Here is a 130,382-nt window from a genome sequence, read left to right as displayed (position 1 = left end):
TCAACACCACATAATTATAATTAATTATTCAAACTGAAACCTGTAATTCAAATTCTCATCATCAACCCAACCACAATGTGGGGGTAAATTAAAACAACAAAAAACTTTAATTTATTCTTTTCTCTTTTTTTTTATCATCTCGTTTTGTTTTATTTTCATAAAATATCTATCTTTTCTAATCATAATCTTTATCGTTTTATCCATGTCTTCTTATATCTTAATGGTGATGACAAACAAGAGCACAAGCACAAAGTTAGAGTTGAGAGCAGGAGGCGAAAGGTAATATCATCTTCTAAAAAGTATATTTTATAAAAATTAAGCCAAAAAAAAAAGTGAATATATAGATTTTTATAGGAATTTAGTTTATTGTTTTACTGAGTTATGCCTACACAACATCATTTCATAGACACCAAAGAAGAACGCCTTCTGAGTCATTGTCTCAGTTACAGTTGAGGAAGGGAAGAATGAGTACGAGAGGACTGACGCAGCTTATGCATGGCTCACTTCAACCACACATTAAATGAATTCGACAGCCTCTGAAACACCGGATGGATGCGGAGTCAATGCTGGCAGAGTGGGTTATGCAACAAAAGGATCGATAGAGCTCTGTTGTATACAGTGCAGACCTGCACTGCCATTAATATATGCTTCAATGCACCGATACAAAGCAATATGTAAGTCTGAAGAAGAGCGATTCAATGCACCGACGTCATTGCGTGCATTAATCACGGTCGACCTCATCTGCTGCGTGACGCCGCCTGCAATCTACCATTAGATTCGGCTGTCGGTGACCGAGGAGATACAGGTAGATGGAGGGGGGGTGGAATTGCGAGAAGAAAGCCGTTTGACGTGAAGCAACGTAACGTAACGTACGTGCATGGGGACGGGTGCTGATCCGACGGTCAGCATGTCTTTGATAGCGACGCCGGAGAGAACGGGAGATGGAGAGTAGCGAAGGGGGGACATGTTCCTACCGCTGCCGTGACTCCTCTTTCTTGTGGGGTCTGTGCTTGTGGTCAAACAGCAGCTAATGCTTCGAGCACTGTGATATCATGACATCGATTTAGTTGTTGGATTCAGATTCCTTAATAAGCATGAAATTTAAAGAATGATGATGATGTTAGAGCTTAATACGAGAATGAGTAGTTTACTAATAGTCCAAGTTCTTAGATTATTAGTGATCTAATTAGGATCTTGATCTTAGCATTAGAATAGATTATGCGTTTGAATCTTGTTTGCTTTGGTATAGTGCTTAATCCAACTTGCTTATTATATAATTGGATTATTATATACTTGGAGTATGCAAGACATTTGGTTATTTGGAACAGTAAGCATTTTATATTGTACAAAAGCGAAATGAAATTTTATTGAAAATTTTCCTAATTCTAGTGGAGATATGTGAGAATAAGATATAATTAATATACACTAAACATCTTAATCCTTTTGGGGTCTAATGATGTCTGATTATACTTGTTGAAGTTCTATCTCACAATTTTTGTATATGTGGATTTCCTAAAAGCTTAAGCTTGTAGATGATGATGATGATATAATATTCATCATTGACATAAAACACATTCATAATTTTTTTACTCCAAGAAAGTTTAGGGAGTCTGAAACTTGTGATCAAGCTCACATCATCTGTTTCATGCAGTGTGATTCATAGATGTTAATAATAACTCAATCAGAAACTGAGAACAATGACAGCAGCTGCAAATTCTCAGATAAAACTTAAAACCCTAGACTAGTCTGAGCCAATACAGATCGAATAGTAAGAGAAAGGCACGCATATGATTACCAGTCCATCAAACCATCAAAATGTTTGGAGGAGCAATTAATGAACCTTGTGAAGTTGATTGGCCCAGTTGACAATATATGCTCTCATCATCTCCTAATCAAAGTTTATGCCACTGCCAAAACTGTCATGTCTGCACTAAACCCACTGCAACTGGAGCTACAAACGTAGTGGCAAGAAGATACTAAGGACCAATAAATGAACCTTGTGAGGTGATTGCCTCGGTGACAAGATAAGCTCCCATCATCTCCTAATCAAAGTCCTTGCAGTGCCAAGACCGTCATTGTGGAAGTAGCACCGAAGTAGATTTCAAATGCATTAAGACTACATTCTTGCAGGTGTCAGTTTCCAATGCAATATTTACAAGAAGAAGAAGAAGAAGAAGAAGATGTCATTCAAGGGTTTGGTCAAACAGCCTCTCTTCCCAACTCCCCAAACACAGTATGTTACAGACACAGGAGCCTGCAGATCCAAAAGTGGTGGTCAGAAGGGTCAAGTCCAAAGGCCTCTCCTCTCTTGGCCAATACGTCAAACACATCAAGGACTCTAGAACCCAAGCGTGGGGCCATTGAAGGAACCACCCAGTGTTGGCTTGGAACGGAAGCCAGAAAGCACAGCAAAGAGGCGGTACTAGGACTCGGGCAGAGGGGATGGGGTTTCCTCCACAGTCCACAGTGAAGGCAAGCCATGCCTGTCATAAAGAAACCGAGCTTAAAGTTCCCTACCCACTCTGATCGCTTGAAAAAGACCTCACCTTTCCCTACTGCTAGTCTACTGCTGCTCTCTTATTCCTTCCTCCTCTCTCTCTCTCTCTCTCTCTCTCTCTTTCTCACTCACTGGTTGTTCTTCTATATAAGGAACCTGGTGTTGCCTTATGTTGTCTGGCTTAGACCGGGCTGGTGGAGGTATGTGCGATTAGCTAGCAGAAGGAAAAGAAAGGTTTCTCAGCAGCTAACCTTCAGTGCGATGGATTTGGTTGCAGGACATGATGAACAGGCCCCACATTCCAGCGTTTGGGAGCTGGGACTACTGTGATGACCTTCCCATCACGCAGTACTTCGAGTCGGCAATGCAGGCTGGTTTAGTTCGAGGCCGACCTTTCGGCGAGGATGCTGATTTCTTGAAGGTGACAGCGGACACAGTGAAACCCACTCACCACCACCACCACCACCACCACCACCACCAGAGAAAGGTTTTGAATCTGCTTCCTGGTACCCGAGTTCTCCATCTCTTTGCACTGATTCTGGCTCATCAGGTGAAAAAGCCTGGAGAGAGGCAGTACCAGCAGGGGCAGCAGAGAAAGCAAGGGAAGGCGAGCGATGTGACAGCACAGGCCACGCCCAGGAGGCCCAGAGCTGCCAAGGCGGTGGATGAGGACCTGTACAAGATCCCGCCCGAGCTCCTCTACCAGAAGCCCAAGAGGGTACTCTTCTCGCGCTTCAACTCTCATGCTGAGGGGTAGCAGTGACGCAGTAGAAGATTAATCTGAATGTTTTTGTGACATCCGAGTGCAGAAGAGGCTGCTGAAGGGCTTGTGGTCGGGCTGCCTGGGACTCCACTGCACTGCGTGAGGGGGGAAGAAGAAGAAGACGAAGAAGGTGGAGGAGCAACGAAGTGAGGTGTAGCGTTTGCGTCGTGCTTTGCCGTTGGTTTTTGGTACACTGTAGAAATCAGTGGAGGAGAAAGATAAATAGTTACAAGAGCGAATTACCTACTTTACTATATGAATACGGTGTTTGAGAATCGAATGGTTTCTTCTCATTAAGATCTGTTGAAGCCTGTGATGTGTTCTCGTTGCTTCTTTACTTGGATCATACAACCAACTGCTCAAAAATAGCCTCATCGGTGAAGTGTCGTCCGATGGCATCGAGCTCTCACGAGCATTGAGTGCGGCAAGCAACAAAAAAACACAAAAGGACGAGTAGGCTGTGGGAGTCACTTCGCAGTGTCTCCCAAAGGCTATGATGTGCCATGATATGATGAGTCCTTCCTTCCCTTTTACCCACCATCCTTTTCCTTCAAGTTACATGCTCTAAATTTCTGGGCCTATCCCTCTCCATCATTATAAATGATGAACCCAGGTTTCTATCAAGTAAATCAAAATATACAGTGTGATGGAGATCTCTCCACCTCAGCTACAAGAATCCAGTCACGTCAATGACCAAGCACCACCCTTCCTATTGGAATGCCACTGTGTTGTCCCATAACCTCTAAAGATGGTCTAAATTTTTTGAGGGATTTTTCTGGTAAGGAGTATTGATGGGGCAATGCTTGCCTTGGACAAAATGGATGCTTCTTTTTAAAGCTGGGACAAGGAATTAAAATTGTGTGTTCCAAGTATGTATACCTTGATCCAATACATATACCATTTTATTCTTATTATTTAATAATGTTAGACTAAATCTGAAACAGAAGAATTCCATTCAGAATCCCATCCGACCATAAATACCTAGTGGTGAAAGTAGTTGTCAGTGCTTTTGCCGTAGCATGGCTCAAGTTTTTCTCCATTTAGATGATGAGACCAATACCGAAATTTGAGATCTAACAATTTGGGATGTACAGCTTTAGCCACAGAGGATCAAATAGGCTGTTTCCACTAAAAGATCTGCACCAGAAAACACACAAACCACATTGAGAAGTAACCTGGTTGAAATGAAGACTGTTTATATATATATATTCTCTTCAGTTAGTATCATGTTTAAGTCCAATTAGAGAGTATGTTGTGAATCTGCTTCCCTCAGGATTCCACTATGTAAGATATCTACTGGTGCTCTCAAGAATCCGACAAGTGCTCATTACAAACAACTATAATTTTAACACCTTTGCTATCTATTTCAGTGTCGAGAAAATTTAAGAAAAAAAGTAGGTATTGGATTTGAAAAGGGAAAAAGAAAACTCAAAAGCTAGCTTTTTGCCTCATCCATTTTGTGGCTGACCACTTCTCTCCCCTCAGAACGGCGCATCCTCCATGAAGACTATTTGGATCTGTTTCCCCATCAAGCCCCTGAAAGGATGATAACCAGGATTTAAATAAGATTATGGTTTAGCTTGAAACAAAGCAGAAGGAGGTCACTTTTGACGAAAACTAAATTTCCTCAAGCACATTGATAGCATTGAAAAAAGGATGAGACTGCAGACCATGCTCCAGAAAAGAACTGCATCCCCTTTATTTGGTTTCACGCAAAGCCCCTTAACCACCTTTCCGCCACAACTGCACTCACCAGATCCAGCCTGAGTAAGAAAATAATAGAAAGATTAGCAGACTGAGGCATGAGAAAATTTAAACAAATAATAACTACAGACTTCCAAAATATAGATCTGAATGTATACAGTTCGTGACAATGATGCATGGATGAACACAAGATTTGATCGGAACATGTATCCAAATGTTGGAATTAGCAAGGAAGCAAGGAGTTATGAAGGACAAGACTAAGTTAGATCTTGTGAAATACTGGATTTCAATGTTTCTTCGTATTTTTCCTTCCTTTTTTTTTCTTTTGAGATAATATTGCTCTAAAAAACTGAAGTTGTCATCCCCTTCCACCTCTTCCATGTCTATTTGTGATTCTCAGTTCACTACTTGGCTTAAGCTACAATCAACAGAAAAACTTTACTTTGGCAATGACCAACTGGCCTTGTATGTTCAAGGAATTCCCCTCTCATATAAGCTTTCCTCGATTAAGAGTATGGCACTATTTAACAACGTCATTCTTGACGTATAACAGATAAAAACTTGACTTACGTAGCTATCACAAAGAATATAAGCAAACAACTTATTCTAATGCAAAGATTAATGATTCAAGAGAGATCTATATCAACTAGATACAGGTGACAATTGATTTCTTACATTATTTAGGTTTAAAAATTTAACATATACTATAACACCCCAGTTTAGCCCCACCTCTGAAGTGAGATAATACTTAAATTAACTTATAAGAGGTTGATGGGCATACTATTGTTGATCTTAATTTTGAGCTAGTGATTCATGCTCAATGAAGTTAACATGTCAATTATTCCATCAAGCCAAATCGTGACAATTGATATCAGAATTAACCTATTACTGGGACATGGAGAGAAGCAAGTGTAGGAAAGAATTACCCATAGATGGGGTTGGACGATGCATCATAGTGTGGAGTTATCACTGGGTTACGTCTCACATGCACCATGTGCATCATGCTAGGGTTTAATTATGAGCTATATTGGGTCTCGACAATGATGTCAAGCCGTTAAGTATGAGAGATTGTAACATCCCGATTTAGTCACATATCGGAAGTGACCAAAAGACTAAGATTAGGTATGATGGGTGTACTACTGCTAACTTGGACTTAAGCATTTTGAACCAGTGGTTCAAGCTCAACTAAGTTACTAAGCTAGTTAACTCATTAGCCGGAGTCGTAATTATTAGTATCAGAGTCGATCTAGTATTGACGCATGGTAAGAGGCACGTGTAGCAAAAGGCTACCTCACATGCTCCATGCTAGGATTTGATTCTGGGCTATGCTAAATGATATAGAGTCACTAGGCTATACCTCACATCCACCATGTTAGAGTCTGATTAGCCTTGACAAGGATGTCAAGCCCTTAAGTGGGAAGATTGTAACAACCCAACTACGTTCAACATCAAAAGTGAGGTGAGACTAGACTGACTTATAAGAGGTTGATGAGTGTACTATTGTTTGTTAACTAGGGTTCAACTATTTTAGGTTAGTGGTTCAGGACTAACAAGTTAATAGGATCTGTTATCCTATCATTTTGGATCATAATATTCATGTTCTTAATAATTTTTTTTAAATTATTTAAGGGTGACACGCCATTTGAAGGAACAAAAAGAATTTTTAAATTTCACCTTAATGGCATCATTTCACCTAATATTATAATCAACTTTAAGAAAGAAACTCAAAATCAAGAATTCACAAAATACACTAACCATTGGAAAGTATGTTTCACCTCCTTCAACATCATCACTTAAATACATGAGCATTGTTGCTACACGTTGGCCTCCACGCTTTAAGTTAAACTGCATTCAGCAATTGACGATGCTCCTGTGATGCTCCAACAAAGGATCAACATGTACGTAAAAAAGAAAGAAATCTTACAGTGTCAGAAAAGTAATCATGATGAGGTCTGTAAAGCTGACTTGTTTCATACCTATGAAAAACCAAAAATTTGCAATATCAGTAGGATGTTTAATACTTATATTTCTAGTCTTTGGGAAGAGTACTTTAAATTACTACCTAAGTACTTGAATGAGCTCTCCATTTTCTGCAGGAACTTGAGAGAATACAGCAATCCGCTTTTCAATGGCCTGTGTTGGTACGAAAAAGATAACACTTTAGAAGAATGGGTTTGTTGGGCTGTGGGTTGAATTCCTTGAACTGAAAGTGATAGGCAAGTGACCATCCAATGAGATTGTCAGGTTGTAGGTTGATTCAATTAAATACAACACACAACTGTCTAAACTTTTACATCTGACAAAAAATTGAACACAAGTGAAAGCATGAGAAACTATGCATCAAGTGGTTGACAGTATTTATAGTTTATACAGTCAAAGTTTGACATTAAACACACTTCTGCAAATCATCATCAAAGGTGTTTAGGAAATTCCAAGAACAACTCCTAGGTCCTTCTAACAAATCTCAGAACCAGAAAATGTTTCCGGAAACTGATAAGAAAGTCTATCTTCCAAAATTTGAGGAATTCATGGGTAGAAAATGTGAGGTTCTAATTTGATGTTGGTCTATGCAATCTATAGTTGACCATATCTCACATACGTCAGCAGTAACTTAAGGACTAAAAAGACAAGTTATCCCGAATCAAAACAAATTCTTGAAATTATAGTAGTATATGCCATTGTCTTTTTCTTACCTTTGCTAATTTTATTTTCGGTATGAACGAACTAATTCTTGAAGCTGAGAATGTCCACATGAAGATAAAAATGATAATGTCTTAGGCCTAGAAAACAAAATTTGCTAAAAAGCAATTTTGGGAAAACAGAGAGACTAGAGGTCAAGTGGCAGACTGAAGTGACCATTGCAATCAAATCACACAGCAGGCCGAGAATCATGATCATACAAAAAGTGGCTTTGTCAAAGCAGGTTATGGAGCCAAGTTAATGCCATGGCACTCTACAGGCATGGAATGGAGCAATATGTCAAATCGACATGTTTCCTATTCATCTTTGGCATAGCCGTGCAACTGGTGCATGACACATGCTGCCATGACATGGTACATGAGCTGCCACATGTGCTGATCAGTGCATGGAAATACCCCTTTTTAATGAAACAAATGAAACCTCACTAAATAGTCCATGATGATCAATTAGAAATGTTAATTGCATACAAAGAGTTGTAGGCTTTAACAAAGGAGACAATTATCTTAAAAACTGTTTCAAAAAGTAACATACAAATAAAATCAGAAACCAACCTCTATAATTGGATACTTCCTTTCTTCTGAACTTAGAAACATACCAGAACTGGTTCGAACATCACTTTTCATACCCTGGGGGAAATAAGAATAGATAGAAAGGTAAGTAACAACCTCAGAAAACAGATATATAGGAGAATATGCATAGTTTACAGGTTTTGGCTAACCCCGCAAGAAGCAAATATATCACCGGCTAATTTGTCAGAAAACTGTTCTATAAAATACTATTTACAAAATGTCATCTAGCGGTCCACTTCCAGGAAGTAATTGTCATTCTCAGAAATTTACTTTGTTGTCTTGAAGATAGTTTCCAGAAATACATCCAAATTGTATGTTCATTATTTGAAATTTGAAAATACTTCTGTTATAGTACATTTTTATCCAAGTCAGCAAGTTCAGTTCATTCTCGAACTGAAATGCTATGAGGTAGACAATAAATGTAAATTTTCAAAGACATATCAAACTTTTAATTTTATTTTGTCGATGTGGCTTATCTGCATAGAGAAACAAGAAGCAGATGAAAGAGATATATCTACAGTTTGTCACAAAAAAGTTTCAAGTCGTCAAAGTCATCTGCAGACGAAAAAAATCAGTTTCAGGTCATCACAAGTCCTTTGGAGATGAAAAAATTAATCTTGAAGCTAAGCTTGTTCAGGTAACCAAATATGATAATTTTCAAACATTTCTATATACAAGAAGACTAATGTAAAAATCTTATGGTAGCTTACTGTTGTCAAAGATGACAAATGTTTAAAGAAAACATTTTTATTGTGTCGGCTCAAAGGAATTAACGGATATATTTCATGCTCCTGGGGAATTGACATCAACAGACTAACAATTGACCCAAGTCAGAATAACTAGGACATAAACACAGAGGTCCGCACAAATATTTAATTTTAAGAAATAAATTTAAAATAAAAAAGCATTTCTTAGCATGCACGTCTTAGTCTTGTATAGCTCAATACCTCCAACCAACCTTTGACCAGAATATATTCTTGATAAAAAATCATACACAAAATTGTTTTCTTTTAACAGACCATATGTGACCAACATTCATCCAAGTCAATCCAACATGTCATGCCCATCATAATTCTTTAAGCAATGTATCTTAAAGTATTAATCAGTACCATGTATGAATACTAGCACACGAAACATTTTACTGTACTATTACTCAAGGACTATTGTACCACCCAAAACGGTATAGTAGGAGTGGTACGTACCAGTTCGGGCATTGGCCGATACATGGACCACCCCCGTTTCGAGTGGTCCATGTAAAATAATAAAAAAATCAGAAAAGTGGTAGGCCCCTATCCAACTCAGCATTAAAAAAGAAAAAACAAATTATGGCTCACGAATGTAAGCCCTCTTCTCGCATACGCTGCAGCTGCCGTTTCCACTTCGCCGCTACTTCCTAGGTACATTGTTGCTGCTTTTCTCTTCCTCTTCCTCTTCTTCCTTCTTCCTTCCTCCCATTCCTCTTCACCCTCTTTTTCTTCTTCATCGAAACACCAGTACACACCTCCTCACCCTCTTTTTCTTCCTCATCGAAACACCGGTACACACCGACATACCATGTGTTGATACAGGTATTGATTAGTACCCAAAATGGCGAACCTTGCTTTTACTAGAACAAGACAACATAAACTACAAAGAAATAGACCAACAGGCTTTGTATCATACTTAATAGGATATTATGAGATTGACAACTTGCCTTCCCTGTTTTGATATCTACAACTGTAGAACTCCGAAGGCGTGGTTTAGCAATTGCTCTAAGATAATCACATTCCTGGATCATTAATAACCACTTAATTTTTATAAAAAAAATTTCAAGGCAATTTGATAAACATAAACAGTCACTGGGCAACAGATAAAATAAATAAGAAAACAAGTCTTATATCATATACTAGGAACATAATTGAGTAAACCAACCACTAAGAGCCATGCATAAGAAGCTAACAGATAAAGACAAGATACCTAGCAAGATATAGGTAGCATATAATTTTTAAGCAAACTGCAAAGTATTGCAAAAAATGTGTAGTCTTAAAGAGCTGAAGATAATATGAGCAGAAATATTCGGCTCAGTAAAGAAGGACAAGAAGGGAACTATGACAATTGACAACTAGGGACCAGATTATCTAACATCTCAAGAATATAACACATAAGCAGAATTAGTGTTTTACTCTAGAAATAAGATACATCCCTAAGAAATTTTCAGTTGCGTGGAAAGCCAATGGAAAATGGTTTTCCGTTGGGGAACTACTTCATGATTGAAATTAGTAGAAAAACAACGAGAACCAGGAAAAAAGAATTCCATTTAGAAAAAACTACTAGGTCCTTTACCATATTTTTCCAGAGTGAAAAAATAAAGTTATCCGTCTCTTCATTCCTTCTAGTTCTCCAGGCTAAATTTCCTGTTACCAAAAAGAGTTGTTCAAAAATATCGAGCTTTTTGGACCTACACCCTGTGTTACAGAAAACCTTGTGCACTTGGTCACTTCTTTAAGCTTTTTTATTAATTTTTTAACATTCCAAGTTATCTTAAATCAATAGTAATATTTCAGTATTTCACAACAATGTTATACAGATTGAAGAATGACCAATGGTCTGGAAAGGTCCATTAAATAAACAGGAATTCTTTTTTCAAAAATTTCCTTAATATGAAGTTTGATACTGATTGTGCAGCACATGCAGATTTTGATGTTATTTAGAACAAGGGAGTCATACCTAGCTCTAGCATAAAACGATAGTGCTATCAAAGTTCTGAAAATTATGGAATACCACAGAGAAGTCTCCACTTTCAGGAGTCTACCTTGACTTGAGGTAGATCTGAATATTCTTAACACAAGAATCAACTGTTCTTAGCCAATTTCCCCATGTCTCCAAAATTTGCCATGAAAAGAAACTTCAGATGGTACAAAATACAAACGACTATTATCTCTTCTAACAAAAGAGAACTAAATATTAGAGTAAAAGAAAGGAAATATCTACATCCACCAATCTTCCGGAAATTTGATGGATGGCATTTACACACTATATTAAGCTCCATAGATGAAGCTGTTGCTAAGTCTTATAATGGCTTTTCAAAATACTAAAAGCCTCAAATATAGATTCACTGTCCTAAGCAGGTCCTTCTGACAAAGGAATTTAGACTATAATTTCTCTGGATATGACTGGTTATCCATGAACAGCCTACCAAACAATTCCCAGTAAATATAGTAGTTAAAAATTCCGTCATTTGAGTTGAGTTGCTAAAAAAAGTGGACTTATAATCCTTCAAGTAGAAAAATACCAAGACCTTGAATTTCTCTCTTTTTAAAGCATAATTTTGGTCATAAAACCAAGGTTTGTCATACCGTACCGTACCGTCGTTTCGACTCGGGCTCGGTACGGTACCGGTGTACTGGGCGGTACATCAAGGCATACCGAGCGGTACACCCTGGTGTACCGAATAATTTTATACTTTTTTCATACTGTAGCAGTATTACAGTATAGTACTGTAGTACTGTAGCGGTGTCGGGTGGTCCGCGTACCGGTAACCTATCGGACCGGTACGTACCGCCTGGTATGGGCGGTATGCTTCGGTATGGCAGACCTTGCATGAAACTACCATTCGATCTGCATGTTATAATGAAGCAATAATCTTCCTGTAAAAGGAAAATGAGAAACTAATAGAGCACATTTGACAACATAGGTTGAAATAATTCTCCCCAAAAATTTGATTGATAAAGTAATTCTATGATTTTAGTGCATTGAAAAGCATTTAAGGTATACCAGACTACTAAGTTACACAAAACATATAATTGCAATTTTCATCAAAATTATTAATATTATATTTGCAATTTCTTTTCTATAATAGATAAACATTGTAATTTCTACCTATACTTGTATCTCATTTTAGCATAGGCATGTGCCAAACTCAGGTATGTATCTCAATATAATCCCTTAACCAGTTACATGCAACATTGATTGTGGGTTAGCTGAAAAGAGTAGTCCCGTCAACAATCAACTGTTTAAAGGTAGTGTAAAGTTGCTTGTGAATCAGTGCTTTTGTTGCAAAAAAAATCCAGTTTTGCTCACATCTTGTCATCTTGGAAAATCTTGACTTAGGCCATAAGCTGTACCAAGAACTTAACAAACTGAGCATATAACCAACTTTCTCAATAAAAGAAAATTCGTTATTAATTAACTTGTCTCTTGAAAAGTTATGAATCACATAACCATGTATCAAATTATATTCTCAGAAATGTAAAAGAAGATAAATAATGAAGCCAACCGAAAATTTGGTTTGTTCTGATTAGTGGACAAAAAGAGAAGAAAATAAACTAAAATGAAATTGATGTAAAAAGATATAAGAAACTTAAATTTTCCTCTGCCGTAGTTTAACTAAGATAATTCAAAGATAGTTGCAGCAGATGTGATTGGCAGTCAGATTATCCTCATTGGCTTCCCTCCATAACTTCTGCTGTTGTTGCTAAATAACTCTATATCACCTCACACCCAGTTTTTCTTTTCACAAGGACTCAGTAGCTTCTTATGTTCTTATTAATATCAACTTAACAAAAAAATGATTAAATTCATAAACACCCCAGTCCCTTCTACCTGAAGTCTTTAGAATAATGCAATATCACCTAGTTTCCCATTTCTAATACGCAATGACAAAACAACTCCAGTACTAAAAGAACGTAAAAAAGTAATCAAAGAACAAAAACATTTGACAGAAAATAATATTACCTCCATGCTTAAGAAATTATGAAATAGAATTACTCGTGGTGACCAGCTGAGGATTTCAGGTTTTACCTAAACAAGTCAAAATGGAACATTAATTCAAAACAACCTGAAAGTTCAGAAGATGATATGGTGATTACATTGTGAAATTAAGATTTGACTGTGCCAGTAGAAACTTTTTTTTCTTAACAAGAACAAATTCATTTTGGTCACAAATCATTAACTAATGAGAACAAGCTAGATTCCATACCTCATAGTTAGCAAATATCATATATAAGATGCTGCTGCTTCTTAGTCTAATTAAGTAGGCATACATTGGGAATACAAATTCTAAGCAACTATCTATATTTAAGGCTCCTATTTGTATGTTTCACGACCGAATAGGCAAATAGATCTTATATATTAATTAATATTTCTTATCACCGAAGATGACACTTTGCCCGAGCAAAAGTGTTCTGTAGTTTGGTGAATTTTGTGCATATTATAATTAGTTCAAGTAGGGTACAAAAATGTCATATCATGTTAACAACCTGCACATGCTCTTTGAAAAGGTATGAATTTTACAATGATAAGATATATATGCACCTTAACATTTTCAAATTGCATGTGTTTTAATTTCTTATAAGAACATAGGCATGCTCTACCCATGTGAAAGCAATTAAAAAAGGGGGCAAACAAGAGGATATCTAACACCCAAATCGATCCTAAAAAAATCTGCATATGGTATTTAAGGGAAACAAGAACTACGCTCTACGAAATTTTCTTTTTTTTGTTTTTCCCATAACTGTGTTACAAGAGATTATATGAATAAACCAATTTATAAACAACAATTTATGCTGTTTTCCAGTTAAAAGCATCTAAAAGGCCACAAATAATATGATATCAACAAAAAAACCTTTAAATATCAAGAATACAATCAGTAAATAACAGCAACCAAATTATCACTATGAAAGCAAAGTTGGAACATACGAGTCCCAGGCGAAGGAGTGAAGCCTCCTTGTCATTTTCCCAATGAGAAGTACCTAGAATCAAAAGTTAATGCAAAAAATATATCTTAATGCATACCATTGAATGCTACAAACAAAAATAGCAAGGTCAAAATAATACTCCAAGAAAAAGAGTAGTTACAACTTACAACAAGTTTTACTATACAAATAACCATATGAAAATAGTGACTCCATACTGAGACACAGAATGCTATAACAATGAAAAAATGTTACACACTGATCTGCAAGAGTAAGCATCAACCATGATGATGGCGATTTTAAGAGTCAAAGCAGCTTTTAACTATGGTACTACTATTACATACGTTAAAAAAAAACCTATGGTATTACATGAAGTAACAGCATAGTGGTGGTACAACAATGGCAACAACAACAACAACAATGATGAAGGCAACAACAAAAGTAAAGGAGCCTCATGACAAATATCCAGAATCAGACCTCAAGAAAAATTTACTTTAGCCAAGCTTGCCATGTGGCCCTCTATTTTAAATTAGTCCATCACTTATCAGTGTAACAGTTAATCAGGTTGGAAATATGATACGAACTTATTAACTTTCTCTCATCTTACTCGCAAATGATGCAAGCTGTCTTAGATTACAATGAATAATCCCTTTCACCTTCAATTTTCTTATTGAAAAACTTATCAACCTTAATATCTGTACCTCAGCTGCACTATTTTTTTCAATATGTTGCATCCTAGAGGTAAAATCTTGCATGTTCAACATGTCCATCTTTGTGGTCTTATACAATTAGTAATAACATCTTATTCTTTTTCCTTGAGCAGGATCTCTTCCTTTTCTCCTTATTTTAAATAATTAAACATCCTTTCCTCCATCCACAAGGATTCACAACATAGAAATACAACACAAACAATGACCAGAAATAACTTTCCCGACCACTTCAAGTAAAAGAAAAATAAATGAATACTGGCTCAGGAAATCTTGTGCCACATTCCAGGACTCCGCCCGGTAGGCATTAAGTCATCGCCATACCTCATGGGCTATGATTTCAGAAGTAGGATTGAAGCCCAAGTCATGAGTCCATTCATCATGTGACCATAATGTGGAAGCACAAATAGTTATGCATGTGATACACCAGAAGCAGTGTGAGTGCATACAACAACAACCATAACAAAGCTGTAATGCCCCATGTAAACAGTGTTAAGTGCATAACCAATACAATTCTAAGACATACCAAGTGCAAAACCTAACAAATACTATCTACTGTAAGTAACATCATGTTGTCAGCTAGAATTCCAATTACTACAAGATATCATTGGTCGAACTTAAAGCATGCCCTAGTCAGGTCAACGGTTCACCACCCAAGCGGATGACTACAAGCCCATAGTACACAATTGTTGGTTTACACTTTACAATGCCTTCCAATATGATTCAATACAGGCAGTATTTAATGGTTTGACAACCTGCCAGTATGTGAACCAGGGTAAACGTCAGGTACATGGCCTGTACCACCACCTGGTATGCCCAAGATAGGGCCTAACAACTGGTATAGGGCCTATAGGCCCTGTACAAGGAAATTTCTTTTTTTTTTTATCAACCCTTTTTAAGATTTTTTTTCAAGACTTGATACTTACCACGTTCCATGCTTGATATGCCGGAGCATCTACTTGTTAGAGAAATAGTAATACATTTAGAATCAAGAGGAACTTTGACCATAACAACAACTTTAAACAACCATGAACTAAAGATGATTTGAGAAATTTAAATCACAACTCATTCTAATTGAAGTTATACCAGATGGCTCTTCTAATCGCCAAATAAATGCCAACTGAAACAAAGAACCTGCAAGCATCAACAACAAACAAATCATGCAGTAAGAAGTTGAAAGAAACTGTTACACAAACCAGCATTTGAGGAATAAGACCATCTCATAAGTTCATTCTAAGACATTCCACCACTATTAAGCAAGAAAAAGACATGTTTGGTCCTCAGAGATTCCAGTATAATTTATGTATGCTGCTAGAAAATGAATCTTAAATTTCACACAACAGATGCAAGAAATGATTTGTGGTTACTTCTGTAAAGAGAAAATCATAGGAACTAAATATCAAGTTGTGCAGGCTTGTACAACAACGTTGCATCAGAGGTATGCTTTGCTAGTGCTAGTAGATGACAATGCTTAACAAGCATATAGACCATTCTTTCGATGGCTATTTGGGATATAATGCATCCCATTAATGCCACATTGCTCCAAAGTGTGAGCTATTAGCAAATATAATTTTAAACAACTTGAAATACCTAAAGAAACAAAGATGTCAATATCTTGATCGGTGTCAATGTAGAATAAATGGGATGCTTTACTAGTGTTCAACCAAAAAAACAGTGATAACCTGAAATAATAATGCATACATAAGAACCTTTTTTTTTTAAGTAAACACTATAGAACATTGAGAACTAACATCTTAACATGTAAATGCTTTTTTCTACAGTTAAGACAACCTAGATGCTTGAGATGTATGCCAATATGCCTTTCATAGTTTTTCCAAAGACATTGCCTCAAAAAATAATCATGCAAAACGCTGTACCCCACACCCATACTTCTGCTTTAGAACTTCAATCTTCTAACCCAAGGAGATGAACTAAATGGCAGATATCAAATCCTATTAACTGGAAACATGGCCAAGGCTTTCCAATGTCCTCCAAGTAGTGGAACTATTACCCTACTCTTTTCTGCTATCTCCTGTCACGGTTTCACCTTTCTAGAAAACATGCCTCTCCTTGTTATACGGGTAGGATCAGACGCCCAAAGATAATATTTCAACCCATTGACTCAGGACAAAAGAGAGGGTATCCTCGGATAGTTCTCATGAAACTACAGTCTTCGCCAATTTGACAATCCAGCCAAAGTGTGAGAATCTCAACCTCATGGCTAATTTGACTGTCACTGAAAACCTCAAGTTGATGATATGATTATCAAGATTTAACAAATACATCTGACCAGATGCTTCCCGTTTCTATCTCCACTACTCATATGGCAGTAATAGGAGTTACCCTATCAGTCGTCGAGTTAAAAGATTTAGCAGCTTTCCATAACAAGATCCCTTGGTCATCATCAAGATACAGGACGTCGCCATCTGCGACACTAGTTGCACGGCTTTCCCACGAGTTTGGATTTCCCGCTCACATACGGGCGGTACAGCGTAAAGACCAATAACCAATGGTGTTTTGGCGCAACCTAATTATGGCGATGCCCTAATTTGCAGTCAAGAATATACCATCTCTCGTCTTCTGCATGTTCTCACTATAACACCCTAAAGTACATAGCGAAGCTCGCAAACTATTTCACTCGGATCGCGATCCGAAGAATCAACGCCAAAGAAACCAAGATATTCAACAAGATAGCATCAAATCGAGGGCAAAAACCTAAGGCCACCGAGGAAGGGGGAAATGACACGAACCTATGATCATCCCGATGGTGATGAAGGTGAGAAGCGCAAGGATGTACTTGGATTGAGCCATCATCCCACCCAACCACCGGGAGATCACCTCCAACTCCTCGCGATGTATCCTTCCCCGTTCAATTTCCCCTTCTTTCCCCGTTTATTGCGTTCTGGAAGCGAGACCGGAAGGAAGAACGGGGAACGCACTTGAAATGGGAATTGGGTATGGAGTGGTGGGAAGGTAACGCCGAGCGGGGCGGAAGCCCTTCCGACGGATCCTTCTGCTCGTTGCATTCGGATCCGATAAAAGAAGAATAGTCCATTAAGGCGGTCAATGCGCCCGAATCCGATGTTCTTGAAACCAATCCAAATATATCTTACATTAACGAATATAGTGGGACCCATTACCAATGCTGGTAATACATTGGGTACATCTTAAAATTTATAACAAATGCGCCGGATCCGATAGGAAAGCCACTCGAATCCGAAGATTCATTCAGGTAGACTTTTCGTACCCCATTTTAAATGTACCACTTTAACCCATCCGCATTGTTACGGAATAATATAGCGGGCCCCGAGACCGGTAGACTACTGGGTATAAATAAAACTAATAACATTGCGCCGGATCCGAAATGGTAGCAACCCGAGTCCGAAGATTCCATGGAGAGACTTCTCGCTCTCGATTGCTTGATACCAGTCATCTACCCGCATTGCTATTGGCCAAAAGGCCGGTAGAGTTTTGGGTATCGACGAAAATTTAAACGACACAAGGCTGATTCATATCTCGACTAACCTTAAACAGCAGTCTATTTGGTTAGCCACAATTGCTTGATTGTTTAACTTACTTAATGAAAGCCCAAATCGACATTAAGCTAATATGATAATTCCTATATAGTTTCTCAATCACAAAAAGTCATATATTGAATCACTAATTATTCCGTTTAGAAAGAGAAGAATCGGTGATATAGTTATTTATAATAATAATAATAATAGTTATAATATAAGAATCAATATTTTAATTGTAGTTCTAAATGGCCGATAAATAGGATCAATACTGATTGACGCCCATCATTTTTAATGACTTGACGTATATAATAATACAACGATGAATCAAAAGCTTTGTAGGAAAATATGGCCTTCACGATCACATTAATCTTCGTTTAGAAGAATCATGACATATATGTGTGTCATTATCAACGCGTTTTATGATGTCATGATTAGTTTAATTCATACGCATTATGGGTTTATTGGATCACTGATTCTTTGCGGAAATGAATTATGGTGTGATCAAAGGAGATGAATGATACCATATACTTGTCACAATTTAATATTGACAAGGGAATATATCCAACTGACTAGGAATGATTCTATATAGTCGGTTTTTTAGGTCAATCACGTACAACTTAATTATTTAGAATTATTAAACCATCATAAACTAAAATTTAAAAAAAAAATATTTTTTTTTAAAAAAATATTATTTCAGAAATAATATATAACCTCCCGATTAGTCTTACATCGGAAGTAGATAAGATTAAGATTAACTTATAAAGATGTGATGAGTATATTATATTAATTTCAACTTAAATATTTTGATCATTAATTTAGATCAAATAAAATGTTGTGAGTATTTATGTTGAAAGATTTGTTCTCGCAATATAATAAGTTTTAAGAACTAGACTATCATGGTTCAACTCGATAATATTGATCGATGACTAATTCTTACCCTAACAAGCATACATATTTAGATTATGGAAAGTAGTAAGATAAAATATCACATATTGCTCACATAATCAACTTTATTATTATTATTATTATAGTGCTAATCTAAGAGTATACAATTTGCATTTAACTTGCCCGATCAAATTCCTCTCTCTCTCTCACACACAAATGTCTTGAGGCTGCAGGCTGTCTCAACATTGTCTCTTTTGCCGGGCAAACCTCCACAACAGATCGGCACTTCACCACCTGAGACACAAATTAACATATGTAGTTACATACTCTTAATTACTATATAAAATACAATAATGGTTTTATATATAGTGCTAAGAAATAAAATATTATCAGATTGGCTTCACTTCGAAAATTTTCAGACAAAAGAGTAGAATTTTGAAGGTGAATACTAAGATCATTCCGACTCACGAAAATAACCTCTCTAATAATATAAATAATAATATATACTCCCATCTGGTGAAAGTCTATGAGATATTAATCATCCATTATTTCTTCAATGGTTTATGTGAAAATAAAGTAATATAACAAACGAATAACAAAGATGATTAGAGTCTTAAAATATAATATGTATAGGAGAGAATTATCTGAAACTAAAGAAACAACACACAACAAATCAATAGATGCATTGATGTGTCTATAATGTTGCTGATAACAGATGATGAACCTGCAACAAGTTGAAACGTACATTAACTTTGCTGGTAGAGACGAAGACAAAGGAGGGCATCTACTGAGAAGAAGAGAGGTAGAAGACGAATCAACAGTCTTTCTTTCTCCCCTCCTTTCCCTTTCTCCTTCTGTTTTGAGGTGGGACGGGAGCAGCTTCGTCACCTGAGATTTCGAACTCGGTACCAGCCCTTCTTGCAGGAGGAGCCGACCACCTCCATCCCTTTCTTGAGCAGGTCCTTGAGGTGCTTCTGCAGATCCGCCATTGATGGAGCAAGAAGGAGGCCACTGCACTGGGGGCTGAGAGGAGAGGGAGGGGAGGCGGACAACGGAGGAGCTGACGGGCGCCATTAAAGCGTCGGACTCCTCGGTGGTGCCGTTGTGGACGAGCGGCTCGTGTTGAGGGCGACGGATGGGGAAACTTCCCGCGTTCATTACGCATGCAGGCCACTCGCTCTCTGTTTCTTCATGCACCTTTTTTTTTTTCTTTTTCTTATTGTGAATATATTATATATATATACATACTCTGTCTATGTAAAATTAGTGAATTTATATTTAAATCCTCTAAGTTTGAGTTTAGCACATAATATATATTAGTTATGAAAGTGAACTATTATTTAAAATTTTAATTATTTTAATGATATTTAAAAAAAATCATGATATCGAAAATATTAAGACATTTTAAGTAATATTATATCGATAAGAAAATAATAACATGATCGACACTTCAACATTATGTGATTGACATTTTATTATTATGTGGTCGATACATCGACACCACATGATTGATACATTAGTGTCGAATTATCGATACCTTGTCATTGACATCTCAACATCACATGGTCGATGTTTTAAAGTCATATTGTTGACGTCTAAATGTTATGTGATCGACATCTTAATGTCATGTGATCAATCGATACCTCAAGGACGTTAGGAACCGCATCTTCTCGACATTAATGTAGATTTACAAGTGTAACAATCCAAAAGTAGCACTATAGAAGGCCTTCAAGTATATTCTCAAGAGGGTTCTCATCTCTCTGCTAAATTATACATTTTGTATTTGATACTTGATTGAATTTTTCAAACCTCTTACTAATTTAAGCATTGGAGGGGTCTTGTCGAGTATATCTCTAATATTTTTTATTATTATAGAATTTCTTATTGAACCAACTCATCTCCCGGTATCAAGTTTATGATAAACTTAAACTTAAACCAAGGTTGACTTTGATAATCAAATTATGTTATAATAAAATGACACTAGAAGGAGGGTTCAATAAAAGAATGTCACAAACTCCCTGAGCATAAGAGTTACTATTGGGGTTGATCAGCAACATCGAAGGTTGCAACAACTAAACCCTTAAAGAGATGGTTCCCCCAACGAGATGACTTTTAACACAAACATGGCTGAACATCTAAATAGACAGCTCCTAACACCAATACGATTGAACCTTCTTAAAAGGTATTTTACAATATCTAACATGGTAGAATCGTCCTTGAAGAGATGGTTCTCAACATTAACATAGTTGAGCCCTCAAAGAGGTGTTCCTCGACACCAGTATGGTTGAATCTTTCTAAGAAATGATTCTCCAAAGTTGTGACTTTTGATATAAATATTTAACTCTCGAACAGGTATTTCTTGACACTAATATGACTAAACCCTCAAAGAGGTTTTATACTTGAGACCAACATCGCTAAACCCCCAAAGCGGTGGTTCCCCCTATAGAGGTGGCTTCCGACACCAATATGGTCAAACGTCGAAAAATGTGATTCTTGATACTAACATGGTCAAACCCCATGAAGATATGACTCCCAACACAAATATGACTAAATCCTCAAAGATATGATTTATGATATCAACATGGTTGAAACCTTCAAAGAGGTGGTTCCCGATCAAACCCCTGAAAAAGTAGTTCCTAATACCAACATGAATGAACCTCCGAAGAGATGACTCTTGAAAATAATATAGTTGAACCAATTGAGGAGACAATTCCTAATACTAACGAGATTAAATTCAATCAAAAATCATCCCTTAATGATGCAGCCAACTTGATCCAAAAGTATCTCCTAATAGCGATGCAAACTAAATCAATCTAGAATCATCTCTCAACAAGGATACAACTAAATTGGCATAAAAAAAATCACCCCTATGATCAAATTGGCCTAAATCATTCATTCCAATAATAGTGTAGTTCAAAGTGCTTCTTACGATGATAGTGTGATCAAATTGGCCTAACACTCGTTTCGATGATAACGTGACCTAATCAACCCAAATTGCTCTCTTCAATGATAGCACCACTAAAATGGTTCAAAGTGCTCCCTTTGATGATAACTTGATCAAAATGACCTAAAGTACTCCCTTTGATAATAGTTTGGTTGAAACGCCCCGAGGTGCTCCCTTCGATAATAGTGCAATAATAGTGCAACTGAAAGGGTCCAAAGTGCTCTCATCAATGATAATGTAGTTGAAACAACTTGAAGTGCTTCCTTCAATGATAGCATGATCTTCATGGCCCCAAGCGCTCCCTTTGATAATGGCGAATCCGACACGGTCTAAAATACTCCATTCGATGATGATGCATCCAACATGGCCCAAAGCACTCTCTTCAATGATAGTGCAATTGGCACAACCTAAAGTACTCCCTTCGACGACAATTCGAAGTGCTCCATTTGACAATGACCCAAAGCACTCATTTCGATGATAACACATTTAAAATAACCCAAAGCACTTTCTTCAATGATGGCATGGTCAACATGATCCAAAGCACTCCTTTCGATGACAACACAATCAAAATGACCCAAAACACTATCTACGATGACAATGCAAAAGAAACAACCCAAAGCCCTAACTTCGATAATGGACCGGCAACTACATCGTTTACGTGGAAGTCAATAGTTTTATTTAGAATCGTATAGTGCCCCGACTCTACTACGCTCATCAACGCGTGATTTGTCTTAGCGTCGATGAGCATAGTGGAGTCGATACATAATGTGATTCTTAATAAAACTGTTGATTTCCACGTAAACGGAGTAATTGCCTATCCATTGTCGAAGCTAGGGCTTTGGGTTATCTTAGCATGACCTCCATGCCACATGACTGATATCTTAGCATCGAATTATCGTAACCTTAATACTACATAATTGACACCTGAGCATGTATAGTTAATAAATTGATGCCACATGATTGACGCCTCAGTGTAGCATGATAGACACCTACGCGTCTGATAAGTGATACCTTAGGACGTTGCTAATCTCATCACATATGCTACATGTCTTGTAGATTCAGCGAGTATAATTCGGCGTGAGCCTGAAGATGCACGTAACCATCCCTAACAACAACTAATGATCCAAAATATATATAGCGTGCTCTTAATGAGACTCTCCCAACTATTTATTAAAAATTAAAAAAGAGAAATAAGCACGATAATACGCATGCTGTAAAAAAGTGTTTCAGAAAAAAAAAGGAAATAAAACGAGGGATTATGCGAGCCGTGGAATTGGATGAAGAAAGGGGAGAACGGAGAGAGAGAGAGAGAATGGGATGGAATCTAGGGTTCTATCTTCCATCCTCAACCTCGAGATCTCCTAATCCTCCTCTTTCTTCTATCCATAACGCATCTACGTCTGCTTCTTCTTCTTCCTTCTTCGAATAGAAAAAGCTTTCATGGGAATCTAGATTCCTCTGCAGTGATCTTTCATCCAAGGTGTCCTTTGTTATCATCCCTGTCCAGTAGTTATCCTTCTTTATGTATACCGTTCATTCACACATCTGTTTCGTGATTGGTTGCTCTCCCCCTGTTTGCTGATCTTGATTCCTCCAAAAAGTGGAGCTTTTGTTCCAGGAATTCCACGGAATCTGTCCGTGCTGCAATAAGGAGCAAGAAAAGGAAGAAACTTAGAAGAGAAGAAGAGGGTTCCATCGATCGGATTAAAGGGCGTAAGAGAGAGAGAGAGAGAGAGAGAGAGGGGTGGGGTGGGTGGGGGAGCGTGTTTTGATTTGGGGTTTCGACGGATCCGCCAAGTTTAATCGTCTGGTTCAGCTGCCTGGCGGCTCTGGAGTGCATACTAGACGTGATCAGGGCCCTCCCAATGGGTTCCTGCCTGTCGCCGGAAGGACGGAACGGCGGCTCCAGCTCGTCGCCCCCCGCGTCGCCGGCGTCAGGGGCCAGGCGGCGCCGGAGAAGCCTGAGGAGGCAGATGAGTGGCTTGCCGGAGGAGCAGCTCCATCGGATCCCCGGGAGGATGTTCCTCAACGGCGCCAGCAGCGCCGCCTCGCTCTTCTCCCGGCAGGGCAAGAAAGGCATCAACCAGGATGCCATGATCGTTTGGGAGGTTCGTCAGATTCTTGGTGGTGGTGGTGTTTGGTGTAATGATTCCATGCTTAGATTCGACATTTGGGCTTTCATCATCTTGTTGGCTTCCTGTTCTTTTCCAGCTAATGGTTTGCTTGATGTTTGTGATACCAAGTAGACATTGATTTATGTGCCATGTTATGCCTTCTACTGGATCTAGTGGTAGTTCTTCTTGTCTGTGTTTACAGTCCAGTTGCATTGTAGAAATTAATCTCATGTTCCAGGAGCAGAAAATCCAGTGGCTTGTTTATTACCTACCTGTCTTTTTGCTCATTGATCTCATCATTCTTCATCTCCTGAATGTCGAATTCTCTAATTAGTAACAAAATTGGAATCATTTTACTCTTTTAAGTCTCAGGTTTTGATTCTTCCAGTTACCATGTGTCTTGAATTTTATGAAATTTCCTTTTTACTTTTGTTCTTGTTTCGGATCGATATCAATTCTGTATACAAAGTTTTGCTCTTCAAACTATATGCTTGTTGTATTATTTAGTAGGAAACCAATGACTTCCATTTATCAGCATAGAGATTCGAATTCAAGTGCTTCTGTTTGAAATTAATCATCATCTGAATCTGTGCATTATAGCTTATTGTTTTCTCTACTGGTACCAATTTTTGCCATACTTTATATTTAGCATATGATATGTCAATGGCATTTTTTCTTCCTGCTATTGGTTGTTTTAGAAGTTATTTCCGGTTTGAACACTGTCATTTTAATGATCATCTTATGTTATCTGGACAATTATGCAGAATTTTGGCTGTAGAAGTGACACTGTTTTTTGTGGAGTTTTTGATGGTCATGGTCCAAATGGCCACATGGTGGCGAAAAAAGTAAGAGATATCCTCCCACTAAAGCTGCGTGCCAGATGGGAAGTAAATATAGGAGATGATGAATGTAAAGAGAACAATCTCAGTAAAAGCATGGATTCAGAGGAAACATCATCTGTGTGTCTCAATGAAGAATTCAGAGCTTCCATTGGCTTCAAGGATTTGATCAAGCGTTCGGAAATCATAGCAACACTGAGAGACCCATTCCTGAAGGCTTTTAGAAAAGTGGATAAGGAACTGAGACTGCATCCAGATATCGATTGCTTCTATAGTGGGACAACAGCTGTTACTTTGGTTAAGCAGGTTGATTATGAGCCATTATTTTCCCATCTTGGTTTTTAATGAAATGACAAAATGTTCTGTTTAATTGGTTATTTAAAAAGATATACAATTATGTATTGCTAAGTCGGGTTTTATTCATCTTAGGGTCAAGATCTTGTCATTGGAAATGTTGGAGACTCAAGAGCAGTTTTGGGGACTAGAGATCAAAATAACACCTTGGTTGCGGTGCAGTTGACCGTGGACCTTAAACCAAATCTTCCCAGTATGATTTTCCTCCTTTGTCACTTAATACTTTTTGAGTATGTAAGTTCATATTTTACATATTCGCACCGACATGTTCTTGCAGGTATGTTTTGTATACTTCAAATCAAGGTTTGAAATTTCGTACCGTACCGGAGTTTCGACGATCTCTCGGTACGGTACGGAACGGTATACCGCTCGGTATACCGAGCGATATATGTATATATATATATATATATATTATATATTTTTTTTTATTGGCCGACGTCGCATCACCTCGGCGACGTCGCCTTTTCCTTCCCCACACGGGGCGACGTTGCCGAGGTGACGTTTATATATATATATATATATATATATATATAGCGACGTCGCCGAAAAAGGCGACGTCGTGTCGCCTCGGTGACATCGCCGAGGCGACGCGATGTCGCCTCGATTTTATTTAAATTATTAATATATATATTAATATATATATATATATATATATATATTATTATTATTATTCGTTCCGCCCGGTAACGGGCGGTCCGCGTACCGATATACCATCGGACCGGTATGTACCGCTTGTACCGGGCGGTACGGGCCGGTATGGCAATCCTTGCTTCAAATCATTTTTGCACAAATGTTATTGGATATGACTATTTTACCTTTTGGGTTGTTAAAATCCGCGAGAGATTTATCTCTATATACTTGTGATGGAGAATCTTCTGGTCATTTGAACTGGTTATTTCAACCATGGTAATGGTACTATAAATATCTTGTATGGTTAAATTGCTAACCTCCTTGGTACCATAAATGAAGGTAACTCAGTTGGCTCATATATGATTGATTTGCTAACTAGCGGTTTTTTTTAAGTGCTAAATTCTCGTTGATTTGAGAGACTTGGCAATTCTTTCAACATTGATTTAAGATATTTTGCTTGAGAGCAATGAGATACTAGATTGTTGTTCCTTTAATGTAGTTCTTTATAGTTATATCTGCAGCCACACAAATGGATCTGTTTCATAAGCCAACTGCTAAATATAATTGTAGAACAGATCTAGCCAATGGTCTTGCCATTTCGTTTTCTATTTAGATATTTTTCTCTCATGAAAGCAACTTGTAGGTGGGTAGGGATTCCCGAAATATTTTTATTACTACTTTGCTACTTGTCTAATTTGTTCGATTGTTTTTTTTACCATGAAAATTTCTTTTACAGGGGAAGCAGAAAGAATTAGACGTTGCAGGGGCCGTGTTTTTGCTCTTCGTGATGAACCAGAGGTGGCTCGGTTATGGCTGCCTAATGCTAACTCTCCGGGCTTGGCAATGGCACGAGCTTTTGGGGATTTTTGTTTGAAGGATTTTGGTTTGATTTCTGTGCCTGAGATTTCATACAGACGCATCACAGAGAAAGATGAGTTTATAGTCTTGGCCACCGATGGGGTGAGATGAATTATGATTTTCCATTAGTATTAGCCGACAAAATTCCCTGAACTTATTGTCAGATTTTTTTCTTTTCTTTGCAGTTTACGAAATAACATGACTAGAATTCTTATGAAGCATTATCCTTACATGTTTGGTTGACTCGTCAGGTTTGGGATGTATTATCCAACAAAGAGGTGGTAGACATTGTTGCTATGGCTTCCACGAGGTCCTCTGCAGCTCGTTATGTTGTTGAATCAGCAGGCCGAGCCTGGAGGCTTAGATATCCGACCTCGAGGGTTGATGACTGCGCTGTGGTCTGCCTATTCCTTAATATAGATTCATCTGACAGTGTCTCCACTGCCAAGGCTATCGTTGGTGGGTCACCAGATGGCATTGGGGTTCTCAGCGATGAGCAAGAACCTCCACAGCCTACGTATTAGATCCAATCGAAAGCAAAATCTGAGCTGGAACAGAGAATCGACAAGATGAGGGGCAAGGAAGCTCCAAGAACTGTCTAGATCCCAATCATATCGACAATTCATCAATGATGATGCCACCCAAACGTAAGGTGACAATTGCTGTGCTCTAGAGGGAGTTTCAAGTAAATATCCCATGATTGCCACCGAAATTTATCGCATGTCAGAATTAAGCATCCACCACCAAGATCTCTGCAGGCTAACTGAAATGTCTGCAGTTGGTGCTCCTATTCTTGTTGAGAAGAGTAGCCCGACTATATTTGAATGTGCAGGTGTTCTCTCTCTCTCTCTCTCTCTCTCTCTCTCTCTGAACTCTAAATATCAGTGTGTTGGATTGCATTTTTAGTACAATTCCAACCTTGTTATTGTGATCTGTTATAATCTTCATGCCCACTACTGTGTTGTCCTTCGAGGAACATATGCATGGGACTGTCGTTGATCTGTATTCAATCTTATTATGTCCAAGTATTATGTTTGTGTTGGTAATATATACTCCGATAGATTATGATGGATCATTCTGATAGGGAATTGCATTTTGTGAGGCCATTTGATTCAATACTCAGTCTACACTTCCTTTCCTACTCATATTGGATTGTCCAAACACCATTTTGTGAGGCCATTTGATTCAATACAGTCTGCACTAACTTTCCTACTCATATTGGATTGTCCAAACACATCGAGCTAACAAAAACGCTGTTCTTATGCGGTTGTTTGAGCCTGGTATTTAATTATTTTTCCTCCATTTCTTCCGACATTCCCATCAATTGTTATCAAGCTGAGCGGTTGTGGCGTGATAATTAACAACCATTTAATACCATATTCAAATTCGAATTTGAGGATTATAAGGCAGCTAAAGGATTCTTGTGGGGTGCGTAAATGTACGCAATGCCCGAGAATTCCATCAGATTTGAACCTCTCTGATCTGATGATTCATGGTGGAATATCTTTGCGATACTCGATCCACTTACCCATTCTATACTATAATATCGCAGACAAACATACACACACTTATCCAAATAGAATAACAATTCCTATAAAGTGGTATTCAAAATGCCAGGCTTAGATTTCTCTCGCTGTGAGAAATACAGCATGCATGTTCTAATCATCAGGCTTATCAATTTCATATCACAAGAAAGAATGTCATTCTTAGTTCGATGTGATAGATTGACTATAATATCCCAAACGTTTGATCATAATTTACTATTTACTGCCAAGCAAACAAGTTACACCTAATCAAGCAATATTGCCAACAAAAATTTTTGCAACTGAAAATTCAGCACATCGATTTTTGCTAAGAACCAAATGTAAATGACATCACTAGCATTCTAAATTCTAAGCGATTGTCCTGACTCGAGAAGTGTATGTAAGCGTTTTCTGATGTATCTAATAACACAAAAAAAATCATTATATGCCACTGAGCATCCAAACTAGAAACATGAAGCCGTAATCATATCCAGCAAATTACACAGACACTAGAAAACAAGAGAGAAAAAGATGAGATTCATCTACATAATCATACGGTATCTCACCTGATACCTATTTGCTACATGAATCATCTTATAATTACCTTGAAAAGCAACATCTGGAAATCTAAAGAACAATAAACAGGCACCAGAAAGGTAAGATGGAGAAAATATACTTTGTTGGGTATCCTTATGCCGTGGCCGAGGCCGAGGAGTCGGCACGGTTTGATCCAATTCTGAGTGCGCAGAGTCACCCACGTGGATGCTCGGGCAAAGGTGGGCGACGTCAGGTTCGATCCGGGCTTCGTCTCCAAAATTGATCTGATGTCTAGCAAGGAGTTGCTCTTCCTCCCTTGTCGGGCTGCCGCTCTTTCCTTGCCAAGTTCATGCACACAGGCCGAAGTCATGAGGGGGATTTCTCGACTCGACCCCTCTAAAGCCTAAGTCAGTGTTGAGTGGTGTTCGGGGGAGTTTGAGTGTTCAAAGTTCCACCCCTGATGCTGGTCAGGAGGTTGACTCTTATACTTGTGAACGAAGGTCGGTCGTACATGGTCTGTTAATAGCTGCCAACTCCTCGGGCGGCCAGCTCGTACCTTACATGCGGGCACCGACCGACCTGCATGGATCGACACCGCACGACACCGTTCCGAGCTTTCCAGAGCGGCTTTGTACATTACGACACTGTCTTGTACGGCCTCGGATAGCGCGAGAATAGGCGATCGTCCCATCCGAGTCCGAGGTGTCGCGTCGACATAGTGCCCCATATCAGCCTTGAGGCTCAGCGTTGGCACTGACGTGCCTGCTGACTGTTGCCGCAGGGGTGGTACCAGAATATACCCTATCATACTTCACCAAGTAACATACTTGACAAGCATACATATGATCAAGACCAGCAATTATTAATTCTATATTTAAGTTTTTGGTTTATAACAAAGGTCTAAGCATTGATGCCATGGTAATGTTGCTACTTGGAACTTAGACATTTGTGAACCATATTGTGCCATGTTTTGTTTATAACAGAGGTGACCAATGATTTCAGTCTAAAAACAGTAGGGTCAAGTGGAACTCCTTGAAAATTGCTAAAACTCGAAATTGCACAAACTCATGAAATGGCAGGCTTACAGTATAATGGTTCACTCCTGGCATTCCCTTACTTGCTTGGACGCTCGGCATAGCCGTGAGTAGCCTTAAAGAGTTGCTTTGCAATGCCACAAACCATCAAACTGGAAAAAAGAGGTCCTGAAAGTCTTTGTCAAACAAATTAAAGTCCTGCACGAATCAAATGCAAATGTCCAAAGAACAATGACAAACAAAAATATGTCCCCAGATGAACACAAAAGTTTCTTATTAAACTATCAACGCAAAATGACGATCATTTTATTGATCAAAGGATCTATGTTCCCCGCCCTATCAACCACATTAAGAAAACCTGTTTCACATTATTTTAGATCAGGAAAAGGAATTAAATAGTCATTATGGCAGGACTACACAAACAAGTCAAATATATAGACCTTGCTACAAAGACCATCTAAGATAGCTAACTAAGATCTTCTTAATAACAGTCAAAAGTAATGATCAAACGTCCAAAATATCATCAAAAATTTAAAAAAAAAGACACAGAATTCACAATATTTATTTTATCTTCCAAGTATGCCCAGATCCAAAGATAAAATTGCTCAAACACAACAAGAAAAAGGTGAATATATTACAATAGCAAGAAAACCCTTCCTGTAATCGAAGGTTCATGGTTGCCATCACCAACAAGCCAAGTTCTACAATATTTGCTTTGTCAAAGTTCCTCAAATACAATGGAATGTACAGATCAAACAGTAACTTTCAACATATTATATATAAAGAGGTATCCTTTGCTGATCCATGTTTTAACAGAATCCAATCGAGTAAAGCATAGCTAAAAATAAATGGTTAATGCAACTCACAGACCATAAAAATTAATGGATTGTGAGAAGCAAGCAGTCTTCTTCTAGTTATTAGAGTAAAACCAACATGACCATTCAGTCACAGATTAAGAGACATCAAGAGACGAGAACCACTAGGAAAAGAAAGGCAAGTTACATCATGACAGTCAAATAGAGATGCCCTTTAAACTGAATAACCTGCCGGATCGAACTCCCGTTGCTACTTCTTTGCGTTGCCTTTGTTTTTCGAGTCGGTAGTGACTCCTACTGCTGCTTGCGCAGCCTTCTTAGCTGCCTTCTCTTGGAGCGCTTTCGCATCCCTGCACAGCATCAACGTAACTCGAGATCAGTTCTTTTTGCCAATTAATTAACCCATCAGCCTACGTATTTAGGATCCGTTCGACCATCAGCTAATCAATCAGATCAAGGGAAGAGGGATACCTCTCGCGGCGCTGTTCAGGGGTTAGGCCGTCGTCTCGCTGCTTCACCTGAGACTTTCGAGCTTGAGCCCTCTGTCGATCGTCCTCCCTCTGGTTTCCCCGTGAATCGGAATTAAGAGAAACACATCATCAAACACAAATTTCGATCGAATTAACAACAAATAAAGAACTCAAAAACGAAAAATCGCGCTAAAATCGTCCAATTAAGATCAACAAGAGTGCAAAATCCCGAATTAAACGATCGATATGAAGAGAAAAAGAAGAAGAAATCTAAGAACTGAATTGAAATCTAATGATGTCGAATAAGGATATGAGTCATCTTCTTCCCTCTTGAAGAGAGAACAGCGGAGGAAGAATCACTACGCGGAAGAAAGAGAGAGAAGATTACATGACGAGAAAAGGAGGCGGAAAAGGGGGGCTGTCCAAAGGTTGGCGGGAGGAGTTTTTGTCGGTGATGGGGATCTCGAATCTTCCAATAAGAATAAAGAAAACGGAAAAGTGTAGAGATCCGACTGCAACAGAAATCCTTCTCGTACGCGTTTACCTTTACGAAGGTCTCCTTATAGAGTGGGGCCCAATGCTAATAGTGACCTTTTCCGCTCACGAGAAGAGGTAAGTTTCAGGGTAACAATCAGAAAACACGTGGCTCTCGAAGTTTCCAAAAAGAATAAGAGAAACTGGAAACAACAAACGGGTGCGCGTTCACGGGTCTCAACTTCTGAAAGTGGGTCCCACTGCTAATGGTGACTTCTACCATTCACAAGAGAGGTAAACTTGAAGGCGAGAACAAATAGTATAATTATCCGTCATCTACGTGACATACTTATTGTTCGTACCTTTTTTTTCATTGGGCCAGAGAAGGGTCCCAATGTTATTCTGCACTTTGACATAATCCGTGTGGGACCCTTTCTTTCCAAAGTCCTGATTGGCCAATCATGTGTATAAAAATTTCATTCATGTTTTTAATTATATATATAATTTTCCCCATAATTATTAATTTAAATTATGTATAAAATATTTTTACATGACACCTATCGATCATACAATAAATACATTAATTAATAGGATGTCTCATGTAAGCTGATAGTGTTCTATGGGCTTCTCATATTATTGGAGGAATATTGCACTGCCATCATAGGATGTGTGGAAACACCTACTATTTTGTTCTAGATTGAGGTATTTTGTTCTAGAGAACAAGGATGTCTCTGTACCAGCAAAATCCAAGGAGGAACACAAAAGCTGGCATTTCTTTTCTGAGTGGCCATTATTGAAGTCAAAGTGAAGAATTGTCATAGAACATTGTAGATGGATATCTTTATTGGCTTTGTCCCTGAAGATTTTAACTCATGTCTGTAAACAGATAAGACAATCTATATATTTCTTTCCATTATCGAAGTCGCTTCTTCTTCTATTCTTTGTTTGATCTGTAAGTAAATGGAACAAAAGGAAATCTTCTTTTCTGCTAATGTCGAAGTTCTATATTCTTTCACTTCATTGAGAACCAAGCAAAGCTCTTCCACCCTTAATTTACATTCTTTCATGTTTTTCTTTACTTCTCATGACTATTTTCTTCGACAGTCAGCTGACTGACCTTGAGGTTTGATTGATCAAAGTTCACATGCAAATTGCAAGCTAGAAGATAAGGCAAAGGTAAAAAGGAGTGGATGAGAGCTTTCCACCATGTAAAAAGCATAAACATACAGAGGTGTGGACTTCATTTTTGCTTCAATCAATGCTTGAGAAGCTTTCTAAATCAAAATCCAGACACACTTGGAACCCATGCGATAAGAAGCTACTGCTACAGCTTTCTCCCTCTCCCTCTCCTCACTCTGAGATGCTCCAATCTTGTCTTCTTCCAGGGATAATGATGCCTCTCAGTAGAAGCCTAAAGCTTTTCAGTATTTGCTGTGGCCTGCTGCACTGATTTCTTGGTCCATGTGCACCGGGCCTGCTCCTGTATGATCGTATATATAACTGAGAAAGAGGTAGAAGAAGGCCACCAACCATCCACGCAATTACTTTCAGCTTGTTTGTTTCTTGCCGTTGCCTCCCTGGCCTCACTTTGGCTGCTGCAGGCACTTAAGAGCTCGGAGAAGAACAGCATCGACATGGTGAAAGACATGCCGAACGATCCCACGCCCTCGACCCAGATCTCCTTGGACGTCATGCAGTTTGCCGAGCTCGGATCGAAGCTGGCGCTTAACCAGTTCGAAGTCTCTGCTCAGGACCAGAGTTGCTTCCTCAAGTTGCATGACGACGACTTGGTGATTTCTTCCACCGCCTCGCGTCCGTCGCTTCTTCCTCCTCCACTAGCTACGAGTAGGTTGGACGAGGTGCGACAGCTCCAGAACCGGCGGAAGAGGGCAAGAGCTTGGAAGACGAGCGAGGAGGTGGAGAGCCAAAGGATGGCGCACATCGCAGTGGAACGCAACAGGAGGAGGCAGATGAATGAGCATCTCCGGGTGCTGAGATCTCTCATGCCCGGATCTTATGTGAAAAGGGTATGATCACAAACATATTAAGATTCGAGATTGAGCTTAAGAATCTTGCAAGGATCCACAAGAACGAAGAGCCAGGATAAGTGTTCCTGTTCCCTTGATTCATGCAGGGAGACCAGGCGTCCATAGTGGGTGGAGCCATCGAGTTGGTGAGAGAGTTAGAGCAACTCCTACAACGCCTGGAGTCCCAAAAGAGACGAAGACTCTTCGGCGGTGGCAAAGCTCCAAAATCGGTGATGGATGGCCCGCCGCTGCCTCTCCAGCAGCGCCACCAGGTTAATCTTCTTGATCTCGACCACGGCAGCCGCCTCCGGGAGGAGATTGCGGAGAACAGGTCCTGCCTGGCCGACGTCGAGGTCAGGTTGCTGGGCTTCGACGCCATGATCAAGATCCTCTCTCGTCGGCGGCCGAGGCAGCTCATCAGGACCATCGCAGCCCTCGAGGACTTGCAGTTGGCGATCCTCCACACCAGCATCGCCACCATCGAGCCGACCGTTCTCTACTCCTTCAACGTCAAGGTAATCAAACAGCTCACTCTGCTCATCGATCTCACACTTCTTTCGCCTTGTTGCTACTGAGGCGCGACCCATCTCTACCTGACAGATTTCAAGCGAATCCCTATGCACTGCGGAAGACATTGCCAACTCCGTCCAACGGATCCTGTGCTTCATCGATGCAAACACATCATCACAAGCGTAAAATTAAACAGGGTGAAACCGTAGCATTTCCTGGTTTCTTCTTCTTCTTCTTCTTCTCTCTCTCTCTCTCTGTACGTATGTAGCCAATCTTATTGGCACTGCTCACTGTACCTGCTTACATTATGCAACTATGAAGCATGCATGTTGGGTGTGAATCGATCCTTATCCATCCAAGGGAGATAAAGACCACGCGTGGACTTTGGAGGTCAACCACGCGTGTACTTTAGCGAACGCTGCCACGGTTTGACTCGTCAGGGCCGGATAAGGTCAGAGCATGCTCAAAGACAAGCAAATTGCTGGCCGGGTTTCCCCATTGCACTGTCTTGCTTACTGCAGAAACCCTTCTCGGTCAGAGGAAACGTTGAAATGAGCTGTTACAACCGAATGTATTGCACATTTTTTAAAGCATAATATTGTTAGAATGTGTATATATAATATATATAATTGCACTTTTCTTAAAGCACAATATCGTGAGGCTGTAATTACCAATTTGCCATCGTTTGAGCCGGCCCGGCAATAGGAATTAGGCCCAAAGAAAGAACCCGAAGACCTCACTATAGTTAGTTGTTCACTGCCCATACGTAATTGCACTTCTCTTAAAGCACGATGTCGTGAGGCTATAATTACCAATTTGCCATACTGTGGGCCGGCCCAGCAATAGGAAGAAGGCCCAAAGAAAGAACCCGAAGACCTCACTGGAGTCGGTTGCTCAATGTTCACATGTCATTGCATTTTTTTTAAAGCACAATATCATGAGGCTCTAATTACCAATTTGCCATACTTTGAGCCGGCCCATCAAGAGGAAGATGGCCCAAATAAAGGACCGAGAACCTCGCTTTGGTCGGCTGCTTGTTATGGCGTGTCACCGCCAAAACCCCTTCCACTGCGCTTAAGAAGATAAACCATGATGTTGAGATCTGCCATCTTCTTCCTTCCATCTCCCTCCTCCTCCCCCTGCTTCCCTTCTCTCCCACCCAAGTCCCTCATCATCTCCCCTCGTGTCCGCCTCTCACTCCGCTCCTTCTGCCATCAACGGAGGTGGCAGGCCCGCAAGAAACCCCCCTTCTCCCTCTGCCGCAGCACCCAAACCGATGCCGCCTTTCCCTTCCCTTCTTTCCAGCATCGGCAGCCACCGGAAGCTGAGGACGATAAGTGGGACTCATCCAAGTACGAAGCCCTCCTCCGAGGCGGCGACCAGGTCACCTCTGTTCTCCAGGACATGGTCAATCTGGTACCTTTCTAGCTCAATGAATGGTTTTCCCGTTTGCTTGGTTCCGCGTGAGACTATGATCCGTGCTGGTGGCGGCGCAGCTGGCTGACATGGACATGGACGAGGCTTCGGAGAGGGTGGCGGTGGAGATCGCGGCCCAGGGTGTGATCGGTAAGAGGGTCGACGAGATGGAGTCCGGCTTCATGATGGCGATCGATTACATGATCCAGATGGCGGAGAAGGATAATGATGACCAGGTTCGCTTCTTTGCTGTGTTTCCGAAGAATCTTTTCTGCAATTCCATTTGCCCCTGGATTGTGATGCAAACCTAAATGTGACCGAATGTTATGTACTTCTCATGTCTGAGAAGTCTGTCCTATGGGAACTAATGTCCAACAGGAAAGATGTAAGCGAAAAATTACTTGGAATTTAAAATACATGGTCGATCTCGGAGAAGTTTATTGGTAGCTGAACACTCGTATTGAGACCATGTTTTTTCTGCCATCTCTGTAGAATGTATTGTGCCAATCAAGCATGCTTTTTTATTATGAAACATCTAGCTGCATCATGAGCTCCATATCTGCAGTAGTATCTTTCTTCACTGTTAGCAGGTATTTACTCAACCAGATTTCATTTTATCGGTCAAATGACACTATTTTGCGACTGCACTATTATGTCATCGAGATTGTTGTTGGAGTTTCTTTTTATTTTTTTGGGCGCTTTCTCAAGATATTTTCCTTTGTTCATAAGACACAGTGCTTGTTGCAATATTAGCCATCTGTTTCATTATTTCCACCAATATATTAAACACTTGTTGTGCAGAATTAACTTGTTGTTATTGTATCCAGCGCAAGTCACTCTTAGAGGTGGTAAAGCAAACAGTGTTGGACCATCTAGCCAAGAAGTGTCCGCCACATGTGAGGCTCATTCTTTTCTATGCTGAAATTTGATGTTATTTCTGTACCATTAACTGGGGTTTTGTCGTAGGTGCAAGTGATTGGCCTTCTTTGCCGAACTCCAGATAAAGAGAGCAGGCATGAATTGCTACGACGGGTTGCTGCAGGTGGAGGTGTATTTAAAAGTGAGAAGGGCCTTAAAGTTCATCTCCCAGGGGCAAATCTTAATGATATTGCTAACCAGGCTGATGATCTACTAGAGGTATGAATGACACATTCTGGCTTCTCTTGGCTCTAGCATATGCCGTACCTTGTCACTGTTCTATTATTTTATTTACTTAACCTTGGACCACAATGCCTGCCAGCTTCTACCAGGTTACATTTGATTCTGTATTACTGCATCGGTACAAACCATCATCACCTTGCTTATATGTGAAAATGGAAGATAACTATGTGGAAGTAATTCTACTGATCACCACATTCTCTAATTTGTTTTGAGCATTTGGACGTTGATCAAATGCTTTGTACTCAAGGATTTAGCCAATACATGACAACACACATGTTTCTATGGAAATCACAGTATTGCTAAGGTGTTCATTACAAGCCCTTTGGTAGTGAAGATGCTTTATATGTCACTTTGTCTGCATCGTTGTTTCACTATCTCCTGGACAACATATTAATGGTGACTGAAATGTTGATAACTAATTTGCATATATTTGCTCATTAAATACTTCAGATACTTTAAACCTAAGCTTTCTATGATTATATATATTATTTGTATATGTTGAAACATTCACATAGAATCAAGTCTTATCCCTTGATTGCCTTAGTTTTTTGTTTGACAGCCTCTTGTGAAATTCTAGTCCTTCTTTGCTGTATGTTGGGTATGTTTCGAGTTTGGGTGCATATAAAGTTATGAATTGTTTGCATCTTATACTTTTTTTTTTGTGCTATACTGTATCTTGTACAACCTAATTTTTAGTAATAATTTGTCATGAGCAAGGAACTTTCCCGAGTTCTTATTGCCTGTATTACTTTGTAGACAATGGAATCCAGACCTAGTATTCCTGATCGGAAGTTGCTTGTGAGGCTTGTTTTAATTAGAGAAGAAGCTCGCAATATGATGGGTGGTGGGTTATTGGATGAAAGAAATGATCGTGGTCTGAATACTCTACCCGAAGCAGAGGTCTCTTTCTCTATTTTTTTTCCTATTGAGCAATAGATTGTTCTTTTCACATGTGGAACCTTTTTTTTTTCTGTTCATTTGCTAGAATAAATATCTGAATCCTCACTTAGTCAAACTTGCATGTTTGGTCTTTAATCAAGGTTGTACCTCAGCCCTCAAGTACTTGCAAAAAGTGTACACCTCGACTGATTCATCCACTTGCATATGGCTTTATTACATTCTTCTTGAATAAGACAGTATGAAGTCTTGATTGCACCCTTTTTCTTTTGTCTATGTGGCAAAGATAATTTAAGATGCTTCTTGATAGATAGCATAACAAAGATTATAAATATTCCTTATTTGGCTTCTTGCAGTGAAATTGTAGCTTGATGATGTGTTCCATATAGGATCTTATAATATTTGTATAGAATTTTGTCTATTGGTATTGCATTCTTCCTTTTATTGGCCAATCTTTTCTATTGATCTTTCCTATCTATTCTCATTTCTACAACAATTTTCTTCAGTTGGATCTTCTTTTCTCTTGAATTATTTTCTTTGAAATCTTTGCAACTTGTGTTGCACAACACCACTTAATGGAAATGCAGGTGAACTTCTTGAGCAAGCTGGTTTCCTTGAGACCAGGAAGCACTGTCCAGAAAATGATAAGTGATGTGATGCATGGGAAAAATGAAGGTGCAGACAATGTAGATAGTGGGGATGAAGATCCCAACAGCGAACAGAATATTCTTGGTGGTTTTGCAGGAAGGGTTCGTTCTACTGCCTTAATTTTGTCTAGTAAAATTGTTGCAGAAAACAATACAAACTTATCCTTCCTTTTAAGTACATTTATGTTTTTCAGGGAAGTGTCACAGGTCGCAGGCCACGCCCTGTTCGCCCTGGCATGTTTCTTGAAACCGTTTCTAAGGTACCACTACATCACTGTACCATGTTCTTATTGAAATTTATGTTCATGGCCATGTTTGATTATCTGAGAGCAAATTTCCATGGCAACATGATATTCAGATGGTAACAACTTTACAATCATAATCCCAACTTGTTATGCTGCCAATCTGTTTTTGGTTTGTTAGGTCCTGGGTGGAATCTATTCAGGGAACGTATCTGGAATTACAGCTCAACATTTAGAATGGGTAACTGTTTAATCCACTTACGATCATTACAAAAGGTATGTTCTTGGGACATCGTAACTTGCATCTAAATTTTTGTTCCCTGCCTTAGGTTCACCAGAAGACTCTTCAAATTTTGCAAGAAATGGCATTCTAGTTTGCTGTGTCAGTTGAGGCCAAAGAAAAATGAAAGCAGCTACAAATATCCAATTGATCAGCAACTCAAAACGACATCAATATATATATAAAACCATGTGTAAATCAGGTTCAGCATGTTGCTTATCTTCAAATGATTCATCCGATTGTTGTCTCCAGTCTAGTAAATGTAAGAACTGATTCAGTCGGGGACTGTAGTAGACCAGCCATCTTGTGAGATTTTAGAAGAGAATCCTTGAAGCAACACTCGAATGTTTCTGAGGGGCTCTATTGATTAAGAATACTTCATGGTAACCAAGGATCTGGTTATCATCTTCAAGCGTCTCCTCAACATTCAACCAGTATCAGTCCGCATCTCCCAGGAGAGGAAGAAACAGAACAGAGGTCAACCGGCTTGGTGGCATCCAAATGAGTTTTTCTTGGAAAGATGTGTATATTGGCAGATATGCCAGGAGTTAAATTTAGTGTGATAGACATGTAGCAGTAGTGCACACTAATGTAGCTGTGATTTCATGTGATTTGTGGTATTCGACATAAATTGTGGTATTTGACAAATGAGTCCAACTATTGGTGCACACACAACCAGATTTGGTTTCCTACAAAGCCATGATTCATGCGCAGTGCAAATGTTATGTCCATAACAAACGCAAGTGTTTGATATGTCTTTACTCCCATGCTGTGAAAAATATGAAGTGCTAATTGTGTTTAAGTCCTTTTTGTTGTTATATTGGTGTCTAGCTTTTTCATGATAATTGTTCTTAAAACAATAAACAATCAAGAGAAAAAGGATGAGTGTTTTTTATTAATTATTATTGGAATATTACGAAATAAGAAGAAAAAAAAAACTATCACACCCTGGCACTGGTAAAAAAAATAAAATTATAATGCTAAAAAGTTATTGTTCTTTCATACGATAATTAATAATGTTAGGTCTTCCTAAAGTCAACATTGCGTTGACTTCCCCCGCACACACACACTCTTACATATGACCATCCCAACAAGTAAATCTACGACAAATCTACTTACCAAATCTATCTGGATCAAACGTCATCATATCTACTGCCGAGTCACACCACCTGAATCGACTCCCACCTGCAAAAGAATAGACAGCCAGCTCGAACGCACATATTTACACCACCAACTGCGAACGAGAGAGAGGACGCGACCACCACCACCACCTCTTAAATAGTCCGACGCGCGCACTCTCTCTCCGTCATCAGACACAGATGCAGAAGGAAGAATATACATAGAAGTGAAGATTCCAGAGATTGAGAGAGAGAGAGAGAGAGGATGGAGGATGCGGAGCAGTACCTGTTCAAGATCGTGATCATTGGCGACTCGGCGGTGGGGAAGTCCAATTTGCTGTCGCGCTACGCCCGCAACGAGTTCAATCTCCACTCCAAGGCCACCATCGGGGTGGAGTTCCAGACGCAGAGCATGGAGATCGACGGCAAGGAGGTGAAGTCCCAGATCTGGGACACCGCCGGCCAGGAGCGCTTCCGCGCCGTCACCTCCGCCTACTACCGCGGCGCCGTCGGCGCCCTCGTCGTCTACGACATCTCCCGCCGCACTACCTTCGACAGCGTCCCCCGCTGGCTTCAGGAGCTCAACAGTACGTAGACGCTCACAAAGATCCCACCTTTGCTCCCTCTTCTCGATCTCGACCTACTTCAGTCCCTGACCTCAATCTGCTCCTACTGTTCTCTTATCTTCACCAACGATTGGATCTTTTCCTGTGGTAGATCTGACATCTTGCTATTGATCTATTATCTCCACCTTCTTCTAACATATATGCTGGTTTTGGGTAATTCCTGTTCTTGTTGTTCTTTGTATGAAAATGAAATCACAAGATCTGATGTTTAGGGGTGCCTTATGAAATCATCTTGAATTATTACTCAGGTGGAATTAGAAATATGTGAAGCTCCATGTCATGGTTGATCTTGATAGCAATATGTTATGTTCAGCAGCTTCAACGGAGAGAAAGTTGGATTGGTATTAGCCTCCGGATTTCTGAACTCTTCCATAGAATCAATGTTGCTTCAATTGGGTTATACATAAAATGGCTAGTCTGAATAGTTCATTAATTATTTCTTTAATTTCCATAAATCTTCAATTTCTACCTAAAAAATATACTATTTACAGACAGCTTTTGTTAAGAACATCACAGACATATACAAAGATTTCCCATCGTTAATGGATTATCTAGAGAACAACTGAAGCCAAGGAGTCTAAATGTTTCGAACAAAATTGAAAGGTGAGATTTCAGCCTAAACGCAATCATGTTCAAAGCTTCTGATATATTTATAAGCAAAGAGACGATTTTAAGATATCTAAGTCTATTTGGTATTGTGAAATCCCTCTTTTTTATTTATTGTTTTTTAGATGAAATTTACACTTAAATTCACAGGTATTTTATGGCTTTCTATCTCTATTTTAAGCACACAGTTACATTCAGAACTATTCTACTACTACGCACTCGAGTGCTTTGATGTGTTGCCACTGTACCTCAAAGATAAGAAGTACATTGCAGATTGTTGAAGTCAGCTTTTTTCTTAATTAGTCCAAACCAGAAGTTATAATCTAGACGAGAAAGGCAAAGTGTAGAAGTGGTCTCTTTTGCTATCGGCCTTGAAGGTTGTTACTCAGGCTGCGACATGAGCAGTAGCTGAAACTATAATGGAAGTCACAGGGGTTTAGTTGAAATTTGAATGTGCAACAATCCATTAAAAACAGAGATTAAGGCGTCATACATATCCAATTGTTGAACTTTTTGTTTCTTTTCCTGTTTAGTTTGACATGTTCGGCTTGTCATCAGCTGATTCTTGTGCATCAGATGTAGTTTATAGTTTATACTTTCGAGTTTTGGCTGACTTGGTGTCGAGCTGAATGTTCTTTTGCATCTCATTTGTGATTGAAATCATAATGCAGCACATTCTGACACCGCGGTTGCGAAGATGCTGGTCGGCAACAAATGCGATCTGGAGGACATCAGAGACATATCCATCGACGAAGGAAAAAGCCTTGCGGAAGCCGAAGGGCTCTTTTTCATCGAGACCTCAGCTCTGGATTGTACAAATGTGAAGAAGGCATTTGAGATTGTCATCAGGGAGATATACAACAACATCAGCAGGAAGGTTTTGAACTCTGATTCCTACAAAGCGGAATTGTCTCGAGACAGGGTGAGCATTACCAGCAACGGGAATGATGAGGCAAAACAAGCTTCCAGCAAACTCTCCTGCTGTTGAAACTGTTGTTGTGGATCCAAAATTATAGCCATCGAACGATTTCGAGCCATGAGGATGGATTTTGTTTGTCATGTGTTTGAGATTTCTTCAAGGTTTTTAACGAGTCATCCGTAGAGCCAAAATTTAGATAACTATTGGTCAAGGATGTACATTTTTATGATTTGTTCTTTATGATTTACTACTATGAAATCATCTTCTTTTGTAATGGAGTGCTGTAAAATTCCGGTACTCAAACAATAACTTTCATATTTTAGTAAGTTTAGTGTGTTATTCTGCCTTGGAACCCTCGATGAATGTTAAACCGTCGTCACAGTATTTTCCAGAGCCTTTTTTATTTTTTCTTTACCAAGTTCACATAAACAGATTTCATATAGTGAAAATGTTATAAATTTCAGATAGTGAAGAATTTATAAAATTATTTTAATCACAACAGATTTCATATGATAAAGAATTTATTATTCTGATCACCAACAAAGGAACAACAATAGGTTAGTCTCTCACATCACCTCCACTGATTAGGCATAGCTAGGAAGGATTTCCTTTTACCAATATGTGCAAACCTAATTATGACTGAGGAGCTTATGGAGATAATGATGCTAATAGACATAATTAGCATGCAATTAATCAAATGGTCACAACTGATACTAAAAGCAGCCTAAGTGAGGAAGACAGGTTTTGATCCCTTTGTTGGCCTGACAAAATCTTTACCAACCAAACAAGCAAACAACTCCAAGGAAAAAACCACACATCACAAATGAACATTATCCTTTCATTTAATAACCATCGAACAACAAAATATCGCTAGCTGATCACATGAAGTAATTTTTTCCATGCATAAATCATCAAAATACCTTCTATATACAGATTATTTGATGTGTATGAATTCTATTTTTAACTAGGTATACTAGTCTATTAATTATGTATAATATTACAATTTATATATAAACTCCATGGAAACTAGCTGTGATTAAGAGTTAGTAAACAGGATTACTCCATTGATGAATGGCAATTATGCCACTACTTAAACCAGATTAAAAGATGCATATTTTCCACATAAGGAAGAAAGTTGATTGGCTCTGTGAACACCAAAACAAGATTTCCACATGTTACAAAACCATTTACAGGTTGAAAGAAACCAAAACAAGAACACAGTCTATGTATCATTATGTTGTTCTTTGGTCATGCTCCGGGTGCGCACTCTCCTTCCTTCGGGGATCATAACCTTCCCTCTCTTGCGTGGCTTCTGCACAGGCTTTTTACATGTCACTCGAACATCATCGTTGTCGTCCAAAGGTGTCTCATCAACAGTGATGATGGTAGCTTCAAGAGAAGGCTGATTCACTTGGCAGCTGCCGTCACAACTTTCTACCTCCGTGATGTGGATTACACTGCTTTTATTATCCTGTCTTACAGCATTGGAAGTTGTTTCCCCGCAATCTTCACCATCTTCCCCTGCTTCATTGGTGTCAAGTTCACGGCCACCATCTTCCCTATCCGCTGCTCCAGTAGCACTGAGCACCTGACAATCTGTAGCCTCAACCTCATTGGCATTTGTGTTAATCTCCCTACCATCCACAATCTGGCAATCTGCCTTGCTGGCACAAATTTTCTGAGAACCTTCACAAACCCTGTGCTCTGCTTTAGTTGTATCAGCTTCTTGGGAATCTTCAACAGCATCCAACTTTTCTCCATCTTCAGTGTCTTGACATATTGCACCACCCATTACTCCCATGGCTGGACTACAGTGAGCAGAAAGCAGCTCTACGTGCTGATCTCGCTCAGTGTTATCTTCAGGATGCCCTGATGTTGAAGGGCACCCAATGCTGCATGTGCTAGGGTCGATTTTCTCGGAATGGTCATTTAAAATTTCATATATCAGCTTCCGGATGACAGAACGCTTTAAAGAAGCCTCGACAGGAGGAAACCATTTAGCGCCGAGCTGTAAACATTTCACAAAGCACAAAGTAAGCTGGTCAGACATTCTATTTCAATAAATCTTGCACAACTAGCAGAAATCCAATGCCACCTCGCACTTCGGATGAAAAAGAGAATTTCAATCAGGCAGGATTATGGCATCAGGATAATAATTTAGGGAACCATGTACAACAAGAATGGAACCTACCATTCTTTTACCACAATAGAGGCACAAAAGCAAAGAAATATCAGAACTTGTTCAGTACAATGAACGCAGAAATCAAGAAACAATGGTTAAAAACTGTAAAAAGCAAAAATTCTAAGCAATCTGCTGCCATGCCTTCCAAGCAAAAGTTCTGGCATAGCCAAGGGTGCTTGCCTCCAAGGCTCATGTGGGCTACTGCAGTGTGTCGGAAGGACCTTGGTTGCCTGGACAGAACACCTTAGCAAGACGGGATCTGGATCACACGTGAACCAATTAAATGCATTTCTCAAATGTGTTTCCACGTAAAAGGCCTAGTTGGGTGAGAATTGCAAACCCCACAACTGACAATATTATCTATGAAGTCATTTATTGTCGGTCTTGTCTGTAGAACATTTAAAATATTGCTTTCCAAACAAGGAAAATGCAACATATTATGCTTTCTCAAAAAATGAGGCATGGTCCAATCAAACCATCCAACATAAATGTAACACCAAGGCCCAAGCTTCGACTTGAACCATGTTAAGAATCCGATAACACTTCAACAATCCTGAAATTTATCCACATTATATTCAATATACTGATTTATAAAGAAGCAGCCATATGATTAGGATTCTATTGGTCCCAGGTTGAGGCTTCAATGGTATAGCAGCAAATGACAAAATAAGGCTAAAGAACAATTATTTCTCAGATTGGAATTTGCAAGGATTGTCTTGGTCCCAGTTGAGGTTATAGGGGATAGGATGAACAACAAATTAAAAAAAAAGAAGGTTGTGGAACAATGGTCTCTCAGGCTGAAACTTGGGAGAAAGAAAGGGGAGAAGTTGAGGTTGGAATACCAGTCAATTAAGCACTAAAACTTATGGGATGGTTTTACTTGAATAATATTACAGAAGTGCATCTTACAAGTGAAAAAAAAATGTAGAAACTTAGAAAAATATTAAAAAGTTGACACAAGTAAACAGATATCTATAAACTTAACTTGTAATATTAAAACCATATTTAGAAAAGCTCAAAGCATAAAGTGTTTAGAGGAAGAACAAAAAGAGGAACTCACAAAGCTGGAGAACCTGGTGATCTTGAACGGGTCAAAATTAACAGGAACCTCTTTGAGAAACAACTCAACATAGTGAAGTAAGAAAAGGCCACAGTCAAATGAATTCTCCTGTTGTGGCGGCTACAAGCAAAAACAATATTAAAAGTGAATCATTGATCATATTGGGAAAAATTTGTAAACTAGTAAGTATAATTATCTAAGTCAAAAACTACAATTCAATGCTATTATATAGAATAAGAATGAAAGTAAGAAAGTTAAGTCAGCAAAATCAGGTTCACAATTGGCAAACAAAAGGATTTTATTGAATCATGCAAGAACTACTAATGAGATTTTCACTAGCATCAGAAAGAGAGAAACTCCAAGATCAAGAAGATCCATTTAAGTCAAATGTAATGTATTCATATATGTAGTTGTATTATCATTAAATTTATTAATGTTACATATTTATACAATATTGCATATAATATTTATTTAATGGTTGAAAACAATCAGGCATACTATTTATATTATGGTCACACATACATGGATATTACACTTGTATATGTTGTTATTTAATTATTAAAAGAAGTGAAAGATCTATAAAAGTGGAACTGAGAACTATTATGCCTCCAGATGCTTTATGGCTTAAATTCATACAGTAGTACAAGAGCCAGTAGTCATCTTCGATATAATAAACCATGTTAAGGGTAATATGAACATCAAAAGGAGAAAGATTCTTGGAGAGGAGTAATGACCATGGTATGCAATTTCGAATAGTACCGCCCGTACCGGGTGGTACGTACCGGTCCGACAGCATACCGGTACACGGTCCGCCCGCTACCGGATGGAACGTGCTACAGTGCTATACCATATCACTGCTACAGTGCTACAGTAAGAGGAAGAACTATTTAAAACCACTCGGTACGCCTTGGTGTACCGAGCGGTACACGGTACCATACCGTACCGAGCCAACCTCGAAACACCGGTACGGTACGGTATTGCATACCTTGGTAATGACATCAAAAAAAGCACAGATATACAGAGAAAGTTTTAGGCAAAACAGAAAGAATATTGAACCAAATAGGCCAATCAATAATTCCAATAAATGCATTATTCCCAAGGACATTCATAAAGTTCGAGTTACGAGACTATACCTTATTAATTATGAAGTTGAATTACAAAATTCAAGTTGTTTAGCTGCCATTTTCCTTGTTAAAAATGTGGAGCTAGAGGAAGAGCTAACCTCAGGAGAGACAAATCTTAATTTTAAAAATTTCCAAGAATCATCTTCAGTTGTTTCTGGATTCCTTTCCTTCCATTCCTCCCATATGTAACTGTCATTCTCAAAAAATTTTAAAATAAGTCATAAAGAAATGATACAAATCTAAATAACCAATAAGTGCAACTAGTATATAGAACATCAATTAAACATGTATTCATAAAAACCCAAAAAATAAAAAGAATCTAACAACTTTACAAACAAGAAATGTTGTGTAGAATTATGAAATGAAACAACAGTACAAGCAAGTGCATACACAAAAATTCTTGTATATGACTAAAAGAATATACTTTAGAGATTCTTATTACACATGAAAGACAAAATACATAGGAGAAAATCTCAATACAAAATAATTTTTTATGAATCAAATAATTAATTACAACGTTACAAGGACTACTTGAATTGGTGAGGAATGATGCCAAATATCAAGATTTGCTTTCCAGGGCATGTACACATGCTACAAGCTGGTAGACACAGGCCATGTGCATATCATCATACGAATACCAGGTCACGTGCTCATGCCCATGCTTGCAAATAGTATGTGTATAACATCGTCTTTCCCAGTTATTTCCAAAGATCAATCCTACAAGAGCTAACAAGTCTTTTCCAGCTTCATGAAGTTTGACATTTCATAATCTGAGATTCTTGCTTTGCTGACCGTTGATCGTCTCAATTTCCACCTTCTACTAAAAATATATATTCTGACATCTACCTACCACATACTGTGTACCACATACATTTTTATGTTACGGAAAACAATTTCAGAGACTACAGGACAAAACTATGTTGAGCTTTATGTACATATGAATACCTTTGGATAATGTTCTTGAGACCATTGTGACAGCCCTTGATAGAATCCATATGTAATATACAAGGCACTTTATCTGATTCAATTTCATTATCTACAGTAACAATATAAAGCATGAGTACAGTTGCATAACTCGGGATTAGAGTATGGGGCTTCAATCATAAATTCTTGCCTTCCAAATTAGCCACTTCTCCAGGATGACAAATAACAAGCAAACTCCAGTGCAGACTGTCATTCAAGTAACACTTATATTAACATGTCAACGCAAAACTTTTTATGATCACAACTTGCAAAGATTTCTTACCTGAAGTTTACTGGTATGAATATATACTCCTTGTCAAATATATTTACTTTTTGAGTCCACCTACGAACACGCAGGAAAGCTTCCCTGCCTTCCGAGACACCACCGTGGTCCTTGCCTACTAGCTTACGGTAGAAAAAGCTGTTGAAGAAGTGAAATCTATGCTTCTGATCAGGTTGAATCTTGTTCTCCAAGTATCTGAAATGCAAAAGATGCCAATTGATAAAGTTCCACAAAGTCGGTACGAGGACAATGAATGTATATACCTTGAAAAGATATATGCTGACCTAAAGATAATTCACAAAAAAAACTAAATATTGATTTGAAAGATTCACTCTTTTCCTCCCAACATAATAGAGAATTAGAGATCCTACAGACAATATAATAGAATGACGAGTAATGCATATGAAAGAACTAGGCCATATTGTACCATCCCGATTAGTTCCACATTGGAAATGGCTTAAGATTAAGATTGACTTATAGGGGTTAGATGGATGTATTACTATTAACTTCAACTTAAGCAGTTTGATTAGTAATTTGGACTCAACGAAGTTAACAGACCAATTATCCCATTATGCCGAGTCATGATAATTAGTATCAGAGCTAACCTAATATTGGGACATTGTGAGAGACTCGAGTAAGAAAGGACTACCCGTGGACGAGAGCCGAGACCAGAGCATGAAGACACCATTAGATTATACCTCACATGCACCATACTATGGCTTGATTCTATGCTAATATTAGACCTTGATGAGGACATCAAACTCTTAAGTGAGTGAAATTGTAACAGCCTAATTAGTCCCATATTGGAAGTAGACTAAGAATAAGATTAACTAATAAGGGTTTGATGAGTTATCATGGACTTAGCTGGAATTGCTTAAGTCATGAGATATCATTGTGGTAATGCCACGGACTTAATTAGAATTGTCTAAGTCGTGAAGTACTCTTGCGCCAAAGTCACAGACTTAACTGAAATTGCTTAAGTCATGAGGCGCTCTTGCGTTATCCGTCCACAAAAACTTAGCCTAGTTACAACCTTACTTAGGTCCCGTAAGACTTGTAAAAGAGCAAATTGATTGGTTCGAAAGCAAGCGGCGGACAAGTCCCGACGTCTCACGAAGATGGCAGCTTTACAAGCAAGAACACACAAAACCAAGGCAAAACACGCTACCAAGCATATGTAAAAGCACACAAAAGTGACGAATGGTTTGTTCATGAAGATGTTGCAGGTGCATAACGACTGTTCGTGACATTCTCCCCCACTTAAACTATCGACGCTTGCTAGTAGGCTTTGATGTTTGCTTCTTCATGTCGTAAGGCATCTTCAGGCTCTCAACTAGCTTCTTTTTGGCGAAGCTTTCGCCACTTCACCAAGTACTCATGTTGCTATACTCTGTTGGGTAGTTTTGTTTTGTGATCTGCTAAAATGGTTTTAACTCGCTTCTCGTAGGAGGCTCTAGTAGGAGTTGGAACACTTCGGGAAGCATCCTGCGGGTCTGAGTGGTAGGCTTTCAAGTTGCTTACATGGAAGATATTATAAATTTTGAGCCACGCTGGCAACTGCAATTTGTAGGAGATTATCTATGCTGCTGATAATTGGAAAAGGTCCTTCGTACTTGTGCACCAATCTCTTGTGCACTTTATGCCTAAAGAACTGGAGTGATACTTGTTAGAGCTTCATCAACACCAAGTCGCCAACTTTAAACTCCCACGATCACCTTCCCAAGTCTGCTCATTTCATCTCTTTGGTTGCCTTCCCCAAGTAAGCCTGTGCAATATCGGCATTTCAATGTCATTCCTTTGCAAAGTGATATGCTAACAGACAATTCCCGATATAACAGATCGCTAAGTGTGAGGAGTCGACGATTGTTGTCCCGTAATGATCTTAAACGGGCTCTTGTTGGACGCAGAGTTTCACTGTAAGTTGTAGGAAAATTAAGCTATGTCCAACAGCTTCACCCAATCTCGTTGGTTGACACTCACGTAGTGCCGAAGATATTGCTCAATGAGCGAATTTATTCTTTCAGTTTGGCCATCCGTCTAGGGGTGGCGGCTTGTGGAGAAGCATAACTTAGACCCCAGCGATTTGAATAGCTTGGTCCAGAATCGTCCCAAGAATTGTGCGTCCCAATCACTGATGATATTGTGCGGGCCTCCCCAATACTTCACCACATTCTTCATCATCAACTTGGCTACCTCCTTTGCTGAGTAGCATAGGGGTGTAGTAATGAATGTTGCATACTTTGAAAACCGATCGACCACTATAAGTATCGATTCGTGCCCTCCTACTACCAGTAAGCTTAATATGATGTTGTTAAGGAGTTGAGTGCTTGCTTCTGTGGACACTCCCTCACCATATGCAGTCCTCCGCACAAGAAGCATCGGCCATATTTTGGGGCCTTGCCTTTTGAGCTTGGCCCTTTGTGGGAACTCCTTTTCTTTTGCTCGCTTTCAAACTTCTTCCCTCGAGAATATTTGGGTGGGAGATTTCCCGAAGATTGTTTCTTCTTCCTCAAGTCCTCCGAGGAAACAAAGTCGGTGAGCCTTTCCACGACTGCAATTGCCCCGATCGCATTGGTGGCATTCCTTTGATACAATTCCTATTGTGCCCACGACTTCAAGCCATCGAAGAAACTGAACAGCTTATCCTTCTTGGACATGTCGCGTATGTTCAACATCAGTGCAGCAAATTGATTTATGTAGTCCTGAATGAAAGTTCTTTGGTGGAGTTGTCTCAGCTTCTTTCTTGCGACGAATTCCGTGTTCTCGGGTAGAAACTGAGTTCTTAACTCTCGCTTCAAGTCCTCCCACGTGTCCACTCGGCACCGACCTTGTTGGATCTCTTCCCAACGTGTTTGCCACCAAAGTTTTGTATCCCCATTCAGATATATAGTTACTATCGAAACTTTGATTTCTTCAAAATCGAGCCTTGTAGCTCGGAAGTACTGTTCCATGTCAAACAGGAAATTCTTGAGCTCCTTCGCATCTCTAGCACTCCTGTAGCAATGTGACTCCAGTGCCCTCAAGTTCTGTGATGGAGTAACGCGGGTGTTGCTCCCTCCCACTTTAAGAGCCCTTGTGAGGAATGTAAACCTGGATGTAAGTACCGCCATGACTTCGTGTGGATGTTGCACGGAGTTTTTGGTGTCTTCCGTCAATCGATTGACTAGGGACTTAACATTGTGAATCTGAGATTCAGCTTCTTCTTACGAGTTTTCTACCCCAAGAAGCTTTCATTGGCCTTGGCAGAGTTCTTCTAAACTCGCTTCAAGAACGTCAAGGTGGGTTTTCGCAGCCATAAGCCTCTCCTTATGGCTTCTTTTCCTGGTTGCCGCTCCAAATTGTGCCTCCTCTGCTCGCGGAGAATAACCAACTTCTCGCTTATCTTGTTCGATATCACGCTTCTCTTGAGCGGTTCCAACAATTTGAGAGCGAGTTTGCACTTGCAACCCACCTATAGCTATTTGGGGCAATGGTCCAGCTTGCCCCATCTTGCTCGATTCGCTACAATGCTTCGTCATAGCGAGATTGCAAGACTTCCTCGTTATTTGCTCGAATTGCTTGCCCATGATAATACCATAATGTCACGGACTTAGCTGGAATTGCCTAAGTCGTAAGGCACCCTTGCGGTAATGTCATGGACTTAACTGGAATTACCTAAGTCGTGAAGCACCCTTGCACCAAAGTAACGGACTTAGCTAGAATTGCATGTATATATATATATATATATATATATATGTATTTATTTATATTTATATATAAATATTTTAGAAAAAGGCGACGTTCGGCGACGTCGCCTTTTAAATAAATAAATAAATAATACATATATATATATATATAATCTTTTATATATATTAATTTATATATATATATATAAACGAGGTGACGTCGCCGAAGCGACGTCGCCCCGCCTGGGAGGAGAGAGGCGACGTCGCCGAGTTATATATATATATATATATATATATATATATATATATATATATATATATATATATATATACCGAGCGGTATACCGCTCGATATACCGTTTCATACCGTACCGAGCAAACGTCAAAAAGCCGGTACGGTACGGTATTGCGAACCTTGTGTACAAGTATACAAAAACGATAAACAATTCGTTGACGAAGATACTGCAGGTGCACAATGACTGTTCGTGATAGTGTACTTTTGTTAACTTTAACTTAAGCATTTTAATTAATAGTTTAGGCTCAACGAAGTTGATATACCAATTATCCCGTCAAACCAAATCATGACAATATATGACTTTAAGCAACGATAAGCAACAACTAAGAATATATGTAAAATTTTATATAATTATCATTTAAAATATAAATATGTCTTGTCCAAATCAAAACTTTGATCGGTTGACAAAAACACAATCCTCTTTACACCAAAACTATCATGTGATGCTTGAGAAATCTCAGTGAAGGCTCAAGGTTAAAGGTTCATGAGTAAATTTGGATCATAATATTAAAACTAACACACAACCAAACTACATAATCAGCATGTGTAATTTGCATTTTTTTGTATGAAGAACCATATTTCATCCATGAATTTATAACTGCCAACAATTTTTATATGCCCACATGTAAGGTTCGCTGTTGACTTCTATAGCTGCTACATGTAACTCAAAACAACTTTACTATCCCAATAGAAACAGGCAATTTACTTATCTTAAAGCAAGACAAAAATGATTTACAAGTGAAGTACATTCATCACATTAACACATTTTAACTAATGGTGGCAAGAAGATAACAAATTGCAGCTAGGTAAATTTTCTTGACATTAGTCGGTAGTTTTGTTTTGTGGGATTCATTTTACATAGTTCACATGATCGATACAGGTCTCAGGATCAGCAGGGAATGATACAACTAACATAGTGAACAGTCATAAAAAAATAACTCATTTTTTTATAATTATATAAAACATAAAAATAACAAAATTAATAGGAATATTATACAACAGAATTCTACGGGAAAATGACTTTCCCAAAAAATTCTTTGATCTTCATATTTCATAAAGTATCTCATTTTTTTCAACTATATGAAATCAAAACATAAAAGATAGAATGTTAAAAAAAATAAAAATCAAGAATAATAAATCAAAAATATTTATTATGTACTTACTAAAAATGAGTATAGATGATATCATAAAATGATATTAATGTAACAAATGGCTTATATATATATATATATACATATATATATATATATATGTGTGTGTGTGTGTGTGTGTGTGTGTGTGTGTGTGTGTGTGTGTGTGTGTGTATATATGTATGTATATGTATATATATGTATGTATGTATATATATATATATATATATGTATATATATATATATATATATGTATATATATATATATATATATATATGTCATACAGAAAAGTGCAAATTTACAGCAGCTTCCAAGATTTAATAATGGAGTCATTACAGCCTGATGCTTCTTTAATTATCAAAATAAAAGGTTAGATAATGCATTAGTCATATTTCATAAATTTCATAATCTCAATTCTTTATCATGGCAAATCCATATACTTCAAAGGTTGGTGCTTCTCTTTGACCTCGCCCTTCCTCTTCTGATATTTTTCTCTCTATTTTACCAACAGTGGAAGATGAATAAGATAGTTGCATCTAATAGTAAACAAAATGGTAGGAACATCTTCTATTGAGCATCTACATCAACCAATGAGCACCAAACAAAGGCACTTGTCTGTGCAGCAGTGAGATGCTTATCTATATATAGTATTGCGAATGAATCTGTTCTTAAATCTGCAATTTGATGCACCAGAGTAATCCATTTGAATTTGATTGATCAAACCGCAACAAGTTATCTGTGAAGGACAGATATAACCCTCACAGTTGCAAGTTATATGCCAATAAAGAACATTCCTTGGTTATCACAAAGCTAATAAAGTAGAAATAAGGTTCTGTGCAGAAAGAGCAAAATGATGTACCAAATGAATAACCAAAAGTATTCAGTTGACCTTACTTGATATAAAAGTCGATAATTGTATCATTGATAAATGTTTCAGGTTGTAAGAATTCAATATCTCTTTTACTTATGGAAACAGCATCAGGATCTCCCTTAGGGTAGATAACATCTTCCAAGGATCCTGCAATTCTGAAGCAAAAGTTGAGAGGACAATCAGAGGTCTCGGAAAAAAAGAAATAAATCTGCAGTACAAAAATATAACAAATGAGATTGAGTCTTCTCCAGTTCACAAAATATTATGTAAATGTATTATGCAATTTGCTAAAGTCACTTTCCTGTTCTCCACTTTTGTGTACAACAAGGTTAAAAATACATCATGAGCATGTAGGTTGCAAGATTTCCAGGTTTAACTTTGAGTTCTATTTGTGACAAGATAACAAATATCACCCAGATCAAATAAGACAAAAAGACCAATATAGAAAATACTCACATTGCGAAGAAGTCCCTTGATGCATTAGAATCCATCAAGTCATTTTTGCACACCATATCACTAAAATAAAGAAAAATTGTTAACAACAAAACCACGAAGGAGTTTACTAAGGTGATAACATGAGTTTCCAGGCATTGGTATATTATTTAGCTCACAAAGTAGCTGGATAAAAGGGCTATCAGTGTTACTTCCTGCCCAATATCTTTTTAACATACATCAATCCAAAGAAGTATAAAAATTAAAAATTATTTTAAAACAAAATTTTCAAATGTTTTTCTTAAAAACAGACAGCAGTCTCAAAAAGTAACAAACAAGCTCTAATAGCTTGCACTAAAAGCCATGAAATGCTAGGAGTCCCCATAATGCTACCTAGTTGTAGCTGTAAAGGAAGGTCATCTCCACACAGGAATCAAGTTTAATACTATTAGAGAGCTGTTCTGAAATACAAAAACAAAACATATATAAAGTGAAAATCCATCAAAGGATGGACTCACAGGTCCACCACTGGTATATCATAGTCATCACAAGTCCTATATGGTGGTAAGGTCAGACACTTGGTAGTGCACTCCCCCATCAATGTACGGGATGGAATCTATATTCTCCTAATAGTGGATGGAAAAACTAATACCACTCCTAACTTACAGTGGATAGAGTGACACCCCTCACCTGCGAAAGTGCAAAAGTGGGGGCATATTCCTCTTAATAGCAAATGGGACAACCATCCAGCTGTCAATGATCCATTAATCACATGAGAGAATCACTCTACTAGCATGGGTTTGGTCTACCTACTCTTGGCAAGGGAAAAATTTTCATATATTATTTCATATACCATACCATTCATTTTAGTCATGTAAGTTATAAAAACTTGCAATTTATTAATTTCAGAACAAATGCATCACATAAATCCTTTAAATTCATTAAATCCAGTATCATAAGGTGTCAAGTCCACTATGGGCCTAAGTTGGCCTGAATCTATATAGTTGACTTGAACCAATCGGATTTTTAGTTAGAACCCATCTGAACTAACTTCAAATCGGTTTAAAATCAGCCTAGAACCACCCTAAACCATCTAATTGGACCTCAATTGATCCAACTAGGCTAAACCAGCTTGAACTAGTTAGAACCAGTCTAGAATCACCCTGGACCGGTCCAAACTAGAGGGCTGCAAGCTCAGGCAGCAAGGGACCACAAGCTAGGTTGCAAGGGGCCGCAAGTACTGGGCCACGAGGCTATGGGCCGGGACACAAGGGTGCAACGAGTCAGGTTGCAAGAGCTAAGCCGTGCTAGGCCGTAGGTGCTTGACCATGTTGGACCGTGTCACTCTGAATCACAAGCACTAGTTCACGTTGGGCTTGGCCGCTGGCCATGCCATGGGCTTTGGCCCACACCATGTCGCACCTTGGTCGACTGACTGGATGGCGACACTGGGTCCAACCCAACTGACCAATTTGGTCTGACTTGGGTCAAGCCTGATCAGATCAGACTTGAATCGCTTAATTCAATTTCATTCTTTTTTTAACAAGAATTTAAACTAGATAACTTCAAAAAAAAAATTGAAGGCATACATCACAAACAAAGAATATAGAGTCTAAATATATAAAATCATGTTAACAATAATTAATGACAAAATAGAAATCCTAAACCTACAATATCATAAATCTAAATTTAATGCATGAATATCATGAAATCAATTTAGAAAATCAAGTGAGAACAACATAGATCAAGTACTAAAAATTATACATGAATAACAAAATTTCTAACGCTAGGAATCACATATTGACAGCGTAGTTTTAATTCTATAAATCATGAACAAACAAAACTATAAATAAACATTTCAAAAATAACAAATAATTAACAAGGGAGAGCCAAAGAACCTATATTTCTCCGAGATGAAATCCTACTCCCCCTCGATCTGTCTCTCACAAGCTCTCTCGAGCCACCATAAATGAACAAGGAAGGGGTCCATCCGTCAATAAATAGGAAAGGAGGGATGATTCTCCCTAAGGAGAAGAATAATTTGATTTTTTGGGATTAAATAATAAATTTATTTGATTAAAGTAATAGATTTCAGTTGCTAATTAATTTTCCTCATTACCTTGCGTTTGTAAGGAAATAAATTAACCAATTAAGGCAAAATACTAATTATAGAATATTTTAAATTTTACAAAAAAGGAATAAAAAAAACCGATGTTTACATTCTTCCCCTTGAGGAAATTTGGTTCCAAGTTTGATTTACCTTAAGGAAATAGATGTATGAAACGCTCTTTGACATCTCCTTCATTTTCTCAAGTGGCTTCTTGGTCTAAATACATAAAATCATGTTACCAATAACTAAAATTTTAATGATATATTTATTTAAGCACAAAATAGAAATTATAAACCTACAATATCATAAATATGAATTTTAGGCATGAATATCATAAAATCTACATAAAAACTCAAGCAAAAACAACATAGGTTCAAACCAAATATTAAGCATGAATAACAAAATTTTTAATGCCAGAAATAATGTATCAACAACATAATTTCAATTCTAGAAATTATGAACAAACAAAATTATACATTACTATTTTGAAATTAACAAATAATTAAAAAGAGAGACAGAAAATCTACCTCTCTCTCCAAGATGTACTCCTCAATGAACAAATAATTAACAAGCTCTCCAAGATCACCATTGATGAACAAGGGAGCGGTCTACCAGTTGTCAAAAGGGAGGGTTCCCTCTAAAGAAAAGAAATATTTTGATTTTTTAAATTAAATAAATATTTTACTTTATTTTATTCTTAACTTGCTCATACTAATCGGTAATATATTTCAACTGCTAATTATCCTTATTGGGTTATGGCGTTACACATGCAAGGAAATAAATTAACCACAAAACACTAATTCTAGAATATTTCAATTCTAGGAAAAGGGAATACAAATCCAGTAATTATAATCAGTATTCTACCGTTGAATCTACATCAGATTTCTTACAAGCACTAGAGAACATACATCTCATTCGAAAAAATAAAACCAAGTAACATGTGTCTGCACAAAAAATGGCCAAGGGCAATGTTTCGAACTGGGTGAAAAATCAAATCAACCCCGATGGCATTCTTGAAGTGCGTTCATGCAGTAACTTAATTGCATAACTGCATATGAGCTTAAGGAGCATACCCAAAGCTAGCATTCCATATATGTTCATATCTTGCTGCCAGATTCCTAATCCTTTGTTCCCTCTCCATCCAGCACATGTCATTGACGGAGAACCTTACTTCCGGAAAACCTACAGGCAAATCTATAATTGAAAAATCAACTCACGTTAACCCATAAAGGGAGGGGGAGGAAAATATTAAACAAGTATAAGGAGTTGCAAGATGTGCTTCTGATCCTATCATAATATCTTATAATGACAAATTGCATAAAGTACATCAGAGATACTGTACATCAGACATACTGTACATCAGAGATGCGTAGAGTACATCAGAGATATGTACAATGAAAACTACAGACTGTATTATCTACATCAGAGATGCACACCTCCAAATTGCATAGAGTACCATGGATGTGTATGATAGAAAATAGAAGTTGTAAACTTTGAAGTAATTGCATCCATGAAAAAGAAATCTTTCCAAAAAATATGATAGATAGTCTAATTAGATTTCTGAACTAAATAAAGTACAAGGACTTAATTTGTAGCTATTGAAAAGTTCTTATGTATCCCAAGGACACTATTCTTTATTTGCACCTGGAAGACAGCTTGAATAGTTCCTTTCTTGCATGTTCTCAACTGGAACTTCCATATATGTGTCCCAATAAGCTACATTTGATGTGGCATAATACCTAGAAATAGAGGATAAAGGATCTGTCCACAGCAATCAATTTTTTTTTTCAAGCGCCCGAAATGAGTGTGACTCCATATTTTGATCATGGCAAGTTACGAAGTATTGACTGCAACTATATACAAGTTACCAGCTGGCATGAAAATGCCTTTGTGCCCCATAACAGAACAAGAACGCAGCTGGACAATTTGATCTTTAACACTCCTCACAGTGCCATGTCATGTGCTTTAAATTGGCATGCACCAGCACAACAGATTATGAAATATCCAGTCAAGTCATGACCAGATGTAATCCACTCTGTCTGTGACATTATTTCACATATATGGTACATCCCATCCAGTAAGTAGACTACGTAATTACTTCAATCCATATGCTAGCCCTACCAACGTGGGTATCACCCATCACTGAATTGCAAGAAGTTGAATGATGAAACACCATGTTCTAATTATCGATGACTGCATTATTTTGACATCTTTTTAATCCCTTAACTAGGTGCTTCACAGTAGATAGGACTCCCAACACCTCCATGTTAAATAATCACATACCCAGGACCCAGGTTTATCAGCTCTGGAATTGAATCCCCTCTTAAATCCTTAATTCTAGCCTTCTAGGATATAAGGATTTTGGCAGAAAAAAGGATCCAAAGTCTTGAGTACTGGATTTACACAATACTGGTTAGTACACCTATAAAAAACTCTAGTTACTTCATGCTAACCAAGCATCACATCGACTAAAGCTTTCTTCTTATGTCAATATAGGACGACCCAGAAAATAAAGCCTAGCTCATTATTGGAATGCTCACTCCATAAAACCCAGAAACCAACATGGCATATGTGAAAATAAATCACAAATATTTGCCATTTTGATAAACATATTGCACTTGAGATAAGTCATATTGATTGACTGCAACAATCCTTTCCAATATAGTTTCATGGTTGGAATAATGAAAGAAAAAGTTTAACAACTTAAGCAAAAAATACTAAGATCATTACTTGTGTATCCAGCGATCTTATCTTTTACTTAAGATGGATATCAGTAGAAAATTTTCAATCAGAAAATCCAAAACAATCCAAGAGCAAACATGGCTGACAGAGAATCTAGTGATCAGGGTATACAATACCGTACCGTACCAGTGTTTCGAGGTTGGCTCGGTACGATATGGTATCGTGTACCGAGCGGTACACCAAGGCGTACCAAACGGTTTTATATATTTCTTCCTTCCTACTATAGCACTGGTGTTCGACTCTGGTTGCAGCATAAGAAACTTTTGCAATTTTGCCAAAATCATAGGCCAGCATACTATGGTACTTGGCGCAGGAAAAGGTAAGTCTTTATTTTGCATCATCATCATACTAGGCACTGTAGCACTGTAGTACTACTACAATATGTACTGTAGTACTGCTACACTGTGTACTGTAGCAATGTAGCACGTTCCGTCCGATAGCGGGCGGTCTGCATACCAGTATGCTGTCGGACCGATACGTACCGCCCGTACCAGATGGTACCATTCGAAATTGCATACCATGCTAGTAATTACCAACATAAGACAAGTTACAGAAAAAGAACGCATAAGGGGGTTGCAGGGAGTTGATGCACCATTAGTAGTTGATAACAAATAGACACATGAAGTATGTAAGAGACAAAATTGAAGTAAATTAGAACAAAAATTTGATGAGTAACACACCAGAATCATTATGATGTTTCTCATTTTTAGTCACATCATTTTCTCCGAGGCAAAGTTTAACTGATGCAGTAGTTACCTGGAATAAGGAAACATAACTATAATTGTGCATAACCATGCAATATATAACCCAAAAAAAAGGACTAAGTGACCAAAACTCACACTTCCACTCCATCGACAAACAATATGAACAATATCAGCAACTGCCCATTCAGAAGAAAACTTCTCATCACTTCCAATCGCATCAGAACACTTTATCTTAATGCAATCTGCAGAGAAGACAACCTGAGATTCTCCATATGAAATGCCCCCATGTATGACATAATCAGGGAAAATTTTAATTCCCATCTGATTGCTAAACTGCGAAGCACCAAATACAGAGAAAATCAGGAAGTGTATCCTTCATATGACCAAAAATATCACAGATTATTTTAAAAGCAAATCAGCAAGTGTTATCTTTATGGTTAAAGAGATCTCAAAACAGCCTATACAAACCCAGGCACAGACCTTTCTGAAAGCACACAGGTGCCTTGGGTTTTTATGTGGAAGCTTAGACAATCATGAAAGTTCGATCAACTTTAAAAATTTAACATTTCCTGTATTTGAATCTTACAGCAAAAACATTGACATACGAAACACATCATTAGTATGTTAAAGTACATATAAAGCATATATTGCATGATATATTCATACATGAATATATCTATTCATGGTTAATAATATGTAAAAATTTAGAAATGCAAATATGGTAATCTAGTGTAGCTTAGGCATGCAAAACTGAATCTTCAAGCTCTGGTGATAAAGTCCAACACCAAACCCTGCTCTCAAACTTTTTCTCATGCTCGCCTCCTTCGCACCATCCATTGTTGCCAGCCCACCAAGTATTCTTCCTTTTCAACTTCTTGTCCACCTCTCCTCTTCATCTCCTCCTCTTCCTCTTCCTCTTCTTCAACTTCTCATTCTCCTTTCCTCCTCGTCTCCTCTTCACCTTCTACTACAGTACATATCCGTTGTACCATATGTTGGTATGTCGGTTCGTACTTGTCCAACCAAGCATAGATATGGACCGACACTCAAGATTTTAGACCATGATCTAGCCAACTATTTACAATTGACCTCAAGCTTAATCAACAATAAATCTAGATGTTGAACCCAAATGACTCAGAACAATTTGCAACAGGAAACCAAAAAGGTTTAACAAACTCAAAAATTATTAAGAAACCACAAAAAACATATAACACAAATTAAACTTAAGGACAACTCAAATAAACTCTAGTAAGAATCAAATTGACTCCACTAAGACATAATAAACTCATGACCATTTAAGCCGGGTTAGGCATCCGAAATGTAACAAGACTCAATCGTGTCCTTGTGAGAAATTGTAATTAATGCTAGATTTTTAGTTCTTCAATATCTCATAAAGAAGTTTAACTTTCAAGCTTTATGCAAGATGATTACTCTTGAAATTCACTTCACTCCATCAACCTTGACATAGCAAGTTTGTGATCTCAAAAATGTTGAATCCTGAATTTTGATGATAAAATCAATTAATGAGTTTATGGACAAATATGTTTTTGAGATAAGTGACATAGGAAATACTTTGATCATGGATTCGAATAATCAAAGGGCAAATTATCAAAGTAAGAGAATAAAACGTTGTGCCGGGAAAAGTATCATGTCAGAAATTGGACATCGAGCTGGAGGACTGGTCGACGTGCCAAAGATTGGACTTCGTACTATAAGTTCGGGAATCATAACAGAAGGATCGAGTATTGCGCCAAAAGATCGGATGCTATGGGAAAGTCCACATATGGATCAAATTCCATAGTAACATTCAGAAGACAATAATAGAATGGATATAATAGAGCAAGGTGAAGTTTATATGCAGTGATGTTACAAGATAAGTTGATGGAACACTGAAATGGATAAAATAGAGCATCAAAAGGAAGTTCCAAGAAATCTTTGTTGACTAAGGAAGTTGGTAGAACACCAGAACTACCAACTGCCTCAGTGTCCTTTTATTGTTAGACTTACATCTTCAAATTCATCTGGATGCATCTGACCATGCTCATCATAACTCGTAGAGGAAGCCATAATTTCATCCAACTCTGCTTTCTCATTGTTCAAAGCAAGACCCTGTTCTGGTACATCCACAGCACAAGGGTCTCTGCCATTATCTCTATTGTGCATGTCTATACGTAAGCCACTGGTTATATCACCCTTAAGAGTCCAGCCTGAAGTGTCTGTGACAGAAAAGAGAACAAGCATGTCAACAGACTTGTACAAATATGGCTAATAAGTTAAAAAGCAAACAAAGGCCACAACCTTCTCAAAAATATGGAACCAAACACATAAATTTGAAATTACAATATTTTCATGATTGTTATAAATTATTGTACAATGAGAAAAACAGTTGGCAATGCGATGATTTCATGATGGATGAAAGGTTCTTTTGATAGACTGCCACATTCAGGGGTAGATATGAAAAAATGCCCCTTTTCAAAAGAGTGGCAATACAAAACCAAACAAACCAAAGCATGTGTATAAGTGGATGATACTTCCCACATGAATATGGGTTATAATATGTAAAGTCCGCTGAACCCTACCGATGGATTCTACTCATGTGATCTTAAAATTATATACAAAACCCAATAACTACATTACTAACTGCAACAGTAATTCCATAAGTGCAATTTTTCAAAATATCCTTGGTCAAGGTACCAGCACCATGCACCAAATAGTTCATAATGCAAATCTTGCTCTGACATTCTTGGTAATATTATGTGGTGATGAGTCAGGTATTTTGCTCAGTACATTGGTGGAAAAACCATTAGAATCAAACCATGAAGCCTGACTTTTTCATTGTGCCATACCCGTTGTGACACCTCCAGTGGAGATATTCTCAAGGAAAACCCTATAAGAACTTCTAACCTTGAGAACATGCCTAAATAATTAAATATTAAAAATAAAAGGCATAATAGTTCAGGAGCTAACCAAGACAATTCCAAAAAATATATTCAACGAAAATGAAGACCACAGACCTCAGAAATAAGATCAAAGAACTGCAAAGCATGAAAGACACAAAGACAAAAGACAAGCACATTCAGGAATCAATATAAATACCCAAAAACTTCCAAGTGTTCATCCTCAAGCTCCATAATTAAATATTACTCTTCAATAAGTATATCTTTTAGTAGACACAAAACATTGATAGTTCAAGATGCTAAGGTCCACAGTGATGAATACATGTCTACACTTCCTTGAAGTGTCTGATCTTGTAATAATTATAAAAAAAGAATGCTGTCATTACAGTGGCAGTTGATGTTTATGCAAAGTCAAAATACCTCACTATATAACATTCAAATATAAGAAATATCATCTCAGCTTCGGGAGAATAATGCAACACCCATCAAGGATATGATGTACCAACACCATGAGATACACATTTTCAAAATGAATATCATACACAAGCAGGAAAAAAAAAAGATTCACATAAAAAGCATAACCACAATTTTCTTATGATGTTCATGCTTTCAAAAAGGGCATCATAACAATTGTTCTCATGCATAAAGCAATTCTAATTGAGCTACCCTTAACATTGAACCGCATCCAAGTAGTTCAGAATAAAAAATATTGCTTTATCTAGAATCAATACTAGGAAAAATCTAGGACTTCCTACCAAATACATATTCTTAACCTACAATATCCAAATTCACTGGGTAAAATAAAAAACACCCACCTGATGCAACAACAAAAATCACTACATGTATGAACCCAATGTTCTAACCATCAACTATTTCATGCCTATTTCAGATGGTAATCCTATCTCAACCAAGAAACCGGACACATTATCAGGATTTTGTGTTGTATGCACTAACACATTTAAAACCAGCCAAGAGTTAACCAAACCAGTTAACCATTTAATAGAAGTTGCATTGGCTTTTTGTGATCAACAATACCAGTTCATTTTCAAGAAAGTCTCCGTCGTTTGCATCCCATTGCCACCCAAAGATGCTGAGGAAGACTGGATGAAAGAACAGGAGATCACGGAATGTCAAAAACTACTTATCATTTAGTCATCAATCTGCTTTTCAGTTGTGGTTAATTACATTTCGAATAAGCATATCTCATTTGTCGGGCCTTCATTGTGGTTAAATCATCATACATGACAATTTCTAACATGGCAAGATCTACTGCATCAGCCGTAGTCACAGGTACACATAGTCAGCTGCTAGCCAAAAATAGGAATGTTGATCCCTGTACGAAGTCAATGGTAATTTCTAAGATAAATGATTGATTATTAAATTTAAGAAAATTCATAGAGCTAAGACTTCCTGCTGATTAAACTATATGCAACTTCCAGTATATATAAAGACACACTCAACCTTTCAATAACTCCAATTATTGAGGCTTATATCATCATTAACAGCATCTAAATGGAGAAAAGTTTGCAAATGTGGTTGATCCAAAGAAATTACCATGAGAAATAACATAGATGGCAAATTAGATACTTCACTTGTAATAAGTTAGGCACTGCCGAAAATTCATTGTGCTTGACACAGCATACCAACAGTATGGTTCACAGATCAATATCAAATTCAGTGCTGAGGATCTAGGGCAGTGATCATTCAAAATCGCCCAAATCAGTTTTAGGATCTTGCATTATCAAATCAATCAGCAGGGATCAGCAAGATTTGCCAGAAATGGAATAGCATAGGCAATATCAGTAGAAAATTGGCCAAGAACAATCAAAGCTTAAAATTGGACCAACAATCATGGTTGGCCAAGCATCAAGATCAACAAAAGATGGACTAGAACTTCCAATAATACTGATGATTCCTCAAAAAAGTGTACGGGACTCAAGATTCAGATACAGCATGGCCAATCAAGTTCAGAATAAAAAAATCCCAAAAACCATGATCAGCATATTCTCAAAGCGGTGCCATGTCATGTTGTAATGCCATGCATAGTGAGCATTGAATTCTCCCAAGTTCCAAGACAATAAATTTCAAGTTCAACCCTATCAAAATTCAAGAAAATGGTTCATATCTTGAGAACATTATGAAAATTCAAAACCACCAAGGTACAATGCACCATGAATTTAATATGTGTTGTAATTTGTGCTTGACTTTTAGTAATTTGTGACTCATTAACTAGGTGGTTGAATGATTCAATGTACAAGGGATCTATGAAAGGGGAAGGAAAGAAGATTGATGGGGGATTCTTGTCTTTGAAACTTTATATCAATTTTTTATATTTTGAACTACTAGTTCGTAGTTATCTCTTTGAAAAAAGAGAGAGTTCTTTTGTTCTCCCCTATCTTACTTCTTTTTCTCACCCTCTTCTTCTCTCTTCATCTTGTTTCACATAATGTGGACCAACGGAAAGGGTAAGAATCTATAATGGAAAATGTCCTCCAAGATATGTGTCTCATAAAAGTTACATGGTCCATTCACAGAATCATCTGACATGGTTGGCCTTTCTTGCTTCTCTAGGATGGTTTTGCTTTTAACAATCATATATTCTGTTAATATAGGCTCTTGGAGAGCAATCTAAATCCTATCCAATTTCCAAAATGTTCAATATGATAATCCGACGGATATGCTAAAGGTTACTCCAAGGTTTTCAATTTCGGGTACCAAACCGTGTCAATCCATGTGTTGGTCCATGACTGGACAGGTACGGGTCAAGTCCATTCTGGCAATACCGACACACAATTTACTATTGTACCATTTTGTTGGAGGGATGGAGAAGAAGGAAGAAATGAGGAAGGAATGAGAAGGAAATATACCATGGATGAGACTGATGACAGGGCAGTGGGTGCACAAGTGGGTTGCGAGCAACAGGTGCGCATGCAGGCAGCAAGCAGCGGAAGATGATGGCAACAGGCAGGTGACAGACAAAGGAGAGGAACACTAGCAATTCATGAGCCCTAGGCAATGGGGCACCTAAAAGAACAAAACAAAAAAGACAAAACAATTGTTCTAATTAAAAAGACCGGACCTGATCACATCACCCAAAATAGGACAGTCCACAACCCTATAAACTGTGACTAGCACATATCGGTCCAAATGAAACGAAAATCTATGGGTTAATCCATGCCATTTGAGTACACTTTAGAGCTTCACTCCGAGATTCGATTCATTTGGAGTGATCCTTTAACAAATGATTTGCATAATAAACACCATTAGATGAAATCAAAGTGGTGGGTATACTCTAGAAATACTTAAGGTACCATATGTATCATCTAATCAAGTCGAGACAAAAAAAAACTATGAAGAATGGATATCAGTATCAGACACCAACACAATATGATATTAATACATAATAAGCTACATCTTGGGGAAAAGAATAGGACAATGTTCATCACAGATACAGCAATATACAATGTAATCATATTATCTAGGGCAAGCGTCATGCAGTAAGCCCACTAGATTAACCATAGTATTTGTCTTATTTAGATTAATTCAGACATATTAAAATCCAAAAAATGACTTCGTAAGCTTTGAACAATGGCACAACAAAGGGTCCAAGGTAGTCCACTGTATCCAAAAGTCCCCACAAACAAATGCCCATATGACACAGCTGCAATTCGATTTTAGTCCATTGTCCTTACCAGAGATTGCCCTGGTGGACTGCAATTCGTTACAACTACCACCATCTTGAATGTCCCATTATGTCCACTAAAGGGTCATCGCGAACCCAAAAATCTCAAAAGAAAAAGGGATTGGTCAAGGAAGAACTTACAGGACTCGAGCAAGTGGTACTTGTAGACCGCGTCGTCCATCTTAGGTCTTAATCTCGACTGAAACTTCGCCGTGAACATCCCGGCCGCCGCCTCCACGGCTGCCTCCTCCTCGCTGAAATCAAAGACGGCGAGATCCTTTTGCGAAGAACCCCTCATCGCAGCGCAGGGCCAGGATGTACGCCGAGAGATCGCCCGATCCAAGTCCGGAGACACCAGAGTTCGGTATCGCATGTCGATCTCGGGGATCAACCTGCAGAGATAACGTCGTCCCGGAACGAATTGCTCGGGAGGCCGATCAGACAATGGGCCGTTTCTGTTAAGACAGCCCCAATTTAAAAGACGAGAGAGCCCAAAACAAATAACAGAGCCCGTTTAACGCCCCTTTGTAACAATAGAACTTTTTCGTATCGCTTATGCTGTTGTTCCAAATCGACTACGATATATCATGCAACGTCCGATATGAATTATAGCAAGGTTCCTTTATATTATATTATATTATATTATATATATATGTATATATACATATATACACACAAATATATATATATACACGTTTAATCTATTTTAATTAAACCGGAGGTTATTTTAGTATAATCTAAACATAGTCCTCCTCCAATTAAGACTAAATAGGGTGCTAATCTGAAAAAAAAAAAAATAGATTTATTAGTGTTAATCCTGTGTAAGTGTTTGATTATTTGTTAAATAATTTAATTTAATTATTGGGTTAGCATTGTGAAGCAAATAATTTATAAGTGCTATTCTTGTTGTTGTTTAATGATTGTTTTATCATATTATTAATCTGTATTTACAAAATCATTATTGTTATAATGATTGTATTATTTCTTCATTTATTTAGCTGTAAAAATTGATAACTTGAGCTATACCTTCCATTTGTATTTTTGGATTTATATTAAAGAGAAAATAATTTTGATAGTATTCCTTTATTCTGTACACTTCAATTTTATTTATTAAAAAATATAATTCATTAAATAGCATTTATCAATTATGTTATAATTATATTTATACTTATATTGTGTTATATTATTACCAAAATTATTTTTGAAATCTATGTGTCCTAACATCATAACAAATATTTTAAAGGGCGAAATAAAAAAATCTACTTAACTTACTTTTCTGCTCCATTAAATCATGATTTACAGCCATAAAAACTTTTGAATTTTATTTTACAGATATTATGCATTTGTTTTATTCTCTTAAGCTTAATTATAAATCTTGTAAGCCTTAGATAATTTCAAGTCCCTTAAGGCTAAAAATTTAATAGGAATGGGTTTGCTAGGTGGCTTGAATAATTAGAAGCCTTTGATAACTCGAGGTCTGATTTTTATTGTAGAAAAATTAATACACAACCCACCAAGATATATTATATACTATGTGTGAGTCAATTAAAGTCTGGATCAAAGGAACATAGTGATTCACCTCATTGATCGCATATGACCAATAATATTTATTTTTTAATATTTTTTATTTTATTTAAATATTTTATTTAGTTATTTATTTATTTGAAGAGAATTTAAGTTTTCTTTGGGATTTTTGAAACCTAAAGGGAAAAAAATATTATTTTTTTTACTATTCAAGGACTTTAATTCCACATCGATAGCAGCTGAAGGACTTCTCTCTCAACTTTTTTACTCTACCCTCAAAAGTTATATTAAAAATATTAATGAATTAAATTGGTTTAATTTTATTTATATATATTTGTGTTTGATGAGTCGAATTTAGGCATATATTTGGGAATGACACATGTTTATTTAGGCATAAATTTATTGATATACACATGTTTGATTTATTTTATAACATGTTGGATAATTATAGAATTACTCATTTACCTCAGCTACATTAATTGCTAAGGAACCACTCATGCATCGCGCGGTTGTGCGTCACGCGAGAGCGTGCCATTAGGGTGCTGGCTATTGCGTTTGCATAGTGCCACATGGCACTTGCTTATTGGTTGGGATTGGTAATAAATAAGTCACTTCACACCGAACATTGTAGGAAAAAATGCAGCAAAATTCTGCCAAAAATATGAGAAAAATATAGAAAGAGAAAAAGAGATAAGTTTTCTCGTTTCTATTTTATTGCTATTGCGAAACATCTTTAGATTATTCGGTTGTATCTCGAGCGACTCGTAAATAATGTTTGTACGGAGAAATACAATTAGGATATTGCTTGCACACCTTTAGATTTCTTTTCTAAACTTTCTACTTCAATTTTTACATATTTAACTTATTTTGATTTAATCAAATATTTATTTTAGTATTAATGTTCCAATAGATCGGACACCCATTTATGACCTTCGCTTACTTGACACTTTCATCACTGTTGAGATGACAATCATTGCGTGTTGTGTTATCATATCCCACTTAAGAAAGAGAATCGTTGTGTTTCATACCTCATACTTATCCTTGCCATAAAGGACTTCACGTCATCTTCTTTCCCTCTCTTTACCGTATGAGCAATCGACGATCGATAGTGACGAATGAAGGACCTATGAGCAATCTCTTTTTTCATTGAGTTGGCAAAAAAGAGATGCTATAGATAAAAGACGCGAGTCGATAAAAACCTAATATTAAAATTTGTTAGGGATATATATAATATTAAAAAAATAAATCTTAATCAATTGATTATTAATATAATAATCTTGACAATCGATCGATAATGACGGATGAATGACAAGGATATTTTCATTGAGTTGGCAAAAAAGAGATGCTCCAAATAAAAGACACGGTTCGATAAAAGCCTAATATTAAAATTTTTTAGGGGTATATATATATATATATATATATATATATATATATATATATATATATATATATATATATATATATAATTTTAAAAAATAAATCTTCATCAATTAATTATTAGTACAATAACCTTGACACTCTAAATAACGTCAAGACCTTTCAAAAATATCTCATATATTTTCTACCAATAAATTTTATTTAATTCTTTAAATCAAAGTGATCTTACAAAAAAATTAAAGGCTATTTTTAAGTAATCAAAAATTGATATGTTTTTAATTCATAATTTATGATGATTGATTTGGGTTTATCGGACAGATGCAAAGGAAGTGACAGACATATGGGCAGTATATAAATATTTGAAGTCAATTTTTGGGGGACAAAGAGGGCATTTCAAAATTGTATAAGGATAAATATGTAAAAGCTCGTTGCTCTTTTATCGGCTAAAATAATGTAATTCGATTTTGAATGGTAATGATGTGAGTAGGATGAAAGGTTTATACCGGTACGATATATGGATTGATTCGGATCGTAACACATCGGAAGGTATCTGTGCGACGAATCCTTTATATTTTCACATCCAAATTTATTCGTAAAATTGCTCATTTTATTTTTATTATTCAAAATGTTACTTTAATTAGATATATAATTTGCTTTATGTAATAAAACCGGCCGTCCGAAGAATAGGAGTCCGCTCGAGCCCGCCCGCGTTGACGTCTCCGCGACTTTGCTCGCTCTCCCTGCGCACCCAATCGGCGATCCGCAAAAGCACCGGAATACCCTAGAAGAGAGATGGACGGCGGCGTCCCCGTGGGAGGTAACGGAGGCGGTGGTGGTCCGGCGCCTTTCCTGCTGAAGACGTACGAGATGGTGGACGACGCCTCCACCGATGCCATCGTGTCTTGGAGCTCCACTGGTGCGAGCTTTGTGGTCTGGAACCCTATCGACTTCGTCACCAGCCTGCTTCCGACGTACTTCAAGCACAACAACTTCTCCAGCTTCGTCCGCCAGCTCAACACATATGTAAGGAAACCAAACTTCAGCCCTTCTTCTCGCTTTGTTTTGGGAATCCAGTTCTTGGGTGTGATGTTTTAGGTCTGATGTCAAGATCGAATCTTGGGTTATTGTTCTTCGAGTTGACATACTTTGTCGTCGATTATCCTCGGAGAAAATGATCATGATTTGGAGTCAAAATTGAATCTTGATGTGTAGGGATTCAAGAAGATCGATCCGGAGCGGTGGGAGTTCGCGAACGACGACTTTGTCAAGGGTCAAAATCACTTGCTCAAGAAAATTCACCGCCGCAAGCCCACCCACAGCCACAGCCATCCGCCGGGAGGTGGGCTTGCTGACGCCGAGAGGGTTGCGCTAGAGGGCACGATCGAGCGCCTCAACCAGGAGAAAGCTGGCCTCGAGGATATTATCCAGAAGTTCATGCAACAGAAGTCGGGAACCGAGATCCAGATTGACGATCTCGAGCGGAGGTTGGCTGATATGGAGCAGCGGCATCTCAGAATTCTTGCTTTCGTCCAGCGAGCACTGCAGAAACCTGAGCTTATGGCAAATCTCATGAAGATGGCGGTAACCTCGTCGATGGACATCTCGGTCATCCATAAGAAGAGGAGATTACCACCAGATTTGGATTACAGCAATCAGGCTTCGGTGAACAACTTGCGTGCTGATCGTAATACCTCTACCAATCCCGAGAAGGGGTACATACTCGATCAGGACTTCTGTGAGAAGCTAAAATTAGAGTTGAGCTCAGGTATTCCAGATGATAGTCTGATAACTGTTGTCACTCACAGCTCCAATGAAGACAATGACTGTGGTCAGGAGCTGGAGTGCCTCCCTTCCACACCTGAGACATTGCAGCTCTGTGGAACAGGGGCACCCCTTTGTTCAATAAGGAATGCTGTCTTTGTTAGGGAAATTGATGAAGATGATGGGCTCTTTCCTTGTCATTTGGGTCTAACACTTGCATCATCTGCAATGGAAACAGATGGTGGTAAATTTTCAAGTAGAACTCCAGATTTGGTGGATGAAGGGGCAGCTCATGCCACTGATCTCAAAACATCCAATACAGCAAGAGAAAATGATCTTACTACACCAGTCGTGACTATTCAAAGTATGGTGGCCCAGTCTACTGATGCCAAAGTCGTTTCCTCACAAGAGGTTCCACCTAGTAATGAAGCATCTGCAGTTCATATACCAGCGAATGATGTGTTCTGGCAGCAGTTTCTGACTGAAAGGCCAGGTTGATCTGATGCAGAAGATGCGAGTGCCCGTCTGAGGCAAAATCTTTATGATGAGCAAAACGAGGAAAGCATGCAAGGAAATGACAATATGTGTGCAGTGTGGAGCAATTAGGACTTCTCTTTGCCCTTATGGTTGACACTTACAAGCTTCCTGAACCAGCTTCTCTTGTACCATGTCTTTGTAATATAAGTGCTTCATTCACTGCAGATTGACATGAACTAATGGTGTGCTTCAATGCAAGGATAGTGGTGGTTACTCTAAACCTATGACAATGCTCATGTTGAAGATGCGATTATTCATCTTTATATATCTTGTCTTTGTATATAATGGGAGAAATATATGAAACACACATTTCCAGATGTGTTTGATATTTTGGACTCACTGTGCATAGTCATTCTTATTTAATTTTTTGTTTAATCAGCAAAATTGATGATTGTTTCTGGCTACAAAGGGGCAAAGTTGTAATGTGAACATGAGTTGGTGCAGATCCAAATAGCTCCATGTTCATGACCAGTTGAACATGAGCTATACTATATTTGTGCCTCAGATCCATCAACTAATTATTCATTATGATCATTTTTAAATACATATATAATCATAGTTATAATAAATAATTTTTTTTATTGTTTTAATCATATTACTGAAACATCGGTGAAAAATGTCGATAAATGGATGACAGATTTGGAGATAGTCACTAATCACCCTTTCAAGCTTTACCTGTGTTGTAAGAAATCACACAGCTAGAGTGACATCAAAATCATGAACTAACCCTTTCACAACCACAAAACAGTGACAATACATTGAGTTAGAAACACCAATGTAGATTTACTCATGGTGGCACGGTATATGTAAATACCTGATTTGTGTGCACAGGATGTCTTACCAACTCTTCTTTTGGACAATCAAAGAAACAATTGAACTATATTACATAGTTATAGTCAAACCTTTTTATGCACATTTCAAAAGGGAATGAAAAAAAGTTATGGATATGGAATTGCTATCCATGATGAAGATTCTATTCCTCTAATGCATTTGCCCACCACCATGACACATTCCCCTCACCCTCCCACTACAACAGTGTGAAGTGAAGAAATTGGTTGCTGGCTCTTTATTCACTGGCCACAAAGCCAAAGCAGGTGGAACAGCTGACATCTCATTAAAGCCTTCCACTCACAGAAAGAGAGAGAACACAGAACACAACTCTGAGATCTCACAACCAGGAAGAAGATATGGCAAAGCTCAGCTCAGGTTTCACTGTGGAGAAGAAGAGCCTGATCCTCTGGCCATTGCTTCTTCTTCTCCTCCTCCTCCTCCCAGAGCAAGCCACTGCAAGTGGGATGATGGTGAAGCTGCCCTGCAGTGGAAGAAGAAGAGGTCAGGGGTGCCTGCTGGAGCATGGGGTGGAGATGGAGATGAGCTCGGAGGAAAGCAGGAGGCTGTTGTGGGCTGTCACTGAAAAGAAGTACATCAGCTATGAGGCTCTCAAGGGGGATGTGGTGCCTTGCAACAAGCCTGGTGTCCCTTACTACAACTGCCATGTCTTCCCAAAGGCCAATCCCTACAACAGGGGCTGTCAAATCATCAGTGGCTGCAGGGGTGACAGCCCATAGAAGGGAGGCCAGACCTGCTGCAATTCAAGGTGTGAAGCTAAGCCTTTAATCTCACCTTTTTGCTTGGATTGTAATAGCTTCCTCATTGTAGTATAAGAATGAAGTGCTTAGATTGTTATGTCATGTCTCCAAGGAATATAATTGTTTGTTGGATATTACTGCAAATTTAATCCAACTACTAATATCACCTGACATGTTCTTGAAGTAAAGCTGCCTGTTTGTACAATGAACCAAAATATCTTCTTCAGAAGAACAATCAGAAAGAACCTTACGAGACATACATAGATACAAAAGCAAAGTGGAGAATGCACAGATTTAGGGTCAGATTCTGCAAATCCCATTGTAATTCATCCTGTGTGTGTTTTGAAGGATTCTAAAGGTATTAATCACATGATTCAAGTTATGCATATCAAATTCTCTCTCAAAACTCAAAAGCAGGAATTTATTCTGAGTATTTAACCTCCAATAGTGGCATTTCTGGAACTATCAAATAAGCTACTAGTAATTTGAAAACTACCAAAATATCTGGAATTGATTAAAGGTACCCTGTTTCATATTGATCGTGCATGAAATTGGTTTCGATAGAAGACTTCCAGATTTGATCCAATTGATATCCTGCACCAAGGGGAAAGTAGAGAACACATCACACAGTGTCAAGCATTTCCAACAAAAGTAATATTCTTAGATAAGCTGTTAATTCTTGAAAAATCAATTCAACATAAGTTAACCAGCAAATCAGATGACTTGGTCTGTGAGAAGTCACATAGATGGAGAGGAAATGGAATTTACATTGGATTATATTTGTTGTCAGCATTATATTACATCACTCATTACTGTACATTCTTTGGATGAGCAGATATGGTTTCTTTATTTTCATCAACTCAACTTTCCTCCCTCTTCACCAACACTGTATCAACTAGACCAGAATGATGTCAGGATTGATATTAGATTGGTTATACCGTGGATAAGATTAGCCTTGCCAATTAAGTCAGACCGTAGAACGAGTTGATATGTAAGACGATATCCGCAACTGCAATTACATGGTCCCCATTCAGCTTATGATTCAGCCCTTTGTCTCCGCGCTCGAGCCCCCCAAGATAGGTTGCCTCCTGAATCCTAACTCACGCTCCTCCTTTTCAACTCAGCAAGCTGATCTTGGTGATGGATTTTCCAACCAGGTCTCTCCTCCAGTTCCTGATAGAAAATGACTATGATTTAACATATAGCACACACATGACAAAATCCCTCAAAGGACTAATTGAAGAGCAGTAAGGATTAGAAACAAGGATTACTAGTTGTAAAATTTAAGAAAATCAATTACATGAAGTGACAAAATGAACTGTACCTGTCAGGTTTAGCATCACAGGAAATGAAAACAAGGAGGTTACATGTGTATTTTGAAGGGCCTTGTTGCAAACAGGTTTTTCCAAAGTGAAGAAAAACAAATACAATAAGCATAAGAGAACGCTGTTCTCTCAAAAAGAAAAAAAAAGTGTCAGATATAGTTGTGAAAGCAAAATCTTTGAACAATGAAAGCATGAAAAACTTGAAAGAGAAAATGAAAAGTCATCCAATAAATAGGCGGGTTACATGTTCGGAATGGGATTGACAATGTAACTTTGATCATCTAATTTTCCATATTCATCTGCAGAAGATAACCTTAAATATCAAGTATCTAGCCCTTAATCTGAGATCTATATTCATATATGCACAATGCAACGGTATAGTGGAAACCAGAAACCACATAGCTACCTTATCACCAGTTAACCAGCGACATAGTGATGTTTGTATCTCTATTACTGGATAAACAAAATTTCTTTGAAAAATAGTGCTTTGACCATTAGGTCGAAACACGATTCTTTAATCATTAACCGGAAAGATCTTGCAAGGAAAAGAACAACCATCTTATGAGTATCATGTTGGATTATACTCCCACTATCCACACTTGCAATTTTAATGTGAAGAATTAAGAACCATTAGGATGAACATAGAAAAAACAAAACTCAAAATACAAAATAAATAAATAAAACACTATAAGAAGACATGGAAATCCTGATAAAAACCAAGTTAAGAAAAGTCATCTGGCAAAGCAACAACAAAGAGGGATTTTGGAGACAAGGCTCAAGATTCTTAACTATGTCATGGTATTCACCTAAATTGTACAAAAGGAAATATTGTGAAACCTATTCTGGGTTCTCATGACAAACTTTCCACCAAACAGCATAACACTAAGATAGTCGAAATAAACAATAAGCCAAAGAAAAGAAACATAATATTGTAGCAATTTCACTACCTCTACATAATATCAATCTAGGCAAAAAGAAGACAAATTTAGAATTTAAATCCTAAAGAAACTAATAGAGAATCAGTCAACTAGATAATACGACATGCTTAGAATAACTTAGCACAAACATTTCAATCTTGCTATCAAGTAAGATCTAACTTTGAAGAGATTTCACACCACAACTCACTCAATTCTCAGTAAACACTTAAGTGTCTGGAAGACCACAATCCTCGAGTTCAACAATAAACGGTATCTAAGAAGAGTAAAAAGTCAAAAAAAAGTTAGCAACTTGAACAAACTACACATACATCGGAATCGAATTTAAGCGATTGAATCCGACAGGGAACCCAAAACCTATCTCGAGATTACCGACCTCATCAACCCGCCGCCCGGTGGAGAAAGCGAGACGCAACCCCTGCGGGGGTCCGAAAGTGTCTCATAGGCCTCCTGCACCTCGATGAACCGCCGGGTGTACTCCGCACAATCAGGCGGCGACACGTCGGGATGGTACTTGCGGACCATCTGCTTGCACGCCTTCTTCACGCCGTCGAAGCTGCTCCGGGCCTTGGCCTCCTCCCCGACAGCCGCGCGGGTGCGGAAGGCGGACGAGGACAGCCGATGCCACCCGCCGCCCCCCGGACACTGGGGCAACCGGAAGGTCCCACTGCCACCGCCGAGAGGGGGCGGTGGTTGACCGGAGCGCGGTGTTGCCGTGCCCGGGGACTCTCCTTGCGCTCGTCTCCTCTGATTGGTTCCCTTGCCCTGTTTTGTGTCGGGTATTTATGTTGCCTTGAGGGCTCTAATTTGCAAATTTATTCCTTCATACTATTAATATACGTATAAGTCCTTCAAACCTTATTTATTTATCCATTAAATATAATAGAAATGATGAAAATTGAATTATTGAGGACTCTAATTTGCTAATCGATTCCTTCAATTTATTTATTTTACATATAAGCTCTTCAAAACTTATGGAATTATGGATAAAACTGTGATGATTTTCATCTTTTTATAGAGATATAAATGTGTTCTTGGAATATTTTTTCGTGTTATATTAAAATTTCTATTAAGGAAATGAGGAACGAATCGAAGAAAGTGATAAGGGGCATTTTAAGTATTTTAAATATTTAAATATTATTTCAATTTTTTAGTGATTAATCTGATTTTATTAAAATTATATATATATATATATATATATATATATATACATGCTATTATTATTAAATTTAAAAGGGTAAATATGCTATTTTTAAATGTTAAAAGGATAGATACTTAAAATAAAGATACATATACATATATACATACTATATTAGATTTTAATATAATAAATATGATATTTTCAGATATTAGAAGTATAGAAAATTATGCAATTTCATGGAAAAAAAATTCTTTTTTGATTTTTTTTCTAAAAGGTACCCTTGAATTTTGAAATCAAGGAGAATAGAAAGTAAGACGAAGACGAAATGGACCAAAGACATTTAGAATATTAGAGACATAAAAATATCAAATACCAAATAAGAAAATTAACAATTAAGAATATATACCGAAAAAAAAACTTAAAATGAGAGGCTATACTTGTCATAAAGTTTAAAGGAGTAAATATGTTATTTTTATTTATTATAAGGACAAATATGCAAGGTAAGATCATTAAGGAGTAAATATGTTATTTTTAATTATTATAAGGACAAATATGTAAGGTAAGATCACAATGATCTATTTAGTTATCGAAGACGAGAGAGAGAGAGAGAGAGTAAGGTTACGGCCCGCGGCGCTCGGAGCGTCCATCCGCCTCTTAAATCTTGGAGAGGAGTCATTTCGTTGGTACATAGTGTGGGCTCCGGACCTTCGAAGGGGGCTATCAACAATCCAAATCCCAAGCATTCGAATCCGTCGCGCCGTCCTGATCCGTTTGATGTGCGCTCGAGGCGTCTCCGATCCCAAAGTTTGGATCTTGTCGTGTGTTTCCTTGCCCAGAAAATGAGCTCCAAATCGCCCTTTTCCCCTGCTTTCGGCTCTTCTGGATCGCGACATTGTGTTTCCGGGGTTTGGTGGAGGCAAGCATGAACGTTCGTATCCTTGGCACCGTTCCGGATCAGCTTGTTAGGCGTTTGAGCCGTTCCTGAACCGGAGCGCTATATGGTTCCGATCTTTGTTATCTTGTTGCGGAGAGAAGACGGGAGGGATCGTTTCTGGTGCATCCCAATGTTCGTGATCTTCTATCGCTTGAAGAACATAGAGCCCATTTCATACACGGGCGTTTGATTCGATTTTGTCGTTCGAAGGTAAATTAAGCTTCGACCCTTTTCCGTTTTCTTAGTGAAGGAAATCAGATAAGGACGCTTCTTTTTTGTGGAACCCGACATATGTTCTCTGTTCCAAGGACCTTGTGTTTTACGTGGAGACACTCGGCAACATTTTGGTTCTTTTGTTCGTGCTGTTGGTGCGTTGGAATTCAGGCTTCTGCAATGGCCATGTCTGCTGATAACATTCGGGGCTTTGCGCTGGCACTCTCCTCGAGCGTTTTCATCGGGTCAAGCTTTATAGTGAAGAAAATAGGTTTGAAGAAGGCGGGGATGTACGGTGTCAGAGCAGGTTGTGCTCTTTTACTAAATCTCCTTTTGGTTCTGCTACCTTGCATCATGATTTTTGGTCTTCAAATTTCTTCTTTTGTATAAATAATGGATTTGCGCAGCTAAAAATATGCTTTGGGGTTAAGAAAACCTAATCTTTTGGATACAAATAGCACAGGAGTTGACAGTTCGAGATAACAAAAGTGCATTATTAGTTTCAATGAGCTTGAACATGTAATTCAGTTGTTTTTGTTCTTTAAGGATCTGGAGGGTTCTCCTACTTATATGAGCCTTTTTGGTGGCTTGGGATGATCACCAGTAAGTTCCATTATGAGTATTTCATTTCATTTACTCTTCTCATTTTCTTCGTTCCTGGTTATTTAATTCTGCACCTCTCTTTTGTTCCATACTATTAGTACTTGTGATAGTATTGGTTCTTTTCACAAGTAATAAACATTTCTGATAAAGGTATTGGCATCATTTTAGTTGTTGAAGTGTTAGTAGAAATTTACAAGCTGATTTGTTTTGGTGCAAATTTTAGCTCCCGATAGAAACAGGGATAGAGCAAAGAGCCATTAGTGCACTATCAGTGCATTAAACTTTCAGGAGGATGCAGTCCATATCTATGGGCTGCTCCTTTTGTTGTAAAGTTTATTGTATCAGTATGTTTATATTAAAACAATATCATCAATATGGTTGTATTTGTGTTTGCATGTATATTGACAAAAAGAGACGCATAGATAGATAGTAGGGAAAGAGAAAGAAGAGGGAATGGGATGAATTCTAGCAATGTAATGTAGGAAGAAATGAAGATAAATGTGAAGACTACAGAAACCACTAACAAGGGGAAGGTGAGGACTTCTTAAAGAGAACAGGATACGGTGAGGACGAAGAAAGAATGGTATGAGATGAGTTAATACTGTGGAACCTGAAAAAGGAGCTTTTTTTTCTTTTGTCTGTTTTAGATTAGTTTGAAGTTTTCTGACAATTTTCAGTACTTCTTATCAAGTTTTTTTTGTTCTTGATTGGATAATACCCTTCGACTTTGACATTATACTTATAAAAGGCCATACTCAATACGAAACCTAAAAGGTTTTGTTGAAGCTTAGGCCAATTCTGAACACCAATAATAAAATTTTAATATTTTCAATTTTATTTTCTTAATATTATTTAGTGTTTTCTTATCAATTAGATCATTAATTTTAGCTTGTTTGTCATGTTTTATTTAGCAATTAGCATCTCTGCAGCAATACTGTGATAAATGATAATTGAAGTAAGATTATTCAATGCCTTGCCGATGTTATTTGTTTCTGTAGACATAATAGCTTGTTTAAAGAAAAGACTATTAGTATTTGTTGCATCAACTTAGTCGGTATAAACAAAGTTTAAGCAGGTTGTCTCAAACTTAAATGGGCTGCACATGTTTTCCTTTCTCCATGGCCAGTGTAGCTTAATCGCAACTACTGCAACCTGAAATCAAATAGAATCAAATTATCCTAATAACCAGTTTACCGCCCAATTTATGCATTAGCATTGATTGCCTAGAGACCAAATCTCACCTGCAGTAGTAGATATTTATATTTAGTAGGTTCTAGCAATATATTACCTATCTTATAATAATACGTTTCTGATGTAATTGGGTAGATAGAAGTAAAAACATCTCAGGAATATTTTCGTCCTTTGAGTTCTATCCTGACAGGGTCATTGCTAACTGGAGGATATCTTTTGTTTATCCTGTCTATAAAAATTATAACCATATGAGGGATTGTAAATACATTGTACCATAATATTTTCGTAATAGTTGATATAACTCTTGTCAAATCATCTTTTGCCATAGAGATGTTCAATACCGATGAACAGCACTTATAGCTTTAAACTGATAATTGCCACTTTTTATTAAAAGTTTCTGTCTTTTATGTCATGTCCTGGGATAAATTTGTAACGCTGTTCTTACTCAGTCAAAATTAGTTCTTCTTGAGCTCTTTTATCTCTCATTTCTTGCTCAATTTGATGTGTTACTTTGCTTCTTTTTCTTTCAGTGATTGTTGGTGAGATAGCTAATTTTGCTGCTTACGCATTTGCTCCAGCAATACTTGTTACTCCTTTGGGAGCTTTGAGTATTATAGTCAGGTACCACAGTCCACACGTACTACTCTGTTAGATATGTCCATGCTCAATAATTGCTTGATCCCTCTTTCTCCTTAAATCTATTCTCATGCAGTGCAGTGCTAGCACATTTTGTTTTGGATGAAAAACTGCACGTATTTGGTGTCCTTGGTTGCATTCTTTGTGTTGTGGGATCTACAAACATAGTTCTACATGCACCAAAGGAGATAAACATCGAGTCAGTGAAGCAAGTTTGGAACCTAGCTACAGAACCAGGTACCAAAAGTAATAGTTGCCACTAGGAATAACTACATCAACTTTTTATCTTCTACAGTGATATGTCCAGTGCAGACTTCAACTATATCAGTGTGAACATAATCGTAACTGACACTGATGTATAATTTGTCCACATGTTTCCATCATGCCATGTAATTTTTTGTCACTTCTGTAACATTCTGACCAATGAATTTTGTTTTTACAGGGTTCATTGTTTATTCATGTGTAGTTGTCATTGTGGTACTTGTCCTAATTATCCGATTCGCTCCACGTTATGGTCAAACGCATATGGTTGTATATGTTGGGATTTGTTCAATGATGGGCTCTCTGACGGTATGTTCAACTACCTTCACAGCTAGATTCAATCTTAATAAAAGAAAATTCATTTTTTATTGTTTGTTTGTTTACACAGGTTATGAGTGTCAAAGCATTGGGCATTGCCTTGAAGCTCACATTTTCTGGAATGAACCAATTTGTATTTGTTCAGACTTGGTTCTTTACAGTTGTTGTGGTAATTTGTTGTCTCCTGCAGTTGAACTACCTGAACAAGGTAACTTGTCTGTATTCATGCTAGTCAATTCGTTATGTACATTTAGAATTTCTGATGATTAGGAAAAAAAGGATATTGTTCTCATCTTTTCGATGTGTTTATATATACATGCGGGCTTCAACACGATCTCCATTTGTATTAACAGACTTGGATCTACAAGAGACTAAAGAGGTCTTAATGAAATTTCTTTTTGTTGTTTGATTAATAGGAATAAATCTCTGAGGATCAAGAACTATGGGTTGGAAGAGTGTGGGAGTTCATGTAATTTTTCACATTGTGGAAAGCTTTCCAATTGATATTTGCTAAAACCGGTTACTTTTTATGAAATTGTCAGAACTTGATTAAAGCTGTTCTATTGAAATCACAAAACTGTTTCTAAGAAACCATCTGAAAGTGAGCTTCAGCCATGACTTGGTCCTGGACCTGACTGAAATTGAACTGAAATGAATAAGATTTTATCTGTTTCAACTGAAACAACAACCAGAATGCAAATTTTATAATAGAAAAAAATCCAGGTTGTACTTGGACATTTGTGGATGATGACAAACCAGACCATTTTGCCACTAGAAAGCCCAATTATAGTTTTGTCTGATAAAAAAAATAGTGTACTTTTGTAAAAGGATTTCTCATTTTCAGTTGGAATCTCAATTTATCTAAGGCATACTTGAATACGTATGCTTATATTTATTTTTGTTTATGAGTTTGTACTTGAGTGACAAGGATCTTATTTAACTTTTGACATCCATGCGCGCATAGTTAATGATAGGATTAGAAAACTATGCAGTCATTTGTATGTTTTTAATCTCTCTAAGTGCTTTGAAGTTCTAGGATATGCTGATATGCCTATGATTTGCAGGCTTTGGACACTTTCAACACTGCGGTGATTTCTCCTGTCTACTATGTGATGTTCACGACTCTCACTATCTTTGCTAGCATGATCATGTTTAAGGTAAAAATCTACTAGACAAACTTATTTAAACCTTGTTTCAATGCCCCTATATTTGATGCTAATGGCTTTTACATATCAAGATACCTGAGTTTTATGAATGACAAGTTAACAATGGAGTTAAAATCATCTACTTCTTATATGTGTTATTATGTTCTTGTTTCTTGATATGACTTATACTGCAAATTCTTTTTCTAGAGACATCTACTTTATACTGACTTTTAGGGAAAAACTGATCAGTATTCGAGACGAAACTCATATATAGGGCTGCCATAATAGCTCCATGTCTGTGAACAGCTCAAACTCGAGTTTTGTTTGAAATTCTCTCTTGTTTAAGAACAAAGGTGGACACCTTTAAATAAATCTCTTCATCTTTTAGCTAACCCTTTTGCTAATTATATTCTGACGAAGTGCTTTTTCTAGACATTTAAATATAGTAATCACTTCACAGAGTTCAGACTTCAGACATTAACAAATGGCTGCCTTGGGCACAGATCAGCCAGGCTTTACCTAATTTCTGTTGTTTCCAGGACTGGGCTTCACAGAATGCATCGCAGATTGTTACGGAGCTTTGTGGGTTTGTTACAATTCTTTCAGGAACTTTTCTTCTTCATAAGACAAAGGACATGGGAAATTCTATGAACAAAGAACCAATTATATTTTCTGAGACAGAACTCTCACACCACTAACTGCATTCAATCATACTTGAGTCTCAGATTCGTTTCAGACACATGTTCGGATTCCAAGCCTTGTGCCTCCGCACATGACTTATTGGTGAAGTTAATCCAGCAAAATGTAACAGAAAGCACACTTCCAAGGACTCAGATCATGATATCTGGAAGTGAGTTTCAAAGTTTCCCAGATAAATTGTGCAGAAAAGGAAGTCCGAGGATAATCCTTCTGAGAATTATTTATCAGGCTACAGGAATCTTGAAGAGAAGAATTGCTAATACTAATTTTGTGATAATTAGGTAATTTTATGTTTTTGTACATGTGAAGCACATCTTGCAACTGATTATATAAAGCAAAATGAAGTAAATGATTTTCCAGCCTTTATTTTACAATCTTTAGTTTGAGGTCAATCCATTTTGGACTTCATCTTTTATGATGTTTAACTTATGGAACTATCATGACCATAGTTGATCTTCTTTTTCTCTGTGGTATGAAATACTATTAAATGATAACAATAATAGAGATTAGTAATGTGTTAAATCCTGCACTGTCATTTATATTGTAATCGGGTTACTCAAATAGATTGGAAAGTGGTGATTTATCAGAAAAAAGATCCTTATCTTAAGTATGATGTAATGGTTGGCTAGTCTGTATAGTCAATGGTGAACCTCATTGGATCTTCTGTAAAAGCATTAAATCTGCTCCTACTGTGGAGACACAATGAAGCAAGGATTGATGGCAATGGCTGTCAATTGATGATGCTGCTGCTGCAGTTCATGTCCTTACCAAGGTGTATCTTGTGTATCCCATCTTCAACAGTGGAAATTAGTAATAGGTAATCATCCTCATGATCAAACAATAGAGCAGGGGGAAGACATTGATAGCCATTAGACACCAACTGTCCTGCTCCAACATTGAGGTTGTTTGGTTAGTAGTAAAGCTGTTCCCATAATGCTTCTATAAGTAGGACTGCAGCTTTAGTTTTCATGAGGAAATGTCCAAAGGGGATGAAGTCAAACAGAGGGCTAAGTCACCCATTTAGCTAGTACTGAAAAAAGTTGTGTTTTGCTGATTAAGAGATCAGGGACCAAGAGAAATGAAGCAGGGCTATGATGGTGGAAAGTGCTGGACCTTGGACTGTCTTTTGTCCCTACCTAGACATAGAGATAGATAGATAGATAGATAGAGAGAGAGAGAGAGAGAGATGAAAAAGTGACCTGTTCTGGTAGCTAGTCACTTTGATGTCCTATAATCACGTAGTTAAAGCTGGTATCTGATGCTTCCCAAGAGACAATGCATGATGGCTGGAGATAGATAGGTTATATATATGTACAGAGAGAGAGAGAGAGAGAGAGAGAGAGAGAGAGAGAGAGAGTACTCATGTGGGTGGGTGGTGGTGCCATGGGCATCAATCATTTCTGGACAAGGTTGTCCTTGATCAGAAATTTTTTGGGCAACTGTGTCAATTGTTACCACCGATGAGGTATGCAATCTTGTTGTATTGTGATTAAGAATCAAGAATACATAAGCTGAAGAACATCAACTGGTACTCTCTCTTAATGTTCACAAGCCATTTGACAATAGAAGAGGGAGATGATTTTGATGACTTCTCAATTCATGGTTAACAGTTATTAGTCTCATTCACACATAGATTTACCCAAAAAACTCATCAAGAAAGAGATGTTTTCTCCAATTTTTTTTTACTTTGGTCACCTGTTCTTGAGATTCCTATCTCCTTATTCACTCACCTGTTTACGGAATTCTAATATCCGATAAGAGTAGTTTTATTTGCGAATCTTTCTATCGACAGTCAAAATCTTTACCCGTTATTTTTTGTTTGATGTCTCAGGAAATTTTAAGATGTTATTCCATACTGCATTACAACTAAAAAAGTACAGAAAAATAAGTTGGCAATGACAATATCTCATGAAAGAGAGCATTTCTGGAACACAGATGAATTGCATGAAGGAAACATCACCAACAGACTTAGGTACCATTTCTAAGAGCAACCAAAATCTTGTGTAGAGAGAAATGGCATTCTATGACTATACTTCCTTTTTACAAACTCCACAGCACCTTCAAGTGAGGATCACTAGAACACAGATGAATTGCAGGCAAGAACCATCAGTAGCAGACTGTGGATGCTGCTTCAAAGTGCAATCAGATCTTTTTTTAGAGAGAGAGAGAGAGAGAGAGAGTGAGAGTGAGATTCTCATAACTGTGCCTCCTTTTTACAGTCTTCACAAATTATTTCTTCTGAGCTAGATTTTATGCTTTGGTGCTCTTTCTACTACCCACATGGAACATCCTCATTCCTTTCAGAACTTTAGATATCTTCATCAGATTTCGTTTCCCCATTCCCAGATTCATCTTTCCAGCTGATAGCTTCAATGCTTGAAGGCAGCACAATTGTCCAGTTGTTGCTTCCTCTTCCTCGTCCTCTTCCTCTTCCTCTTCCTCTTCTTCAAGCTCCACTCTCCTTGCTTTCTTCTCCTTCTTCTTGGTATCAGTCTCACTAGCATTGGCCTCGTAAGCCTCCCAGAGTAGATCCATCTCTTCGCCACCTTCCGCCACCTTTCGTTCCTTGCACAGCTTGTACGTCATTCGTTCCTCGTACAGCTTGCAAGCCAGCGTCCTCTTCCACTCTTTTTCCTTCCTTATCGATCCATAACTCTGAAGCCTCTCGATGGTCATAGATTCTGTTAGATGCTCTGCTCTGTCTTCGTCCCGCTTGGGCTCTGCAAACTCCCGATGTGAGCCAAGGACCTCTCGAGCATTCGGCATTCCTTTTGCTTGTGCTTCAGTTGCCCTGCATTGGATTCCGGTCCCAGAATTGGCTACCTGGTGCTCACCATCTGTGGCGGAAATGCCCAAAGCGACATCAGTAGGAGTCTCCTCCAAACTGCTTCCTCCGCCCCCAACAGCAGAAGCCAAACACTTCTCCTCTGCTTCTGGATCTGAACAAGCATCCTCAAAGAACTCGCCGAACAGTGCTTGCGCGGCACTCTCCTGCGAGCTTGGACTGGCATCATCGATCGATGAGAGAATTACCGACGCAAATTGGTCTAACAGGTCGATCCTCCCATTGCCATGGAGGTTGTCCTTTAGAATGCTGAGGACAATGCAGCAAGTTTTACCGACGAACTCGGGTGGCGCCGCAGGGGGCGCCTCATCGAGGTAGGGGGAGATGGTAAGGAGAACCAAGAGGAGGACTACAGTGGAGAGGAGGAGAGGAGAGAGGAATGAGAGTAATTGGGCAAGGTAAGGAAAGAAGAAGAGCAGGTAGGCCAAATGCAATGGATGAGAGGTCAAGAAGGTGCAGAAGGAGAGGAAGTCATCCAAGAGGATGGCCAGAAGGAGACCGGCATTGCAAGAAGTCCATAACTTGGACATGCCTTCTTCTTCTTCTTCTTCTTCTTTCTCTTACCTTTGTTTTGGAGTTTGGTGGGGAAGAAAGCAGAAATGGAGGACTGAAGAAGAAGAAGAAGAAGAAGAAGAATAGAGAGATCAAAAGATAATTGCTGGTGTTTCCTTGTATTCCTTGTGGGGTGTAGTTTTGGTGTGACAGGAAAAAGCTACCAAAGATCAATCCTCCACAGGGATAGTGATGTGAACATGGCCACAGTTTCTTTTTCTGCCTCCTCAGATTTGGCCATTGCAGGAATCACAGTGATTGCTAAAGATAATAAGGGTGGAATTAGGAAAGAAGATCATAACATTTTTGAGACTCATCTATCTAAATGCCTGGCTTAGTGGCTGCTAAACAAGAGGATGGAGTAGAGAGAAGATGAGAGATCAGAGTGTGTGTGTTTGTGTGTGTGTAAAAGTGCTTGTTGGAAGCACATGCACATGACCATCATTGAGGTTGGCTCACTGTAGTGGCTTTGTCCTTGAGCTCATGCATATACTTTCTGTGGGGAGTCCTTTGCTCTTCCTTTAGGTCTCACATGTGACCCTACATGTCCTCCACTTTTTGTGGGATTAGATGCTTGAGATCATTCCTCCATTACTGCAACCACCTTCTCCTTAACCTCCCTCCCACTCTGGGTTCCCAATAATGCTTGCTTATTGATGCTGCATCCTCTGTATCAGTTCTGTGTGTCAACATGCTGCATGCATTACTGACTTTACAATCTTCTTTAGCACTTTAATGAATGATCAGATTGATTGTTAGATTTCACCTGCACATCTTTTGAAGATGATTGTTACATGCAACACTCACTAAGAAAGCAATTCACTGCCAAAGGAATTCAATCTATTATATGCAAGAAGATACTTTGTAGGATTAAGAAATTATGTATGGAATTGCTAAATAATCAGTCTAAAAGAGGATTCAATGTACTTACACAAAAGCTTTCACCATCAATCTTCCTTTTCCTCTCCCTCTCCTTTCTCTCTCTCCCTTTTGTTTTCTTGCTGCAGAAGGGATCACTGTCACATATTGTGTTTCATGAAACAAGGAATCCAATCTTAAAGATGACATACTTTTTCTACCAACCTAAAGCAGCAAGATATCCATTTGCTTATCATTTTGAAGAAAATTCATGTCCTAGATAAAATATAAAGGTAGGTAAAGAAAAATTAGCTCTACTGATATTGATTCATATGTCCCTAATTCAGTCTCATAATTAAACTTTATTGCTTCAACATATCATAATTAAGTGACAAAGTACAATTTTATTTTTATTTTTTTGGAAAAGAATAGTAGTATAACTACTAAGATTATAAAGAAACATAGTCAAATCCATTAGGTTGTCATGATTCGATTATATGAGATCATTAACATATGTTATATTATGATTTATGTTCTAATTCCATTAAGATTAAATCTCCCCATCTACATTCCTTGTGTTAACAAACATATAAAGAGAAAATTGAGGTTAATTACTTTTAATTGTAATTAATATTAGTAGTTTGAGCTATATATATATTAAAAGTAGTCTTAATGTTTTTATTATTATAATAAATTGAATTACTGAGATTAAGTACAAATATATGTAAAAGTAAAACTGAGCCATTTCGCCTTCAATAAATCAACCATATATAATTCAGTGATACATCGGATTTTGTGATTCCCGTCCTCTATGAATTTGGGACCCATTAGTAACTCAACCATCTAACGGGTCTGAGTTCTAAGGATCCATAAGCGGGTAAATAATTAGGCCATTTAGCGGATTGAGGATTCCGATCCATATTATCGGGTCGGATTTGTGTCATGGAAATGGGTTATTAGGCCTAATAAACCCTTTATAACAATAGCCATTATTTTTCCTTCTCACCGTCGACGGCCCCTCCGCTTTCTCCTCTCGCTCGCCCTTCTGCAACCCTAGAATCGCCACCTACGCCACCACCGAAATCCCATCTTTCTGATCCTTCCGCCACCGTTCTTTCCTCCGATCTCGATCCCTTTGCGTGTCGCGAAGGGGAGGTTCCATGAACTGCGAAACCTGCCAACTCAAGGAACTGGTGAGACCCTATTTTCCGAAATCCTTTTGGCCCTTGTTCGTTTCATTCCTAACTTCATCCTCCAGTAGCTTCGAGTAGGTTCGCATATACCGATCCTCGTTTCTTTCCTCTTCTTCGTGTAATTTCAGGCGTGCTTTGTAGCTATCGCTTTAATTTCTTGTTGACTATTCTTCGATCATTAATACCAGGTGGTGGTGCCGACAGAGATACAAGATGTGCTGCGTTGTAAGTTCAATTATTGCTTATGTTCAACAGTGGAATTTGCATGACTATGATTAGGATGTGTAGCATTTGTCTTTTACGATTGTTAGTCTTGTACAACCAGCTGATTACCATGTAGTGGCTTTCTCACCGTAGCTATTTTTCTTGCTGATGCATCGTAGATGCCCCTGTATGTAGATGTCAGGCATGTGATAGCCGTGTGTCATGCTGCACAACACGTGCCACAAATGGCAACAACTTATGCAATGCTGACTTATAGTTCATGTGCGCACCTCGATACGAATGATAAGTTGGTCTGACTTTGCCAGATTCCTAGTTTTGTGAGAGAAAAAGGGTAAAATGAAAATTGTTATAGCTTAGGAAGGTCTAGCACTTGCATATACGTGCAATTAAAGGAAAAGTCGGCTGTCATTTCAATGATTTAGGTAGGAATTCTTTTGTATTTGAGAATATTAAAGTTACTTTCTAGAGTTCTTGGGAAACTAAAGATTTTAAAGTGAACGAAAAAACAATGCAATGGTAAAAAATTGGTTAATTGCAAAGATATGAAAGTGCTCGACCCTTACGCTATATGAAAATTTATGTTTTTTATCCATGAGATTTTCATTTTGACATGGTCACACCAATTTATCATTCATATAGAAATTTATGTGGTGCCATGTCATAAATATACAATTTAGTTTTCCGATTTTGCAAGGAAAATATAAGGCTAAATTCTTCAGTTCATGGTTTCGCTGTTTTTAAGCTCACTTTTCCAAAATTAACACAACTTTAGATTTTCCTGCACTCTGAATATAAAAAAAGGAAATTTGTAAACATAATATTTTTTGTTTATTTATTTTTACTTGAGGCATTTAATCATGGAATAAACTTTCTACAAATTTTCTTGGAATCAAAGTGGCGTAAACTATTTTGAATCTCTAGTTTTGCTTATGCCTTTTTTATCATGTATATTTTTTCTGAACTTCTGAAACAAATGCTGGAACTGCTTTAGCATTCCAGACCATGTGGTTATCGTGTGTATACTGCCTGTGACCTTTGATCTTCAGCAGTTGTCTTTATCTGTTGCTGATTTTTGGACACCTCTGCATATATTTACCAGTTCCTTTTTTGCAGGCATATTGCATACAATTATCTTCCATAGAGCATTAGGACTTGTTCGGCCCAAGGATGTTGAGTGTGAACACTTCGAGCTCACCTATGTAAGTTGTTTGCCTTATAACAGAAGCTACTTAAGGTGTTGAGTTGTAACCATATCTGGCATATGTTGTTGCATTTAGTGTCCCATTTGGATTTATTTCTTTATGTTTGCTTTCTTTCAATTTTTGTTGTGTATGGTGTCATAATGTGGCATCATCATTGGACACCCTTTCTTAACTAGGTAGCATATATCCAATTATCCATAGTTTATCAGTCCAAGTTGTCATGACCTTCTCTTTATGCACATGACCGGATTCTGTAGCTAACAGTCAATCCACAAGTTTTGGCATGCATTATTATTGACTTGACAACCAAGAAAATTGGGCATGCCTTGGTGCTGTTTGGTGTGTTGCTTCTTTATAAAGTGTGCTGTTAGTTTATGGTTTGCGTTTGACCTGTAAAAGACTGCCAGTCTGTTGCATTTGCATTGGTTTTGTCTCCGTTGAAGTTCTTTGTTTTGCGTTTATGTTTCTGTTATAGCCATCTTATCCTGAAGCTTTCTTGCAGGTTCGTTGTGGAGATCATGAGATTGAAAAGAAGATAGATGAAAAGATTGACCAGTTCATTGGTTGGGTAGAGAAACATCCAAACAGAAAAGGCCAGGTTTATGCTTTTATATTATCAGATACCTATCGGTACTTACGGTTCACAGATGATGCTAGGACTCTATTTTCATTTTTTTTAGGCTGATACGTTCATGAAATTTTTGCTGGTGCAGGTATGCTTATCTTTTTACGAGATCAAAAACAAGCATGCAACATGGTTTGGGAACAAAATTGAGCGCCTTTATTGGGAGCAATGGTATATCAATTTACATGTGTTAAACCCTAAATCTCATGGTAAATCTCATTATACCAAAGCACCCGTAAGCACTGGAGGTAGTAAGGCTCTTTCTCTGAATTTGCCAATTTTATCATTATTTTATTATTTGATAATCTAACCTTCTATATATCTTATGATCTTAGAAAATGCATCTGAAGAGAGCAGTTCGAGACATGCTGCCTTAGAGTCATCATTATGTGAAGTCTTGTTTCAAATTATAAGATTTTCTGATGAGAAAAAAGACCACATTCCAACTGTACAAAACTCTGAGATTATATCATTTCCATTTGAGATCTCAACTCCAAGGTTGCTTTGTCCGGACACCATTCTCTATGTCCTAGTAGCCACAATGCTTGATTTAGTGCATTAAGTGAATTAGATTCTACACAACTCGATCTCCAGGTAACACCTTTTCTCAACATGTTCCACAGTTCATCAGACTCCTCTTTTGGTTGGCATGCTGATGTGCTTAAGAGGATGCTGCAGACTGGACATCCTTCCATGCTCAGTTGACTTTAAAATTATGCAGGCGTAAGTTGCATACAGTCATCCTTTCATTTCTAAAAATGTTTGTTCATGTTACAGAAACCATTGCTGCTTAAAATGTCATGGTAAATTAATATCAACTACTTCTCTGAACCAGGTTTATACTCGGTGGCGAATGAAGCTGAAGAGAAGGGGCATTTTGTCCATTGATCTTGTACATAACCCTTGGACAGGCCTATTAAATCCTCATCATTTGTTGCAGTTTCCTGAACTACATCTAAGGCATCATGGCAGACTACAATTGCCCCTGCACTTCAGTGTGAGTATCAATGCCAACTTAAAATGTGGCTAACAAGTTATATCATGATATGCACTACATACTTTTGCTCAAATGTTCATTCTTCTGTCTCGGTTGCTCGCCGTGTTTCATATTGCTCTTAACTTGTTTCATCTGCAAGTTTAAGTATGACTTTTCGTGCACCAAATAGGGTTCTTTAACTGGCCATGTTATGTGCTTCTATTCTCTTGCTGAACTTGCATCAGGTCTGCAACCTGTAATTTTCATATTCTACAATTGAGTATTGGCTAGTGATCAACACTCCTGCAGTGGTAGATGACAGTAATCTACAATAAACATAGCTCATTCTTGGCATGTACGAATTTGAATATTTTATTGGATCTAGTAAAAATCATATCATTGGAGATATATACAAGATAGTCGTTGCTGTTCGCTTGGTTGGGCAGTTAAAGGCATCCTAGGTGCATCCCTTGGGTCCCTCCGCCATGTGGGATCTGCTGCACTATCTGAGCACACATAAAACTAATGCATGTTACTTTAAAATGTACTATTTATCCCTATTGAAGTGAAACAAAAGAGAGTCAGTAATTTGTCACTTAGATGTATCCATATGTAACGAAGGAAAACATTTGTTGTAATGTCCATCGGATGAATCTTCTTCTAGTTTAGTGATTGCATTAGAATGTTTTGCATTACCCCAAAACTTGGTCACGGGTACTGCCAATACTTTCCTGTTCGATCAGTGCAATCCGTTCTCTTGCATCTTCATCATCAAAAAAGGGAAAAGAATGCCCAAGATGCCATTAAGTGACATGACTGGATTCAGTTCCCCAATCATGCTAATGGGATACGACTGTGTGGAGTTCAACTTGTCTCCCATCAAAGATTGAATCTTCTTCTCTTTGCTTTATCTTTCTCCCCAGTAACCCTGTCAAGTTTGACCAGTCCCAGAATAGAGAAGGCCAAACACAAACACAGAGAGAACATATCCCTCCTTCCCTGCCATGACCTCCGGTATGTGTTCCCTTCACCGCAAGCCACACGGATCAACTGTGAGCAGTGTGCCTGAGCTATAGCATCTACACCTCTGGTAACATGAACTATTTCTTCAACAATTTTCCTGTCTCAATAGTCATTCCAAAAAGGGTAGAACCTGCAATGGTCCACCATCACGGGGAGCAAACTAGTCAGCAGAGGTGATATTTAACATGTGCCCTAAAATGGAAGCCATCACCTCCCAGGTCACTCCTTGTTTGTGAAGATAAGATCAGAACATATTCTGCAGGCAGGATGGGGCCGAGAACACAAGCATTTAGCTTGAACAGTGTGCCAGCTCTGATACAAGAGTTGGAGATATCAGGTTGTCCACTTCCAACCCATTTCCTGGGCCTGGATACCCTACACGGTTGTGATAGATAAATAGTCATGATGTATAGCACAAATCGTATGATCCCCATCTTTGCAAGTTATTGAAATCCTCTATCTTGGTAATGATATATGATGAATAATAAAAGAAATAGAAGGAGCCGCATCAAACACACTTACAACTCAAAAGGACCACAGACATCCCAATTCCATTGAAATCGAAGTATGCCATTTAGCTGACGCAAGCGAGTGGGGATGCATGCTTTTGATGTTGACTTTAAGAAATATCAATCCTGTGTGTGCATCGCGCCGGTAGCAGTGGTCTTCGTCTTCAATGTCTTATTTACTTAAGACCTGTCATTGCTTTTGGCACTGTTGAGTTTGTGGTTGAAGGCTTCATAGCTGACTTGTCTGACACCTAATTGGGAAGGAATCTAATACATCAGATAAAACACTTGGTGTGCAAATAATTCCATGCCTGATAGATATACATTTGTCTCCTCATGGAGTATCATTCTTAGCATTAATATATTGGAATAGAGTAAATGATGAACCGACCGACCAAATTAAACGCTCACAAACTGCAACTGGAATTGATCATCGTTACTCCTAATCAACAACACCTAATGTTGATTTGCTTACTCCACATGTCTATCCATATCAATATCACCGAGCTTATTCAGGCGTCCTTCCCACGGAATCAGACAGCGGGGTGTCGGATAAAGTGTCAGCGGTTCGGCAGTCTCCGTCCTTGTCTCCACAACAATGGCCTGTGCACGAAAAAAGCATGCCACAAAAACATAAAAAGGCCTTCTGGTGATTTTGAGCTCCTCGAGCTCGGGATGATGATGAAAAACATCAAGTTGCTCATTTCAGTGTTATCCAAGTGTAATCTCTCTCTTATAACTATACGGTTTCTGGTTGGCCCTTTGACAGAATGAGCGATGATAGGCCCATTGAGAGGTTAAATCTGTTTGCGGTGAGGCGGCGTTTGGGATAAATCGTGTAAAATGGTCTTTGGATTGGATTCGGGAAATATATATATGTATATATATATATATATTCTTGAGAAATTATTGACACGGGGATTATCCCAATTATTTCCTGCTGTCTACCACCATTTGTAGGCCACCAGCCATGTGCGCGGTGAGCATCGGGACCAACGTTGGCTTCTGTCGCTCACCCTCCACCCTCCTCAGCGCGAACTCTCGGAGCACAGCCGCCGCAATGTACTTCATCTTGAGAAAGGCCATCTCCTTCCCCAGACAGATCCTTGGCCCGGCTTGGAAGACCGGGAACTTGAACGGCGACTCTCGCACCACCTCCCCGCTCTCCGACAACCACCTCCTGTGATCGAAATCCAGGCAGTTCTCCCCCCAGAGCCTCTCCATCCTCCCCATGCCGTAGGGGAAGTACGTCACCCGATCGCCTCCCCTGATCCGCGTCCCGTCGGGCAGCACGTCGTCGCTTACCGCGTGCTTAGAGTCCCACACCACCGGCGGGTACAGCCTCATGCTCTCGCAGAGGCAGGCTTCCAACGTTTTCATGTCTTTGAGCGCATGTAAGTCCGATCGTCCCTTGGCTCGTTTCGCTTCTTTGACCAGCTCTGCTTCGACCTCGGGGTGGCTTGACACGAGCCAGAAGAACCATGTCAGAGCCGCCGACGTCGTGTCCCTCCCCGCCATCACGAAGCTGATGACCATGTCGCGGATCACCTCTTCCTCGTGGCCTCCGGTGATGAGCCTCGACAGGAGGTCTTTGTGCTGTGTGCCATTCTCCAGCGTCGCCTTCCTCCTCCGAATTACCTCCATGATGGATGCATGGATCAGTTTCACCGCGGCTCGGAGCTGACGCTCGGAGCCGACGCCGAGCGCGCGCTTCGCCTTCCAGACCACGAAGACCGGCGCAGCCCCTCGCTTTGCGCTGATCGCCGAGGCCACCTCGAAGGCACCGGCGAGGGCCGACTCGGGCAGCGAGGGGTCGAGGAGGCCGGGGTCTGTGCCGAACGAGATCTTGCACACGGTGTCGAAGGCGAAGCGGCGGAGCAAGTCCTGCATGTCGACCACCCGCCGGTCGGCGCACGCGGACGACAGGATGGGTAGCAGTCTCTCGCCGACCTCGCGCTCCAGAACATTAACGACGAATTCACGCAGGGATCGGGCGCTGAACTCGTGGCTCGCGAGCTTGCGCTGCATGTGCCAGAGATCGCCGTCGGCGCTCAAGATGCCGCGCCCGAGGAAGTCGCCGAGGATGTCGGTGAAGGGCTTGCCCTTGGGATAGTTAGGGAAGTTGGTCTTGAGCATGTGCTCCAGATTCTCGGGGTTGGCAGTGACGACGATCCGACGAGCACCGAGGCGCCACATGACGAAGGTCAGGTTCGGCGATGCCTTGAGCATCTCCGTGTACCAATCCAATAGCCTGTGCCTGTTCTTATAGAACGGAAGCAACGATCCAATGACGGGGTGCACTTTGGGACCGTGGCACGAAGGAACGGTGCCAGCGGCCGACAGTCTCAGGACCAATCGGTGCAATATCAGGAAGAAGACAAAGAAGAAACAAAAGAGCAGTAGCGGAAGGGGTGGCATCGGAGGAGATGGCAACTGATTGCAGAAGCTGAACAATACCAGATAAGGGTTTTCACTGCGGAGAGAAACAGAGATAGACATAAGAGAGAGAGAGAGAGAGAGAGAGAGAGGGGTCGGAAGCAAGTAGGGACCGTTGGAATTTATATGGGGGAAAGGGAAAGGTGTGGTGTGCAATTGAGCACGTGCCGAAAATGTAGCAACAATGCATATCCGTTATCAAGTAGTAGGCAATAATACTAATATTGCCATGATAAAATGGCTTGGGTTAATCTTAATTAGGATTGAAGTAGAAAATGTATGGGACCAAAGAGTTTAAGATTAATCCGTGAAATCTATCCATCTTTTCTTTATCTTATCCTCTCGACGTTAAACCTGAATTGATCATATTATTATTTCTTTCGCTCCTATTCAAACACTCGGTCAAAAATTATTTCTGAAACTCAAAACTCTAATCTTTAGAATCAGTAGAGTTACTGTCAGATTCACTGTCTAAAAAGCAATCCATCCTTTCTTTTCTTCCTCTTTATCATATCTTTTTTCTCTGCTCTCGATCAAAAGCTCAATTGGATACACCTAATCTAGTCAAGATTCCCAATGACTTGTACTAATCTTCGATGTTCGATGAAGTTGCATTTGATTATATTAGCTGTCTCTTATTTCACTTTGGGTATATATAATATGTATATATATGACTTAGAATTTAATTTTATTATTTACAGAGGTTTATTTTATACCGAAGAAATAAAAAAAAAACATCGCATATTTGGATCAACAATCACCACAGTATGTATGCTGGATAGAACTCTGGATTTCTAGTGGCCATCCCTCAAATCCCAGTCCACAAATATCAAGTTGTGGTGTGGTTGAGAACGAAAGCTATCAAGTCGATGATGGACCATTAGAAGCCAATTCTTTTCGATGAAGCTATAGAAAATATGCCCACTCAAAAAGAAATTAAAGAGAAGCCCCAAAAAAAAACAAAAAGAAAGAATTCAAGTACAATAATGATGATATCATAAAATATATTTTTATTTTTCATCGTTTCACACGACTAATGAATGATATGTCAAAAAGGAAGAAAAAATTTTCAAAACTAAAAGAAAATAATTATAGATCAATAATTAATAACATACTAGAAAGTCAATATAAGATTAATGTGATTCAACAAATCTCACCTACTTTCATTGAAAATTAGATTTTTTATTATGTAAAGTCAATTATATCCTTGAATTATCCCTATTTAAACATAAATCCTCTCGTATAGACATAAATCTACATTTTTTTCTCTCTCATGTTCTTTAGAAATCTTAGAGGATAACCTTCTCTAGATGACCTAAAAGATAACTTTATTTAAATATCAAGAGTATCAAAAGGTTTATCATATTTTATATTTCCTCGCTAAAGATAATGAAATATTTATAGAAAAAATAAATTTTAATTTTTAAGATTTTCTTATTTGCATCATTGATGACTCTCGTATTAGAATTTCTGATCCTTCGGACATATAGACTTTAGAAATCTAAAAATATTTGTTAATCATATGTGAAAACGACAACCAACACCTATAACAAAAATTCAGAATTATAAATAATAATAATAAATAATAAAGAGGATGAGAATTAGTGGCCATGCTTCCTGTGTTCACCCACAATATGAGGACAGCGAGAAACAACAATAAAGGGGAACAAAATCATTTTTCATGTGGAAAAAATAAAATTAAAACCTTGAAATATTAAATTAAAAGAATTTTATTTATTATTATTATTATTATTGTAAAAGGGATAGTCGACCCTAATTCTTGATGGAAACATTTGCTTTGTTGCCACATTTGCATCGGTGTTGACAGTCCGTCCACAACTTGTACTTATGCTCCATCCCTCGTTGGATGCAAGATGTGCTTTGTTTCTTGTACCAAAGTAGTAGAATCATTCATGTATCGAAGAGACCTATCGATATAATAACTTGAGAAACCTTGAGATTGGACGGTAAGTATAGCCTTTTTTTTTAGAGTGATTTTTCTATAAAAGACTTTTATGTTGAGTTTTTCACTTTTTGTTTTCGTTTTTCTTTTCAAAATAGTATCTTATAATTTAAAAGACATTCAAATTATTTTTGTCACCTTTGCCTATACCATCTCGTCCATCATTTGTCATCTTTGCTTTTTTTTTCATCTTAAGGCCTTGTCTATAGTGGAGAAACAACGAGGAGGAAGGAAAGAAAAATGAATAAAATAAGAGATAACAAAGAAAAAGTAGAAAAAGGAAAACTACGGATGAGTAAGGTGACAATGACAGTTTAATTACTTTTGAAATTAAAATATACTATTTGAAATTAAATTAAATTTCAAATTAACACTACCATTCTACCAAAATTTCAGCTTCAAATCGTATAATCATAATATAATTACACTGTTTTTAAAATTATTATGTGCAAATATAATTATATAAGAGTGGAGGTACTCCCTATATTTATAATAATCTAAATATATTGGCCACAATACTTCTTCATACATAACTCAATATTATCTTAACGAAAGAAACCCTCAACACTCCTCTTTCCATCTCCATTTGTACCTGTGGAGACAATTTTCTCCTTTTTTTTTTTCTTTCTTTGCTTCTTTTTATTCTTATTATTTTCACTTTTTCGGCATTAATGATGTCCTTATCGCGGCGTCACGTCGTAGTCGCGAGACAATGACATCGCGATTATATTAGGCTACAATATTTTTGAGCAAATAAGATCGAAAATACATCTGAGGACACGATTCGTGCCTTGACACATCTTCTAATCTATTTTATTTTTCTTTATTCCAATAAAGAAAGGAAGAAAAAGACATGTCCGGCAATCAACACATGCAAAAGATGCTTTAAATCGTGCCATCCGAAACACCAGTCGGATACGGCAAAAGCTGTCATTACCTGATTTTGACTAAATGAGGTAAAAACAAGAAGAAGCGGCAGACAAACGGACGGCTCAGAAAGGCCTATGTGTTGACATTTAAAGCATGCACGTTGAGAACGTTTATATAATGGACGGGAGAGAGCACCCAATTTTTCCCTCCCATTATTGAACACGTCGTACGGTCTCGTGACAAACGACGACGACACCATAAGGAACAGTTATTTCCTTACGTATCCAATCCCTAAGTTTGTGAACGTAAATGCTACGCGTGTCGATTTTTTCGTCTCATAACTCATTGTTTATCTTTGTTTACTTCAAAAAAAAATTTATATTTCAACAATCTCAAAAGAGGCAAAGGCAAAAACTTTCTCGATTGATAAATACATTTATTCGTGTCAACATCTGACAAGTGCAAAAGTCTATCTCTATCTTTAAATTTGTCTTCCGAAGTTGAATAAGATCAATAATCCCTTTTTTTTCTCTTATTATTATTATTATTATTATTTATAATTAAATTTGTTCGATGATAGTCTAATCAAACCGACGTGGTTGATGACATAATCAATTGTTGAGCATCATAAATATCAATCCAATATATTTTTTTTTAAATATATTATTTATATCATAGAATATTCATCCATGTATGTTAAATCGATTATAAAAGTCCATAGAGTCAAATCAATTACTACATTACTCAAATATTTTATTTTTTATTTTGTAGCTGACCTAAGCATAAAAGACTTTATCCGATCTCGATCTTTTGTGTAGATCAATATTCGATAGAACATTTGTATTCTTCTCTATTCAAATCAAGTCAGGTTGAATTAAATATCACCGATATCTTCCACGTTAAAAAAAATCTATCGAGTCAAATCAATTACTATCTTACTAGAAATTTTTACTTTTCATTTTGTAGCTGACCTAAGCATCAAGAACTTTGTCCAATCTTGATATTTATGTCGATCAATACTTGATCCAACGCTTATAATCTTATCTATTCAAATCAAGTTAAGCTGATTCAACATCACTAGCATCTTCCATTTTAAATATTAAAGAACTTATTGGGTCAAATCAATTATTACTTTACTTGAAATTTTTACTTTTTATTTTATAACTGACCTAAGCATCAAGAATTTCATATGATCTCAATCTTTGTATAGATTAATATTTGATCAAACATATATGATCTTCTCTCGTACCAAATTAAATTGATTCAAACATTATCCATATCTTTCATATTAAAAAAAGGCCCATCGGATCAAACCAATTACTACTTTACTCAAAATTTTTATTTTTTATTTTATAGATCAACATTCTATCTGAACATCCGTGGATCTTCTCTACGCAAACCAAGTTAGAATGAATCAAATATCACCGACATCTTCCATGTTGAATGAAAAAAGTTCATCGGGTCAAATCAATTACTACGTTACTCAAAATTTTTATTTTTCATTTTATAGCTGACCTAAGCATCAAGAACTCCATCCTATTTTGATCTTTGTGTAGATCAATATTCGAGTAACATCTACGATTTTCTCTACTCAAACCAAGTTCGAATGATTCAAACATCATCGACATCTTTCACGTTGAATGATTAAATCAATTACCACTTTACTCAAAATTTTTTACTTTTCATTTTTGTGTAGATCAACATTCGATCAAACATATGTGATATTCTCTACTCGAACCAAGTTAGGTCGATTCAAATATCACTGACATCTTCCACATTAAATGAAAAAAAAGCTCATCGGGTCAAATCAATTACTTCTTTACTCGAAATTTTTTATTTTTCATTTTATAGCTGACCTAAGCATCAAGAACTTTATTTAATTTCAATCTTTGTGTAGATCAATATTTGTTCATGATATTCTCTACTCGAATCAAGTTAGGTCGATTCAAACATCACCGACATTTTTCACGTTGAATGAAAAAAAATGATTGTATTTATACCAAGAAATCTACTTGACAAGCAATCTCCCATTCAAACAAAAAAACGAACGCTTTATACGAATTTTATATTCAAATGTTCATGAGTATTCATCATACGAACTCAAATGTCTGATGCTGGTTTATACTAAATACATCATCGTTGGATTCTGAAATTTCGGACCCAAATCGGATCAGATTCGGGTCGGGTCGGGTCGGGTAATAAGGCCTACCCACGAAGGTCTCGGGCTGGGCCCTGGTTTAACTATAAATCACCGACGGTGACGTTACCACTCCCGACCGGCCGCTCTCTATTTCTCGTGATCGGGAAGCTGGTTTGGGGATTATTAGGATTAGGGTTTTGGCTGAGCGACCGATCGATCTATTTCTTCCGATCTCATCAGGTTCTTGATTTGTCCAGCGTTTTTTCTCCGCGCTAATCTCTTAAATTCAGCGTTTTGTTTGCAGGTTCGATCGTTTCTGGCATTTTTCCTCACTCACAGATCTCTTGAAACGGAAAAGTTTTGGATCTTTGTGTTCTTCTTGCTTGTTGCAACTTCTTCCCCTTGGTCTGATCGCACGGGGCGCGTTTTCTTATCGTTATCAGATGGACTGGCAAGGGCAGAAGCGCGCGGAGATTCTGATGCAGATCATGCTCGTCGTGTCGGCGGTCGCTGCTTTCGGCGTCGGATACACCATCGGCTCCTTTCGGACGATGATGCTTGCATACGCCGGTGGAGTCGTGCTTACTACGCTGATCACTGTGCCCAACTGGCCCTTCTTCAATCGCCACCCCTTGAAGTGGTTGGATCCGAGCGAAGCGGAGCGTCATCCGAAGCCACAGGTGAACTCTGCTGCCGCTTCTTCCAAGAAGAAAGCAGCAAAGCACAAGTAGGAGTCAGTATTCTGGCACCGATGAGCATGGGGCTTATGCTGTTCGAATTCTATTTGCGGAGTCATGTTGTGGCAGTGCCTTATGCTTTCCGTGATGTTGTCTCAAAGCAACTTTAGCATCACATATCCATTGAGCTAATGGTTAACTCATACTTCAAACTTCTAAGTATTTTAGCTAAGCCTTATGTTGTCTTTCTTTTCCTTATACCGTTTGTTTGTTACTCCAAATGCCATGCTATTAGTTCCTTTATTATATGTTTCTTTCTTTTCTTGTGTGAGCATATGTGCAGGTAAAGCATATATCACCTTGTTAACTAGTAATGGAAATCTGTGTTCTCCTTACAAAATCAGTGAAATGGCTCTTATGCACTGGATGGAAATGGTTGATGACTTGATCATGTCTTCAAAATTTTAGTGTGATATTTGGTTCTAATTTTGCATTGCTGTTGCCTTTGAACCTCGAAGTGGTCTAGGTTTGACAATCATGTTTTATACATTCGGACTCTTTTCTCTTAATTTCAACAAATGATGATGACCAAGATGCATTTTGTGGAACAAAACTCTTTCTCTCTCAGTTATTATCAGAAGTGGGATCGAATTCTCTTTGGTGGTCTATAATGAAATATCATGTCAAGAAAGCCACTGTTCATGATTAGGAAGCAGGAAGCATATCCAATTCTATGATCCGAAAAGGTTTTCTAAAGTTATTCTAAGATCCAAAAGCATATCCAAAGGATTTATCTGAAAACAATTGCTTGAAAAAATGGATAAAAGAGTAGAGATTTTCGTATTATTGACTTAATAGTAGCTCATGATGGAATTCTTAGAGATAAATGCTGTTGATTTTTGTAAAAGGAGCTCGAATGGATTCAATGATGTGATCAAAGAGATAATTTTGGTTACTAGTGTTAGGTAATCTAAGACACAAGATTAAATAGTTTCCTTTGTTGTAGGCTAGTACGAAGCAACAATATTAGGTTATTATCAATTTATACTTAAATGGATAAATTTGCCACTGATTTACTTGGTAAATTTTTCAGTTTGCATGTATGTGTGTTTCTTCCCTTTTCTGTCTGGGGTTTATAGGATATAGATTAATAGGCTGTAATCTACACCACTATGATCTTGCAGAATTACCTGTTAGATATTTCTATGTATTAGAAACTAAGTACCCAGTTACTATGTAATCAAATTTTCCCATATTTTAATAGTTAGTGTTGTGTTCGTTCTGAAAACATGATATATATTATGTTATCTAGGATTTAGATTACAGTCTTCATAAATATAACCTTACAAAATAATAGCCAAGTATTCTCATCTTTAGGAACTAAGGTGCTAGGTACCATGTTTATAAGATTTCCTGCCTCCTAATAGTTAGTGGTGTCTTCACTTATCGAGTTGTTTCATTAAAAAAATAGTATGTTTTTTTCTTAAATGTCAGATTTAGTAATGCCTTCTATAATTTGTGTGCATGGTTTATGTTATCTTTTACATGGCAAGCATGGTCGTAGGGTCTCTGGTGTTCTGGTCGATGTGCGTGTTATCTTATTTTTCTTGTTCTTTTTTCCTGAATGGTTTATGTTATCTTTTACATGGCAAGCGTGGTTGTAGGGTCTTGTGGTGTTCTGGTCGATGTGCGTGTTATCTTATTTTTCTTGTTCTTTTTTCCTGAATGGTTTATGTTATCTTTTACATGGCAAGCCTGGTTGTAGGGTCTGTGGTGTTCTGGTCTATGTGTGTTTTATCTTATTTTTCTCGTTCGTTTTCCTGAATTATTGATGTTAATTACAGCATACACAGGTTTCTACTTGATTGTGAATTGTGCAATTATATCAACTTTACATCAATTTTGGTTCTTCTTACACGGTATGTTTACTGGAGTTCATAGCCAAATTGGATTCTGGAGTTTGATCATATGATGCAGCAGCTCGGTTGCTGATGAAACTTTCTGTTCATTGCTTTTTCTCAATCAACATTTATTGTCTGATCCAATTCATTGATTTAGCATGAGCTTTTCACTATACTTTGGAAATACTGATGCAATGGTACTATTTTCTTGATGGGGAAAATGTTTTGTGATATGTAATCGTTATGAAACTTGATGATAAATAGTTGTGTTGCAACAAATCACAATGCAGATGGTCTAAATTTAGTGTAGCTTCATGGTTTTCTGACATGGATTCTTCATTTTGTACTCAGTTTGGGTGTTCCTACAGTTGTAAAGATATGGAAGCCCCTTGTTCTAAGGATGGTAGTCTTTTGGACTCTATCCTAAGCATGTTGACATGGAGCAATGTAGAAGTGCCTTTGCCAAGCATATACTTGTCCTTCAGTTTATTGGCATAATCCATCTTAATAAATTAGACATATGGTGGTTGCCTAAGGTTATACACCACATTTATTTATGTAGAAAGTAATTGCTACAACTTGTTTATCTGGCTTACCCAGACAAGAGTGTTTCTCATTTTAAGCTGTTGTTTTTGTTAATTCTTTTCATTATTTGAGACCCTTAGACTGTGTTCATCTATTTTGAATTAAAAAATAAAGAAATGCAAAGCATTATCAACTATATATATTTTGTTTTATACTTCTCTAAAGATATGTCTGCATTTTTCTGAAAGCCTTTTCCATCACTTTGAAAATATTTTATTATTGTTGAAAGCATTTTTCTTTTTCTAATATTATTGTTGTCGTTGTTATTATTTGTTGTTGTTGTTTATCGGCTAGTCCGATTATTAAAGATCTAGTCCGATTAAAGTTCATGGGCTTGCATGGCTTGATATTGACCATGATATTATTTTATTTTTCTAGTGAAAGCATGCAATTTTATGGTGAAAATTTGGAACACCAAAATCTATAGCTCCAAGTGATGTCTCTCTCATGCCAACCCTCCTCCCTTGCCTTGACTTGGTGGTAGGTGTAGTACCCACCAAACAACAAGCAAAATTACAAATTGATGATGATGACATTATTGATGAAAATGAATGGTGATTATGATGCATCTCTCTCTGTGCTCCTTCCACTCAATGTCCTTGAAATTGCAAAATAAGTGCATAAGAATAGACAGCCAAGGTTTGACACATTCTATGAAGTACAAGTGGAAGTGTTCTTTGTCAGGGAAAAAAAAGGGTTCATAATTCAGTAAATAATAATAATAATAATAATAATGATGATGATGATGATATAATTTTAAAATAATATATTTATTATAAGTGGAAGTTCTTTGCCATGAAAAATACTCAAAAATTCAATAAAAATAAAAATAATAAGGAAATAAATATACTTTTTTTTCATGATTTTTGTTGTAATAATTAAATTCCATTATAAAAAATGATTTAGCCATGCAAAGTGAAAACTCTGTTATATATATATATATATATCCTAAACCCATTAGACATAAAAAAAAGAACTTGTATATTTTCATAGAGTAAAATTGTTGGCCTTCAAGCAAGGCAAGTTTGCATACACTAATTTGTAACTTCAGTCTCTCTCTCTCTCTCTCTCTTCATTTTCTACCTCCACTTTCCCTTTCATTCTTATCCTCTTTTCTACTCATTTGTTCCTGTTTCTTTGGACTTTCTCGGCTGCACCTCTCATCCTCCTCCTTTAAGATTTGTACACCAATTAAATGTCTAAAATTTACTAAAAGGAAATATTTTATTTATTTTATTATAAAAGTTTTCATTGCATTGCAGCGGTCTCTCTTCCTAGTTATTAAGGCCAATGTGTTGTCGAGTCAGCTCCCTCAGTGATCCTTATCCCACTCCATCCATGCCAAAATTCTCCTCTCTCCCTCTCTCTAAGTCAGCTTCCACGGTGATCCTTATCCTACCCCATCCATTCTCAATTCTCTCTCTCTTTCTCTCTGTCTAATTGTGTGTGTTAGATTGTTGGCTGAATAAATAAATATCTCAGATTCCAAGAACCTGAAATCAACATCTTCATTTTAAGTGATGTGCTACCCTACCAACCATACATATCTTATTTCTTACTATATAAGAGAGGGAGAGGAACACTCCTTCATCTTCTTGCCACTATGGTAAGAGTTTACTTCTCATCTCAACCTTGTCCCCTTCCTATTATTAGGCATAAGAAGTATGCTCATCTCCTTCATTTACATATCACAAGTTTCAAATGGTGATCACATCATGCCTAATCATTTAGCTTTTTATTGAGGGGGTTTACATTTTTATTCTAAAAATCTTTTAGAATATATCAGCCAACTTAGTTGATAAAAATCTTATCCAATCTCATATTCACCCCCCTTACCTTTCCTAATTGTCATAGTCCCTCAGTTCACATGATCCATGAGCTCTTACAATAAGAAGAAAAATTTATATTTCTTTGTTTTGGCCAATAGACATGTCCAGACAAGAAGACAAAGTTAACATTGAATGGGTCTGTGAGTGACAGTGAAATCTTCCTCTCCTGCCACACTAGGAAGCTTCATCCTCACATGTTATACAGTAGTATATTGCATGACATGCGAATCATACCCATGTAAAAAACATTCCATATGTTCAACATCATCAGATAGCATTCGGATAATTACTTGGAATGTCACAAATGTTCATCACACAACCAAATCCAATCAGGCCATCCTATCGTTGAATCTGTCACAAACAAAAAAAAAATCTAAATCTCGCATGCGATTTGGTCGTGACCAGAGTCTCGTCACACAACTTTCCCATCAGTTTCGAACCAATAATATTTTGATTGGATATTGAATCTTCAATTTCTTTTATTTATTAGTAGATCAATATATATATATATATATTTATTTTCTTTTTACCATCAAATAAGAATGGAAAGTTTGTCGTCTTCTAAATAAATTAAAAAGAAAAACTACATCATTAAAAAAAAAAAAAAGAGTGTTGAGATTGAAAAGGTAGAAAATGTCGACTCTTAGCATAATTTTTATCGATTACAATGTCATATGATCACAATTGACCTTAACAACTAACTAGTATTTTATTGATTGTATTTTCTACGACTTTATGGCGATCACTTTCGATCACAATGACTCCGAGAGAACATGGAAACTTCACACATCCCTCAGTTTCTTCTTCTTCTTCCTTATTTTTTTAGAGTAAAAGGGATGTCAATAAGTTTCATAGTATTTAATTGGATTTGTTTCATATCCATTATCCATTATTATTATCATTGAAATCTTTAATTGGATTGCGAATGAGTTCGAATTAAAACTAGAAATCCAAATTGGATTCATCATTATTGATTTTTTATTAACATAAAATAAACTTAAATCATTTTATTATTTTTTTAAATATATAAATGACAAAGATGAGATTTAGGATTTTATCTTAAATCATCAAAGTTGTTATCGTCTAAGCAAATCTAATTAATACATTCAAATATATCAGATGAGGATTTGAACATTCACCGACTAGTATATCATCAATAGATCAATATTTTAGATATACTATATGACATTCCCGTAGTATTAATATATAAAGAGCTTATCTCCTTATGACCTCATAAGATCCCTTAGAGATCTATAAAAGAGTAGATATGTGGATGAACAAGAAAATATATTGAGTAGACTGGTCAAATTTTTTTTTACCAGTCTAATCAATATATTTAAGTCAATTAGGTTTTGAGTTCATATAGTTACTTATTAGGAGGTTGACATCCATAATCTTATCAAACTAAAATCTTAGTGCTGGTGAAACTTTAATTAATATAATAATAATCATTACAATTGTCATAACAGGCTTTGTATAATAATAAATAATTACACTCTTTTTTGAAAAAAAAAAAAGAAAAATATAAAAAAAATAAGAGTAAATTTTCAGAAAAAACTTGTACTTCCAGAGGTGCCCCATATTTCAAAAATTCCCAAATAATACCCCCTTTTTTTTTTCTAGTACTTGAAATACCTCTATGCAATAAGTCCAATTATAATTTTTTCATGAATATAAAAAAAATATAATATAGTACAAAAATATTGATATTTTTAAAAATATTATATATATATTTTTTTTAAAAAATTTGTATAACAATATTAAATTATGGTATTTTTGGGTATTATTGAACACTAAAACATAATTTTAAAAAATATTACAACTAGATCGAGTGGATCTATACATAACAAAAAAAAAGTTAAATATTATATAAAAATAAGATATTATTTGAAAATTTTAGAAACGAGGGGTATTTTTCGAAAAAAAAAATCTCCTAAGAGGGATTTTTTTAAGACTTCAAAGATGATAATAATAATAATAATAGTAATAAATATTTTATTTATTTATTTTTGGGTTCATTTATCCTGCCTTCACAATTCCCCTTCTCCCTCTCCCTTTAAATACTCACGTCTCTCCCCGTCTCCCCCTATCTTTCCTCCTCTCTGTCTCCTCAGCTACCTCCATCCGTCTCGCTCTTTCTGCGTTCTCTGCCCATAATATAAGCGGGTTAAAATCCAGATTTGGGTATAATTTATCGCCCTCCCTCCCTCCCTTTTTCTTTGGTTTGCATCACTCTGTCACAGATCGGAGATGTCAAATTTCGTTTGTTTCTTTGAATTCGTAAATTTTCTCCAAAAGTCTTCGCTTTTTCATGTTTCCTTTACTTTTTTTCCCCTTTTCTTGGCCATCTTTTCTTGTTTCTTCATCTTGCTATTCGGAAATTTGTCAAGCAGGTTTGGTTTTCTAGGGTTCTCACCAAGAAAGATTTCCTTTTTTCCTCCGTGATCTCCCCCCTCCGCTCCGTGTGCCTTTTATTTTGTTTTATTCGATTGCAAATCTGTTTTGCTGAGTGAATATTTCGGATCTTTGAAGCTGTGTTCATATTCTTCCATCTTTTTCCCCAGTTGTTATAGATTTGGATGCATGTGTTGTTGATTATTTTGGTTTTGTCATATTCTTTTAGATTTGGTTTATTTTGGTTCATTTGCATCAAAGAATTGTGACATGGACGAGGAGGAGTAGCTGTCTAATTGTGAGGTGCTGAGCGTATGATAGGAAGTAGGTTTTGGTTAAATACTTTTTTCCGGTAACTGCTGCTGCAGAAAGTCTTTTAAGTTTCTACATGAAGCTTATTACTTGACTTTTTTTTCCATAAACCAAAAACTTGCGCCTTCAGGTTCTTAAGTTTTATGTAGTACAGAATAATGCACCCTTAAGCTTCTCAGGCTAATGGTGTAGGCATTACCGGTACATGCTTCTGGAAACTATTATGAAAATTTGGGTACTTTGTTCTATTTCATCGTTTAAAATTGATATGTTTCTCATAGAATAATGGATGGGTTACAATGTACTCAATAATTCTTTTTTTTCTTGTGTGAATATAAACACGATGTTTGAGTCATAAATTATTGTTTCTTCTGATGAGTCTTGTTCTTAGAAGCAGCTAGGATTTCCTTGCAGAAGTAAATCAACTGATATATCGTTCTACTGCATTCATTTTCTCACTTAAACTGACCGCTCATAATATTAATTAGGAATTGGACAAAGGATCAGTAATTTGCTTATGTATTCTTATGGAATTTAGTGTGTGCGGTCAACCCTAAAAGGGGCTTAGTTGTGTACCTTATCGTTGATTGTGATGCAGTAATCATATAAACTCTCAAAAGTGGGTTATTTATCTAGATACTGTCTTGTGGATCCACATGTTTCATATGCCTAAGTAGCTAGATATTGATGAGTTGTCTCAGTTCATTCATTTCTCGAAAACTTCTCTTCCAAAGTTTTGCTGCCATATTGAAGTTATACATAATGATGATATGCTCTTATAGGTGTCACAGTTTGAAAACAGGGCTTTAATTTTGATATTTACAAATTGTTAGGACTGTTTGATAAGTCCCTGCTTCATCATATACATGTCTCTCCTAACTGAACTTATAGGATAATGGTTATCCTTGACATCAATCGTTATCATACAACTTTCTGTTTGTAGCATCAGTATGCTGACTGTGAACTATTAAACAAATTAAGTGATCAGAATTTGAAGACTGGTTCATTATTATTATTTTTTTCTTTCTTGTGTTTCGGGTGAGAAGAAATTTTAGTTTCTTTTCATGGTACATTGGGGTAATGACATGCTAAAAAGGTTATAATATCTGATCTTCTGGACCTGTTGAAGAACCTTTGGTACATAATTTCTGTTAACATACAATCATGATTTATGGCTTGCCAGCATTTCTTGTATGTGATCCATCCACTCGTAGTTGTCGTTCACATTTTGCAAGTAGTTTCTGTGAAATATGTTTTGGAAAAGTTGGAAGGTTAAAGAAAAAAAATTGACAATTATTCTCTTCCATGTGTGGCTTCAGTTGACTCTAAATGGATTCAACTGCTGGTTAACTGCCGTTCAAGTTTTATGGCCTTGGGTAATTGTTCCTACTCTCTCTTCATATCCCTGTATATATATATATATATATATCTTGTGTGTCTGTGTGTAACATCTTTACACTTTTCAATCAATTTCATAGTTTTCGGGGCGATGTTTGGGGGAGAGAACAAGAAATATGCCATCAAATTCGAGCAGAGTGCCTGCACGTTGATTCGAAAGAACTATCCAAAGAACAGCAACTGTGGAATGGCATTCAGAACAACATCAGTAAAACAGAAAACATCCTCGGGATCTGCACCTGTGTTGTTTGGATCATTGCCATCATTCGTTCCTTTGTCTCTTAAGATCCCTATAGATGATGGATACCACGAATCTTTCTCTCTAGATTGCTGTTTCTTATAACGATATTGATTATTGTTCAAGTTGCTCAAGGATTTGGTTGGGGCCAGCAAGGAAGTTCAGAAATCTAAGTCATTTTCAAAATGCCCAGTTTAGCGATGCCTGGTCTTGTTGGTGCCAGGAAAAGGTTTGTTGATTCGGAAGTGCATCGGAATGTTCCAGTTCAAACTAACCTGGCAACTCAGAAAGTTTCAGTTGGGTTCACCCTGCAACCACCCCAGTATTTATGCCACCCTGTTATTCCTGGGTTACCTGATGATGTGGCTAAGTTCTGTCTTGTCCTTGTGCCTCGGAGTGACCTCCCTGTTATGGGTGCTGTTTGCAAGAGATGGAGGTCATTCATTAAAAGTAAGGAGTTCCTGGGTATAAGAAAGGAGGCTGGAAAGCTTGAGGAGTGGGTGTATATCTTAACTGGTGATGCCCAAGGAAGGGAGAACCATTGGGAAGTCTTAGTTGGCCCAGGGGATAAAAGCATGGTGCTTCCTCCAATGCCTGGTCCTGTTAAAGCTGGGTTTGGAGTTGTTGTTATTGATGCCAACCTTTTTATCATTGCTGGCTACTCGGTTGACATCGGAAAAGAGTGTGTTTCAGATGATGCTTATCAGTATGATTCTCGGGTTAATAGGTATGTGATATGATTCTTAAACATATTATGTGCATGTTTTTCTTATTCTTGCATAGTGACGTTATTGAACAAAGTTTCTGAATAAACAGTGACTTTTTAAAATCATTTTTCCTATCTTTGGTCTAGGTTATTAATCCAACCAAGCTACAGATCTAGTAGTTTGTAAAAATCAGCTTTAGGCCGCTAGGTGGACTGACTAATGAGATGTAGCCGTGTATCTTTCCCCAGTATTATGATTGTTCAGATCAGCACAAATAAATAGTAATTGTAAGCTTCGTAGATCATCGTATCAATATTTTTGTTTTCCTTGGACTTGCAAAAGTAGCCAATGATTGTTGTAACTATAATTGGTTTATCTTTTCTATGAGGAATTTGTTTGCAAATTTCCAGTTTACAGTAATAAGGGTTAAGTCTTTTATTACAGATGGAGCACATTAGCCAAGATGAACGTTGCTCGCCGTGACTTTGCCTGTTCTGAGCTTGATGGTGTTGTATACGCTGTGGGGGGGTTTGATTCTAATGGTGACAGCTTATCGAGTGTTGAAGTTTATGACCCAGACAGAAACAAGTGGACCTTAATCGAAAGCCTTCGCTGCCCAAGGTGGGGTTGCTTTGCTTGCGGCTTTGAAGGTAAGCTCTATGTCATGGGTGGGCGTTCTAGCTTCACAATTGGCAATTCCAGGTTTGTGGATGTGTACAATACGGAGCACCACTCATGGTGCGAAATGAAAAATGGCTGTGTTATGGTCACTGCACATGCTATGCTGAACAAAAAGCTTTTCTGTATTGAGTGGAAGAATCAGCGGAAGTTGGCAATATTTAATCCAGCTGACAACTCATGGCAAAAGGTCCCTGTGCCTGTTACAGGGAGCTCGACCATAGCATTCCGCTTGGGAATATTTGAAGGCAAGCTGTTGCTTTTCTCACTCAAGGAGGTGCCTGGGTACCGGACACTGCTGTATGATCCTGATGCTCCGGTAGGATCTGAATGGAAAACAACTTCGCTTAAGCCTTCTGGGTTGTGTTTGTGCAGCGTGACGATCAAAGCATGAAGGGTCACATTATCGGGCATGTTGCTGCTGCTTGGGGTTTTGAGAATGATTGTTACTGTTTGTATGCTACGTGGAATTGCCTTCAAGACTTCAATTCTCCTGTGTCCCAGCCATTATGAACTCTGGAATGCATGACTTGTTAAACCTTGGTAACATTTGCTTCTTCTTTCTTACCAATATTTGTTTATGCTTCTATTTTGTATTATGAAGTGACCGCAGAACCCCGATTTGATTTAGAATCTGTTTGCAGCTCGAGTTTCTTTTGCTTTATGGGTCCTAATTGTCCTCCAGAACTGTAATTTACCATTCAGTGTTAGCCATAATGATTAAGTCCATGGCAATACGGTATCAACTGATTGGCAGAGCAGCATAAGAAGTGGTAGGTTGCCCGGCAGAGCCAATTTTACTTGAAACCTTTGTTTCGAGAATGTCTGGTGTGATTCGTGCACTGGCGCTGTTTGATTTTGTTTACTACAAACCAGATTAAGGTTAGAAGAGTCTGTATCTATTGTGTTTTGCTGGAAAGTTACAACATGAATGAGGTCCACCGATTGCAGAATTGCAACTTTTTCTTCCACTTGCTAATTCTGGCAGCTCTTTAGAACACAATATGTGAATATGGTTGGTATGTTCTCCACCTATATATATATTTATACACCATATTCACATAATATGTGATTCTTCCACTCCATACAGAAAAGCTTCTTGTTCAGCACAGCTTGTGCGGTAACCATAACACAGCCATTTTTCATTTCGCACCATGAGATGTGCTCCGTATTGTACACATCAAGAAACCTGGAACTGCCAATTGTGAAGCTAGAACGCCCGCCCGCCCATGACATATAGCTTACCTTCAAAGCCGCAAGCAAAGCAACCTCACCTTGGGCAGCGAAGGCTTTCGATTAAGGTCCACTTGTTTGTCTGGGTCACAAACTTCAACACTCGATAAGCCGTCACCATTAGAATCAACACCACCATCAAGCTCAGAACAGGCAAAGTCACGGCGAGCAACGTTCTCCATCTGTAACAGAAGACTTCACTCTTTATCACTGTAAACTGGAGAAATGTAAACAAATTTCTCGTTGACTACTTTTGCATGTCCAAGAAAGATAAAAAAAATTGAGACAATGGTTTATGAAGTTTTTTTTGATAAATCAATATTTACGCGGTTCATCGTTGGTGCGATCCGTAGACTCGTGAAGAATTATCTGTTTTAGGTGGTGGGTGTATCTGTACGATTTTATCCTTTCGAAACTCAAGAGCTTCAAAAAACATCTCTAAAGTTAAGGACGATCTGATGAACTTATGAGCTCTTGGTTCCTGATTGAGATTAAATATATTTATCACTCTCAATTATTATTTATTTGTGCTGATATCAACAATCATAATACACGGAGGAAAGATAAATGAATTCAGTTAAAAAACAGTCACTGTTTATTTAGAATAAGAAAAACATGCACATAATATGTTTAAGAATCATATCACATACCTATTAACCCGAGAATCATACTGATAAACATCATCTGAAACACTCTCTTTTCCGATGACAACTGAGTATCCAGCAATGATGAAAAAAGGTTGGCATCAATAACAACAACTCCAAACCCAGCTTTTAACAGGACCAAGCATCGGAGGAAGCACCATGCCATTTTTATCCCCTGGGCCAACTAATACTTCCCAATGGTTCTCCCTTCTTCCATCGGCGTCACCAGTTGAGGTATACACCCCACTTCTTATATTTATAAATATGTGATATCAACATGTACATTAATTCAAGATTTGTAAATATTTTTTTTAGAAGTTCAATAATTTTTTTTTCATCTTAGTTTTCTTTTCTACTATTTGATTTTAGACTAATAATACCTTATTACTATTATTCAAGAAAGAATTATACTTATAATTCTTTTTTTGTTGTACATTTATTTAGAGTCAACAGAGAGAAGCCACACAAGGAAAAGAATCCGACTATGAGTGGATGGATCACATAACAGAAATGCTGACAAGACATAAATCATTTACCAAAGGTTCAATAAAGAATGAACCAGTCTTCAAATTTTGATCACTTAATTTGTTGAATAGTTCAGAGTCAGCATACTGATGCTACAAACAGAAAATTGTATGATGATGATTGATGTAAAGTAGGATAACCATTATCCTATAAGTTAAGTTAGGAGAGACATGGATATGATGAAGCAGGGACTTATCAAACAGTCCTAACAATTTGTAAATATCAAAATTAAAGCCCTGTTTTCAAACTGTGACATCTATAAGAGCATATCATCATTATGTATATAACTTCAATGTGGCAGCAAAACAGAAGTTATCAAGAAATGAATGAACTGAGACAACTCATCAAAATCTAGCTAATTTAGTATATTAAACATGTGGATCCGCGAGGCAGTATCCAGATAAATAATCCACTTTTGAGAGTTTATATGATTGCTGCATCACAATCGATGATAAGGTAGACAACTAAGCCCCTTTTAGGGCTTAGTTACTGATCCTTTGTTCAATTCCTAATTAATATTATGAATTAGGAACTGTTTTGTTTCGAATCTTGATATCGACTACAAATAATCTTGACCACTAGAATTTTTCATTCGGGGATGTAGCTCAGATGGTAGAGCGCTCGCTTAGCATGCGAGAGGTACGGGGATCGATACCCCGCATTTCCATTTGTGTTTTTTCATGTATTTTTCTTAAAATTATTATTTATTTAAATAATAAGAATCCAATTGGAGACTTTACCTTTCAATGGGCGATGTAGCTCAGATGGTAGAGCGCTCGCTTAGCATGCGAGAGGTACGGGGATCGATACCCCGCATCTCCATCTATTTTTTTTCATGTATATTTCGTAAAATTATTATTTATTCAAATAATAAGAATTAAATTGGAGACTTTACCTTTCAATCGGGGATGTAGCTCAGATGGTAGAGCGCTCGCTTAGCATGCGAGAGGTACGGGGATCGATACCCCGCATCTCCATCTGTTTTTTTTATGTATTTTTTTTAGAATTATTATTTATTCAAATAATAAGAATTCAATAGGAGACTTTACCTCTCAATCGGGGATGTAGCTCAGATGGTAGAGCGCTCGCTTAGCATGCGAGAGGTACGGGGATCGATACCCCGCATCTCCATCTGTTTTTTTTCGTGTATTTTTTTTAAAAATTATTATTTATTCAAATAATAAGAATTTAATAGGAGACCTTTCCTCTCAATCGGGGATGTAGCTCAGATGGTAGAGCGCTCGCTTAGCATGCGAGAGGTACGGGGATCGATACCCCGCATCTCCATCAATTAAGATAAGTAAAACATCTTTTTAGTCATTTATCGCCTTTTTAAAGAATAGTTATTTTTCATACAAGTAATTTTCGCCCTTCGGTGGAGGCGTTGAGACTTCAGTCTCAATCTCGTCAAGCTTCCGTTCTGCTCCATTGTACTCCCTCCCTCCCTCTCTGAACCCCGAAACCTTCAGCTTCGCCTCCAGATCTGAGCGACCTCCGGAGCCTTCCAGATTACCGACCCTCGTCATCCGAATCCTTCTAATAATCGATTCGTGATTCACATGAGGAGGTTCGAACGTCGCCCCTTCCCTAATTGCTTTCTTTCAATCTCCTTGGGTTTAATTCTTGCTTTTGATCCAGAGGAGGCGGTGTATGGAGCCGGAGAAATGGCGGACCAAGGCAACTGAAGCAAGGGCTGAAGGGGATGCCTCGGAGGCTATCGATCTCCATCGCCGTGATCGTGCTCATCATCTGCTTTCTATCCCTATTGTCTATCCGCTTCACACGCCCTTCGAGTAGCGTGCAGGTTAAAATGTCTTGATCGTGATCTGATTGCGTTCTTCTTGGCAGTTTTACTTCTCGAACTTGGAAGTGGCAACATTACATGGTTTCTCTTGAAGTGTAATGTTTTCCATCCGAGTTTGTGATGAGAGAGTAGTGTTTAGTCTGAGTGTGAAGTAGCCGTAGTATTAAGTAGTAGTAGACATGGTTAGATGTGCATTCATTCTGGTGGAATGTCCATAAGGGAAGCAAGAAAAACCTCTTTTGAGTAGTAAACTTCTTTTACCAGATTTAATATTTATCCTCTTCAGTTAGGATGTTTGTCTTAGAAAGAAAGATCTAAACCTTTTTGGAAGTCCAAGGCCTTTTCAACAATCTCCAAAGATCTCTTCAGTTGGACCAATTCTCTGACTATATTAGAACTCCTGGAACAGACACTACTGACCAGACAAATTGGATCACACGCTTTTAGTATGGTTACTTAGCACTTGAGTTTAACTCAAATTTGTTAAACACAATTCAGGAACCATGTTAATTCAGATACTGTAGCATTACAATGACGAGAACGGTGGAAGCCAACTGTTTTATAAGATGGCTCATTTAATTTGGTTAGAAACTGACTCCATATGAATTTCAATACAGTTTTACAACAAAATTGAATGACTCGAGTATACTAGATCAATGACAAATCCACTTTTAGATCCAAAACTTGACCCTAAGATGAATTGTTCTCTTATCAGGTCCTGTAATTCTGCGAGGCACAGAATTTCATTCCCATAAATTGTTGAGTTAAATTTCATCTTACTACAGTGCTCTATTGAGCTTTTTCTATAGTTCCATACTGAGGTTTTGCTTATGAATAATGAGCATCAACATAATTCATATGAATTAACCTGGAGTCCCAGTAATGTCTATGGACTTGTTAATTTTCTTGAAGTTTCCGTTCCTGTCATTTTCTTTTCTAAACTTCTGGTTCATGTTGTTGCAGAATTATGATACAAATAAGCTCTGGAAACCTGCTGATTCTGATGGTTGGAGATCATCATCTGCTCCAAGATCATACTGGCCTCGTATGTAATCCTTATGCTCTTCCTCAAATTCTTTTTTAGCATAATTTTGTTTGTACTCAAGTTCATGCTGAATTACTTGGGAACTAGTATGATGAATCTAATGCCTTGATTACAATAATTCATGGTTATAGCTCCCCCAAATGAGAGTAATGGCTATTTACGAGTTCGTTGCAATGGTGGTTTGAATCAGCAACGAAGTGCGGTAAGAAAACTTTTCTGTTTGACATATGATGTACATACATCTCTTATTGCTGAAAGAAGAGGTTACAATGAAAAATTGTTGAAATAATCCTACATTTCATTCTATTCCTTCTAAATTGAATTCATTGTAGTTTTCTAACTTCTGTTATTGATGAAAAGCACTTTTGGCTACATCATTCTATCTTGGAAATTGGTGCGGTGTTGCATTCAAATTCATTGCTTTTCTGCATTTGTAACTTTTTGATAAGGCTCTGAGAGAAATTTATTATGATTGACTATTGTTACACTTCCAAAGGCTTGCAGTTGATATGTTTTTTGTTAATTAAAGAAAATATAATTCAAAAATAAATAAATAAATAAATAAATAGGATTGCTCTATTCCCATTCATTTCAAACTGTGTAACAAAATGCCCTACTTGCTATACAGTCAGGTAGCATCAACATCAAACAAGTGCAATAAATAGTTTTCATGAGTAGTAACTAATTGTTTGCTTGTAAGATGTTAAACTATGCCTCTAACAAATCAAGGTAGAGGCATATGCTGAATATAATATTACTGCTATTGATTACTGCTATTGATCTACTTTGAGTGTAAAAAGAGAGAAAGCAGTAAGTCCCAACATGACCTTTGTGGTTCACCATGTCTTATGTCTATAATATTTTACAACTTTAATTAATTCATGAAAACATTATCTGTTAGTGAAATATATGCTGAATATGCTTTTAAAAAATTCTACTAAATCTGACTACTGACTAGATAGCAGCTATTTCTAATCCCTGCATTTTTGAGACTGGCGAAACTCATTGGATCCCAAACAGGGTTCAATACGGCTCCTGGGGGCTAGCCAACTCTTCTTTCAGGAATAAAGCGACTTAGCCTCTTTTTTTCACTCACAACAGCTTTAGGTGCCCAACAGAACCGGCCAATCCCTGTCCAGATTAGGATGGGTATCTTACCTGCACTGCAGTACTGCACCTTTTTCTTCTTCCACCTTTTGGCATTGATTAAGCTTCTATGTCACCAACATATGGTGGAAATATTAACTCGAAAAAATTATTTCATCATAGTGCAAACAGCAAGTAACTTCAATATATGTGGCACTTCAGTTATCTAAACACTTGATTTGGAAAACTTTTGGGTGAACCCAGTGCTGAATCAGGAACTTCTGTCTTCTTATTTCATGAATCACCATCAAAGTTCATTTTCTTGTAACCGTGTTATTACAATAGTACTTCATACTTTTTCTGATATGAAAATTTATTATTTATTTGCCTGGTTGTTTCAGATATGTAATGCTGTTGTTGCTGCAAGGATTATGAATGCTACCCTCGTGTTGCCTGAGTTGGATACAAATTCTTTTTGGCATGATGAGAGGTATATACGTATCTTCAGACTTTACTAAAATATATTAAATTTTATGTACTTGCTTTTGGTGTTCATCTTTAACTACTATATTAAAAAATATATAAAAGTACTAATGTTGTTTCAAATTTGTTTAAGAGTACTCCAGTTATAATTGTAAAAAATGCTGAAGGTCTATCCGGACAGTGCTTCAAATTAGTTCAAAGTAAGCATATATTAATTCTAGCAAATGGTCAATGTATGCGTCATTCTGGACATTACATAGCATTGAAAATTACTTCATATATTAATCTATTCAACACTGTCAATATGTAATCAACAGTCTATATGAAGCAAAAATTCCATATATGGTTAGTCATCTCTTTGACCATTATTTTATGTTGGTTAACTTGATATGAGTCTGGACCCTGTAAGAACAAAGTAAAACTAGATTCTTCTTGCAACCCAAGTTCATAAACTAGAAATTTAATTAATTTACTTTCCAAATTAAAGAACAATGGTGAAAAGATCATATATAAGTGGAAGCAGAGGCGGTCACAATATCCTGATACAGTTATTTCCATATTCCATTATCCTGCAGCTGCAAGTGGTTTGATATCATTGATATCAAGAGATGGAAAAGTTCTCAATTTATTAATATAATTTGTTTTTCTATGTTAGGAACTAAATTGAACTGACTTCTGAACTGGTTAGTGTTCAAAGATTAAGGTTAATACTTAATACTTTAATGAATGATGAAGTATAGTGGATAGTACTCTGGTACATATGCGATTCACATCCATGATCCATATTAGTGATTACTCTGGAATCGAACTAACTTTAATACTGGAATTGCTGTTACATACGTTTATATACTAGTTTTCAGAACTAACACTAAATCCTAAATATTTTTGGATGCTAGCAACTTTGTATCATCCTCTGTCTTCTCTAACCGGATGATTCTTTTGTTTTCAGAACTAATACTTTCTAGATTTCTAACCTTTAACTGGATGATTCTTTTGTTACCCTTTCTCAGACATCTCAGTACAGTAGTTTCCAGTCTACAATTTTTTTTTTGTTTTGACTATTGACCTGTATTATTGCTCTAGCTTAACTACATGTACATTTCTGAATTAGTGATTTCTTGCTCAAACATTCAGATTTGTTGTTTTAGATCAATATCTAGATCAGCAGAACATTGGTCAGATGCTGCACAGAGCTCAGATGGGCATGTGCTGAATAACTCTGCCTTGATTGCTTGACAATTAAAGGTGCTTGGAATTCCTTGTCCAATAGTTTAGTTCCTTATTGGTAGGAATCTTTCCTAAACCTATCGGATAAACTGGATCTAACCTATTTATGATAACCTTTTGAATTCATGTGTCAAGTCTGTGTCAAAAGATCTTGACCCATCAATGGGTTGGGTGGTATTGGATCAATCATATATTTCCTTAATACTAAGGTTCAATGGCCAACCTAGAGAATTTCCTAAAACATGAACAAAAACTTAATTAGACCCATCAACATGTCCTAACCCATAATGCATGATCTTCTCTCGACCCACTAGGTAATATGGGTCAGGTCTAGGTAAACATTCTTGACCCAACGACAAAACAGGTGGGTTTATAGTAGAGTTTGCTCCATATGATAGTACTGTTCCATTTCAAACTTGATCCGACCAGAACTTCTTCCCATGATAGGCAACCTCTTTACCTTGCATTTTATTATATTGTAGTTATTGCTCTCATATTTATAAGATTATTCATTCCCTCAAGCGATACTAATTTGGAGGCTTATTTTCTAATCCAGTGGTTTTGCAGGTATCTACGATGCTGAGCATTTCATTGGATCATTAAGGTATGACATTCATATTGTGCAAAGCCTTCCTGTTATCTCTGTGAATGGGAAAAGGAAGAAGATAAGGTCTTTTCAGGTTAATTTCTGATTCTTATTACAAAATTAAAATGCTATAAAATTTAATTTCACATTCATGTCAATGGTGTTCAGGACATTAGGTTGATGAACTCGACTTATACCTTGTTTTACTTTCAGATTCACCCTCCAAGAGATGCTCCTCTGAGCTGGTATACAACAACTGCTTTGAAAAAGATGAGGGAACATGGTTCTGTTTACCTCACTCCATTCTCACATCGTTTAGCAGAGGAGATTGATGATCCTGAGCTCCAGCGGTTAAGATGCCGAGTAAATTATCATGCACTTCGATTCAAGCCACACATCATGAAAATAAGCAGCGAGATAGTCAATAGGCTGCGTTCGGAGGGCCATTTCATGTCTATACACCTTCGATTTGAGATGGATATGCTTGCATTTGCTGGGTATGAGACCTAATATCAGGCAGTTTTAATCCTATGTATGCATGTGAATGGGCATCATAATTTACTCTACTTGCCTTCTTGTTCATGCATATCTTCAAGATAGAACATCAATTTTGAATTCTATGAAGGAGAATTAGACTATATGCCCAGACTTTAAAGTATTTAATCTGATCTTTATTATTTTCTTCTCGTCCATATCTCTTTATTCTTGAATGTTCATCAAGAAATTCTTGTGATTGCAAAATTTTATTCTAGAACCTTTGTGACTGCAAAATTAGGTGGAAGTTTAGGTACCACGAGTGTTAAGCTTAGGCTCATCTCCTCAGTGTCATCTTTTGTCCGGTGCTAGCTGGTGTCGCATAATAATGTACCATGTCATAAAGAGAGGGATACTTTCCCATGCCATGAATGGCAATGGTTGCCCACAATGTCACTAGGCTAGTAATCATTTCTTTTGATAAGTTATTCTAATTCTATTGCATCGCCAATGTTCTATGATACTATCAATACAAGGCTCCTTGTCCTACCGATATGTGTTCCACTATAACTCTATCATGGTAGAAAGCCTGTGCTATAGGTCCTAGTAAGGCATACCATTATAAAGCATTCAAGTTCATGCCCTGGAAACTTAATTCTACATTACACCTAATTCATAGGAGTCTTGGTGCCTCAGTGTGAAACAAATGCCATTTGCAATCACCTAGAGATCGTCAACATCGACCTTCAAAGTTCTAACTGCTATTAGAATTTTACAGTATTATATTGTCATTGCTAAAGTGATCGTAGATGCTGATTTTGCTAGCATATGGGCAATATGAACTGTGTTTCATATTTAATGTTCGCAAGTGTTTAAATTTCATTGACGTGTCCCCGTGATGATATGTTAACTACTTAAAAAAATGAAAGCATCCTTTCCCATGATTTTCTAGGAAAGTTCTTATTGTGATTGTGTTGACTTGTAGAAATTTTCATACATCACTGAATATCATGACTTTTCAGGTGTCTTGATATATTTACTCCCGAAGAACAGAAAATCTTAATCAAATACCGGAAAAAAAATTTTGCAGAGAAGGAACTTGTTTATAGAGAGAGGAGGCTAATTGGGAAATGTCCTTTAACTCCAGAAGAAGTAAACTCTCTCTCTCTCTCTCTCTCTCTCTCTCTCTCTGTGCATGATATAAGGTACCATCTGCGGATTGTGGTCAATTTTTGAATAACAAATTCAGCATAATCTCTCACATCATGTTGCATCATTACATGATCCTTCTTTTACTATTACTATGCTGTTATCCTTCTGATCATCTGCACTCATAGTAGTTTTCGTTTCTGTGCCGATTGTAGTTAGGTTGTATACTGTAGACTGGTGAGCGATTTATCTTTAACTAGTCAGATTCTTAGCTGTCTATGATTTCCATATTCATCTCTCTAGTTAGATTTTTTATTGCCATTCTAACTTATTATTTCTTTGTCAGCTATGAAAGTGTTGAGTTTCCATAATCGTATACCCCATTCCCTGATGTTATATTCCAATATGCCATACTTAAAGTGGCAAGTTCCTTTGCTCCAATCCTTTTATCCATTGCATATGTTCATTATGTGTTTGATGCGGTTCACATCCAATATTCCATGCTTGATGTTCATGGTGATAAGAGTCTTAGTTACTAAAGATAAAATTAAGTGAAACTTGAATGCATAAGCAAAGTGGTTTTCTATGCTTTCTAAATCCTTGATGTTTTCTTGGGGTGTATAATTGAAATGAAATTGATTAAAAATATGTATACTGTTGCTCCCGTAAGCACGCTGCTCTTTAGCTGTGACATATCATGTATCCGAAGTTCTTGCTTGCAGGTAGGCCTTGTCTTACAAGCTATGGGTTTCAACAACTCTGCTCGGATCTACCTGGCTGCTGGCGAGCTGTTCGGTGGTGAACGTTTCATTAAACCATTCAGGGCGATGTTTCCTCACCTTGAGAACCATAGCACGGTAGGACCATCTGAAAAACTCGAAGGAAATGCCCGAGGGCTGGTTGGTTCTGCTGTGGATTACATGGTAAGCCTACTATCAGATATTTTTATACCAACATATGATGGACCTAGCAATTTTGCAAATAATCTTATGGGGCACCGGCTATATTATGGCTTCCGAACAACAATCCAACCCAATCGAAAAGCTCTAGCTCCCATATTTATGGACAGAGAGAAAGGCCATGCAGATGGCTTCGAGGAGCGCATCAGGCAGGTCATGTTCAACTCTAAATTTGGCAGGCCACACAAGCGTGTGCATCCAGAATCTTTCTATACGAACTCATGGCCTGAGTGCTTCTGCCTGATGGCCCCTGCAAACCCTGCTGATAAATGCCCTCCTCATAACATCTTGGAAATTCTGCATGGTCAGCTGCAAAGCCAACGAGGCAATGATTCAGAACCTGCCATGATGTCCTACAGAATAGACAGTTCAGCCTCGCAAGAGGAGGTTCAATATGGATCGTAGCTTGTTCATTTCCTCTATACGGCACCCTCTTTTGTCAAAGCCCTGAGTTATCTGACAATGAATTGCAGCAGATTTATCTAATTGACGAAACCTCAAAGCTCAAACCTGAGCTCAAAGGATGTCGAAGAATTGTTACCCGAATCATTACATAGATGGACTTTATGAAATTTTCTGTGTGCTTTCTGTTGATGCTGATGAAGTGGTGCCACTTTAGATCAGGACATCAGGGAGCATACTATTGGATATGCCTCCCTCATTAATCAGCCTTTGCGGCTACTGTAAGAGAAAATTTTTCCCCTGTTCCTAAAATTATTCAGAACCTGCCATGATGTCCTACAGAATAGACAGTTCAGCCTCGCAAGAGGAGGTTCAATATGGATCGTAGCTTGTTCATTTCCTCTATACGGCACCCTCTTTTGTCAAAGCCCTGAGTTATCTGACAATGAATTGCAGCAGATTTATCTAATTGACGAAACCTCAAAGCTCAAACCTGAGCTCAAAGGATGTCGAAGAATTGTTACCCGAATCATTACATAGATGGACTTTATGAAATTTTCTGTGTGCTTTCTGTTGATGCTGATGAAGTGGTGCCACTTTAGATCAGGACATCAGGGAGCATACTATTGGATATGCCTCCCTCATTAATCAGCCTTTGCGGCTACTGTAAGAGAAAATTTTTCCCCTGTTCCTAAAATTATCTTTGTAGATTAAGTGTGCTCTCTTCATGGAAACATGTAAGGGAGCCGGATGCTATTACATGTCATAGTAATGTATATTTTCAAATGCAGATATTTGATGTTGGTTTCGATGGAAAATTTATGTTGCAGGTTATATTGCAGTCCTTTCATTTCCTACTTCCATAATTCAAAATCTTACTAACCTATACTGTCTTGTTGGGACTCGTAGCATAATCGATTCACCTAAATCATTGAACCAATATATTTTAGGAACAACACAGTCGCAAGTATCTTAGATTTAAGACGTGTCAATATGTTCCATGCTGAGGTTAAACTGATTAAGATCTACATGTAGCTATCATAGAGTTGAATCAGGCTGCAATCTGGTTGCGGAGTTACAGAAGGTTCATCAACTAATGATGCTAGAACTCACTGTGAAGGCAAAGTGAGAAGAACATTTAACATCTTGTTCTACTATATCATCAGATTTAAAGGCTGCTAACTGATATCATGGTCTCATGCCAGTCATCTTCCCAATATGGAACACACCACAAGAAGCAAACAGTCTACTTGATGTAGTAAGGGAGGTCGAGGACATAGAGGAGGAAGTACGCCCAGATGACGCCGGAGACGCCCCCGAAGAAGAATCCTCCGGTGAACTGCGCCCATCCCTCCGCCGTCTGCAGCTTGTCCGCCTCCTTCTTCCTGCCGGTCAGCGTCAACGTGGGCGCGGTCGACGGCTCGCCCTCCTTGAACGACGCGACGCCATACATGGTGAGGCAGACGCTCAGAATCACGACGAGGCCGGCGGCGGCGAGCGAACCCGCCGCGCCGGCGTACTCCGTGTTGCGCAGGGGTCCGGCCTTGACGAACGGGCCGACGAGCAGGTAGCCGTGCGCCAGGCCGACCTCGACGCCCCGCAGCAGCGGGCTCACGGCGGTGCGGTAGGCCGGCAGGTTGGAGAGGTACCACGCCACCAGCGGACTGGAGGTCACCGGCGTCTCCAGGCTCCCTATGAATGGGTCACCATTGATGGGCTGAATCACTTGGTACGTTGGCTGCCATGAACTCGGAAGCAACACGAAGACATGAATCATCTGCTGTTGCATGCAAATCACTGACCAAATCTACAGATCACGTTCCTCACCTTCTCTGCCTGGATGGCTCTAACTGTGAGGGAAGGCTTCCTTCTGGATTGCAAATCTCTCAATGGTGTTCGTGAGATGCCTTTGGGGATCAACAGACACCTGCTACTGGAAGAGAGCAGGGAGCTCTTCAACTGGCTGGCCATGGGAGAGATGGAGGCTGTGGCCATCCTGCACCAGCTCTTCTTCTACCACAGGAACAGAGATGGAAATGGAGAATACCTTAATGGTTTCTGGAAGGCGATCACTTAGCTCTGAGGTGTCGAAATTTGTGTTCCTCGTTCCATGGACGGAGTCCCAATCCTATCCTTATCTCAGATCCAGAATGCGGTGGACAGTAAGACATAAGCGTTTGAGGAAACGAAAGGGAAATCATACCACGTCCTTAAATACTTTTATCTATGTCGTGGGCCAAGTTGTGTTTGTATCCAACTGCCAACTCACGGATCTATATGTCTCTGGCTGACATCCACGAATTGTGTCGCGATCGTGTACGAAATAACGCTGCACACAAGTGCGAAACGGCGCCCAAATATCGCTATTGTCCGAAAACCTATTGGAGCCCACTGGGAGCGACCAGTGTTTAGCCTCCACGTCTTCGCCCAAATGACACCTCCAGCACATCGTACCACGGGCCCCGTTACCATGGAACGCAGAAGTAGAATTCCTTTCGAGGGTTTCGAAGATTCGATCACGACCGCCTCGCAATGGGTGTCGAGAAAGATGGGAAGGAGGGGAGATCGCTTCGATCGATGGTAATACTGTGATCTTTCGATAGCACGGAAAGGGAGGAGATGGAGGATAGAGAGGCGGAGGTTCCACCTCTCAAGTTTGGCATGGTGGCGGAGGAAATCTACCGCTCGGGATTCCCCACAGCCACCGATTTCGGCTCCTTGGAAGAGCTGATTATCCGAACCAGGCGTTTTTACTGTCCCTTTTATTTCTTTCCGTTGTTTTGGCCCGACGGCGACGTGGTTGATGCTATTGAAATGGGGGATTTGGCTGCAGGTTCTTGTGCCCGGAGCCTCACCCGGAGAATATAATTCGCTTCCCTGGATTCGTCTGTTCCTGTTCGGAATCGAAGGTAGCAATGTAAGCATTTTCTTTGTGCTTCTAATGTAATTATGTCTAGAAATCGTTCCCTTGTCAATTTGATCTGGAAAATCTTTTGAATGTTGTGGTTGATGCACCTTTTTCACTTTCTTTCTTAAATTTCTGGATTTTTATATAAACGCATATCAATTTTCAATCTTGTCATCATCAGTAGAATTTGTGTCAATATTTTAAGCCTTTGAGCAATTATAAGGTTGGGTAAGGTTAAACTCTGTAATGAGGAACCAGTACATCGCAAGCCTTTTCTTCAATATATTGAGGAATTCTTCTGAGAAATAAATTTTTGGATAATGTGGGTGTTCTTTACATATTCTAGTTTTGTAATGTAATGCTGAAAAATTCTCTTGAGACAGAAAGTTTTGGATAATTTGATTGTTCTTTTATTAATCCTACATTTGTAGGAATGGGGAAAACCAATGACTAGCAAGTTAATAGAGTAGTCAGTTAATTTGTTCTTTTTAGTTGTTGGTAAATAAAGTCAGAAAATTATAGCACTTGAGTTTTATATTTGAAGGTGATAAAACTATAGAATCGAATGATAATTAGTTCTTTTAGTTGTTGGCAAATAAAGTCACAGAAACTTATAGCACATGAGTTTTATTTTTAAAGGTAGATAAATCTATAGAATATAATGGTAATTAGTTCTTTTAGTTGTTGGTAAATAAAGTCATAGGAACTTATAGCAGATGACTTTTTGCTTTTAAAGTTTGATATAACCTATGGAAATTAGTTGTTGGTAAATAAAGTCATAGGAACTTATAGCAAATGACTTTTTGTTTTTAAAGTTAGATATAACCTATGGAATCCAAGGATAATTAGTTCTTTTAGTTGTTGGTAAAGGAAGTCATAGAACCTTATAGCACTTGAGTGTTGTTTCTAAAGGTAGATAAACCTATCGATCTAATGATAATTAATTCTTTTTAGTTGTTGGTAAGTAAAGTCATAGAAACTTATCGCACATGAGTTTTGTCTTTAAAGGTAGATAAACCTGTAGAATCTAATCTTCTTTTAGTTGCTGGTGAATAAACTAATCGAAACTTATAGCACATGAGTTTTGCTCTCAAAGGAAGATAAACCTGTAGAATCTAATCTTCTTTTAGTTGCTGGTGAATAAACTAATAGAAACTTATAGCACATGAGTTTTGCTCTCAAAGGAAGATAAACCTATGGAATCTAATGATAATTAGTTCTTTTTGTTGTTGGTAAATAAACTAATAGAAACTTATAGCACATGAGTTTTGTTTTTAATATATAAACCTATAGAATCTAATGATAATTAGTTCCTTTTAGTTGTTGGTAAATGAAATAGAAACTTATAGCACTAGTTTCGGTTTTAAAGGTAGATAAACCTATAGAATCTAACGAATGATAATTAGTTCTTTTCAGTTGTTGGGGAGTGAAGTCATAGAAACTTATAGCACTGGAGTTTTGTTTTTAAAGGTAGATAAACCTATAGAATCTAATGAATGGTCATTAGTTTGTTTCAGTAGTTTGGTAAATAAATCATAGAAATTTATAGCACCTGTGTTTTGTTTTTAAAGGTAGATAAACCTATAGAATCTAATGACAATTAGTTTGTTTTAGATGTTGGTAAATGAAGTCATAGAATCTTATAGCGCATGAGTTTTGTTTTCAAAGGTAGATAAAACTTTTAGTTGTTGGTAAATAAAGTCATAGAACCTTATAGCACATAAGTTTTGTTTTAAAAGGTATATAAACCTGTAGAATCTATTGATTTCCAGGCCATTCATGATTGAAGTTGTCTTCTTGTTTGCGACTCGGTTATATGGGAAAGTTCAATATCTTAGACTCCTAAGTTGGACATGCGTCTCAAAATTTTATCAAATTGGATGTGTTTGGTCTAGTCTCTCTCTCTCTCTCTCTCTCTAAGTCCACTTTTTTTTATGTGCGAGAAGAATTAGGATTTCTGATTCTAGGTGAGTTGGAATCTTGAAGACCAGATTGGATACCTCTTATGACATCAGTTCTTGTATCCAGTATTTAGCCATCTGGTAAGGCAGAAGCTGTATTAGCCACGGTTTACTGTCGATGCTACTGCACATACTTTGTCCTTTATATGCTTAACTCTACCGCATTTTAGGAAACCGTGTTTGAGCATACTGGCAATACTCGTTTTATGTTTTATGTAGTGCAAAATAAAATAGAAAACAACCCTCTTTTTAGATGAATCTCCTTTATAATGATCATAATTCTCCATAATATGATATATGATAATATCTCATATTTCTTGATACACGATACCAATGTTCTGCATCTGCAGGAACCGGAAATTGACAAGGGGTTGGGTTTGACACGTAGATAATCTGACGTCCCGTCCCGTCCATCACTGATTTGATGACTCGAGTCTAACTAGGCAGCTAACCTCCGGTGAAGCGTGCTTTATAAACACGTCCCTTCGGTTCGCCGAGAAGCCATCCCACCTCTCGTAGAGTCAGTCACGTCTTAAAAGTGAGTTACGAATCTCCTCCGTTGGCGACCGCACCGAGGGGAAAAAGGCCTCGTCGTCTCCCAGTCCGGGGGCAGTCTCGTCAATTCGTTATAACAGTCACCGACGCGTTTCGGCACTTCATTGGCCAAGTGTATCAGGGACCGTCCTCGGTACCGGACACGTGATCACTTCCGGGTTTGAGCAGGACTCCCGATTACGTTATCCACGTTGACCCACTTCTCTCGCCTAATTATAGGTTCCGGGACCCATCAGAATCATCGAGTAAATCGCACCAGCCCGTGTGAGTTAAGTACATGGCTGATTAGATGATTGACCAATGTACTTAGCTGTTTTGGGTAGTAGAGAAGAACATGACTGAGAGACACGTACGGTAATCACCCATAGAATGTGTTTTATCCTTCTTTAATTAATCCCTTAAAGAGAGAACACTTACCCACAAATGTCGTCATTAATTACCAATTGCTTTCTGTTATAAATATAATACGTTCATTTAAGGTGGACCCACGTTAGAGGCGTGGTCCCACAGTTTTGTCCAATAACAAGGCAGCAGGCGTTAGGATAAGTCCTTGCTCGGTTTTAAATAAAGAATCATAAAAAAAACACAGAAAAGAAAATGGAGGGGTTTGTTCTTACCGTCGCCGCTTCTTTTGTCGAACGGGTGGAGACGAGCAGAGTGGGACACATAAGGAGTTCGCCACATTCCTCTCCCGCTTTTGAATTGTTGGTGTTCGTCGTCTCCAGAAGCTTCTCGGCACTCTCGATCGTTTCGACCCACTTGTCTATCCTTCATCTTCCGCACTCCCGATCGTTAGGCTCCGTTCATGCTTCCTTCGTCGTCTCCATCGATCTTGATCCAGATGGTTTCTTCCGTTCCTTCTCTATCTCTCTCTCTCTCTCGTCTTTGGATTTCGTTCGCCTCGTTCCGATCGGGGAAGATTGCTCATGCTAAAGAAGAGAAAGAGATCCAACTGTTTAGTTCGTGATTCTTGTTAGTGTTTTCTCGATCTCCTTTTCTTGGGCATGTGTGGATTTTGGGTTGCGAGCTCGAGTCTCCTCCTGATATGCATCTTTTTGTGTCTCGTTGATAGTGGATTCCCTGATTCCTTTTGTTTTCTGTTCCCTTTCCGATTCTTAGTTCCTCGTTTTTGTTGTTGCGTTCTTGATCTGTCGACAATTCTTCTTCCTGATACCTCTCCTTTTTCTTCCTTATTCCGAATCCTATCGCTGCCACGAACCCAAAAAAAATCGTGCTGTCATTGTTTCTTGTTTCTATTGTTCTTGGGATTTTGTGGATTTTGGGTTGCTCGATAGAGTCTTCCTTGTGTTGATGATTCGTTTGGGTCTTGTTTTCGCTGGTGATGATCTATCTCTGATCCTTTTTCTCTTTTTCTTATTTCGAATTTCTATGCTTTGTTGTTTTTGGTTCTCGAAGAAGCGTGATGTTTGGTTGTACGAGGGTTTGCAAGATTCGAACTATTTGAAGCGGATGGATCTTTGTCGAGGTGGGGTGGTTTGCGACTTCTCTTTCTTTCTTCTTCCTTGTGTTATGATTTATGATCGTCAGACCAAGCAAATGTAAGGTACATATTTGTGGATTTGTCTGGTGATCGTAATGTTGATATGGGCTTGGCAGATGATGGGGTTGGTTTGTTTGCATGAGCGTGGTTTGGTTGAAAATGAGAGAGAGCACGCTGGTCCATGACCCATGCCAGCTTCCATGGTTGTGTACTAGCGTGCTCCTTCTGGTTGTCAACCCAAGATCACCATACTAAGTTTCTCCTCCTCCTTGCCCGTGGAGTTCTTGACCCGATACGTATATATATTTATGGTTGCTTCATCCTTTACATATTCTTAAATCGATTCTCTGCTCTTTCTTTTGGTCTATTTAGTTGTGTTTAATCACTTAATCATACTGTGTTGAGCGAAGGAATTTTAAATTGGGGCAAACATTGAAATCTATTCGACGACCTATTTCTTTGTTGATGCATGATGAGTCTTGAGTTACTTTTGTAAGGAGTGATTGGAACAACAGGGATCATTTTGGCCACAGTATATTTACATGCTAGTAATTTTGTATTTGTATGTCTTCCACTCTCAGCCATAATCTCATCAATGATGGTATGCTACTTATTTATGTGTTCTTCCTTTCTTCTTGTTGGTTTATTATTTCTATCATGGGTACTCAAACAACTCAGAAATTACATATTCTATTGATTGGAACAACAGAGATCATTTTGGCCACAATGACATGCTGGTAATTTTGTATTTGTATTTGTCTTCCACTTTCAGGCATAATCTCGTCAATGATGGTATGCTACTTGTTGATGTGTTCTTCCCTTCTTCTTGTTGGTTTATTATTTCTATCATGGGTATTGAAACAACTGAGAAATTACATACTCTATTGATCGGAACAACAGGGACTATTTTGGCCACAGGATATATAGCTTTACATACTAGTAATTTTGTACTTGTATTTGTCTTCCACTTTCAGGTTTAATCTAAACAATGATGGTATGCTATGTATTCTTCGTTTCTACCTGTTGATTTATTAATTCTTTCATTTGTCATGGGTGCTCAAAGAATCGAGAATGATATCCTCTACTGTCTCATAAAAAATGCCTAGCTTCGGTTGAGTATTATTTGTCATTTTGACTCGATGCGTTTTTGCTTGTATATTAATTAGATAAGATCTAGATATAGCCCATTCTTCCTCTAGAATAGATGCCTTCGGCAGTTGGAGTGTAGTGGCCAAACAAACACTCCATCTCATAATACCATCAAGATGATTTATTTTAAATGATTCAAGACCAGCAATGGAAAAGCAAAAGAAGTTGA

At 37.9% G+C, this 130,382-nt stretch overlaps 17 protein-coding genes, 1 long non-coding RNA gene and 5 other non-coding genes across 35 annotated transcripts; 17 read left to right on the top strand and 6 right to left on the bottom strand.

Moving 5' to 3' along the window:
* Nucleotides 1-2,557: 2,557 nt before the first annotated feature.
* LOC135581079 (uncharacterized) lies at nt 2,558-3,561 on the top strand. Of its 2 annotated transcripts, XM_065162344.1 has the most exons (4): nt 2,558-2,697; nt 2,775-2,984; nt 3,048-3,215; nt 3,307-3,561. In XM_065162344.1, the coding sequence occupies exons 2-4, from the start codon at nt 2,778-2,780 to the stop codon at nt 3,361-3,363; spliced, it is 432 nt and encodes a 143-aa protein (XP_065018416.1). In that variant the 5' UTR covers nt 2,558-2,697; nt 2,775-2,777; the 3' UTR covers nt 3,364-3,561. The 2 variants fall into 2 exon arrangements, with proteins under 2 accessions (XP_065018416.1, XP_065018415.1); XM_065162343.1 differs by having other exon boundaries at nt 2,656-2,984.
* An 878-nt stretch (nt 3,562-4,439) lies between these two features.
* Nucleotides 4,440-17,562, bottom strand: LOC135644841 (prolyl 4-hydroxylase 1-like). Of its 2 annotated transcripts, XM_065162762.1 has the most exons (11): nt 17,363-17,562; nt 15,699-15,746; nt 13,910-13,962; nt 12,947-13,012; nt 9,927-10,001; nt 8,216-8,290; nt 7,027-7,097; nt 6,889-6,940; nt 6,720-6,809; nt 4,931-5,023; nt 4,440-4,796 (listed from the first exon to the last, which is right to left on the bottom strand). In XM_065162762.1, exons 1-11 carry the CDS (start codon nt 17,424-17,426, stop codon nt 4,689-4,691), a joined length of 795 nt encoding a protein of 264 aa, XP_065018834.1. In that variant the 5' UTR covers nt 17,427-17,562; the 3' UTR covers nt 4,440-4,688. The 2 variants fall into 2 exon arrangements, with proteins under 2 accessions (XP_065018834.1, XP_065018835.1); XM_065162763.1 differs by lacking the exon at nt 9,927-10,001.
* Nucleotides 17,563-23,221: 5,659 nt separating this feature from the next.
* LOC135645803 (probable protein phosphatase 2C 33) lies at nt 23,222-27,802 on the top strand. Its single transcript, XM_065164562.1, has 6 exons — nt 23,222-23,439; nt 23,561-24,067; nt 24,838-25,218; nt 25,342-25,459; nt 26,633-26,856; nt 27,006-27,802. The coding sequence occupies exons 2-6, from the start codon at nt 23,825-23,827 to the stop codon at nt 27,276-27,278; spliced, it is 1,239 nt and encodes a 412-aa protein (XP_065020634.1). The 5' UTR covers nt 23,222-23,439; nt 23,561-23,824; the 3' UTR covers nt 27,279-27,802.
* A 5,089-nt stretch (nt 27,803-32,891) lies between these two features.
* LOC135644507 (transcription factor FAMA-like) lies at nt 32,892-34,751 on the top strand. 2 transcript variants are annotated; one of them, XM_065162140.1, is made up of 4 exons: nt 32,892-33,118; nt 33,209-33,634; nt 33,742-34,149; nt 34,235-34,751. In XM_065162140.1, exons 1-4 carry the CDS (start codon nt 33,092-33,094, stop codon nt 34,328-34,330), a joined length of 957 nt encoding a protein of 318 aa, XP_065018212.1. In that variant the 5' UTR covers nt 32,892-33,091; the 3' UTR covers nt 34,331-34,751. The 2 variants fall into 2 exon arrangements, with proteins under 2 accessions (XP_065018212.1, XP_065018210.1); XM_065162138.1 differs by having other exon boundaries at nt 32,892-33,634.
* Nucleotides 34,752-35,182: 431 nt separating this feature from the next.
* Nucleotides 35,183-39,444, top strand: LOC135645098 (protein PEP-RELATED DEVELOPMENT ARRESTED 1 homolog, chloroplastic-like). 2 transcript variants are annotated; one of them, XM_065163172.1, is made up of 9 exons: nt 35,186-35,560; nt 35,641-35,796; nt 36,388-36,456; nt 36,527-36,697; nt 37,478-37,621; nt 38,206-38,367; nt 38,460-38,525; nt 38,689-38,748; nt 38,837-39,444. In XM_065163172.1, the coding sequence occupies exons 1-9, from the start codon at nt 35,234-35,236 to the stop codon at nt 38,879-38,881; spliced, it is 1,200 nt and encodes a 399-aa protein (XP_065019244.1). In that variant the 5' UTR covers nt 35,186-35,233; the 3' UTR covers nt 38,882-39,444. The 2 variants fall into 2 exon arrangements, with proteins under 2 accessions (XP_065019245.1, XP_065019244.1); XM_065163173.1 differs by lacking the exon at nt 37,478-37,621 and having other exon boundaries at nt 35,183-35,560.
* Nucleotides 39,445-40,018: 574 nt separating this feature from the next.
* Nucleotides 40,019-42,401, top strand: LOC103996032 (ras-related protein RABA5e). Its single transcript, XM_009416830.3, has 2 exons — nt 40,019-40,492; nt 41,809-42,401. The coding sequence occupies exons 1-2, from the start codon at nt 40,171-40,173 to the stop codon at nt 42,123-42,125; spliced, it is 639 nt and encodes a 212-aa protein (XP_009415105.1). The 5' UTR covers nt 40,019-40,170; the 3' UTR covers nt 42,126-42,401.
* A 719-nt stretch (nt 42,402-43,120) lies between these two features.
* LOC135645097 (probable ubiquitin-like-specific protease 2B) lies at nt 43,121-66,614 on the bottom strand. Of its 2 annotated transcripts, none has more exons than XM_065163169.1 (13): nt 66,339-66,614; nt 61,626-61,834; nt 59,754-59,951; nt 59,595-59,670; nt 57,246-57,366; nt 54,087-54,146; nt 53,654-53,785; nt 47,669-47,863; nt 47,537-47,592; nt 47,368-47,458; nt 46,521-46,611; nt 45,299-45,418; nt 43,121-44,064 (listed from the first exon to the last, which is right to left on the bottom strand). In XM_065163169.1, exons 1-13 carry the CDS (start codon nt 66,568-66,570, stop codon nt 43,279-43,281), a joined length of 2,367 nt encoding a protein of 788 aa, XP_065019241.1. In that variant the 5' UTR covers nt 66,571-66,614; the 3' UTR covers nt 43,121-43,278. The 2 variants fall into 2 exon arrangements, with proteins under 2 accessions (XP_065019241.1, XP_065019242.1); XM_065163170.1 differs by having other exon boundaries at nt 57,246-57,354.
* Nucleotides 66,615-69,782: 3,168 nt separating this feature from the next.
* On the top strand, nt 69,783-71,572 carry LOC135644989 (heat stress transcription factor A-5-like). Its single transcript, XM_065163000.1, has 2 exons — nt 69,783-70,121; nt 70,311-71,572. The coding sequence occupies exons 1-2, from the start codon at nt 69,891-69,893 to the stop codon at nt 71,355-71,357; spliced, it is 1,278 nt and encodes a 425-aa protein (XP_065019072.1). The 5' UTR covers nt 69,783-69,890; the 3' UTR covers nt 71,358-71,572.
* A 528-nt stretch (nt 71,573-72,100) lies between these two features.
* Nucleotides 72,101-76,059, bottom strand: LOC135586193 (uncharacterized). Of its 5 annotated transcripts, none has more exons than XR_010498827.1 (5): nt 75,622-76,059; nt 75,436-75,501; nt 73,754-74,158; nt 73,510-73,579; nt 72,101-73,178 (listed from the first exon to the last, which is right to left on the bottom strand). XR_010498827.1 is itself a non-coding variant. In XM_065164155.1 (3 exons), exons 1-3 carry the CDS (start codon nt 75,768-75,770, stop codon nt 74,101-74,103), a joined length of 273 nt encoding a protein of 90 aa, XP_065020227.1. In that variant the 5' UTR covers nt 75,771-76,059; the 3' UTR covers nt 73,733-74,100. The 5 variants fall into 5 exon arrangements, 1 of the variants encoding a protein (XP_065020227.1); XR_010498828.1 differs by having other exon boundaries at nt 72,101-72,708; nt 73,924-74,158; XR_010498829.1 differs by lacking the exon at nt 75,436-75,501 and having other exon boundaries at nt 75,622-75,761.
* Nucleotides 76,060-77,009: 950 nt separating this feature from the next.
* Nucleotides 77,010-82,770, top strand: LOC135645606 (probable magnesium transporter NIPA2). 2 transcript variants are annotated; one of them, XM_065164151.1, is made up of 9 exons: nt 77,010-77,530; nt 77,629-77,840; nt 78,080-78,136; nt 79,858-79,948; nt 80,040-80,200; nt 80,406-80,533; nt 80,613-80,750; nt 81,607-81,699; nt 82,227-82,769. In XM_065164151.1, exons 2-9 carry the CDS (start codon nt 77,714-77,716, stop codon nt 82,383-82,385), a joined length of 954 nt encoding a protein of 317 aa, XP_065020223.1. In that variant the 5' UTR covers nt 77,010-77,530; nt 77,629-77,713; the 3' UTR covers nt 82,386-82,769. The 2 variants fall into 2 exon arrangements, with proteins under 2 accessions (XP_065020223.1, XP_065020224.1); XM_065164152.1 differs by lacking the exon at nt 77,010-77,530 and having other exon boundaries at nt 82,227-82,770.
* Nucleotides 82,771-84,309: 1,539 nt separating this feature from the next.
* On the bottom strand, nt 84,310-86,146 carry LOC103996038 (uncharacterized). Its single transcript, XM_009416836.3, has one exon. It carries the CDS (start codon nt 85,759-85,761, stop codon nt 84,637-84,639), a length of 1,125 nt encoding a protein of 374 aa, XP_009415111.2. The 5' UTR covers nt 85,762-86,146; the 3' UTR covers nt 84,310-84,636.
* Nucleotides 86,147-87,623: 1,477 nt separating this feature from the next.
* Nucleotides 87,624-91,069, top strand: LOC103996039 (autophagy-related protein 101). Its single transcript, XM_065164154.1, has 8 exons — nt 87,624-87,834; nt 88,023-88,059; nt 89,173-89,258; nt 89,764-89,859; nt 89,975-90,134; nt 90,222-90,384; nt 90,510-90,609; nt 90,722-91,069. Exons 1-7 carry the CDS (start codon nt 87,802-87,804, stop codon nt 90,589-90,591), a joined length of 657 nt encoding a protein of 218 aa, XP_065020226.1. The 5' UTR covers nt 87,624-87,801; the 3' UTR covers nt 90,592-90,609; nt 90,722-91,069.
* Nucleotides 91,070-93,231: 2,162 nt separating this feature from the next.
* On the bottom strand, nt 93,232-95,022 carry LOC103996040 (cytochrome P450 94B3). Its single transcript, XM_009416838.3, has one exon. The coding sequence runs from the start codon at nt 94,891-94,893 to the stop codon at nt 93,325-93,327; it is 1,569 nt and encodes a 522-aa protein (XP_009415113.2). The 5' UTR covers nt 94,894-95,022; the 3' UTR covers nt 93,232-93,324.
* Nucleotides 95,023-99,920: 4,898 nt separating this feature from the next.
* Nucleotides 99,921-100,738, top strand: LOC135645113 (signal peptidase complex subunit 1-like). Of its 2 annotated transcripts, none has more exons than XM_065163194.1 (2): nt 99,921-100,043; nt 100,247-100,738. In XM_065163194.1, exon 2 carries the CDS (start codon nt 100,247-100,249, stop codon nt 100,532-100,534), a length of 288 nt encoding a protein of 95 aa, XP_065019266.1. In that variant the 5' UTR covers nt 99,921-100,043; the 3' UTR covers nt 100,535-100,738. The 2 variants fall into 2 exon arrangements, with proteins under 2 accessions (XP_065019266.1, XP_065019267.1); XM_065163195.1 differs by having other exon boundaries at nt 99,961-100,107.
* Nucleotides 100,739-106,864: 6,126 nt separating this feature from the next.
* On the top strand, nt 106,865-111,171 carry LOC135646188 (F-box/kelch-repeat protein At1g67480-like). The gene is made up of 4 exons (XM_065165457.1): nt 106,865-106,979; nt 108,821-108,877; nt 108,980-109,864; nt 110,289-111,171. Exons 3-4 carry the CDS (start codon nt 109,323-109,325, stop codon nt 110,914-110,916), a joined length of 1,170 nt encoding a protein of 389 aa, XP_065021529.1. The 5' UTR covers nt 106,865-106,979; nt 108,821-108,877; nt 108,980-109,322; the 3' UTR covers nt 110,917-111,171.
* A 2,347-nt stretch (nt 111,172-113,518) lies between these two features.
* Nucleotides 113,519-113,591, top strand: TRNAA-AGC (transfer RNA alanine (anticodon AGC)). Its single transcript has one exon. It is a non-coding gene; the product is annotated as a tRNA-Ala (tRNA).
* Nucleotides 113,592-113,673: 82 nt separating this feature from the next.
* TRNAA-AGC (transfer RNA alanine (anticodon AGC)) lies at nt 113,674-113,746 on the top strand. The gene has a single exon. It is a non-coding gene; the product is annotated as a tRNA-Ala (tRNA).
* Nucleotides 113,747-113,828: 82 nt separating this feature from the next.
* On the top strand, nt 113,829-113,901 carry TRNAA-AGC (transfer RNA alanine (anticodon AGC)). Its single transcript has one exon. It is a non-coding gene; the product is annotated as a tRNA-Ala (tRNA).
* An 81-nt stretch (nt 113,902-113,982) lies between these two features.
* Nucleotides 113,983-114,055, top strand: TRNAA-AGC (transfer RNA alanine (anticodon AGC)). The gene has a single exon. It is a non-coding gene; the product is annotated as a tRNA-Ala (tRNA).
* Nucleotides 114,056-114,138: 83 nt separating this feature from the next.
* On the top strand, nt 114,139-114,211 carry TRNAA-AGC (transfer RNA alanine (anticodon AGC)). Its single transcript has one exon. It is a non-coding gene; the product is annotated as a tRNA-Ala (tRNA).
* Nucleotides 114,212-114,284: 73 nt separating this feature from the next.
* LOC135586774 (O-fucosyltransferase 1-like) lies at nt 114,285-122,980 on the top strand. The gene is made up of 9 exons (XM_065165456.1): nt 114,285-114,491; nt 114,563-114,728; nt 115,692-115,773; nt 115,905-115,975; nt 117,261-117,349; nt 119,126-119,249; nt 119,369-119,652; nt 120,652-120,781; nt 121,501-122,980. Exons 1-9 carry the CDS (start codon nt 114,484-114,486, stop codon nt 122,140-122,142), a joined length of 1,596 nt encoding a protein of 531 aa, XP_065021528.1. The 5' UTR covers nt 114,285-114,483; the 3' UTR covers nt 122,143-122,980.
* A 274-nt stretch (nt 122,981-123,254) lies between these two features.
* LOC135644655 (photosystem I reaction center subunit XI, chloroplastic-like) lies at nt 123,255-124,298 on the bottom strand. Its single transcript, XM_065162433.1, has 2 exons — nt 123,967-124,298; nt 123,255-123,877 (listed from the first exon to the last, which is right to left on the bottom strand). Exons 1-2 carry the CDS (start codon nt 124,132-124,134, stop codon nt 123,386-123,388), a joined length of 660 nt encoding a protein of 219 aa, XP_065018505.1. The 5' UTR covers nt 124,135-124,298; the 3' UTR covers nt 123,255-123,385.
* A 274-nt stretch (nt 124,299-124,572) lies between these two features.
* LOC135644444 (uncharacterized) lies at nt 124,573-130,114 on the top strand. Of its 2 annotated transcripts, none has more exons than XR_010498480.1 (2): nt 124,573-125,048; nt 129,837-130,114. It is a non-coding gene; the product is annotated as an uncharacterized LOC135644444 (long non-coding RNA). The 2 variants fall into 2 exon arrangements; XR_010498479.1 differs by having other exon boundaries at nt 124,573-125,056.
* The last annotated feature ends 268 nt before the right edge of the window (nt 130,115-130,382 follow it).

Source organism: Musa acuminata, chromosome BXJ3-8 (genome assembly GCF_036884655.1).
Source record: "Musa acuminata AAA Group cultivar baxijiao chromosome BXJ3-8, Cavendish_Baxijiao_AAA, whole genome shotgun sequence".
In the NCBI taxonomy this organism is placed as follows: Eukaryota; Viridiplantae; Streptophyta; class Magnoliopsida; order Zingiberales; family Musaceae; genus Musa; species Musa acuminata.
Note: the sequence above shows the minus strand (reverse complement) of the source record. Positions and strands in the feature narration are given on the sequence as shown.

Bases quoted from the DNA above. Each gene is read 5' to 3' on its own strand.
- LOC135645098 (XM_065163172.1), top strand. From the start codon at position 35,234: ATGATGTTGAGATCTGCCATCTTCTTCCTTCCATCTCCCTCCTCCTCC. The intron at 35,797-36,387 runs GTTCGCTTCTTT...TATTGTATCCAG, and splicing joins AGAAGGATAATGATGACCAG to CGCAAGTCACTCTTAGAGGT. The intron at 36,698-37,477 runs GTATGAATGACA...ATTACTTTGTAG, and splicing joins AGGCTGATGATCTACTAGAG to ACAATGGAATCCAGACCTAG.
- LOC103996032 (XM_009416830.3), top strand. From the start codon at position 40,171: ATGGAGGATGCGGAGCAGTACCTGTTCAAGATCGTGATCATTGGCGAC. The intron at 40,493-41,808 runs GTACGTAGACGC...ATCATAATGCAG, and splicing joins CTGGCTTCAGGAGCTCAACA to CACATTCTGACACCGCGGTT.
- LOC135645803 (XM_065164562.1), top strand. From the start codon at position 23,825: ATGGGTTCCTGCCTGTCGCCGGAAGGACGGAACGGCGGCTCCAGCTCG. The intron at 25,460-26,632 runs GTATGATTTTCC...TTTCTTTTACAG, and splicing joins CCTTAAACCAAATCTTCCCA to GGGAAGCAGAAAGAATTAGA. The intron at 26,857-27,005 runs GTGAGATGAATT...TTGACTCGTCAG, and splicing joins TAGTCTTGGCCACCGATGGG to GTTTGGGATGTATTATCCAA.
- LOC103996039 (XM_065164154.1), top strand. From the start codon at position 87,802: ATGAACTGCGAAACCTGCCAACTCAAGGAACTG. The intron at 89,860-89,974 runs GTTTATGCTTTT...TTGCTGGTGCAG, and splicing joins ATCCAAACAGAAAAGGCCAG to GTATGCTTATCTTTTTACGA. The intron at 90,135-90,221 runs GTAGTAAGGCTC...TTATGATCTTAG, and splicing joins AGCACCCGTAAGCACTGGAG to AAAATGCATCTGAAGAGAGC.
- LOC135645097 (XM_065163169.1), bottom strand. From the start codon at position 66,570: ATGCGATACCGAACTCTGGTGTCTCCGGACTTGGATCGGGCGATCTCT. The intron at 46,612-47,367 runs GTATTCATATGT...TGAGAATGACAG, and splicing joins CTCAAGAACATTATCCAAAG to TTACATATGGGAGGAATGGA. The intron at 44,065-45,298 runs GTGAGTTCCTCT...AAATGTTTACAG, and splicing joins TCACCAGGTTCTCCAGCTTT to CTCGGCGCTAAATGGTTTCC.
- LOC135644989 (XM_065163000.1), top strand. From the start codon at position 69,891: ATGGACGGCGGCGTCCCCGTGGGAGGTAACGGAGGCGGTGGTGGTCCG. The intron at 70,122-70,310 runs GTAAGGAAACCA...CTTGATGTGTAG, and splicing joins TCCGCCAGCTCAACACATAT to GGATTCAAGAAGATCGATCC.
- LOC135581079 (XM_065162344.1), top strand. From the start codon at position 2,778: ATGATGAACAGGCCCCACATTCCAGCGTTTGGGAGCTGGGACTACTGT. The intron at 2,985-3,047 runs GTTTTGAATCTG...CTGGCTCATCAG, and splicing joins ACCACCACCACCAGAGAAAG to GTGAAAAAGCCTGGAGAGAG. The intron at 3,216-3,306 runs GTACTCTTCTCG...ATCCGAGTGCAG, and splicing joins TCTACCAGAAGCCCAAGAGG to AAGAGGCTGCTGAAGGGCTT.
- LOC103996040 (XM_009416838.3), bottom strand. From the start codon at position 94,893: ATGTCTATCTCTGTTTCTCTCCGCAGTGAAAACCCTTATCTGGTATTG.
- LOC135586193 (XM_065164155.1), bottom strand. From the start codon at position 75,770: ATGGTCCGCAAGTACCATCCCGACGTGTCGCCGCCTGATTGTGCGGAG. The intron at 75,502-75,621 runs GTCGGTAATCTC...TACTCTTCTTAG, and splicing joins CCGGGCGGCGGGTTGATGAG to ATACCGTTTATTGTTGAACT. The intron at 74,159-75,435 runs GTGAGTTGTGGT...ATTTTCTATCAG, and splicing joins AAGTGTTTACTGAGAATTGA to GAACTGGAGGAGAGACCTGG.
- LOC103996038 (XM_009416836.3), bottom strand. From the start codon at position 85,761: ATGTCCAAGTTATGGACTTCTTGCAATGCCGGTCTCCTTCTGGCCATC.
- LOC135646188 (XM_065165457.1), top strand. From the start codon at position 109,323: ATGCCCAGTTTAGCGATGCCTGGTCTTGTTGGTGCCAGGAAAAGGTTT. The intron at 109,865-110,288 runs GTATGTGATATG...CTTTTATTACAG, and splicing joins TATGATTCTCGGGTTAATAG to ATGGAGCACATTAGCCAAGA.
- LOC135644655 (XM_065162433.1), bottom strand. From the start codon at position 124,134: ATGGCCACAGCCTCCATCTCTCCCATGGCCAGCCAGTTGAAGAGCTCC. The intron at 123,878-123,966 runs GTGAGGAACGTG...AGTTCATGGCAG, and splicing joins GAGCCATCCAGGCAGAGAAG to CCAACGTACCAAGTGATTCA.
- LOC135645113 (XM_065163194.1), top strand. From the start codon at position 100,247: ATGGACTGGCAAGGGCAGAAGCGCGCGGAGATTCTGATGCAGATCATG.
- LOC135645606 (XM_065164152.1), top strand. From the start codon at position 77,714: ATGGCCATGTCTGCTGATAACATTCGGGGCTTTGCGCTGGCACTCTCC. The intron at 77,841-78,079 runs GTTGTGCTCTTT...TTGTTCTTTAAG, and splicing joins GATGTACGGTGTCAGAGCAG to GATCTGGAGGGTTCTCCTAC. The intron at 81,700-82,226 runs GTAAAAATCTAC...TGTTGTTTCCAG, and splicing joins CTAGCATGATCATGTTTAAG to GACTGGGCTTCACAGAATGC.
- LOC135586774 (XM_065165456.1), top strand. The intron at 114,729-115,691 runs GTTAAAATGTCT...ATGTTGTTGCAG, and splicing joins GCCCTTCGAGTAGCGTGCAG to AATTATGATACAAATAAGCT. The intron at 115,976-117,260 runs GTAAGAAAACTT...TGGTTGTTTCAG, and splicing joins TGAATCAGCAACGAAGTGCG to ATATGTAATGCTGTTGTTGC.
- LOC135644507 (XM_065162138.1), top strand. From the start codon at position 33,092: ATGATCGTATATATAACTGAGAAAGAGGTAGAAGAAGGCCACCAACCA. The intron at 33,635-33,741 runs GTATGATCACAA...TGATTCATGCAG, and splicing joins CCGGATCTTATGTGAAAAGG to GGAGACCAGGCGTCCATAGT. The intron at 34,150-34,234 runs GTAATCAAACAG...TCTACCTGACAG, and splicing joins TCTACTCCTTCAACGTCAAG to ATTTCAAGCGAATCCCTATG.
- LOC135644841 (XM_065162762.1), bottom strand. From the start codon at position 17,426: ATGATGGCTCAATCCAAGTACATCCTTGCGCTTCTCACCTTCATCACC. The intron at 15,747-17,362 runs GTTCGTGTCATT...TGATGCTTGCAG, and splicing joins CACCATCGGGATGATCATAG to GTTCTTTGTTTCAGTTGGCA. The intron at 4,797-4,930 runs GTCTGCAGTCTC...TCATCCTTTCAG, and splicing joins CAGTTCTTTTCTGGAGCATG to GGGCTTGATGGGGAAACAGA.